This window comes from Ambystoma mexicanum, chromosome 11 (assembly GCF_040938575.1).
Source record: "Ambystoma mexicanum isolate Mex_15411 chromosome 11, UKY_AmexF1_1, whole genome shotgun sequence".
Classification (NCBI taxonomy): domain Eukaryota; kingdom Metazoa; phylum Chordata; class Amphibia; order Caudata; family Ambystomatidae; genus Ambystoma; species Ambystoma mexicanum.
In genome coordinates, this window is record NC_090934.1 from 8,034,048 (window position 1) to 8,178,226 (window position 144,179).

Genomic DNA, 144,179 nt, shown 5'->3' on the forward strand with positions numbered 1-144,179 from the left:
GCGCAGCTTGCTAACGTTGATGCCACTTCTCACCATCTACCCTTTCCTTGCTTACCTCTGAATAAAACTGGTTGATGTACGAGTGTTCTGGTCTTCCCTGCCTCTTCACGACACTGGGTATGTCTGTGTACTATTGGGAGGGTAAGGGGGGGGTTGAGAGGAAATCTCCCTCCAGTTCCACATAAAGGGGTGTGCCGGCAAAGGTAATACTTCCTGTAGATGTCAGCCATGTTACTGCAGGGCATGGATCTACATGGGTATCATATTAAAATGACTATTTAATGCCGTCTTTACCATTACTGCGCCTTTGCACCATATACAAATTCCCCCTCCCCATACACCGACAAACGTGAGGCGGGGTTACCGGGGTGTCCCCTGCAACCCTTGTTCGGTGTAACAGGAGTTGGAGGGATGTCCCCAGCTTCCATTAGATGCGAAGCGGGGGACAACAAAGTAACAACCAAAAATAAAGGAAAGAAAAAAGAACCCTTCGGCGTCAGCTCCGACCCACGTACGTGGATGGGAGGGAACTGATGTTGCAGGGATAGCGGGAAGTCAGCAGCACACACGTGTGCTGCCAAAAAGGTAAGTAGGTTGTGGGGGAAGCACTTGATGTTAGGCCAAGTCATGACATAAGACATTGGAGATTTGGTAGGCAGTGCCAGCTATCCCCCCCACACCCCCCCGAATTGTGGCATTAACATAGGCATCAGTTATCAAAACCACAAGCAGAGGATCTATGTGATCACTGCGCCTCGCCGTAATGAAAGTCAGCTTTTTTTAGAGACATCATTTTCGGCGGCACAGTGATCAAATAGATCCTCTACTTGAGGGTCGGATAACTGACACGCCTATGTTAATGCCACAATTTTGGGGGGGTTGGAGGGCGTGGGAGTGGAGGAGAGTTGGCACCATCTACCAAATCTCCAATGTCTGATGTCATGACTTGGAGTAACTATCTGGCAGCGCCAGCGCTGTGCCTCACTGGAAGCTTCGGGTGGGAAGAGGCAAGTGTTTCATCAAGCACAACCATGGCAAAGGAGGAAGAAAAGAGAGGTGCATCATGCAAACATGATGGTGCTCGGACATTTGAGTGGATCATTTTTCCATCTCCCGCACTCGCTCACGGAATATCCTGGCTCCTCACATTTTCTTCTATACTTGAGATAACAGGAACAATTTTACCTCACCCTAGAGGAAGCGGAGCCTGCAAATGCCTATATAATTCTTATCTTTCACCTTCAGAAAAGGATAAGCCACAGTAGAACACAACTTTCTCTCCTAGGACACAGTCATGAACATGCCACCTCCATTTGAGGTACGCTACGAAGGACACTTGAGTGAGTCTGCTCCTCTTCTGTGCAGTGCCACCAGTTCTCCCCTGCACAAGTTCACTTTAGTGTTAACGTAAGAAACGTCCCCCATACATTTGCCAGCAGGACATTTGTCTGCCCCATTCTACAGCACTTTGCGCTGGGCACAGAGGAGCAACGTTGTCCGTTACCTCCTCCCCCCTCCCTACACAGCCTCATGGATTTGCAAAGGAAATGAAATCCAGATTCGAAGAACAGATGCTCTTTGCACTTAAACACTTTATGCACTATAAGTGACTTATTTCACAATAATATTTTTACAAAAAGTGACAAATGTTTCTTCTCCACACAAATCAGGACTGGGCGAAGGATGTGCTCATTTAGGACCGTCCCCACTGTGACGGAGCAGAGTGACAGGGTGTGTGTGGTCCAGTCCATTCCTGCTGGGGGGTAAATGCAAAAGGTCTCCTCCCCTGCACCTCCACAGGAAGGAAGTAACACGATTGTGGCCAATTATTTGCATGCAGTGCTTGGAAAAGGACAAAGGGCTCAGAGAGCGGTTAAGGTGCACACTGGAGCCTGGATGGTCGAGGGGGAGGAGGGGGGGAAGAGGAGAACGCAAGATTAGTAGAGACAGTGTTGACTTTTACAGACCAAGAGCAGATGAGCTCTCCTCAGAACACATAGCGCAGGCTCAGACACCATCCAGTGAGTGAGCAGGGGCAGAATAACGGATTCAGGTTAGACACACACGGGTGGGGAGAGCGGTGGTCGGATAAGGATGGAGCAAGGGAGATAGACTCCACAAGGTAGGTCCTCCCAGTTGTGATTTGGCAGGGTTAAGATGTCCACTGTTCTCCTGCAAGAAGATGATGGAAGAGGGCCACTGAAGAAATATTCACATTTTGGCAGCTTTTAAATTTCAAGTGAAATCCAGTAAACAATTACATGTCCCACAACAATTGCAGAAGCTGCACTTGGGCCGGCACAAGAGTATCGTTGCAATAGCCACACAGAACAGCGGGAACGTCAATGGAGCCAAAGAATCCGCTCTGGAAATCAAGGACACTGCGTGCAGACAACGAAGAAGGCCCTGGCAACGACTTGCTGCACTTCTATAGTGCACCCACTGAATACAGACTTTGTGCTCAGGCAATGAAGTGGCTCTGAGGCGTGACCTGCTGGATGGTGTGATCCGATGGATTGGCTGCGGCTTCATAGTTGCAGATGACTACTTCTTGCCGCTGTGCCTGAAACAGAGTAAGGTAGATTAGTCTTCTATGGGCATCCGCTAAACCAATCCACACTTCAGAAGCTTCAGCAAGCCTCTGCATCTACAGGCAAACACTAGCCACCCACCACAGGGTAGGGAAAAACCTGCCCCATCCCACTCGCATGTACAGCAAGCAGTCACACACGAGGTAGACCCAAAAATGGCACTCGTGAGGCTGCATTACACCCTCCCACACTAAAGGTTACATGCAACACTTTACTTCGGATTCAATGCAGTCGATTTCTAAACGCCATACTAATAGTTTAGTCTATCCATTGGATTCTGACAACTACTGACGTTACATCAACAGGCGTATAAAGAGAAAGGAATTAAAATGGGGATATCAATGGACAGCAATACAATACACCTGCGTTAGCTACAGTATACAGAATTATGCACAGCAATGGCAAAAATGGCGGCGACGCAGTGTGACAGTGCTCAAGGGAGAGAAGGTGGTCATTGAAGCTGGTGATCCTGGAATTTTGGAAGTAAGACATTCTAGTGGGGAAGAGGAGGATGCACGGAGCACAGTTGGCATAAGACAAAGCCTTGGAGCAAAGGCCACGGGAGGGTGAGCCAGGTACATGGTGCTCACAGACGAGGAGGCAGAATATGAAATGCCAGCTATTAGGTAGGAATTGGTGCAGTCACACTGTGTGAGACTACACAAGACTTACCTGCTTGGTATTAGGTAACCCACCTTTTGGTATAGGGATGTACTACATAAATTGGTAGTGTGACTGAGCAGCCAGGCCTATCTCAAGAGGGGTAAATGTGAGCTGTAGAGCTGTACAGATGAAATCAGTCAATACAAGTAACACTTATATATTTATAACTGAAACCTTGAGAGTATATCTATTTATTTACACATCAGTATTTGTTAAGCATTCTTTAAAAAGGGCAATTGTTTGTAACAGTCAAGCAAACTTTGTAATCCCTTTACAAAGTCAATAAAGTTGTTGAATACTCTTAGAACATGCAATACATTTCTCCTACACCCTGCAGTGACTTCAATAACAAGGGTAGTATTCCATTTATCTTAAACACCAATGTACTTTTTAGACTCTGGTTTCAGGAAGGAAGGGTTAAGGAAATTGAAAGGTTAGAACATATGGATATGTTATTTGTATCGCGCTCGTACACAAGTGTTTCACAGCGCGACAAGGCAAGGAAGGGAACAAGGAAGAACAAAAACAACGGTCTTACTAGGCCCAGTGACATTGAGAATGCGCAAGTGCATGGGAGAGGAAGAAGGGGAAAGTGTATGGGAGTCATGGAGCAAGGAGAAAATAAATAAATTAAAAACAATAATAACAAGAGCAACAAACCGTGGTAGTGCAGCCAGCAAGTGGCAAGCGCTAGGTGTAAGACAACAGACAGTGTGTGCCAGATAGGTGCAGAAAAACACAGGGAGGAGACTGTAGGGTTACAGCTTCAGACCCAAGTGCAAGGGATTGCCAGGAGGCAGTGCGGGTGGGTGGCAAGGTGAACAGGTACCTGGGCCCGAAAGTCAGAAGGTGACCAGGTGCCCGATGCTGAGACAGAACCGATCAGCAAGGGAGAGGGGGATCGAAGGCAGAAGCAAAGAGGAAGGTCTTGAGGTGCCTCCGGAACCAGAGATGGTTCTCCTCAAGTTTAAGAGTGGCAGGGAGGCTGTTGAAGAGGGAGGCCCCAGCTGAAGACAGATCTACTCCCAATATACTTTTCATAACAATAAGAAAGTTTGAATCCTCTAATGAAATCTAAGTAAGCCTTCAAATTACAACCTATGAGGGGACAAGTAATGCCAAAGTCAATAGATTAGGAAGTGTGCCTTTAAGGAGCCAGCTCAGCCAAAGTCAATTGGACACAGTCAATAGTTCTGATGCCCTTTTTATACTTGGATAAAGTCTTTCACAAGTCAGATAGTTCAAGAAAATCACTGAAGGGACATGCGCTGTTAAGCCTGTGCAAGGGGATTTGAAATGCACTCAGAAAAGTTAAGCCAGTGCACCTCTCAAGTGAGAAAACACAAATTATGGCAATAAGGTAAGTACGCCAAGCCCACCACAGAACCTCTGGTTTGAAGAAAGTGTTCCAGCTGGATTCCTCCTTACTACAGCCAAGCAGACTCTTGTTCCTGTGCCTCAGCCGTGGGGACAAGAGGGAGGATGTTTGGCAGGCTCCTGCGGCAGTACTCGGGAGAGGGCTTCGGCAGCTACAGATTTTCTTGAAGTCAGCAGCTCTTCGTGGTTTCAGCGCCTCGCAAACAGCAATGATGCAGAACGAATATCCCTGGTTGGACTTTCCTGGCTCCCTCTGATCAGGATTTCCTGCTTCTGGGGTGTCCTTGGGAGGATCCTGGAACTTTTGGCCGGATTCATTCCGTGGAAGACGCTGCACTCAGTAATGGGCACTCAACCCTTGGCATTGGGCTTCTGCAACACTGGAGAGGCACAGCAAGTTGGGGATTGCCCCAAAGTAGAGTTCGTCTCGGGGCTGGTTGGTCCCACCAGCCCAAGGGGAAAATTGGCATTCCGCCCAGAGCTTCTCTGTCAATGCGAAAAAGGGGGTCAGCACAGTAGAAGGGCTTCAACAGGCACGAGGTCCAGGAGGTTGCAGCAGGCTTCGCTTCACGATTTCTTTTTCAGATGTTTCTTCCAGTGGTCGACTCTGCCTGCAGTCCCAAGAACCTCACCTTTTAAGCTCATTCACAGCCCTAGGCTGTCAATCACCCAACAGGGTGGCTGTCGCCAGCCGGCCAATCAGGACTGGTTTCATTCAGGCATACCTAGAGACAAAGGAAAGGGGAGTTTCGGGACCCTTCCCTACAACCTGTCCTTTCAGACACACTGGAGCCAAGTGTGGGCTTCAGGGCTGAAGCCCACCAAAAGCAAAATACACAGAGGGCTCAAACCTGTCCCAATTTACAGAGTAAAAACCAAGGAAGACTTCTCAAACAGAAAATGGCCTAAAAAGAAGACAGGGGCCATTTTGACAAAATGAACACCCTTGGGTGCTGTACTGCAGCTGAGGAGCCAGTCTGGGCTAAAAATGCACACTGGTAGTAAAACGTTAACCACTGCCATCAGCCATTTAAAGTAGCAAGGGTAACAAAAAAATGTTACTTGAGAAAGCAGGATAAGGGGCTACTAAGTAACCCCCTCCCAACACTCCACATAAGAGGGTGTGTGCTAGACCTACAAAGTAAAAAAGTAAGTAAGATCAATTTCACCTTACTATTCTTGGGAACAGTAGCTCACCCAAGAAAAGGCATTTAAACCTTAAGAGAAATCCAAGGGACTTCTCAGTGACACTGTACAAAAAGCAGATGGCAAGATGTCAGACTCCAAAAACAGTGACAGCATAAAATCCTAGTCAGGGAAAAACACAGGAGGGAGTGAGGAAAAAGGTCCCACTCACTCAGGAGTTAAAATTAAAAAGTCCTAAGTCCAGCAAAAGAGCTGGGGGTCTCTAAGGTAGGAGGAAATTAGCACAGAAATGAAAATACTGCCAAACACCAGCAATTAAGTATAGTCGGCAACACTGACTGAAGACTTGGGATGTGTCGAGTGCATGGGAGGTTGTAAGAAGTAAAGCGTTGTACTTAAAGGAGCAAAGCAAAGGAGAAGGTGTGCGTCTCAAGATGAGGCTGGAGTACAATGCAGCCCACTAATGGCTTGTGTAAACTGCAGGTCACTGTTGAAAAGGACCCCATGGCTGCAAGCAGAAAGGAGCGGCAGAGGGTTACATCAGATGGAACAGATAAAAGTGAAGGGCGTACGGTGCAGTGTATGAGGCTCACAAGTTAAGCCTCTCCATTGTGCTTTCCATTGGCAAATGGCAGCTGGTGACTAGACGGGGTAGTCCATGGGTGAAGGAGTGGAACAAGAAGATTGCAGTAGAATCAAAAATTGATCACAAGAAAAGCTGTATGCGGTGCAGTTGTAAAGAGTGAAAAATGGGGGACGGCAACACGTGGACAGCTCTTCCACCTTTCACTTCTGGTCATGAAACCTCGATCATGAACACATTTGGTTAGGTCCTAGACCCCCCACAAGCCCGACGGTTGCCAATGGCCCTATGGGCTGCCATATGACAGTGAGTTTGGGTAGTAGGATTGGGTTCTACGGTGAGTACGACTTCAACCGTAGTGGCAGACAGAAGCCAGCCAAAGAGATCTCAGCAGGAAGAAACCCAGGAGAATCTGCAACGAGGTAGTAAAAAAGGAAGCAGCAGCAGGTGTATCACTACGGAGGACCCAGCAACGGTCACAGGTAGCCCAAGGGTGCACCAAGAGTCAAGCCGGCCAGCAGCAAGTCAGCCCCACAATGAAGACAACAGACAGAGGTGACCCAAGACATCCTCTAAAGAGCTGAGGCGGAACGGCAGGCAGCCACTCGAGCTCCACGTCCCATGGGTGCTATACTGCAGCTGAGGATTGAGCCTGCGGAGGAAAAGCACAATGGTAGGAAAATTAAACCACTGCCGCTAGCCATGAAAAGGGGCTAAATAACCCCCCAGCACTCCACATAAGATGGAGTGTGCTGGACTTACAAAGAGAAAAGGTAGTAAAGTCAATTTCACTTTACTATTCTTGGGAATTGTAGTTCACCCAAGAAAAGGTATTTAAAACTTAAGAAAAATCTAAAGGATTTCCCTGTGACATTGCACATAAGGTGCAGTGTGTCACCATACAAAAAGTAGATGCCTATGGAGTTGGTTAGACTAAAGACAAAGGAAACAGATAATCCAAATCAGATCAAAACACATTCGAGAGTGATAAAAAGGGCTCACTCACTCCAGGGTTCAAATTAAAAAGTCTTCAAGAGCAAAAGCCTGCAAAAGAGCTGGGGGTCTCTAAGGCGGGAGGAATTCAGCACTAGAATGGAAACTCTCCCTAACAGGGCACACCGGCAGGACACTGTTGTCACAGCGATCGCTCTGGTGGAATGGGATCTTGGACGGCCGTGCAGCGGTCAGTTCGAGCCACCTTGAGATGGAAGCCTTGGAAAAAGCCTTCCCATGGTTCACAGGACCAAAGTTCCTGAAGAGCTGTGAAGTCTTTCGAAAACTCTTCATGCGTGCCAAGTAGAACTTCAGGGCACCAGCTATGTCCAGCGAGTGTAAAGCCCTCTCAGCCGGAGGCGAAGGTTTTGGAGAAAAAAACCAGATAAAAGGTTTGTTGATGTGGAATTCCGACTGAACCTTCGACATGAAAGAGGGGTGCGTCTGCAGCACTTCCCTCGAATCATGAAAAGTCAAGTATGGCTGTTTGCAGGAGAGGGCCTGTATCTCAAACACCCTGCTGGCGGAGGTGATGGCCACGAGGAAGGCTGTTTTCTACGAGAGGAACTGGAGAGGCTCCCGATGCGTAGGTTCGAAAGGCCCCCTCCACCCCCATGAGCCTCGTCAGAGCCACGTTTAGTTCCCATGCTGGGGCTGGTGCCTTCACCGGCAGGACGATCAAGACAGTCCTTTGAGGAACTCCTTGACGAGCCGATGAGACCAAAGTGAAGACCTTCGTGGAGACCTGGTGTAGCGGGAGTACTTGATCGATGAATGCACCTGCCCAGCCTTGGCCAACGATAGCAAGTACGGAAGAATCTGCGGGGCCGTGACTCTCAGAGGGGTAATGAACTGCGACTGGCACCAAGTAGGCAAAACAGTTCCACTTGTGACCATACGAGTCGACAATGCCCTGGCCTTGGCGACGACCTCTATGCAGTCTGCCGGCCGGTCATATCCTCCAAACCCTAGGGCTGCAGGAACAAAGCCGTCAGGTTGAGAGATCCTGGGTCGTGATGTAGGATGGCGCCTCCTTCTCTGGAGAGAAGATCTGAGACTACCAGCTTGATCGACAGCAACGTTTTTAGGCTAAGAAGGTTCGGGTACCAAATCTGCCTCTACCACGCCGGGGCGAGGAGTACACGTCCCCCAAGCTCCTCGGCTGATGGAATCTGCTGTCGAACCTCTGGCATTTAAAGTTTGATGCCGTCGCAAACAGGTCGATCTGGGGCATACCCCACTTGGTGAAGATGTGGTCCACTTGGTTCTGCCGAAGTTCCCACTCGTGGCAGGAGTGCAACTCCCTGCTGAGGGAGTCCGCAATGGTGCTCTTGACTCCTGCTAGGTGAAGGGGAACGAGGAACATTACTTGTCCGACGGCCCAGCACCACAGTTCTTGCGCTTCCTTGGAGAGGGCCAGGGAGCGAGTGCCCCCTTGTTTCCCGATGTAGAACATTGTGGTAGTGTTGTCTGTGAAGACCCTCACAACCTTGCCCTTCAGGGACGGAAGGAATGACTTGAGGACCCAGCACACTGCCCGCAGCTCCAGGATGTGGATATGGAGAACCTTCTCCTCCAGCAGCCACAGGCTTCTAGTGTGAAGACATCCGGTGTGGGGCCCCCAGCCTTCTAGGGAAGCGTCCGCCGTGACCGTCTCCTGGAATGAGGCACCTGAAATCCTGTGCCACGGGCGATGTTGGAGCGGTCATCCCACCACCTTATCGCCCGATGGAACTCGTCCAGAGTGATCTTGTCTGCGAAGATTAAGTAACACCTGCACCCAGTGTGCGTCCAGGAACTCCAGAATAGGTCACATCTGTAACCTGGAGAGCCGGATGAGATAGATACAGGACAACATTATGCTGAGCAACAACTTGATGGTCCGCACTGTGGCCATCTTCATTGGCAACAGATGAGGCACCTTCCCCTGAATGGCCGCTACCCTCTTCTGAGGGCAATGCTAGGTAAGACAGTGGGCCTCATAATTGTGGCAGGAACGGTATGAACGGTGCCAGTAAGGCACCGGCACCATTCATACCGTCCCGCTGCATTATGAGTTCTGTTTGCTGGTTCCTGACAGCCTGCCAGGTCTTGCCTGGCGGGCTGTGCTGCACCCACGAGCGGAACTCGTGATTGCACTGGCATCGTTCTCAACGGTGCCGGTGCAAGCATGCACTCCACCAACATTCTGCCCTATAGGGCAGAATGGGGATCGGGAGCCCAGCAATACCGCCACCCGCGAATGGGCAATTACCGGCCCATTCAACTGGTAATGGGCCGGTTATTGCTCAATCGCGTGTGGCGGTGACGGTAGCGAGCATGGCAGTAGCCATGCCTACCATACAGGCACGGCTACCGCCATGCTCGTAATGAGCCCCACTGTATCGACCCTGGCTCCTACAAACAGCGCGTGCTGCGATGGTGTCAAGCAGGACTTTGGATAATTGATGGAGAATCCCAGATCCATCAGCAGCTCGACGGCCGCCTCTGTGTGTCTGATGGCCAACTCCCGAGAACGGGCCTGGATGAGCCAGTCGTCGAGGTACGGGTATACGTGAATCCCCCATAGACGCAGATGTGCCGCCATCGGTACCTGCCACTTTGTGAACACTCTGGGGGGCGTTATTAAGCCAAAGGGTAGGGCCTTGAACTGTCCCTGCTCTATGATACTTAGAAACCTACGGTGTTTCCTGTGAATGGGGACATGGAAGTAGGCGGCATCCAGGTCCAGCAACATCAAGAAATCCCCCCTTTCCAGTTGGCCAAGCATGTGCTGCAACGGGACCATCCTGAATTTTTGGGACTGGAGGTACTTCTTTAGACATTGCAGGTCTAGAATGGGCCTCCAAGCCCCTCCCCCGCTCCGGTCTTCTTGCTTACCAAGAAGTATCTGGAGTAGACTACGGTGCCCCGGATTTGCTGGGGATACAGCTCTCATCACCGCTTTTCGCTGCATGGCCCGTACTTCTTCCAAGAGCTGATGGTACAAGAAGGAGAAACCTTTCGACGACCTGCACTTTCCTCTGGAAGAATGAAACTAATAGCAGTGCTGTTGGAGCGTGCCTAGTGCACAGGCCGTCTCCGCCTTGATGGCCTGTAGGGACTCGTCGACCGCCTTCCCGAAAAGGATATCCCTGTAGAAAGGCATGGCCAGTACCTTCGTTTGGACCTCCTGATGGAAATTTGTGGCCTTCATCCAAACTTGCCGATGAAGGCAGACACCATTCCTCATGTGGCGGAACCCCATGTCGGCAACGTCCAGTGCCACTGTGATGGCGTGATATGACGCCATCCCTCCCTCCTGGACGAGGGTGATCACCTCCATCCTCTTTTCATCAGGGAGCAACTCTAGAATAGGCCCCAGCTTGTACCACAGCTCCCTGTCGTACTGGGCTAGGATCGCCAGTGCGTTGGCCGCCTTGATGGTGGACGCCGCAGTGCGTAGATTACCTTCCTCCCCATAGTGTCCAACTTCTTGCCCTTGCTGTCCGGAGGGACGGAAGACGAAGAGGACAGGATAGATGACCGAAACCACCGAATCCAGCGATGGTTGCGACCTCAGGCACTTGGGTGCAGATTCCGGTACCCGATACTTCTTCTACAGCCCATCTCTCTTGGCTGGAGCCATGCAAGGGTTCAAGAGGGCCAGGCCCTCATCCCACACGTCGTCCAGGAGGGTTACCACTTAATTGCCTTCCTCTTGGCCTTGTGCCTCTTGTACAGGAAACCCTCCTTTCTGGCCTCCTTGGGCATACGCTGGAACAGCTCAGAGGCTTTGGCGATCATGGAATGGAATAACACCACCTCGTCTGGTGAGGACGCCCTAGGCTGCAGGGTCCCGCTGCTCGTTCCGAAGATATCATGGTCGTCCGTTGTCGTGGCTGTATCTGTCCCTGTGTCTGGGTATGCTGGGGGAGATGGGACCCGACAGTTGATGGGTAGGCGGTTGATACGGGGCCTGTGGGACCGTTGGAACAGGCCCTTGTGGCATCCTCTTCTGGATCTCCGACACCAAGGTGTGGAGGGTTGATATGATGTCCAGAGATGCATCCCTCTACAGAATTGGGGTGATGGTAACACTGGGCCCTGCACCCTCATCGCCGGCACCGTCGTACTCTTCCACGTCCTTGTGGACCGTGTGCAGGGACTCCATATCCTCGTCTTCAGTGGATGAAATTTCCATGGTTTGAGCCCCAGCCTGCGACTGATCCGGGGCCTCCTTGTCCCCCTTTTTTCCACCCTGAGGGGTTGGAACCGGGTTCTGAGGGGGGTGTCCCCTTCTCTGGCATGCCAGCAGACCTTGCCAAAGTCACAACTGCAGTTTCTCACCTCTGAGAGAGGGATACCTTCAGCGCCATGGGGGTCAGCCCCTTTAGCTTTCGAAAGAGCAGCATCCACCAGCTCAATCGTTGACTAAAACTTTTCTTGTGCTGCCTGGGCCTTCTTAAACAGCTCAGCCTTCTCCTCCATCCACGGGTTCTCAGGCTTCTCACGCAGCTTAGCCGGTTTAAACAGCTTCCTCTTGGAGGAGGAGCTTGATTGCGGGCTAGGATTGGAGGCGGAGGGTGATGTTGAACGCGTCCTGCTTGCCGCTGGACCCACTTCTGCGGCAACCCTGGGGGAACCAGACTTGCGTCATTTGCCCTTATCTTGGGCCCCCTCGGATGAGGTGCACCCACAGGACTTAGAAGCCCACTCCTCAAACCGACTGGCCTTGGGTGAGGCATGCCGCTGGTCGGGGCAGAGGCCTTGGCGTTCAGCCACGCTGCCAGTCTACTGTGCCGGTCCTTTGTCATCTTCTTGGAGAATCCACTGCAAATCTCGCAATCCTCTTCCCTGTGGTCCGGATGCAGGCAGTAGAGGCATTGTAGGTGCTTGTCCACCACAAACATGTTGTTTCATCTCCTCCGTCACGGTCGGAGGGTGCGCAGTCGGCCTGATGGCCTTCTAGAAACTTCAACGATCTTCAGCCTTGAGGGGCGCTGAACTTCACCGACAACAAATCCATGCTGTCGGCAGATGGAGAGAAGAGCACAAAGGCTCTTTTGGAACAAATATAGAACCTTTTTCCACGAAAAACCTAGAAGTAGCTTGCATAGCAAAATTCAAAGACTCCCAACAATGAAGCGTGCATTAAAAATCTGAAGATGGCTGCCAGAGGAGGGGCTTAGGGAGAGGGTCATCATTGGCTGGGGGCAGTAGGACAGCGATTGGTGTATGGGAGAAATACAGTTTTGAAATTGAAACCGTTTTTCTTTTACCGAGGATTCCCAGCCTGACGACAGGGAATACCCATGAGCATGTGAATCCATGCCAGACCCATGCTGGAGAAACATGGCTTCCAGCTAGGATCTCACTGCTAAAAGAGCAATTGTTCATATAATCTTCTCCCTTGGAAGAACTGGTTAAAGTGCTTGTGCCTAATCAAAAGGGTGCTTAGGCATTCAGTAAAAAGGTGCTCTAGGGTTTCTACTGCCCCCTGTCCTTTACAATATCTATACTTTCTATTTTCCCTTGTCAAGCCAGTACGTGCCCCCAAGACCTCCAAGGTGGGCAATAAAGTAAATCAAAATCTCAAATACAGCCTCTTCTATTTTGGACAAGGGAATTTCTTAATATACAATTCTGGCCGAAATAAGGGATTATCATGACAGAGCAGATTATGAAACAAAGCATAATTCCCGATAGCTTCTCTACTCGTACGCCAGACTTGTTCCCACAAGCCCCTTTTAACTGTTTGTGCTGTAATAATTGTAATAATCAATCAAGGTCTCCTTTGAACGCTCAAGACTTTACAAGTAAAATTCACACTTGGATCTTGAGAATGGGTAACACTCAGTCATAAAACAGGCCCTAGAGGTGCTTAGATGTAACCTTATACATGTTTTATAGGTAAAATTGAGCAATTTAAATATCGGAAGAACAGTGAACATGCCACGACAATGGATCTGCAATCCGAAACACATTGGTAAGATTTGGCAGAGTTAAAAGTTATATCAAAAGACTCCCTCCCATGATTGAATTGTCTTCCGTTTAGTGAATGAAAGGGCAAAACACTACTAGTGTAGTTGGGAAATGCTTGAGGAAATGGAGTTCAATACATAATGTAATCTCTTTTTCGACAGAAGCATAGCAGTATTTTCAATGTAGTTGCAAGAAAGTTTTTGTGTTGAGTACATTTCTTTGATATGTAAAAGATATACATTATGTGTTGAAAGTAATGATACGAGTCTCTTTTTTACTTAGAAAGTGTACTTTTAACGTGGTTGAGAAGATGGACTTGAAATCAAAATGTAGGGGAGTCATCGCCATTGGAGTGCTTTTGGGTCACTGAATGGCAACAGTGGGCTATTAGTTGGTTTTGCTTATTGCGTTCCCCTTGGGCGGGGAGCAATACCCAGCTGCACCTGAAATTAGATTTTATTTTAGGAAGAGGTACTTAAAATTTGAACATCATCAAAATATATTGTTGTGCACCACACACCTTGTTTGTATTATATGCAGCACTCAGTCATCATTAAACTCCCAAACAATGATTTCAGATTTAATATGGGAAGCAATAGAGAGAAGTCAGAATTTGTACCGCTTAACCAGAGCACAATTAAGAATTCCCAATACTTTCCACCATATTAAGCCTTCAACGGCCTGCCAAGCTGTACCTTATAAGAGTATCATACAGCAAAGCTGGTAGCCCTTTAGCTCTATAATAGTTTATTAGTGGTAACAGGGGAAACCGCCCAAATTTTGGTGTTTAAGAGAATTCATAGACAGGTCATGACATTTAACACAGACATCCAGTGAATCCTGGGATTGCTGAAGGAATTTAGTAGTATGATCATAAATGACCAAAGCATCCGCATAGGCAAGGTGGTATACCGCCCAGAGTAACCATTAGGGTACGTAAAGCTCTTGTTAAGGACGAGTGCCCAAATCCGCCAGAGCCAAATTGAACAATGCTGGGGTGAGGACACATACTTGCCGTAACCCCCACATAGGTGCTTACCGGCTTAGACACATTCTCTTCCCATCCAAACATACCTGAACCTTAGTCTCAGTATTGATCGCAATTAAGATATTCAGCATGTTTCTCCCAGAGTGCTCCTGTTCACCCCACCAAATGCCGAGGAAAGAGCTATAAAATGCCATATACAATGGTCTCTTTCCCCACCTTTTAGATTTAATCAAAAGACTAAGAGCAAGCACAAACCCATCCAGCTGTGTGCCTTGCCCTCGCTGAAATACTGCACGGTTTTCAACAATTCTGTTTGCCTCAGTCACCTCCACATTCAAGGCTCTATGGATGATGGATGAAAAGATTTCACAAGTAACGTCCAAAAGGGCCATTAGCTGATCGGGGACAACCTATCGCTTTTCTTAAAAATTGGAATAAGAAAGATGTTTTCCAAGATTCTGGGATGGTTTAGTATCCGATATGTTCTGGAAAAATAAAAATAGAATTTAATTTCCACAAATAAAAATTGCCCTTCAGAAGATAATTAGACAAAGCATCCGGGCCTATCAACCTGGAATGATTGGCCTTTCAGATCAGATGTTCAACAGCTTTAACGTCCAAATCCACCACCCGTGTGTGGGACAAGGCGACTGAGATAAAAGGTAAGGTCCTCCACTTATGACCTTTGGAGGCGTGATACATCTCTCACACATGGCTTATCCAAACACTGTCTGAATCGGGTTGACCGTCTACTTTCTAGAAACCTCAGATCTTCTTTCATCAATTTCCAGAACCCCTTTGTGGTGAGGAGATCTAGCATCGTTTCCCTCTCCAATTGAAGGAGTTCTGACTTTATAACCTTTCAGCAATTCTCTTACGGGGTTTTAGTGTGCCTCAGAGAGCCCTTTTTGTTTCCTGAATCACGCTGTCAAACCAGCACTTCCTCCCGTCCTTCCCCGAATAGCCACGTCTTTGATTAACCCTCAGTGTTTAGTAATACTGGCCATAAATAACAAATAGAAATTAGGGACGGAGAAGTGAACTGACAATTCTTCTATACTGAGAGCGTTATATAGATAGAGTACAGCATTATTGAAATATTCTACGAGCCGGGGTCTCTAAAGACGATTTCCTGAATTATTGACAAACATATTTGTTACAGGCATGTTCCCCACTCCAAATGGGACAACCCAAATGTACTACCAAGCAGGCAATGATTACATCTATCTGTATTAAAAATCCGAAATCCCCCTCATTTGTGGAGCATATATTGAGAGACAAAAATATAGCCTCAAGTGGAGGAAGCTTTAGTGGATTTCCCTTTACACTCCGCTTGGAACGATTAGTATGGCTTTGCATATTTTTACAATTGAGATCACCGATTATAACTACATACTCTCCTCCTTCATTACTAAACCAACCAACCCTCCAACAGTTCCGCCCTACTATTCACCAGGTCGGAGGAGTCATCTGTTATGTAAGATTTTCATAGAAATGGTAAATCCTCCTGACCTGGATCAACCCCAGAACTTATACCTTTGTGAGAGTGGGAACCTTTTTCCACACTCACAGAATCTTTTACTCTTTTTATGGGTGTCATTTTTTTAGACTCTCCATAATGTTGTTTAAAAGTTATCCTCTTTGAGAACTTTTTGGCAATAAGTGCCTGTTGTTGCCCTAGGGGCTGGGGCTCCCCTTCCAACTTTCTCTGGCTAACCTTCAGAGAACTACAGTTCTGAAGGGTTGAAAGGATCTGTGGATCCCTTTTATATTTTGTTTGCTGAAAGCAGCACCCCCCCACCTTATGTGGAGTGCTGCGGAGATACAGTGCATCCTCTTTCACACTTAAACTGTAACAATTCTGTTACAAGGACAAGCTTACCTTCAATTTCTGACTGCAGTGATACCGCTTTATGTGCACCTTTATTGCGGTCTGTGTTCAAGCTGCAGTAAACGTACCTAAAGGTGTTAATTTTTACCAAAATTAACTGTCTTCTTTTTCTGCCATTTTAGTGTTTCTTGCCCTTTCTTATTCCTTCTACCGACATCCAGGGCAGGAAATTCCTTTGTGTGACTTTTATCTTCCGCGGAGTCCATTTTGCCAGCACTGAGGGCGGGCCACATGCCGAGAGGGCACTAGGGCCGTGTTTATTTTTCCCCCCAAAAAGGAAAACCTTGCAAGTGTCTGCATTAAAACACCCCCAATCTGTAGAAAACATGCTGATAAGCTAATAACGAGGTTGTTTTTTCCTGAATATTGGACCCATGTTTCCTGCACTGTGGCCACTGCATCTACATCTGGAAATGGTCTGTGTTTGCAAGGCATCAAGAGAATGGCTCTCTCTGGTGCTGTGGACTGTAGAATGCGAAACAGGTAGAACAACTCTTCTGGGACCATGCAGTAAATGCGGGCCATTTCTTTGTTATATTATCGTTTTCACACCCCAAGAGATGAAGCGCAACCAACACCCAGAGGCAACTTGGCCCTACAGCTGAACTAACAAATCAAGTGGAAAAGAAAAGAAAAAAGACAGACACAGGGAACTTAAAATAGCAGAGTTTTAAAGGGCCCTCCTGAATTGCAAATGTGCCTAAACCATACGCAAAGTGATGGGAAGAGTATTCCACAGGGAAGCAACACTGATCGAAAGAGCGCCCACCAATTCTCGCACAATGGACCGTGGGGATAGCCAAAAGAAAATGGCCAGCGGATCGTAAGGAACGTGTGGGGAAGTAAGGCTCAAACTTTTGCTGCAGGTACTCCGGGCCGATGCCATAAAATGCCCGATGTACAAGGCACAAAGATTTAAAATGAACATGCCTGGTCACCGGCAGCCAATGAAGAGATCCCAAGACAGGAGAAATATGCTCAAGAAAAAGGGTGCCGATGGCGAGGCGAGCAGCCGAGTTCTGAAGGACCTGCAGGCGCTGTATCAAGTAACCTAGATGAGCCAGATTTAGAGAGTTGCAGTAGTCGATCTTACTAAGGACTAAAGCAGAGACCACTGGAGCTCGGAGATGAACCGGATGAATTGAAAGACCTTCCTAAGAATCTTCAGTTGGTAGTGGCCTGCTTCCCAAACCGCACTATTTTGAGGGGGCCATAGACAGAGAGGCAGCAAATTTAACACTCTGGTTCCTAACCAACGGTACTGCGGCAGGAAAAGGACCAAAAGGAAAAAGGCCAAAAGGAAGTAACCCACAGAAGAAGCAGAAGAGGAACCCACCACCAAGACCTCAGTCTTATCTCAGTTTATTTTAAGCCAATTTTCGGCCATTCAACAACCCATGGCCAACAGGCAATCTCGCAGCTGAGTGGCATCGGCTGGATAGCAAAGATCTGCGTGTCGTCAGCATACGAGTAACATCTGAAGCCGTGGGCGCTAATGAGAGCGATGAGAGGCCGAATCTAGCTGTTGAATTTTATTTTCAAATTTGTTTATTGGCATTTTCAATAATATCAAACAAGTTGTGTGCAATAGAGCCATTCTCAGATAGCAATAAACATGTGTTTAACTTAACGTCAAAAAATTATAAATACAAAACAAAACCATAACTGTCTCCATATTCTGTCCGTTTCATATATCGTTAACTATTACGGGGGAGGGTGGGAGCGAAGGGGAACCATCTGGTAACTTCAAAAGGGGGAGGGCTTCCGCAAGGTCTCTCTCCTCTGCAGCACTTCCGCTGTTGCCGGCTTTATAATAGGTCCCCCATGGGCCTAGATTGAGTTCCAATTCAGGGGGGGGGTGGGTTTATCATCCGAGGGGTGGAACATGTGTCTGGTGAGTTCCTTCCATGCCTCGAGTGACATGCTAGAGTCATCCGTGGATCTGGCCACACAGTCTTCCCATGCCACGGTCTCGGCTAGCACCCACCGTTCGGTCTCTTTGTGCCATAGTTTGAACTGAGGGCCCATGGGTTTCTTCCAGGCCATTGCGATAGTTCTTTTGGCCAGTATGCATGATATGTCCATGAGCCTTGTCGCATGCTTGAGTTTGGTCGGTCTGGGGTAGGTTCCTAGGAGGCACTCATCGGGTGTCCAGTTATATTTACCCAGGCCTGCTTTTTCGCAGGTTTGTTGGACCCTCTCCCACAGAGCCCTTGTCCTGGGGCATTCCCATAACATGTGGATCAGATCCGCTTTTTCCCCCTTGCACCAGTTGCAAGTCGGTTGTGCCTGGGGATTGAAGGTGGCTATGCGGCACGGGGCCAGGTAAGTTTTGTGCAGAATGTTCAACTGAATCGCCTGAATCTATGGTTTCTGGACACCGTTTTGGGGAATGTAAGAGCTCTGTTCCACTCCCCCTCAGACATTTCCCGGCCTATATCTACCTCCCATTTGCTTTTCATTTCCATGCTCTGAGGATTTGGCATGTCGATCAGGTGGCCATATATTTGCGAAATGGGTTTTCCGCCCTCTCCCAAGTTGTACATCAGAGTGAGGAGTGGGTCTGTAGCTGGTTCTTCCGGCCACGAGTCCCATTTGCGTCGGGCCACAGCACGGGTTCTTTGGTACCATAGAAATTGGCCGGTATGTATGCCTTCCGTCTCCTGTAGCGAGGTGAACTCCCTGAAAGTGCCTTCATCATACAGGTCTCCCCAGGTGTAGACCCCTTCCCTCTCCCAGAGCCTGATATGTTTCAAATCCGAAAGTGTTGTGCATAAGTCTGCGATCAGGGGAACTTCCAGGGCATAGGACTTCCGTGAGTTAGTGAGCATTTTCGCCCTGTGCCAAATTTTCCTCCTCAGATCAGCCAAAAAGGGTAAAGTTCCCAGCAGTTTGGACGGCGCCCAGACCAGTTCTTTCAGATGGAATTGGGGAAGCATGGCCTGTAGCAATGGCGTTTCAGATGTAGGTTCATCATCTAGCCATTTAGTCACAAAACTAAGCTGTGCTGATATGTAATATTTTTCTAGATTTGGAAGTTGAATACCGCCTTGGCTATATGGTAGGGTTAGCAACTGCAACGCTATTCTATGCCTGCCTTTCCCCCATAGGAACTCTCGCAGTATGGTCTCAAGCAGTCGGAAGAAGGGTTTGTGTATATAGTAGTGTACATTGCGAAACCCATAAAGGAAACGTGGGAGAACGATCATTTTAATTATCAAAGCCCTGCCCATCATCGAAAGGGGGAATTTCGTCCAGAACGCCATTGATTTGTGCAGAGCTGGGAGTGCTGCCTTTGTGTTTCGTTCGTGCATTAGCTCGGGGGTATGCATAATGTGCACTCCAAGGTAGCGGAATGACGTATTCTGCCACTGGATCCCCACCTCAGGGAGTGCTTCTAAATTCTCTGCTTTCAGGGCCGCTAGGGGGAACATGCAAGACTTCGACCTGCTGAAGCTTATCCCAGAGACCTTGGAATAATTGTCCAACACTTCCAGCATGGTTGGTACGTTGAGGTGTGGGTCCCTGACGTATATGAGAACGTCATCCACGTAGAGCGAGATGATGTGATCCACGTCTCCCAATCTTATGCCTGCATCGAAGAACTGCTTTCTAAAGTAGACAGCTATGGGTTCTAGTCCCAGTATATAAAGCATTGGGGATAGTGGACAACCCTGTCTAGTCCCCCTGCATATATCCCAGGCCTCCGACACATACTTCCCAGATTTCACCCTTGCCTTAGGTTTAGCATACAAGATGTTAATCCACCTGATAAACCCGGGACCAAAGCCAAACTCCCTGAGCACTGCTACAAGCCACTCCCAGTAGCGGATCTAGATGTTGAAGAGGGTGGGGTACAGGGCAGAGCCCTGCGGAACCCCACACAACAGAGACGAGACTGTGGAAAGAAATGGTTGAAGCAAAAGATGCTGTGACCGGTCAGGCAGAAAAGAGTGAAACCAAGCGAGGACCAGGTCAGTCATGCCAGCAGCTGCTAGACGAATGATCAGGATGGAGTGATCGATAGTGTCGAAAGCGGCCGACAGATCTAAAAGAATCAGAGCTGCAACTCCACCCTGATCAGCAATAAGCAGGAGATCGTCAAGCACGGAGATCAAAACAGTCTCTGTGCCCTGGCCAGATCTAAAACCCGACTGAAAATCATCAATCTGAGATGTACACTCACAAAACTTTGCCAACAATGGACAAACCAAAGACTCAGTAATTTCATACCAAAAGGCAAAAGAGAAATGGGGTGCGGTAGTGAGCAGAGACCAAGGGACCAAGAGCTGGCTTCTTCAGGAGCAGCATCACGGTTGCAGATTTAAGCAGTGTTAGAGAGAATTCTCCAGAATGGCAAATTTCCCTTACCTACTGAGTCCCCCAGCAGCTTTGCTCCATTTCTAGGATTTACGTTTTTCACCTGGTAAGAGTGAGCCTTTTTTTGACTCTTACATGCGTTTTGCGGTGTGTATTTTCATTGTTTGTGTGATCTTGGGCCCTCGAGCCTCACCTACTCCATGTGCACCACTTTTTGTGTGTGTTACACAGCACCTTCAGTGCTGTGACACAGGGTTGTCTTTGAGACTTCCCTCTGAATCCATTTTTCTGGGGCGGACTACTGTCCCCCAGAAACAGGTACAGTTGCCATTAACTTATATAGTCACTTTAAACTGCAGACCCAGTCTGTGTGATTGACAGCCAGGCTGTATGAATGGGGGAAAACTGCATAAAAAGCAGGTCTCTCAGACTGGAACGACAGTCGCCACTGGAACAAAAGAACCAATGAGAAACTGAAAGAAGAGGACCCCTACAACGACTGAACCGTCCGGTGAAGCCCTGCTGCAGGTCCGAATCTCCAAATCCGATGACAGAATATCCTCCAGGAAACTTCTTCCCTTGAGCTGGTGGGACCAACCAGTTAGCCCAAACTTCAAGCCAGGACCCCTCCTCTGGTCGAATTCGCTGTACAGAGCTACAGTGGGCTGGATAGCCAGGAAGGTAGGACCCTGCTTGGGTTTTAAGGAGCGCACCTTTTATTTGTTGTTTTGCTCTGCTGCTGGCTTCTTCCCTGGGTGGCGCAGGACCCTCCAGTCTTCCTACTTCTGATCAGTCTGACAGTCGTATCAGGAACCAGGAGCCTGCAGGAACCACCAGGAACGTCCGCCTCAGCTACAGCTCCCTCTCTGTTTTAAGGTATTGTGCAAATCCGGTTGTCCGTTTCGTTCAACCGCGGTGAAATTGTTTGAAATCTTTCTCCAATCCGAGGGTTGGTCCTTCTCTTCTCTTTCAACTAACTTTTTGACCAACCAACCTCGTCCGGAATCTGTGCCACGAACTTTACCGCAAACTAGCCTGTGTGATCTTGAGCAAAGGACTTTTTTGATCCATTGACTTTGGCCCTCAGCCTTTTCTAGCTGATCTCCTCACTGTAGTCTCCCTTTTTCAAATTGTTCAGAGTACTTACCTGTTGGTGTTGCCTAAATTCTAATAACTTTGTCCTTCCCTCCCTTTTAAATTGTTGTAGTGCCATTTTGCCTCCACTTCATTTTGTGCGCTTAACTTGCCTGGAATTTAAGGGAAGTGGTTGGGTGTATTAAGAGTGTGATTAACTTCATATAATAGTGAAATGTTATACAACTGTTGAGAAAATAAATATATATTCTTTTACTTAGAAACCTTGAGTCAGTGTTTGCCTGAATCATAGTAACTGCTAGTCCTTTGTGTAACTATTTGTAATGCTCACTTACTCTTGAGATAAGCCTGGCTGCTCCGCTACTGCTACCACTATAACTGTGTAGTACAAGCTTGCACCAAAGGTGAAATGGTACCGTCACTTGTAGGCTTAATTGTGTGTAGTGTTCCCAAAGGGTACTGCATATAATTCTGCCTAACAAGCACCAGAGGGATAAACCCTGTCGAGCAGGAAAGGTTCACTGCAGATGTCAAGGGTGGCAAAATCTGAGGTAGAACATCTTTCACTACAGATAAAGGGAGAGCGTCTGTTGGAGAAGCAGATTTCAGATTAATGACCGCGGCAGCAACTTCCGAGTCCGAAAAAGACAGAAAGGAATCCCACAATGCGGCAGTAGTGGGCAAAGTCCCAAGAGACATAGCCACTTGAGAGGAAGACCCCCCCCACCCCCGACCGAACGGTTACAAATCGGTCAAGATCGAATCTTTCAGTTTATCAATCTTACTGGTAAAAAAAAAAATCACCCAGAGAATGACAGCGAGCCTGAGATGCGGGAATAGACTCAGCGGGCGCTCTAGCCGACAGAGTATGAACCGCCCTGAAAAGCTGTTTAGGCTGTGAGATAGCTTTTCAGATTTGAAGCGGAAAATATTTTAGTTTAGCTTGCCTAATGGCAAGCAGAAGTAGTGGCACAAAAAGCAATACGATCACAGGTAGAGTAAGTGGTACGCCATTTGCGATCCGCTTGCCTACGTTTAAGGCGCAGAACTTTTAAATCTTCACCAAACCAGGGTTGAGATGGCCGCCTATGAGTTTGGATCTCTAGTAAAGGAGCAAGTGAATCTGCCGTGGTAGTAATAACTTGAGATAGAATATCTCAATCCACAAAAGGGAACCCACTGCAACTAGAATTCATTTGTGCGCTATCATAGAGCTATCCAACGGACGCCAGTTACGTCTCTTAACTCTGGGTTTGTCAGGAATAGAGGTATAGGCAATACCATTCAATTTAAAGGGTACAACAAGGTGATCTAACCAAGTAATACAAATAGGAGCAGAGGCGGTTAAGGATTTGTGTTTTGTAGGGGAGGATTGGTCCAAAAGACCACCCCTCGCCTACATCCCCTCCCCCGGTGAGGGCCATGGCTTTTCAGGGGTCCCCTTCTTACCACCAGGGCCCAGGTGGTGGATGGCTCACCTGCCGAAGACATTGACCAAACCTGCTGAATTTAGCTAGGCCTCGGAAACCATTTTGTCTAACGAAGATGGTGTGAGCCCGGCGCAGCGCGGCCCCCACCTTTGGAGAGTTTCAATTATCCCTGTGGCCGCAGCTCCCTGGCAGATCCGCTGTGAGCCCGTTCCCACGAACAAGACGGACATGAGCTAGTGTAAGATACCAACACTAACATTTCACCTTCCGCAGTGTATCACTGCTCCCAACATGACCCGGCCAGCGAAGCCTGGGTGGAAAAAGAACTGTAAAATGATCCTTTGATAAAAGCAAAAGTTCCCAAATACTAATGACAAAACTACCTGCGATGGACGCGTTCTCTCCACAACCTCTTTGACTAAAAAACCTGTAAAATGTATAGATATGGCAGAATGCATGTTCATATGGCATTAGGAATGAAGCACCCACATCACTGCAGTTACGCGCAAATAGTAAAAGCGTCCCGGGGGGTTATTTGTTATGCGTATCATTGAAAAGATTACACCCCACGGTCCCGCGCCATAACCGAACTAATGCTGCTAGAGTGCAAAGAAAGACAAATGCAACCATATTGAGGGCTCGTGTAAAGGGTGCATGAAAATGCACCCTTCATGTGTGTGTGTGTCCAAGCCCATTATGTGCCACTGCCGTCAGTTGTAGTGGCGAGTCGTTTCTATGCGCTCCACCAACCTCACTACTACCTCCCTTACCACGAATGTATAAGCATATAACAAAATGTTGTAGTTGTTAAAAACATAGTGTACGAGTAATGTGCTCGGATTGGTTATATGAGAAACATTAACAATGTTAATACGTGAACTTTAGAATGACTCAATTAGTATTGTATATTATTTGAATGTTAATGCTACTTCCGCCTAAAATCAGCAACACACGAGGAAAAGACCTTTGTGAGCACGTGCAAGGCCATTCCCCCTCCCTCCCTGCGAAGCCTGCCAGACGAGAAAGCAGAGGCCTGTGCCGCGCTGCTCCACCTCCCCCAACTCGGCTGGAGCCGCTTCAAAGATTTGTAGTTCCCTCTGCAGCACCCAAGGCCACGGCCCGCCACCTGTATTATTTACAACCCAGCAGTAAACCTCAGCCTGAAAACACAAATCCAGAGGCGCCCTTTCTTAAGCCCCACGACCCACCGGCTCACCTTAGGTTAATGACCCCTGTAAAATTAGGACACCCAATATTATGGCAACATTACAGCAACACATCCATAATGACTTCTAACAAGACATGATGACATGTACCGCCTGTCCCATGCCCTGAGACCCAACCCCACGACCTATGGTACCCGGTCAACAGGACACTGGTAACCATGCACTGATGAATCGCCATCAAACCCCGCTCTAGGTGCATTCCTCCTGTGTTGCATTAACCTGTAGAATCACCTATTGGAAGATTTACTAAAGAAGATGATATTGCAATGACTGAATGACTGCGGTGTGCGTGGTCTAGGGCAAATAAGTCAGGAAAAGACATTCATCTCTGACACTGGCCACAATGGCACAACAACACCGCCCGGATGAACTCAGCCGCCCCGCCAGGCCCAGCCCAACCCACGAGGCTGACCAGTGACATCCTCCAGCCGCGGCCAACCACATCGCAGCAGCACCTATAGCTAGTCGTCGCCACCCAATCCCACTGAACTTGTGCCCCCTATAGTATGTAGGTTCTGATGACGTTTTTTGTAAATATATACGATAAACTCCCATTTACGCTCACCCGCACTTTATCTTGGCCTTATTCCCATCCTGGGAGAGTCCATTATTGTCTCTCATTGCGGGGAGGATCGTGCTGGTTGGGGACGCTTGCCTTCAGTGGTGACCCCGAAAGCGTGATTATTATTTTTCTCACAACATATCCCTACCGTCCCCTTTGGCACGGAAATCTCCGGTCGAAAAAGGATACGCACGGTGCGCCGGGAGGCTGCCCGCCAACGGCGACCGGTACGCTCAGTAGTGCGCACTCAACAGAGAGAAGGTACGGGATCCCGGTTGAAAAATCCCCTTTGAGTACCGCTCGCCGAAGCTGGGGCTGACTGTTGAGCGTACGGCAACACTGCCTGGACGGACCCAGTTTCGGAGACTCTCGGTTCAAGACGGGCACGTGAGTATTGAGTGCGAGCGATCATAAAGGGAGTAGAGGAGGAAATTTAGGACAGGGAACGAGGCGGGGTAAAAAGGGGCACTTGGGTCTACTAAGGACCATCTTAAACTTTCTTTGCTTTTTTCTTTGCGTATGGCCATTAGGATTAAGAAGTGAAGAGATAAAAGTGACGGGAACCTAGCTCCGCAAGGGGGTGGAAGGCGGCGCTGCATAGTGCTATCTTGACTAGTACTGGGAATATATGAAGAAGTGGAAAATAAGATGAAGGTGTCTGGTAAAGGAAGACACGGAGAATATATTAGTGACTGCTATTCTTTCTATTCTTTTCTTTAGGTTTACGGAAAAAATAAAAGAGGGTTAGTACAAAACCAAAGAGATAAACAAAAGAGAAAGAGTTTTACTCTAAAATTGAGGGACAAACACATATATATACATATACATATATCAGAATAAGACGGACAGGGACAGCCGGCTAGGGAGGAAAGGGAGGACAAATCGAACTGCGGATAGAGTGCTACATATGGGTGTGTGAACATCGTATTTGTCAGGACATCATTTGGTATAATGGTTGTGTAAAAGTGGTCAGAAATGTATAGCTATTGAGTGGTCATGGTAAGTGTGACCAGACGAAGTATCATAAAGATGAGAGTAATGTGGTGAAGTGAGTGTGTACCTTTTTGATTTGTGGGGTAACATTGTCGAAATTACTGACGGTTTGCTCTTGTACGTGCCCCAAAGAGGATAGAATAGAGGCTGTGCGCAGCCGTTCTTATGGTGTGCAGGTGGAGGGAGAAATACGCAGGTCCCCACGATTCAGTAAGACAAATACGCGAGCTCACATGGTGATACGTTTATATTGAGATATCGAGATATATAGAGATACATAAGTGCCAGGTGGGCACGAAGTATGGGGGCAGAAACACCCTTATCACATATTTGCAAGAACCTACCTGGGCATGCGGAACGGATTAAGAAATATCATGACCAATGGATCACAGAGTTGAAGGGGGAGGGGTTACCTCAGATATGGCCCGAAGGGGGTTCATTTGACAAGAGTGTCCTAGATATGGTAGCCAAATGCATTTGTTTGAAATACAAGGGGAAGCAGTTGCATAATAGGAGAGAAATATTAGACCTTTGGAGGCTGTTTGAAGAGGTACCCCCGCCTAAGACAAGGGAAGTAGATCCTGATGATAAAGTATTGCCAGAAGAAGAGCCACCGATAGAGGTAACTAGGTTGTACCCAATACTAAACAAACCAGTGCCCGCGGAGGGATACAGTGATCCAACTTATGTGCCCCTACCGACAACTACCACCACCCAAGGGCCAACAGCACCCCCGCCATACGAGAGTCATAGGGAGCAAGCACAGGTGAGCACACCAAGGGTGGACATACAAAAATTAACAGACGATTTAGAATCAAGGCTCTCTATAGCCAAAGATGAGCTCTCGAGGATAAAAAGCATATGTGAGCGGACTACACTCAGTGCAGCTAGATCAGAGCATGCATCCAGAGCGCAGAGCGAGAGTAGAACATTTGAAGAAGGGTGGAAAAAAGGCGAGATACTGTTTAGAATACAGGAAGAACCGACATGAATAATTGAACTAGAGGAAAGAGAGGGATGTACTGATAACGAAGAGAGGCCCACAGGAGGCAGAGAGGAGCTACTATGTGATATAAGGGATGAAGTATGGCAATGGGAGGAGGAAGCGAAGGGTTGGATGGCGCATGCTCAATGAGAACGATGGATGAGGAGTGGACAGGGCGATTGAGGAACAGGTTGGGAAAAATGGCATTGTTAGGAAAATCAGGAATGAAGGTAAGTACAGATACAACGACGAAGGGTAAGTTGCAGCTCCCACTAATACACAGGGGAGGAGGGAGGCCGAATTACATACCCTGGGCTCAGATGGATAAGGCCAATTTAATAAAGTTATTGCCCCCGCTATCAGGAGGGGCGAGCAAGTGGATATATGCTTTTGAGAAACACACAGGCGGGGTACCTCTAGCGATAGGGGACGTGAAAAGTTTGCTAGTATCAGCAGTTGGGGATCAGGCTGACAAGAATATGGGTCAAAGCTGGCTTCCCGGGAGTAACGTTAGACTGTGATCGCCATGATGGTGCCTCTTTCAATACAGTGCGTGCAAGGGTGTGGGATGCTTTGCGGGAAACGTTTCCAGATACCCCAGATTTGCAGTCAGTAATGCAATGTACAATGAATGACGGGGAAGATGCTATGGATTACATTTTTCGAGTCCAAGAGATGTGGAGAGCAGAAACGGGCACGCCCTGGTATCAATCAAAATCATTATTTTACTTCATAATAAAGAGGGGGCTGCCAAAAGAGGTGCAAAAGGCGCTCGACAAAATAGCAGGTATTGAAGCGAAAGGATGGCCTGAAATTCAGAGCATAATAGTGCACCACTGTAAGCGAATAAAAGAGAGGGAGAAGGAGGTGGCGCAGAGAAGATTGGCAGACGAAGCGAAACTAGTACAAACAAAAGTTGGTGACGGTCGCAGCAGCAGTAGCCCCGCTCCCACACAGCAGGGAGGGAGATGAGGAAGAGGAGGGGCTGGTAGCAATACAAGGAAGGATGGCAACTAATTGGGCAGGAGCAGTTCAGCGGTAGTGGAACGAGCAGAGTGGAGGTCCGCAGTGGCAAGAGTGGGCCCCTCGAGGGGGACGAGGTGGGTACAGGGGCCGAAGGGGAGGTGGACAAGGGTATGGGGGAATGGGAGGAAATGGATGGCAGGGTCCCAGAGGTGCGCAAGGGAGTTGTTGGAACTGCGGGAGGTGGGGACATTACTCTAGGGAGTGCAGAAGCAGACCAAACAGCGGATTTCCAGAGGTAGAACACTATGGCCATCCCCATCCGGGGAGCCCATATGGTCTCCCAATGGGACAACAACAAAGGAACCCAGGGCAGGGGCACCATGAGCAACAGCAGGGGCACCAATACAGAACACAGAATCACCCACAAAACAATGACACTATGCACTACACGCCAGGCAACCCTTTCGCGACAACAGCAAACGGAGCCCCAGTACCAGCCCTCTATAGTGGCGTGTCAGTGGTTTCAGGGAGTGTGTTCAACCAAGGGGGGGCAATGAGACACCCCGCATAGGACAGCCCACAGAGAACACTTGCTTGTCCTGTTCTATCTACCACCTACGATGCAGCAGAGGAACCATTGGTAGGGCGCAGATAGGAGACAAGCAGTTCATATTCATGGTGGATTCGGGAGCGGAGAAATCATGTATTAGGGAGGGCCGGTTCCCGTTATCTAACCGGAAGTTAGAGACGCAGGGGTTCTCTGGGGCTGTAATTGAAGTTCCTTACACAGAAGCATTGGACGTGACCGTAGGGGGTAAAACTGTAAAAACACCATTACTGTATTATGAACACTCGCCAATAAATTTACTAGGGAGGGATCTTCTTAGCAAACTCAACATGACGATATCATTCACTGAGAGAGGTATAGTGTGTTCAACACCAGGAATATGCCCATTACGTGTAATGCTGGTAGTACAGGCTCACACAACTGCACCGGAAATACGTGGCTTGCCAGTGGACGAGAGAATGTTTATTGAAGGATTAAAGACGCTGGCCCTCATAATTCCTGAGCTGAAAAGGATGGATTGGAGAATACCGGCGGAGTTCCTCTTCCGCCCAATAGTGCACCCTGACATAGCACCAGGATCAGTGGTATCATTAGACTTGCATGCTGTACAGGTATCTGTGAAAAGGATCTCTGTGATTGGAATGGACATAGACGGATGTGAGTGGCGCACAGTACTGTGTACCAATGCCAATATTGCCCTACAAGACTTAACTGATGAGGATCTCTTTTCGGATTTAGAAAGTGATGGCGAAATAATAATGGAAATAGCAATGCCCTGTGACATTTTGATTCAGGCTAGAGAGATTCCTGTCCAGTTGATGGCAGTGGTGGGAGCACCACCATCATTTTTTGATGATGACATGAGACTAGTACCAAACAATTTGTGGACAGCAGGCCCCCATGACGTAGGGTTGTTGCATGGAGTACCACCAGTGATAATAAAGCTCAAACAAGGGGCGATTCTACCCCGAGTGAAACAATATCCATTGTCCCGCGAAGCTGAAGAAGGGATAAAAGAGACAATAAATGCACTACTAGCACAAGGGATAATAGTGCCTTCAAACTCCCCATGTAACACATGTATTTACCCGATCAAAAAAGCAAAGGGAGGGGCTTGGAGGATGATCCAGGATTTACGCCCCCTAAATGATGTAATACAGAAAGAGTTCTCTTTGGTCCCGAACCCTGCATCAATATTATGCAGTATCCCAAAAACAGCATCACATTTCACAGTGGTCGATTTGAAAAACGCATTCTTCTCCATCCCCTTGGCAGAAGAAAGCAGATACCTGACAGCATTTACACTAGGGGGAAAGAGATATGAACATTGCAGATTACCACAGGGATACTGTGAGAGCCCAAGCATATTCAACCGCATACTACATGAAGACTTAGGAAACTTATCAGTTGAAAGCACAATCATTCAGTACGTAGACGATTTACTCGTCTGCGCACAGAATGAAGAGACATGCAGAAAAGATTTGGTAACACTCCTGACCCTGTTGGCAAATAAGGGGTATAAAGTAGACAAGGAAAAGCTACAATATTGTCAGACAGAAGTCCTATACTTGGGACAGCTAATATCAAAAGACGGAAAAAGAATAATCCCTGACAGGGTAGAAGCAATAAGATCAGTAAGAGAACCCACCACAGTGAAGGAGATGCAGAAATTCCTGGGAATGTGCAGCTATTGTAGAGCATGGATATTAGATTATGCAGCATACACCAGACTCTTACTGCAAGCGCTCAAGCAGGCCCAACAAGAGAACAAGAAAATAGAATGGTCAGAGCGCCTCATTCAAATCATTAAAAGAGTTGATTTTGAGTGCTCCAGTACTCGCTAATCCTGATTATGAACGCAAATTTTACCTGTTCTCACATTGCAAGGGGACACTCATGACAGCTGTACTGACACAAAAGACGTCCCTAGGACACAAACCATTGGCTTACTATAGTGGCACTTGTGATGCAAGGCCATTTCGCGTGCGAGCAATCACTCGCTGCAGCCGTGTTCGCAATTGAGAAAAGCGCCACAATAGTAATGGGATGCCCTGTCACATTGTTTGTGGAGCATTCATTATTCGCAATACTTGAGAGATCAAAAAGTACACTTACCACACAGCGAGCAACTGCCTATGAAATAATATTGTCCAGCGCCAATATCCATGTGGTACGATGCAGGACAGTGAATCCGGCAACATTCATTACAGAAGCATGCACACTAGAGGACATACAGGAACACGATTGTGCAACTTACACAGGGGAAAGAGGGGAAGACACAGTGGTGTGCGAGAATGCCCTGAGCGAGGGGGAAGTATACTTTGTAGACGGGTCAGCATCGATTGACATGGACACAGGAGAAAAACATGTGGGTTTGGCAGTGGTGAGATTAGAAGACGGCGAGTAAGAGACACTAGTGCAGTACCGCCTTCCATCACATTTCTCGGCACAAGCAGCAGAACTCATTGCCCTAATAGAAGCGTTACATGCAGCTAAAGGGTGCGCAGTGACAATTTACACAGATTCAGCTTACATGACGACAACAGTACATGGAGGTCTGGCCAGATGGGGGCGGAGGGGGTTTCGACGAGCAGATGGGACTCCGGTGCAACATGCAGAATTGCTGAAGGAGTTAATTGAGGCCCTACGAGATCCCACAGTGGTAGCAATAGTGAAGTGCCAAGCACATACGTCCAACACAGACGTTGTGTCTTTGGGAAACCCGGCAGCGGACGCTGCTGCCAAAGAAGCCTCATACTTTGAGAAACATGAAGCAGGTGAGTACATGCTGCAGCACAAGACAAACGAGGAGCTTCCAGAAGGGTACAATACGATGCCTATATCACAAATACTAGAGTTACAGGAAGGAGCAAGTGAAGATGAAAAGATGATGTGGGTGAAACGAGGGTGCAGCCAATAAGCAACAGACTTACTCTGGCGACGAAATAACTCAGGAAAAGTGGTAATGCCAGTAAAGTTATTAGAAATAGCGTTTCAACAACTACACTTCCCAGCACACAACACGAAACAACACATTGCAGCAGAGATACAAGAAGAGTGGTTCATACCCTGTCTTCAGGAGCACATATCTAGATTGACAATGGAGTGCACAACATGCCAGATATACAGCTCAGGAATGACATTACGTACACTCAGGGGAACAATTCCAAAACCGATTGGGCCGTTCAGAGAACTACACATTGACTACGCAGACATGGGAGAAAGGTGTAATGGGGCACGTTACATGATTGTGGTTGTATGCCCATTTTCGAGATGGGTGGAAGCAGGCCCATGTGCACGACCTGATGCTAAAAGCGCTGCAAAGTTCCTAGTGAGGGAAGTATTTCCGTGCTGGGGAATTTGTGACGTGATTCGCTCAGACAACGGCACTCACTTTGTGAACGACCTCTTCAAAGTAGTAACGACACTGTTGGGAATAAAACATAAATTGTGCTCGATTTATCATCCTCAAAGTAATGGCGTGGTAGAAAAAATGAACGGCCTGTTAAAAAGGAAGATTATCGAAATTATGCTTCTCATTAAAGAAGAACTGGATTTACTGTTTGCCCCTAGCGCTGTTTGAGCTGAGAAACCAGCCAAGCAAGGACCACCATTTGTCCCCGCACGAAATCGTGACCAGGAGACGAATGCACACAGCACACTCCCCACTGCGCGAACACTCAGATGCGCATAGAAGCGCTGCGATATTGGGAGATGAGTTCACAGACTACTTGAAAAAGTTAACAAGGGCAGCGCGCAATATCAAAGCAGCTATCACCACCATTCACAAGAGAAGAGGGGAACACAACAGGGTCCGTTACGGAGCCTGAAACAGGTAAAACTGATGCCGGGTGAATTCATCTATGTCCGGAGCTTTGTGCGCCGGTGGAATGCACCACGGTTCCATGGCCCATACGAAGTGGTGTTTTGCACTCCTACGGCTGTAAAAGTGAAGGGCCTTAAATACTGGATACATTTGACGGATGTACGAATGGCATATAATAGTGTGCAGGAAGAGGTGAATGAGGGGGCACAGACAACAGCAAACAATGCAAATGAAAATAATGAGTGACGTGTGGCGAAAATGCACCGGATTGAGAGAGTTGTTGACGAGTATAATTACATTTAAGAGTATCTAAAAAAAAATACAAAAAAAAAAAATGTTTGGACTTATATGTAAATAATAATGTGATAAAAATGTATAGTGTCTGCTCCCTTGCCTGTACATCCCCAACCCTACTGCCCTACCCACTTCCGTTCCCCTTCCATGATATCTTGGCACTGGTAGTGCCAACAAAATGTTTACATGCATGCACTTAATGCACTTTTATATCTCAAACAGGAGCTACCATGGCATCTAACGGGCAGCCTGCAACGGATAGATTTATTAGATATAGAGAATTGTTAGCTGAGAGATGAAGATATTCGTATGAGTGTGGATTATCTGTGTGCATTACATTGTTTTTTACAATTATGTTTTGCCTGGTTTCGTATTGGTTCATAGCGTTCATCTCTATCGAGATGAACGAGGGGGGAGGGATTAACAGGACTAATGTGACTAATGCAACAGCAATTGTAAATACTAAAGAAGGTGATTTTTTGGTATGGGATGGAACTAAACTTGTATGGGGATATTACACGACACCATCCAATGTTGTCATCTCGAAAAATGAAGGTCTGCAGGGAAAAATGCAAAACAACACAGTGTCCCCGCCAAAAATATCTAATTACAATGCCCGCAGTCTAAATGATCGAAACCCCTCTGCCATATCCTGGTTGTATAACAACCCCACCAGCCAGCCCGCCCCGTAACCAAAAACACACTGTTAGATAACAAAGGAAGAAAATGAGAAAATGACAGCAACATATGAAATATTATATGATGATTGGGCAAAGGGGGGCGGGAAGGAGAAAGGGGGGCACTTTGTCCATCGTCCATGAAGCCGGGAAATACATTAGGCAAAGAAATAACACATGGAAAAGGGAGGCGGAAGTATGATGAGTATTATGGGTTAGGACTAGACAAAATGGAAGACCCGCGACACCCCCACCAGACAAATAAATGGTATGCGGATGTTAGGCGGAAACCTGTGCAGTTCCCTCTGCAAAAGATTTAGGACTACAGGCGTTTGGCGGTGAACCCACTTGGTAGCAGTCTGTACCACACAGATTCACTTGGTAGCTGTGGCTGAGCAGTCAGACTTCCCTCAGGAAAAGTTGAGCAGTATGTGGAGTATACAAAATAGGGCAATTCTTCACAGCAAGACAAGCAAACACGCAACGTGGCTTAGTGTAAAGATATTAAGGTATTTATTTATAACAGAACATCTATGAAAAACACTATAGCACTATCACGGCAAACAAATCAAACACAATTACTCTACGAAGCAGAAAACGATCAATCCCCCTAGCAATATTTCGACAACTCTAGGTTCTACCGGTACCACTTATTTTCAGACAGAGGTGTATACCTCAACCTAGATGACACTCAAACATTTGTTAGGACGGGAGAGAAAAAGATAGGCAGGTTATGAAATCAACACAGTTCAATCCTTCGCAGATAAAATGCAAGGCGGGAAGGCAAGAATCACAATAGATCATAAAGTTCAGAGGCCAGGCCCACTCGGAGAGAGGCAAGGCGCGATGTCCCAAAAAGTCTCTAGTGGAGATGCATTCAAGTCTTTGTAGCAAATTGTTATCGGCAGATTGAACCAGTTCAGAACAATAAATGAGAAAAGCTTGGAGGCGACCCAACGGAACGGAGAGGATTAAGACACCTCACTCGAACCGATCGAAAGGGAAGCCAGGCGGACACGGTACCTTGTTGTGGAGGGCAGCTCCGGCGGGGGCAGTTGTTCCTGGTGGTGGATGCACGTCGGGTCTTTGCCCAAAGTAGAGATGATCTCGTCGTCGAAGAAAAGTGAAGTCCGGTGCACCACCAGGGAAGAGACCAGCCGCGGAGTGCTCCGTCACAAGGCACCACCTTTTGGTCGCGGTACAGGGGTAGTGGCTATCCGGTTGCCGGGGTGCTCTGCACGGGCAATTCGACCACTGCGTCCTGGGCGAATAAAAAGCAAAGGGGACTGGTTGTTCCCACCAGCCAGGGGAAGAGACTCTCCGACGGGGAGATCTCCTCTGTCGTTGGGAAGTGGTGAGTCGGATCCGCAGGGCTCCACCGGAGGTGTCGTCGTGCAGGTCGGCTCAGCGTTACCCTCGTCGGATTCTTAGGTCCTGTGGCGACTTCTGAAGATTCAGTCCCAAAAGCCCTGCTTTTATGCAGAAAACCCCCATTTATTCAGCCTAGCTGTCTGTTTGTTTGTTTGTTTATTTTATTTGTATGGCGCTCCAAACCCGGAGGTAGAAGGGCGCTTAAGAATATGGTTACAGTGTGCATACTTCGTACAGGTTTATAATATATACATATATATACAGTGGTTAATAAACAGAACATATGCAGTGCGTACAATATACAATTTTAGAATAAGTACAGTGTCTAAGCCAGTATCCGCACGGGTCTAGAGTTAGTGGTGTTATTCTTTGTTTAGCAGCCATCTGATGACCTGCTTCCTAAAGATCTGGAAGGATTCGACAGTTTTGATGTTAAGTGGTAGGGAGTTCCAGAGTTGGGGGGCCAGCACTGTGAAGCTTACCCCTCCCGCTCTTTTTAGGTGGAACCTGGGCACTAGTAGGCAAAGAGTGTTGGAGGATCTGGTGAGTCTGGTGGCAGGTTTCAGGGTGAGTTTATTAGCTAGATAAGGTGGTGCTAGGTGGTTGAGGGCTTTGTACGTGAGGCAGATGATTTTTAGATCAATTTTTTGGCGTATGGAAAGCCATTTGCAGGCTTTCCTAGTGGCAGAGATATGCTCTTCTCTGGGTATGTTGAGGGCTGCGCGTAAGGCGTTATTTTGTATTACCTGCAATTTATTGAGTACGGATTGATTAGCGCCTAGGTACAGGCTGTTACAGTAATCCAGTTTGGATTGTATTAGGGCCCTGGCAAGGGTGAGGCAGCTGTTGGGTGATAGGAAGGGTCTGCTGGCCCTAATGAGCTTGCCGGTATACGCAGCAGCAGAGGCAATCATATTGGTGTGTTTGCTGAAGTTGGAGTAGGCATCTAGATAGAAACCCAGGGTTTTTACGCTTTTGGCTATGGGAATGGGACGACCATCGATGGTGATGTTATTATAGCAAGGGTCAAGTTTAGTTAGAGTGTTGGGGGAGCCGACAATTAGGAGCTCTGTTTTCTCATCATTCAGGCAGAGACCATGGGAGGCCATCCATGCCTGAATGATGGAGAATATTTTGTTGATCCGGGAGGAGTCTTCTTGGTAATTACCGGAGATAGTGAGGAGTATCTGGGTGTCATCTGCATAGTTTGTGTAGGTGACACCCAGATGATCCAGTTGGTCAAATAGGGGCTTTGTAAATATGTTATACAAAGTGGGGGATACACAGGAACCTTGTGGGACCCCGCATGTGATGGGGTGGGGTCTGCTGCAGCTGTGGTGGAAAAGACTTGTATGGTTCTGTTAGCCAGGAAGGATTGTATCCATGTGATGGCAGGGGAGGAGAAGTGGGCTGCGGTGGCAAGGTGATTACAGAGGACCTCATGGCTGACCAGGTCAAAGGCCGCTGAGAGGTCAAGGAGGAGTAGGATAGCGGCATTGCCTTTGTCTTTAATTTCATCAATCTGGCTTTTGAGATCAACAAGGGCGGTTTCAGTTCCGTGTTGAGGTCTGAAGCCAGATTGACGTATTCCTAGCAGTTGGTTGGATTCTAGGTATTCCTGAATTTGGATGTAGGCGACTCCGTCCAAGGTTTTTCAGTAGGAAGGGGACTGTGGTGATGGGCCTGTAGTTTGTGGGTGTGGCCGGGTCGAGGGATTGTTTTTTCAGGAGGGGGAGAACCCATGATTGTTTTAAGTTGCTGGGGATGGAGCTACTGGTGAAGGATAGGTTGATGAGTTTGGTGATGAAGGGGGAGAGCTCTCTGGCTGCATCTTTTATGATTTGAGCCGGGCAGCTGTCTCCTTTACAGTTAGAGGGTTTCAGGGATGTGATGATTTTTTGAACTTCCGGTATGGTGACTTTTTTGAACGAGAAGCCTGCGCTAGTGTAGTTAGGTGTGGGTGGGCTAAGGTTGGTGACATTGTTGTTGAGTTGTTGCCGTTTGTTTTCGATTTTAGTTTGGAGTCCTAAAATTTTATTGATGAGGGCGTTCTGGATGTTGGTGCACCAGGGTTTGTCTTTCAGGCAGGTTTCCGGGGGCGAAGTAGGGTTTTCTAGTTCCTTCAGAATTTTGAATAATTCTTTAGTGGAGGATCCTGCCAGAGTGATCCTGGTGTTGTAATTATCTTTTTTGGTCTGGATTATCTCACTTTTGTAAAGTGAGGATAAGTTAGTGAGGTTGGATTTGTTTACTGCAGTGGGGTTAGTCTTCCAGGTGAGGTGAGCCTTAGCTTTCTTTTTTCTAAGTAGTTTGAGCTCAGGGGTGTACCATGAGTTCAGATGAGCTGTGGGTTTAGCTTTGCGTATTTTCAAGGGGGCAACGGTGTCCATTGCTTTGGCCATGGAATCATTGAAGGTGTCAATCAGCAGGTTTAAGTCAGCGTTAGCTGGGAGGGCATTGAGGGTAGGTAAGACCAGTGGTAGTAGGGCTTCTGCAGTAATGTTGTGTTTATTCCTGGTGGGACATGCTGGTGCCATGGGGTGCTTATTGGGCAGTACCTGATTGGTGTTAACCTCAAGGGGATCATGTGGTGATCGGTCCATGCCAGAGGTTGGGGGTCTTTGCAGGTTGTGTTGCAATTGTGGGTTGCTACCCAATCAAGGGTTCTGCCTTTTTGGTGGGTAGGGAGTACAATGAGTTGAGTGAGACCGTGATCGGTTAGGGCATTGGCCAGGGATGCAGCAGGTGCGTCGTTTGGGTCTTGGTAGCCGAGGTTGAAGTCTCCGAGGATCATGAATTGTGCTGTTGGTTTGGAAATTTTGGTGATGAGGGATGTGATGTCTTCTTCGAAGGTCCCAGGGGGACCTCGGGGTCTGTATATGAGGTGGATAGTTATCGTGGCTGTGGGAGACGTTTGTAGTTTGGTTGTGAGTAACTCGCAGGAGGTGAATGCGACTGTGTCGGTTAGTCTGAGGCCTAGAGCGGATTTGGAAATGATTGCTACGCCTCCACCTCTGGCGTTAGGTCTGTCCGCTCTGAGGATAGTGTATTTGTCTGGGATGGCTAGCGATAAATGAGGTCCGGACGCCTCATGAAGCCAAGTTTCTGTTAGGGCTAAGAAGTCAAGGTCATTGGTAAGGATGATGTCTGCAATTTCTGTGGGGTGGGCAGCCAGGGATCTAACGTTGAGAAGGGCGCCTTTTAGTGGGGGGAGGAGTGGGTTTGCTTGGTGCAATGTGCTTTGTATTAGTTTTGGTGTAAGGTCTGGAGAAAGGTTTAGAGTTTGTGGTGGGGAGCCTGGAGCCTGGAGCCTAATCTTTTGTTGCGGGTTGTGATGTTGGGAATAAGGGAGAGGGGGGGTTGGTCCGGGCGGCTTAAAGCGGGTGAAAGGTTTGGTGGTCGATTTGGTTTTGTTAGACTTAGCAGAGGGACTGTGGTGGCTGTTGGTGGGTAGGCAATGGATGGCGATGGATGTGGAGGTGAGGGGGTGGTGGTAAGTGGAGGGGAAAGGGGGTGTGGAGGGTAGGAACGGAGTGGGGCAGGGGATGGGGTGGTGTCTGGGGCACCCTAGTTTAGCCAGGCCGTCCTGATGGGCTATGTAGCTATTGTTGCTACAGGGTACATTGTCCTGTATTAAGCAGAAAGGGAACATGGTTAGGGCGAGCCAGAAGATCATGGTCTGTGGATAGCGGTGGAGTCTGGTGGTGCTGGAGGGGAGCAGGTCAGACTAAGATAGATGGTGGCTGGTTGGAATCGGGTAGAATCAGTCAGGTACAGCCTGTGCACTATAGTATCTAGGTTGGATACAACTAGTTGTAAGGTTGGAGCATACAACAGGGCACCTAGATGTGACAATTCCTGACATTGACCAAAATGCATATATCAAAGGGTCTGTTAGCGACCATAGGGCACAACTCAGTTCTGCTGGTCTGTGTATATCTGCATTGCATCACAGTATGGTTTGAGAGAGGTATGCAGTTGTGAGCAGTGTGTGCGGAGGATTAGTTCTGAGTACAATTGTCATAGTGGTTGGGCAGCTGCAGTGACTAAGGCAGGGACCATAAGGCACAACACAGTCTAAAAGTGGTCAGTTATTGACCATAAGGCACAACACAGTCTGAATGTGGTCTGCTATTGACCATAAGGCACAACACAGTCTAAAAGTGGTCAGTTATTGACCATAAGGCACAACACAGTCTGAATGTGGTCTGCTATTGACCATAAGGCACAACACAGTCTAAAAGTGGTCAGTTATTGACCATAAGGCACAGCACAGTCTAAAAGTGGTCAGTTATTGACCATAAGGCACAACACAGTCTAAAAGTGGTCAGTTATTGACCATAAGGCACAGCACAGTCTAAAAGTGGTCAGTTATTGACCATAAGGCACAACACAGTCTAAAAGTGGTCAGTTATTGACCATAAGGCACAACACAGTCTAAAAGTCAGTTATTGACCATGTCAATCAACACATGCTAAGTGGTGAGCGGGAAGGCTCACCACTTGGGCCAATCACTCCAGAGTGCGACCGGAGTTGGCAAGGCAACTCGGTCCAGGGTGCCTAAACCCCCTCCCACACCCCTGTGGTAACCCAGACAGAATGGCACCACTTTGGAGGGTCTCTGTCCAGAGGCCCGCCAAAAGTGGAACAAAGGGCTCAACCTTTGGTTTAGGAGTCACAGAGACGAACACAGACGCCATTTTAAAAACCGAGTTCTGGCAGAAAATACCATCCGATAAACTTATTTAAGATAAGGAGACCGGTGGTACGTTAGAGATTAACGAGAAAAAGGGTCAATCTCCAACAATGGGACAAATCCCATAGGGTTATGTTCGGGGTCGAACATAACAAGTAGTTTCCACTGCCACCAGCCAAAACTCGACGAGGGGGGACGGGACAGTGCCCCCTCGAGTAACAGATCTAGGAGTAATCGAATTACCCCTACTAGTACGTCCACAATAAGATGGTTTATACTAGTTCTGTTAGTAAATTTAGGTCTAGTAAAGCCAATGGTGACTTTACATGCCCGGGGAGACAGTAGTCAGTCCCCGGGTATGGAGTCTATGGTGGGGGTCCGCTAGGACTCCCCAGTGTTACAGTACGTAGGGTGCGGTGTAACACACATAGAAAAACATATGAGACCCTATGGAGTAAAAGACCCCATAGCCCATCGAACACATTGACATTTCAAAGGAATTACACACATATATGTCCAAGAGTGGGAGAAAAGAGTCTCACTCTTGGCAGGATGGAAAAAAACAAACTCCAGAAATCCAGCAAAGCTGCTGGGGGACTCACTAGGTTAGGAAATTCAGCCTAAACAGAGAATTCGCCCTAACAGCGGATATGAGTGTAACAGCTAAGCAAACAACAAATGAGAGCTGTTATGTCTGCTCCCTCATTCCCCATGCTTCAGGCACGCCCAAAGTATTGTTACCCAAAGAGTTGCCTATTGTAGATACCCAGTGTCTCCTTCATCTCACGTTGTGTAGAATTAAGAACACCTTCCAGGCACATGAAGTGACTTTTAGAATGCTGCAGAACGAGAAAACCTGCTATCCAAAGACAGTAGGAGTGGTATGTCTGGAAGAGCCATTTTTTTTATAATACAAGGGACACTTTTTTCAGACAACAAGTGGAAGGACGAAGAAGTAATGTGTAAGGCTGAAGCACTGAGGGGTGTGGCACCAGAGAAACTGCAATGGATAGAAGAAACATGCACACCAGTATGGAAGCAACACATCTCAAAACTAACTTGGGTAACGGCCATTGAAAAGCCCTTCAAGCTGCAGAAGGAAATAGACTATGAACTGTGTTTTAAAGGAGAAGGGAAAGCCTCCATGGGGGCAAACAAGAACTGTAACAAGACCCTCACCATCCCAGATCTAAGAAAAGGGACAGCGGCCCTCATGGACACGTATTGGGTATGTGGCAACCAGGCATACCTGCACCTCCCACAATCATGGAGTGGCAGCTGCTCGATGGCCACTCTGCAATCAGCACTAATGGTAATCCCGGAAAGCCACATTGATGGGAGCAAAAAGATGCGAGAAAACACCCAACATAGTGCGGCCCAGCCAACTGTAGAGCCACAAGTATATGTCCTATCTTCAGGGAACAAGGAAGGGGTGCTGTCCCGAAACAGACGATCATCGAACTACATATCAAAGGCATCGTCAGAATTGCTGGCACAGATCCCGGATAGGTATCAATTATTCAGCTCTGCAGAAACATTCTTCGCCTCACTCATCCCAAGTATCCAGGCGCAAGCAAATGCAAAATGACTCCAAATCACACGTTGGGAGCTGATCCAGCTGTCAAATGACACTGGATGAGGGTTCAACGTAAAAAAAGTGGAACAGAGAACATTAAGGCTGATGACCATGCAAAACAGGTATGTCCTGGACCTGTTGACAGCGATGGATGGAGGTGTTTGCCGAAAAATCGGAAGTGCCTGCTGCACTTTCGTACCTTCCGAAGACGCAGACAACGGCTCCCTGTCCCATGTGATCGAAGCAGTACATAACTTAGGAGAAAGAATGAGAATGGAAGGTGGAGCAGAAGAAAGCACGTGGTTCGACAATATCTTCTCCTGGGTTCCATCGTGGCTGGGAATGACTGTGAAATTTTTGATGCCGGCTGTAGTGTTCCTCCTCTTTATTTTTTGCCTGTGCCAGGTGGGTCTTCGATGTTGTGCTAACGCAGTACCGAATGGTGCAATGATGATGGTGACAATGGGCAACACCCGCGGTACAATACAAGCTATGCAGGAAGTACAGGTACAAACAGGAACAGATGACACACCGAGATATCAGCTAGTGCCTAGGTATCACGACAAGGATATAGTAGATAAATTGTGGCATACTACCATTAAAGAGCCCCGCATACTAGAATGGTACGAGGAGGTATGGGTAGACTTGGAAGCGGGGAGCGGATGTATATACCTGACTTGTACCCCAGATGAATATGCTAGGAGAGGTGAGAGCCTGAGGGGGGTGTGCAGAGCATGGATGCCCATAAAAGGCACACCTGCATGGGATGAGGCAGTAATTGACGAGGAAGAGTGCAGGAGATTGGAGGATTTAAAGAATTAGTTACTTAAGTAACGAAAGGGGGGAAATGTAGGGGAGGATTGGTCCAAAAGACCCCCCTTGCCTACATCCCCTCCCCCGGTGAGGGCCATGGCTTTTCAGGGGTCCCCTTCTTACCACCAGGGCCCAGGTGGTGGATGGCTCACCTGCCGAAGACATTGACCAAACCTGCTGAATTTAGCTAGGCCTCGGAAACCATTTTGTCTAACGAAGATGGTGTGAGCCCGGCGCAGCGCGGCCCCCACCTTTGGAGAGTTTCAATTATCCCTGTGGCCGCAGCTCCCTGGCAGATCCGCTGTGAGCCCGTTCCCACGAACAAGACGGACATGAGCTAGTGTAAGATACCAACACTAACATTTCACCTTCCGCAGTGTATCACTGCTCCCAACATGACCCGGCCAGCGAAGCCTGGGTGGAAAAAGAACTGTAAAATGATCCTTTGATAAAAGCAAAAGTTCCCAAATACTAATGACAAAACTACCTGCGATGGACGCGTTCTCTCCACAACCTCTTTGACTAAAAAACCTGTAAAATGTATAGATATGGCAGAATGCATGTTCATATGGCATTAGGAATGAAGCACCCACATCACTGCAGTTACGCGCAAATAGTAAAAGCGTCCCGGGGGGTTATTTGTTATGCGTATCATTGAAAAGATTACACCCCACGGTCCCGCGCCATAACCGAACTAATGCTGCTAGAGTGCAAAGAAAGACAAATGCAACCATATTGAGGGCTCGTGTAAAGGGTGCATGAAAATGCACCCTTCATGTGTGTGTGTGTCCAAGCCCATTAGGTGCCACTGCCGTCAGTTGTAGTGGCGAGTCGTTTCTATGCGCTCCACCAACCTCACTACTACCTCCCTTACCACGAATGTATAAGCATATAACAAAATGTTGTAGTTGTTAAAAACATAGTGTACGAGTAATGTGCTCAAATTGGTTATATGAGAAACATTAACAATGTTAATACGTGAACTTTAGAATGACTCAATTAGTATTGTATATTATTTGAATGTTAATGCTACTTCCGCCTAAAATCAGCAACACACGAGGAAAAGACCTTTGTGAGCACGTGCAAGGCCATTCCCCCTCCCTCCCTGCGAAGCCTGCCAGACGAGAAAGCAGAGGCCTGTGCCGCGCTGCTCCACCTCCCCCAACTAGGCTGGAGCCGCTTCAAAGATTTGTAGTTCCCTCTGCAGCACCCAAGGCCACGGCCCGCCACCTGTATTATTTACAACCCAGCAGTAAACCTCAGCCTGAAAACACAACTCCAGAGGCGCCCTTTCTTAAGCCCCACGACCCACCGGCTCACCTTAGGTTAATGGCCCCTGTAAAATTAGGACACCCAATATTATGGCAACATTACAGCAACACATCCATAATGACTTCTAACAAGACATGATGACATGTACCGCCTGTCCCATGCCCTGAGACCCAACCCCACGACCTATGGTACCCGGTCAACAGGACACTGGTAACCATGCACTGATGAATCGCCATCAAACCCCGCTCTAGGTGCATTCCTCCTGTGTTGCATTAACCTGTAGAATCACCTATTGGAAGATTTACTAAAGAAGATGATATTGCAATGACTGAATGACTGCGGTGTGCATGGCCTAGGGCAAATAAGTCAGGAAAAGACATTCATCTCTGACACTGGCCACAGTGGCACAACAACACCGCCCGGATGAACTCAGCCGACCTGCCAGGCCCAGCCCAACCCACGAGGCTGACCAGTGACGTCCTCCAGCCGCGGCCAACCACATCGCAGCAGCACCTATAGCTAGTCGTCGCCACCCAATCCCACTGAACTTGTGCCCCCTATAGTATGTAGGTTCTGATGACGTTTTTTGTAAATATATACGCCTGTCTTTGCTATTGTCAGACAGAGTGCTCTCGGAGTTTGCAGAGTTCTTTGCATGCCCTATTCTGATTGATAAACTCCCATTTACGCTCACCCGCACTTTGTCTTGGCCTTATTCCCATCCTGATAGAGTCCATTATTGTCTCTCATTGCGGGGAGGATCGTGCTGGTTGGGGACGCTTGTCTTCAGTTTTCCAAAAACTAAATCAAGTGGTTGCCCAAGTATGGGTCGGAGCAGTAACAAACTGCATTAGGAGAAGATCTTCCATTGCAGTGATACATTTAGTGGCCATTTTGTCTAAGGGGTCATTATGCTTCAGGTTAAAGTCACCAACAATAAACGGGTCCCCATTTTGAAGCTGGAGAGACTGCACCAGATCGTAAATGAATCCACAAATCTAGCATCATAGCCAGGGGGACGATAGACTAAACTGAAAATAAATAGTCTTAGAGGCGGAAATAGTCATGCGTACCAGAAGTGCCTCCAGCCTAAAAAATAGGTGGTAAGGTAGTGTCATAGAAACAAAAGAAGACTTGTATATAAAAGCAATGCCACCACCAGGATGGCTAGCTACCCAATCTGCCCTCAAAATATCATCCCACCAAAAGCATGGCTGCTACGGCTGGTCCAGATGAGGTCGTGAACCAAGTTTCAGTAACCAGCAGACAGTCAGGTTTAGAATCAAGAGAGTAGAGCGTAGCAGTCTGCAGCATGCACGACCAGAGATCTTGCATTGCATAAAAGGCAGTTCAAGTGACCCAACTTAGTCACCCCTGCAGATGTAGTATTAAAAGACTAAGGGGGCTCAGAAGTCACTGCAGGTGCTAGCGCGATAATAGCATCCCGCTTGCCCAAGGTCGTAGCAGGCTCACAAGCAGAGGGGCAGAGCTTCTGGGCCTGCACGGTCCCGGACGGGCTCGCACAAGGCGTGCCCGCTGCGCCGGTCCGCTGCAGCGCTAGGGAGGGTTACACAGATATCCAAGGGAGCAGTCCATGTGACCGCAAGAAGTGCGGAAATGCAAAAGAGACCCCCGTCTCCACGTGTGATTTTAAGTGTTAACATTCCATTAAACACCCAGCAGAATGGAGGGAGTTTGGGAATCAGGAAATGCACATACATTTAAAAACAGGCACAAATACACACACTCATCAATTTAAAAAATGCTTTTCAATGAAAATGCTTTTCCAAAAGGAAAGCATATGGCCGTATTCTGGACTAGCCCGTGGTGGGCACCTAGAGCCAGGCCTGACCCGCAGGCCCGGCTCTGTCTCATCCCTACCCATGAATTCCCTGGCACCTCCAGCTCTAGTTTTAATTCATTCCGGTATTCGAAATGCATAGTTCAGATTAGTTTCATGTTTACGTTCAATTTGATACCTAGTTACTTATCCGCGATCCAGCTTTGAGTGGCTCTCCTCGACACTCACTGGTCCTCAGCATTCCTCCCAGCGGCTCCTGCTGCTATCTTCTACTTCTCAGGTCGGCGGGCCGGCCTCTGCGAGTCTCGCTCACATGCTGCGTGCAGTCTTGCACACGTTGGTAACTGTTTTCTCTGCAGGGACGCGGACAGTCTCCTCTGTTCTGTCCTGCTCGTTCTCAGATTCAGCTGCTTTCCAGCTGCTTACTTGCACACAGAGGTTCCCACACCTACGACAGCTCAATGGTCTTGCTTGCCTTAGGCTCCATTGGCCCTCCGCAATGTCGGCCGGCATCCTGGCTCCTTCTCCAGTCCCACTACGGCCGACTCCTCAGAAAGGATCCCTTGCTGGTCTCTCCTGCACAGGCCTCCCTGTTGCTGTCCCTGCTGTTCGCTAGTTCTCCATGTATACACCTGCAACCACTTGACGGGTTGCAGATGTGGATTTTTAATTGGGCTTGCCGATCATAAAAAAGGGACATGCCTGACCCTCACCAGTACTCTTCAGAAATCTTCTTCGTCCCAGTATTAGACTGATGACATGTGTTTTTAGTGTTCATTACTCTCAGTCGCCTCTTCCGCGTCCCGAGAACTGTCAGATGTAAAATGTGGGAATATGAGGGGAGCTGGCTTAGGTTGATCTTCAATAGGGAAAGGGGCAAACCATGCCTCTTCCTGTTGGCACCCCACTCCCGATCCCACAGGACCCTCCACACAGGTGATCCTCCCTCACTTCTCCACCCCCAGGCTCAGGATACAAAAGCGATGGCTTTTGCCTGTCCACCTGAGAAGAGGATCCAGGGGGAGTAGAAGTGAAGATACCCTCAGGTTTCTCACACAGGAGAATCATCAATAAAAATCGTTTTCACCCCGCCCCCCATTTTCCAATCACATCCCCAACCCCTTCCCCTTCCAAGATTTAGACACTTCTGGTTTCTGCCATTTAAATAGGTCATAAACCATTGTTAAAATTGCGTCCACTTCAAACCACATTAGGTCATGGAAAAAACGTAGATCTAACATGCACAAACATAGTATCAGTCCTTTGGGTGTCGGAAAGTCAATCAAAACAACGTCACTGGAATAGACATTCCTCAAAGAGGGGATATTGGCCAAAAGATACAACACAGTAGATCCATTTAACACAACTATATAATTTGATCTTAGAATCAATTCAAGAGCCACAATGCCATATACACCCTCCTGCATCAACATTGTATACACCCTCCTGCGTCAAAGCCGTATACAACCTCCTGCGTCAAAGCCGCTTACACCTTGGGCTTCTGTGCATGGATCCTATTATATGTATCCAGGAAACCATCCTTAAACGACATCATCATAGACCTCTTGTGTTAAGGATACAGGACCTTATGAATTACTAATGGTTTGGAGAGCATCACTGCCAGGGTTCAGGCCTTCTGACAATAGAACCAAAGTGTCATTTTCAATTGCCTGTAAGGCGTCAAGATCTCGCTGACCCTCACCATCATCATTCATATGTGGAAAAATCGTCGATCACCATCACTGACTCCCGCCCCTCGGGTAAAAGAAAAGCCGCTGCCTGTACCACTGGGGCATCTTTTAGCTTATTTACCCTTTTTTCCTTTTGCTCGTTTTTTAAACTAGGGCGTTCACACAGTGTCTCGTCCTCTTGCAACTTATCCTGTGTAGTTACCAATCGAGACCTCAGCTTCCGCAGAAAGTTCCTTTTGGGCTTAGTACCTTTAAGATGTTTAGGTTTCCGCACCTGTAAACCAGGCTGGGTTCTCCTCATTTTGTGAAGCCCAGCTCCATATCTCCCGCCTCTATAGAAGATGCCCCATTACTTTCAGAGTTAATAATCACCACAGCTTCCCTCTCAGGGCTCCTAGGCTGGACCAACCAGAGTCTTCCCAACCAGACACAGGGACTGAACATGCTCAGCACATAATACTTCCTCCTCTAAAGGTCCAGCCTCCCAAATGACCTCAGATGGGATGTGCGCTCTTCCAGAGTACTCAGGGGACTAGACGGTTCAAACATAAAAAGGCATCCTCCCTTCCCCAGAATGTTTTGCTGTTATGAAGCCCTCTATAAAACTCTGCTTTGAATTCATAAATCTCACATATGTTATCATTTATATTTTCATATACTCTCACCACTTCAGGTGGGGCCGCCATCTGGAACAGCCTCCCTGCCTCACGGAAACTTGAGAACCATCTCCAGTTCCGGAAGCACCTGGTTTTTCTCCTCCTCTCCCCTGCTGAACCCCTGGCTGAAACTACACTGGTTATCTGGCCACCTGCAGATCTCAGGCCCATGTCCCCTCCACTGCCAGTCGCACTCCTGCACTGCCTTCGTGGAATGCCTTCGTGGACTGTCGCTGTATCCCTTCAATCCCTCTACCAGCACTTGATACCAGGGCGTGGAATAATGTTCTCATCAATGTTGACTGCAATAAACTCCAGACTCCCCGCCCTCATATGTGGACAGCTTAAAGAAGCTGCTGGCGCCATATTGTGGTAATTCTTATTAGAAATATACTCTAGACTTCTCTCTGGATAAGATGTTGGAACCAGATCCAAAAAGATCTGGTCATTTTTCGATTGAATTCGAGGGCAGCCGCCTGGCACAGCCTGGTGTTGAAGGGGCCAGATCATTCAGCACTCATCCGGTGAATGCATGGGCCCTTCTCGAGGTCCATCAGAGAAGATGGTGCCAGAGATAAGCAACCCCAATCAATATTACTCGGTGACCTTAATATTGGCAATGATACCAATGACCCACAAGCCATAGCAGCATCCAACATCTTGACAGAACTGGGCTACACCCAAAGAGTGTTTGAGCCTACGCATATCAGATGGAGAACTCTAGATTGGATTGCTGACCATAACTGCAAAATCTCCACCCCTACCATCTCACCTCAAATATGGACAGATCACCATCTAATCTTATTCTCCTTGGACATTACAATCCCTAAACTGCAACAACCTTGTGCACCACCTGCACTTACCAGAAACAAAAAAAATATGACACTAGACAAACTACTTCCCGGTATCCTGCCCACTCTGAACGCGCTACCTAACAACCTAAACCCTAAAGACTTAGTGGAAGAATTTAATAACATTATGAACACAACCCTTGATGACATCGCTCCGCTCAAGCTTAGAAACAGTAAACCACAGAGCCACCTGAATAACTGGTTCACCCCGCTCCTGAAAAATCTCAGACTAGAAAAAAGGAAATGGGAAAATAAGTGGAAAGTTCACCCCACTCCGGAAAATAAACTGAAATTAATTAACATTTCATCTCAATATAAAAAAGAAATCATCTCAGCTAAACAAGAGACCTATAACAACAGAATCACACAAGCCAATTCAAGTACTAAAGAATTGTTCTCCATACTTAGAGAACTAGAAAACCCCATAACGCCTCAGGATAACTGCATTAAAGACAAAAAATGGTGTTCCGAAATCCAGCATGCATTATCTAACAAAGTCCTAAACCTCCAAAAGAAAATAGAACTAAAATGAGAGACCCTAGCCACTGCCACATTACCCTCTACCAAAATGCTCAAAAAACCCTAAACCAACCGCCCAATTCCACTTCTCCAAAGTCTCTATATTAGAGGTGGAGAAAGTAATACTTGGTCTAAAACCGTCCAACTGCAAAGGAGACCTTTGCCCAGCACAACTCATAAAAGATGCCGCACGAGACCTAGCACCGTTCATCACAAAGTTGATCAATGCCTCATTCACCACGGGCACCATCCCAAGCAATCTAAAAGAGTCCTGGGTGCTCCCTCTCCTTAAAAAGGCAACTTTAGACCCGGCTATACCCACTAATTATAGACCTATTACTACTGTACCGTTCCTCTTGAAGATTCTGGATAAGGTGGCATATGTCCAAATACAGAACTTCCAGGAACAAAACCAACTACTTGGCTCCCGTCAATCCGGCTTCCGTCCACTGCACAGCACAGAAACGGCATGGATTGACGTAAAAGCCCAAATAGACAAAGTACGAGATTCTGGAAAACCAGCACTTCTCCTGCTATTAGACTTATCTGCCGCATTTGACCTAGTGGATCATAAAATCTTGTGCAACCACCTCGACACAGCAGCACACTTCTCCACTTAGGCTATAGCGTGGATCCAATCATTCCTTAGTGACCGTACCATGAGGGTCTTCTCTCCTATAGCAGCTGCAGACCCCATCACCTGTGGCGTGCCACAGGGATCTTGCGTTTCACCAACGCTATATAAAATTTTCACTAAGTCCGTTTGATGACCTGGACCATCTGGGTATCACGTATACCAACTACGCTGACGATACCCAGATCCTCCTCTCACTCACAGGGGACTACGAAAAGGATCTAGCTCTAGTGAACAAAATTTACAGCATCGTTCAGGCATGGATGGCAACCCACGGTTTATGCCTGAACGATGATAAAACTGAGCTTCTTATCCTAGGAACCGCTTCCCTCGTTAATAAACTAAGTACAAACTACTCCTCTTTCATCAACGATGGAAACTGCATACAAGTATCCAAAGAAGTAAAAACGTTAGGTATTTACCTTGACTCCACCTTATCATTCTCCAAACAGGTAAATTCCCTAGCTTCATCTACAGCTTACACATGTAAACTAATTAGAGCAGGAAAACAATTTATATCCCAGCACAGTTGTCTAAGAGCCAGAGCCCTAACCATCTCCAAATTAGACTACTATAACGCATTGTACATAGGAGCCACCAAATCCACCATTAACAAAATTCAGATACAGCAAAACAATGCCCTCCAAGCTGCATTGAACATTCCAAAGAGAGAACACATCTCAGAAACAAGAAGGAAATACAAATGGCTCTCCACCCAAGAGAAAATCAGACTCAAAACCGCATCCCTCACATACAAAGCACTTCATAATAAAGCCCCACAATATTTAAAGGACAGATTCACCAGAACACACTTCACAAGACAAACCAGACTAGCCAACACCAACCGCCTCCAAGTACCCCGATTTAAACTTGCCACCTTAGGCGGAGCTAGCTTCCCAGTCAAAGCGGCCCAATTATGGAATGAACTACCCATCACTGTGAGGCTAGAACAATCTTTTACCAAATTCAGGCAAAATGTGATCAACTGGTTGACGACAACAAATGTTAAATGAATGCATGAACTTGTTTCCATTGGACTGTTACCTGTTACATGTATTACACGCCTGTAACTAATGACCGTTGTATCCTGTAACCTGCTTTAACCTGTAACCGTGCTCTAAGCTGTACATCTTCTTACCTTTTGCGCCCTTATACTCCAGGGTCTGGTGCGCATAATAAATACTAAACAAACAAACCCCTCTGTGCCAACTCCTGCGATATGAGATCCACCCCTGGACTCAGCCTGTGCAATTCTACAATAATCTTTTCAGAGCCGTCCTGAGTTATGTCCATAATACTAGTAGGAACAGACAGAGGAGTGATCTGGGCCTTGGTCAACTCAAACCTACCAAGAGTAGTGTTGTGAAAATAGTTCTTTTTTTTCATCTCACTGTCTCGCGGAATAGCTGAAAGAGACCGAAGCTGGGTGCACTTGTGACATGCTCTCGCTGCTCCTCTAAGACAAACTCTTCCCCTGGAGTTTAATGCTGGCTCAAGGGCTGCCTTACTCCTCAGCGCATACGAAGCCATTAAGAAATCTGCTTACTGCAGGATCAACTACAAAATGCGACTACTGCGCTAACTGCAGTAAAAGCACTAGTAGTGCGCTTCCTGCTGCGTCAGGGCTTAATGCTGCTTTCTCTTCCTCTTTGTAGAATGGGACAAACAGCAAGGAGGGACACAGTGTAGTTCCCCTGACCATTGTCACCACGGCAGCAGAATTCTGTAGCTTTTCAGAGAAATAAGGCTTCACTGCTCCCTTCATGGAGCGCTCGCACACAGCTCTGCAGCCCAGCAGTAGCTGCACCGAGTGCACTTCTAAATGATTAAAGCCAATAAGAGATCTCATTCAGTGGAAGTAGTGAGAAAGGAAGATTAAAGTCACTGAGAAGAAAATAAGGAAGAGGAGGGTAGAAGAAATGATAGTCAAGATGGCCATGAAAATCAGTGAGCGGGCCAGGAGGCCAATAGATAGTCAAAGGAAATAGGAACGGTTTATAGAAAAAGGAGAAATAGTACAGAAATGCGGAAAAAGGTGGGAGACCAAGGAGGAGGAGGGGCAGGCGTCCAAGAGAATAGAAGAACCCTGTACTGCCAGCGCGGCCTGAGCGGTCTGGGAGAAATGGGAGATAGAAGTGTGAAAAGACGCAGGCGTAAAGGTGTGATCGGTAATCCAGGTCTCGTTAAATCAAAGTAACTGACAACGAAAGAAAAGGTCACGGATAGAATGGGATTCATTACAGATAGAACGGGTATTTGAACGGGTATTTGAAAGACCGAGATTAAGAAAGGAAGAACATCTATGTAGACAGATGGGCAGAGGAGATATGATACATTGCGGACATGATAGGAGGTGGGAGGTGGGAAAGAAACAGGGAGTAACTCTAGTGGGAATTGGAGAGAACATGGTGGTGAAGATGAGGAGGTGAAGAGGGAAGAGAAGAGAAGAATGAATGTGAGTGCGGGGCACAATCAGACACAAACCAAGAAAGGCAGAGCACCCTTAAGTGGGTCATCCAAGTCAGACAACTATATGGGTAAACCGTTCGGTTAAGACGCTTCACGTGACCAAGTCGGGGCTGCGGTGGCTGGGTGGCACCAACTGGTGGCTGAGACAGGAGCAGATTAGGGCCTGCCGTAGCAGAGCCACAGTGCCAAACCGGCACCTTGGGTGGCAACCCACACAAAGGGAGGCAAGCAGCAGGTGATTCCAGGGTTTGGATGTTGTCCTGGAAATGGGCCACGTCATGTGAACAGGCTGGGCCGTGGTCGCCGTTCTGCATCAGCAGCTGGCTGAATTGGCAGCAGGGGAGGGCCCTGAGGCAGCAGAGTCGTGCTGTCTTCTACAAACAGTTGGTTCACGGCAGATGTTTATTCTTGCATAATCGAGCCCAATATATTAAGGGCTGAACTCCTATTGGATCCTTAATGTAATTGCAGTGGACGGGCTGGAAAACCCAGGAGGTGGGACTATCAAAGCACCTAAAAATTGATTTTCCTTAAACTGTATTTTTTTTCAGCCTAGCATATCCCAAAAACAAGTAATCTTACTCGCCCAGGGATACATAGGGTACCTGTTGGACCCCCCATTTTAGAGGGTTTAAGGTTACTCAAAGACATGAACACCTTTAAGTGCATTTACCACATCGTTTGAAGGTGACCTGTGCTATCTCAAATCACAAATGATGCCATTTTGTCCCCCTCAACTTCCTTTCACTCCCGATTTGACTGCACTGCTGACAGTTTTCTGCACTGGCATGACCTCCTAGCATCTTCCTTCGAGCACACCTTTTAGCCTAGTGCACTGATAAGTCACAGCCCTCTTCCCCCACCTACACTTCGTCTGCTGGAGATGGAGCCATGACGGGCCGAGCTGCGGAGCAGTCTTGACTGGGCTTCCTGCTATTGCTGAATTTTAAACCAAAGCCCTCCCCACTTCCTGGAGTGCATACCACAGTTAGCCGTCTACTTGATTCACAAGCCAAACAAAAAAAAGGTTTGAGCGTGCAGTGCTGTAAAACGTTATTCAAATAGGCACAGCATGATAGAGCATACAGTAGTGGTAAGGAGAAGCAAAGTCAGATAGAAAGAATATCACTTTCATTGTGCTCTGGACCATACACTGCAAGTACTAGAAGCAACTCAAGTGGTTTGTTAATATGGCGCGAGGAGCCAATCCAATATACATTTTCTTCCTTCTTTGCAACTCGGTATCTTTAGTCGTGCATTTATAATAGGCTATGCATAAAGTACAGGTACAACAACGCAAAGAAGAGCACCCACTGTCTGGCCCCCAGTGGCTGTTCCTCTATCACAGCCAAATTAGGCCACTGGATGATAGAACTAGCGTGGCCATTCATGAAGGTTGTGGGAAGTCAACCTAGCAGACCTGCAACGGTCTTCTTACCAAACTGACTTGGTAGCGAGGCTGAGCACACAGGCTTATAATTTAGAGATCAGGAGTTTGGTGTAAAGTATAATTGCCACCAAAGGAGAATGGCAAGTATTAGACTATACACACAGATATGTATAAAATATAATCTATTTATTAAGGAATACACCTGTATCAAGACTTTATAAATCAATATCTGCACACAGACCGACCCGTTCAAAGCTTGGTGACCCAGAATGAGTTACACCACTTTAGCATTAACACAGTATCAATAGAAAACAAACTGTTCCCACAATGGGGGAAACAATGTTAAACCACACGTCTTAGAAAAGGCCTCATCAACTATTAATAAAAACAAACAAAACACTAAAACCTATCCTCCAAGAGCGTTCAGCAGTGTAACACTAGGTAATCCCAGATGCGCAGGCTGCTCAATTCGAGCCACCCCACTAGGTCTAGTATTCAGAGTTATGGTTGAATCTGCATCATCTCAAAAGAAGGTTTCCTGTAAATGAAAGTGCAGAGCACCAGTCTTACAAGTCTAGAGTGATCCCCGACAGGATGGTCATGCCCAGACAGAAGATGCAGGGCACCAGTCCTAAAAGTCTAGAGTGATCCCCGACAGGATGGTCATGCCCAGACAGAAGATGCAGGGCACCAGTCTTACAAGTCTAGAGTGATCCCCGACAGGATGGTCATGCCCAGACAGAAGATGCAGAGCACCAGTCTTACAAGTCTAGAGTGATCCCGTAGATTACAATAAGTAATTCAAGTGTAGTAGACCCTATTGGACATAATCTACAGTGGTATTCAATTATAGAAATACTTTATTAGAACACTTGTTACAAGAATATCTTGAAACATACGTAACTTTCCTCTGTCAAGAATGGATACAGTTACACAACAATGTTACTTTCTAGAACACAGTTCAGAGGGAGTAACTTAACTTGTATACGGTCTAGAAGCCCAACGCTATTCAATGATTAGTATGGACACATTCAGGGAAAGCACAACCCAACAGGTGAGTAATTTACCATGTACTCTTCTAACCACACACAGAGTGACTTCAGTCAGGCAAGTAAGAGAACTTATTTGAATTAACCCAGCAACCTTACAGTTTAAGAAAGGCAGCAGCTATTCAAGGTAAGAAGGCTATTATACTTTTCAGAGGGACTACAAGCAACTCAAGGACAAGTAAGAACACAAAGCAATTCAGGGAAAGCACAACCCACTGTTATAAGTTTAGAAGACCCGCAGCTATTCAAGGTCAGTAAAGGCCCATATACCTTACAAGCAACTCAGAGACGAGTAATAACTCCAGGACTGTTTTAGAAATGCACTAAAAGCAGATCAGGGAAAGCAAAACCCAATAATACACTTTAAGGAATGACGATCTGTTATTCAAGGTAGGTAAACCTTATTGGTAAGCTTTTACACACATTCCCTTTAGAAATGATCAAACAGTACCCAACACTTTTCAGAAAAGGGGGGAAACACCATTCAAAGTAAGTAAAATAACGTATATACTTTTTTAGAGGTGTAGTATGCAACTCAAAGGCAAGTATAAACTCACACTTTGTAACTACTTCTCTTACAGAGATACAGTGATCATACTAACCTTACTAACCTCTTAGCAAGTAAGTACTTTAAACACTTGTTATAATTTTCCAAACAGAAGCATGTCTTTTAAAGTTCTTCCCTAGTCTATAGATGAGTTTTCTCAGAGGCAGAAGAGGGACCCTAGTGGTCCAGGAGCCAGCTGTAGGCATGTCAGGATAGGTTCAGTTGCAGGAAACTCAGATTTCCAGAGGATATCTCTTCACACACGTAAGTACTAGCTTCAGAGTTAGTTTAAAGTGTTCAGGGACCTCAAAGAAGGCTCCCTATATGCGTTCCAGCATTAGGCCAGGGCTAAATTTATGGGCAAACTCCCAACCACACAAATAACCCCCTCAGCCTCACAGGATTCACACAAGACTGAAGGTAAGTATTACCCAAGCCAGGACAGTGCCTTAGGAGAAAGGAAGAGCTTCTGGGTGGATGCCTTCAGGATGCAGCAGCACAGGACCCCGTGCTTGGGTTCTTGGTCTGGAGACTGAAGAAATGGACACTGAAGTAAAACTGGCAACAGTCATCAATGGGGAGGCTTCCAACAAAGAATTTTTCTCCGATTCTCACGGCTCTGGATTTGGCACCCTTTTACAGGAGGCGTGATGAAGAACGAATATTGCTGATTGGGTTCTCCTCACTCTCTCGGTCCTGCACTCTGGTGAGGAAACTTTGGAGATGCGATTCGAATCCCTGAAGGTCCAGCAGGAGGCCACCAAAGTTTCAGCAGGATTCAAACATCAAGACCATGCACTGCACTCAGGCTCAAAGCCCCCTGGTACTGGCGCTTTGCAGCCTAGCAAGGTCACAGCACGTCGAGGGATGGGTCGTTTTGCAGGTTCTCTCATCAGCCTCATGGTAGGAGTCATTGGAATCGGGACCCTCAGGTCACTTGGAAAGGTTACATCAGGCTCCGGTTACACAGCAGGCTCTCCAGTAGCTAGAAACAGTTACAGCCGTCACTTCAACATCCTCCTCTTCCAGGACCGGCGTGTTTATCAGGAACTACAGCACAACTTCTTCAAACCCCCCCCTGCCGTTTACAGAAAGGGGCAGTCTGGCTGTCCAATCAGGACAGCCAGCCCCCAGTGGGAACTGATTACTTTCAGGCAAGGTGAAAGGCAAAAGACTGCATAGTTTTGGACCCCTCCCTGCCTTCTCAGACACTCTGGAGCCTAAGTGGACAATAAAAAAAAAGAATTCCAGCCAAAACCAAAACTTCAACCCGGGTCTTTCCCACTTAGAACAGCAGACCCAAGAAACAACAAGTAAACGAGAAAAGGCGAAGTAATAATGACAAGAGGCATAAAAGTAGTTTCATTGCAACCAGCCATTAAAGTCAACTTGCAAATGTAACCGAAATGTTAAAAGGTAAGAGAGAAAGGGGATACAGTGCAACTCCCCAGATCCCCACATAAGGTGGGGTGTGCTGGGTCACTATATAAAATATGAAGGGGGATGAAATCCCCATTTAATACTTGGGAACAGTAGTTCACCCAAGTGCATGAAAGAGAAATTAAAAGGAAACCACTGCATTTAAATCCTGTGTGCTGCCATAGTACTTTACAGACAGTCCAGGAAATTACAACTCCAATCACGCAATCTCTGAGAGATTCTACAGAAGGACGTCTACTAGACCTTCAAGACTAATCAACTCTAACCGCCTGTCTATTCCCAGGTTTAAACTATCAAAGTTTGGGGGCAGCAGCTTTCCTGTCAAAGCGGCCCGGCCCATCTTTGGAATTTGCTGCTGCCCCCACACCGAGCAGATCAATCAGACCATAACTTCAGATTCAACTGTATTAACTGGCTCAAGACAACTGACCACTAAGGCCCACCACTTTCACCTCTCTGTACTTAGCCATCCAAGACGCAGCTACTAGGTCTTAGACATACTGCCCATGCTTGATCTCCCATTTCTGTTTGTAAAAATACGTAATCACCTCCTTTTGTCAGACTTTCCATTATATCTGACTTTGTAACTTATTGTTGTAACCTAGGATGACTTGTAATGGCTACCCTTTGCCTGGCTCCGTGCCATATCTACATGTGCAATTTATTTCTGTAACCTAAGCTCTGAACATCCTTGTAATGTCTGCGCCCTGCTACCTTCGGGTCTGGTGCGCAATACAAATAAATAAACAAACAAACACTATGGAGGGACAAAAAAAGGTCACCTTAGGTGAGAAGGGAAAAAGATTCCCCTTCACCTAGGGACAAGGAAAAATTATTACCAAGTCCTAGCAAAATGTTCTCGGGTTGAGACAGGTCAGGAAGATTATTCACATTTATGAAATTCTTACTTAACATCTATCTCGACTTCATGAGAGGCATCTGCACTGCATTCTTCCTGAGGCAGTCCGACCCTGGCCCCTTGTGGAAAAGGCAATGGAGAGACGAAAACACCTGCCTCAAGATTATGACTGTGTGGAGGGCTGTTGCGCGGCAAGCCCCAAAGGCTTAGCCGTTGCCTTCAACAACTGGACCTCTTGGAGGGCATCATCAGCCTTAGCTCCAATGTGGTTTTGGCCATTGAAAGGCATGTCCAACAGCTTGGCCTGAACATCCGCCACAAGACCGGACAATCTCAGCCAAACGTGGCACCTGACCATGGATATGAACAATCCGTAGTGCCTAGTCCTGACTGCAACATCTGACATGCCGCCTCCTTGCCATCAGTAAGCCGAAGGAGAACTTCGCCATGGCGCAAGAGGCGTTTACCACACACTGTGCAAGACTGGCACACGCATAAACCTTTTTACCCCATGCTGCTTCAAACCTCTTACTTTCCCCGTCGGTGGCAGGGTGGGGAGGGGAAGGTAAAGGTAGAAGAAGTCTTCAGGCTAGCCGTTGTGGCATGAACCACCAAATTCTCTGATGATGAATGGGAGAAGAGAAACACCGGGACTGACAGGATGGGGAAGTGTTTCTTTCCAGGTTCCCTGTCCACTACCTCCAATATGTGGGCATCCACTGCCACATTGAAGGGCAGGAGCTCCTGCTTCTTGGCAGCATGGCCCAATATGTTGCATAGTTCGTACTGAACCTTTTTCCTGGATGGAGCCAACAGCCCCAGAGTACTGCCCTCCTTAGCCAATCAATCACTGAAATGCCATTTAAGGCTTTCCTGGAGTGGGAGCTGGCAAATGTCCATCTACGGGTAGGGGTTGAGGCTATTGGCGACCTGCAGGTCCTCTGCCAGTCCCAGCACATCCTCACTTTCCCCGTAGAACTCCTCTCCCTAGAACCTAGAGGTTGTAGCCCAAAGAGAACCCGGATGCCCTCCTTGTCATAGATGTCGTACATCTTCAACATAAAGGCGCACATGGGGAGTGGGGAGTATTCCCAGAGACTCGACACGGATCAACACCATCGATGGCGAAGTCGGAAGCGGCGCCGAGGCTTTGGCGCCAAAAGCCAGGGTCTGAAGGCACCAAGAGACCGCAGATGTTTTCCGGTCCAGGACAGAGCACAAGGGTGTGTGGGAGTGGTCCACAGCCATTCGCAAAAAGACGCAGTGGTATCTGCCGGTGCCAGTGCCGGACCGGACGGCGCCACTGCCAGTGCCACAGACGCAGAGGCCGTGGCTGTCGGTGCCTTGGCGAAGATGTGCAACATCTTCAGGTGGACTCTCTCCCATTCCTCAAGGGTGGAGGATTGGGTGGCAAATGGTACCTGCACCAGCTGTTCTGGAGAGTTCCTGGAGCGGCGACTTCTTTTTCCTTGTGCAGAGCCACCCTTTCTTCGGAGCGTCGGTCCATGCTGTGTGACCTTGAACGAGACTGCAGAGCCTCACCTTTCGCCTTTGGACAAAAGTGAAGAGTTTCCGCGCCCTTTCCCAGAGGGCCTATGGTTCCTGCAATCCTGGGTGTCATGGTCCTCGCCCAAGCAATATAGTTAGAGAGAAAAAAGCTAGACAAAGGCGTTCCTAATTAGCGAACGGAGTGCATGAAAAGAAGGGACTGACGTCCATATCTAGTGCGGGGTGCGTAAAGGATTCGGACATCCTGGCAGTGAAAAAGACTAGTAATCCATGGGAGGAAAGAATCCATTAGAATAACGCTGCTGACTGTAAGAGGAGTTCAGCCTCAGAGCAACACTGGCCACGCCTCCCACACTACTACAGTCGGGATAATAAATCTCCTAGTAGCCCTCCCAAACCGCTTGTTTGGAGGCATTTCTCGTAAAAGGAGCCACAATTCAGAGCCCACCCTCATGAAAGAGTGCTTGAGTGCTGCCCAGATTCCCTACCTATGGAGTCTGGCCCTTCAGGGTCTAGCCTGGGAAGTGAGTATGAGTCGACAGACTTCCAGGCAACGCGAAAAGACTCAAAGCATCACCACCACCCAGGTAAGTATATACTTGCAGCATACGCTAAGAACTTTGGTTTCTAGGGTACAATGTTCTGCAAATATGGTAGCTATCAAGCAACGCTGGCAAAAAACAGGCGCTGCCCCAAGCCATCATAAACCTTCCGTACACACAATCCCTGCTCCCCCCGCACCCCATTTAAACAGCGTCCCCCCCCCAACCACTGTCACATCGCTAGTGAGGCCTTAGATTGGGATTCAGAGAGGAAACGGGTCTGGAAAACAGTTCAGAAAAGCAAAGAAGGGATTCACGCCACAGCTACAGCTTAGAACGTACTTTACCTGCCAAACACACTGTAGTCGTCCACTTGACCTGATCACAACCACCCGCAGCAGTTGCACCGCCTCCCTCCACAAAATCACAGCCATGACTAGCTGTCCCCACCACCAAGTCGCTCCTGGATGGCCCCATGCTTGCCAACACACCATAGATTTACCTCCCACCATACACAGGCATTCCTGCATGGTCTACCGTGCAGCCAGACCAGTCTTCAGTCCACCCACCCAATAACATCGAAGCTTGCCGTCAGCGCCCAGCATTAATTTCCTCTCAACTCTGCTCAGCCATGCTCCCTCTCACTTTGCCACTCACATCCAAGGGTGAGCACTCACCTCTGTCCACTCTCCCCTCAGGCCAATGTACAGGATCTTTGTTTGTTCTGCCCCAAAGTTTTTAGATATATGAATGGAGAGATGATGAACACTAGAAAACCGTGCAATTCTGGAAGGAAAGGTTATAAAGTGCATCAAAAAAATAGGACTCAAACAAGAGAAACTGAAAAAGGAACATCTTATCAAAAAGATCCCCAAATGAAAAGTAGCATCAAGAGAAGAAGCAATGACAAAGCAGTTCCAATGCAACCCTCACGCAAAGCAGCACCAAGAGAACCCTCACGCAAAGCAGCACCAAGAGAACCCCCACGCAAAGCAGCACCAAGAGAACCCCCAAGCAAAGTAGCAGCACCAAGAGAACCCTCACGCAAAGCAGCACCAAGCGAACCCTCACGCAAAGCAGCACCAAGAGAACCCCCAAGCAAAGTAGCAGCACCAAGAGAACCCTCACGCAAAGCAGCACCAAGCGAACCCCCAAGCAAAGTAGAAGCTCCAAGCGAACCCTCAAGCAAAGCAGCAGCTCCAAGGCAACTCTCATGCAAAGCAGAAGCTCAGAGGCAACCCTCAAGCAAAGCAGCAGCTCAGAGGGAACCCTCAAGCAAAGCAGCAGCTCCGAGGGAACCCTCAAGCAAAGCAGCAGCTCCGAGGGAACCCTCAAGCAAAGCAGCAGCTCCGAGGGAACCCTCAAGCAAAGCAGCAGCTCCGAGGGAACCCTCAAGCAAAGCAGCAGCTCCGAGGGAACCCTCAAGCAAAGCAGCAGCTCCGAGGGAACCCTCAAGCAAAGCAGCAGCTCCGAGGGAACCCTCAAGCAAAGCAGCAGCTCCGAGGGAACCCTCAAGCAAAGCAGCAGCTCCGAGGGAACCCTCAAGCAAAGCAGCAGCTCCGAGGGAACCCTCAAGCAAAGCAGCAGCTCCGAGGGAACCCTCAAGCAAAGCAGCAGCTCCGAGGGAACCCTCAAGCAAAGCAGCAGCTCCGAGGGAACCCTCAAGCAAAGCAGCAGCTCCGAGGGAACCCTCAAGCAAAGCAGCAGCTCCAAGGGAACCCTCAAGCAAAGCAGCAGCTCCAAGGGAACCCTCAAGCAAAGCAGCAGCTCCAAGGGAACCCTCAAGCAAAGCAGCAGCTCCAAGGGAACCCTCAAGCAAAGCAGCAGCTCCAAGGGAACCCTCAAGCAAAGCAAGGAACTCCAAGAGAACCCCCCCCCCCCTCGTCAAACCAACCTCTAGAGAATAGGTCACAGCAACCCTGCCTGAAGGGATCACCGACAACAAAAAGGACCCCAAGAGAGCCAGCTGGAGCAAACTAGCAACCGAAGGGAACGGTTAGGAGAAGACAGCAGCCTACTATACCCCATTCCAGCACTCCATTACTGAAAACCAGCCCCCACCGGAATCTGTGGTGTCATGCCAGCTGCAAACAGCCCCAGGAAAAACAAGGACTATGGAAAAAGGGTGCCTCATACTTGGTTTGATATTCCAGCTCTCCAGTGACATCTTTATTAAGAATGAATTCCTGGTCTGCTTCCCGCGCTGTGTCATCAAAGCTCATGTGAGGAATGTTCTTGTACCTAAAAGAAAACAATGAAAGGAATATTCAAACCATTGACAACGCTGGTAGGACTGGGCTCCAAAGAATCCAGTGTCTAACATATTGGTAGTGGTGGTTGAACAATCAAGAACAAATTCAGGATGGTGAGGGGGGGGGGGTGAGTGGGGTGGCGAGACTATTGACAGGCGATGAATAAAGCATTCCCACTAAGAGGCACCGTCTAGACACAGTCACTCCCTTAAAGGCAAGTCTGTGATTTAGGTACAGTACGAACTGCAGAAAGTTAAAAGTCTGGCATTGGGACTCTGCGGTTGATCTAAGTGGTCACAGTGCATAGCAAAGCGCAAGTGAAACCAGGAGTGAGGCAGTATGAGAGGGGCCCGCAGCATGCTAGATGCCCTCCATCGGATACAGGATAGTAGCTTTGTCAGTGATTAGTTGAGCATAAGCCAGTCCTGATGCTATTTCTAATGGATTGCAGAGGCAGGGTATGCAATGCAGTCAGGTTCTGTGATTATGTGGCTGGGGTACCTATGGGTCTTCTCCATTTGCTAATCTGGGGGTCCCCTCAGACCGTCACTGTGTGAACGAGTAACTTTGAAAGGTCTGTCAAACATTTCATTATCCAGTGACTAGGACTTCTCTGTTCCCTTCCTAGGAGCGCTCAAATGCTTGGTTACATTGCGTTTTGGCCATTCAGGACTGAAGTGGTTAAGCACTTGACTGAGCGAGTATTTGCGACAGGTGCATAGTGAGCAATGGAAAAGTAGGGGGGGGGGGGTCTTTAGACTGAGAAGACGGCAACTTTATTTATTTTGTCTTTGTTAAGGAAGCTTTTCCACAGCCCTCCGATGAGAGATGCAGGAAGACTTGACCGTCATGAAATAGCAGCGTGTTCATCGAGCTACTTGCAATTCTCAAATGATAGCGTGGCAGTGGCAGAACAATGAGGCTTTAGTATTTGGGCCTCATTACGAGGTCAGGGGTAAAACCTGCCGGCAAGCTACTGCTGACCCCGTAAAGCTGTTTCCGGCCGCCTGACATCCCAGTGCCACCAGGATATCATGGCAGGCGGTGGAACGGTAAATCGCCATTCCCGTGGAATCACATAGGACTCCAAAGGAAAGGAGTCACTGAAGCACCGTTGCTAACAGTGCTGGTGCTTCAGTGAAAACAATGCCGGTAGGGGCCTGAACTCCCAGCAGGCACGTTGCTGCCGGCACACTTATTTCCAGACCGCCAAACTTCTAATGAGGCCAAATATATTGTAAAATACATACATTTTATGTACTATTGCATTGGGGTTAAAAATACGGTCACAAAATCAGAAAATATACCAAAAAAGCAATATATCATCATCATGTTTATTTCGGAGATATGATTTACATTCCATAAAAAAATAAAAAAAAACTACAAAAACCAGAATGCGAATTCTAAAAACATTATCACAAAACCACTAGCTCAGAGACAAATCGTAACCGGATACATTTATCCGGTCATGTTTCCTAGTAAGCATTTTCACATATAAAGTGCAGTTTTTAGGTATGTAAGTAAGGACAGCCCACACGAGGCGAGTCGGCCCACAGAAGATATATTAAAGCAGGCCGATATGCACAAGTCCTATTTCAGCCAATAAGGGCATAAAACGGCACCTCTCACTCTAGCATACGCAAGACAAAAAAAATTGCAGGTGAGCTAGGTCCTCGTATGGCTCATCGCACAAAGGGCAAGACTGATTACATCAACCTCAGACCAAGCTGCCACCACCGCCCTTAGTGGGACACAGTTAAATTGTGCCCTGGTTATCAGTACACGGTCTGTCTGGAATTTAGCCCATAGCAAGTATTTCTGTACACCCGGGGACATGATCATCATTAACCCCCTGTTCTTTGGTTTCAGCAGCTCATCACTCTCTCTGATAGTGCCCACATACTCGTAGAAACGGGTGGTTCGCAGATTTACTTTACCTCGCGATAACACACTAACGGGTGGAAACAGATGTGCAATGTTGACGGCCTTTCATGACATGGCTGAGTCATGGGATTTTACCACCTGGGTCTTAGCTCTTCCATTGGCCCAAAGCCTGAGCAAGTGCAGGAAAGGCTGCACAGAAATCAATAACCCAATTGGCCTACAACCCAATTCCATACACACTCCAAAATATCGAGCAGACATTGGCAAGCCCAGCTGTTTCTTAAAGAAACAGTCCTTTGCTATTTTGACAGAGTTAGCATTCCCACAACTCCATACCAAATCTGGCCACAGAGGCCACCTTGCCTTAATACAGTTTCAGCAGTATGTCAATTGGTCTTGCTTTGTATCATGGTCATTGCCCTGTAGGTCCTGCCTAAACCGTGCAGCCTGTTTAGATATACGAGCGGAGGCACAAAAGCTGGTGGGAAATCTGACCCCAGGTATTCTAAATAATGGACCCTGGGGATTACAGTACTCTTGCAATACATGGCCCTGCATTTACCCTTATGCCTTCCCTTCCAACAGACCAATACAGCTGACTTTGTTGCGTTCACTACTAAGTCTAGCCCATCCATTAAGGCAGCACAATCAGAAATAAGGGACTGCAGGGCTCTCGGAGTGCGTGCCATCAAGACTGAGTCTTCCGCATATACCAAAACCGGGAGAGAGCGACTGCCCAACTTCGGTACATCAGGAGAGGAGTTTAGAAGAGGTTTAGAGAGTCCATTAATGTAGAGGCAGAAACGGAGAGGCACCAGGGCACAGCCCTTGCACACGCTCAGTTCCACCTGGAAAAAACCTGTGCAGTGTCCATTGGCGCCACTCCTTACACTTGTCTGCGTAGATTTGTGCAGTCTGGCCAAAGGATTCACCAGAGCTGTAGGGTAATTCAAGGACCTGAGCACCTCCCATAAGTTGCCACGATTTACTTTGTCAAAAGCCGCACTCAGGTCCATAAATGCCAGAGAAATAGGCTCTTCCTTTACATATAGCAAATGTGCGGTTATCTGATAAAGATTGACCTGGATCCCAACTGAACCCAACAGAACCCAGGAAAGAAACTCACGATTCGTCATCCAGTCCTCCATGCGAGCCAGAATGGCACGGCCCAACATTTTAAAAAGGGAATCTAAGAGTGAAATCAGTCTATATGAGGAGGGCGCAGCCCTAGTGCCCTTTTTATAGATTGGCTGGATGATTGCACTTGACCATGAGGGAGGTCTAGCCCCACCCACACAGATAGCATTAAAACCCTGGGCCAAAATGGGGGCCATGATGAACAGGTCTGCCGGGACATTGTCTGGGCCCAGTGCTCGATTACAACGTTGACGACTTATAGCTATCTTGATTTCCTCCACCGAAAAAACAATACTAATCTCATCACCAATGCCCAATCTCTCGGGACTGCCCATGGCAACTAGCCAACTAGGCTCTTCCCCACATCCGGCATTGTACAAGGAAGAGAAATGCTCCAGCCAAGCCTTGTCAGGCACACTACTGACCAGGATGTCTAGGTTGTATTTATACAGCGGACCGCGCTGTGCAATCTCCTAGAAAGGTTTAGTATCATCATCCCTAGACGCACCAACCCAGGCGTCCCATGCTTTCGCTTCGATAGTCCTCTTCCTAGTGTCCAGAACGCTCTTAAAATGCTACCTGGCACTGATATTTTTTGGTCCCTCCCTGGCCGACTCAGGGTGGAGAGAAGTTTTGATCTAGATTTGTTACACCCAGAATCAAACCAGCCAAACTTCGCAGAGCCCCTGTACTTGCCTGGAGCACTGAAAAACACAGAAGAAAGTTTAAGACAGTAATGGACCAAATTCTGCTAAGATGTTTACAAGTTGCAGATAATTTGTCCAGTTCATATGGACTTGATTCAATTGCCTGTTTCAGTAAGATATCCTGCATGTCGGGTTTCAGTCAGGAGGCATTCACAGACACCGCCAGAGAAAACACTGGGGTAGACAAGGCAGGTCTAGATGCCAAACAAATATCTTCTTCAATGGGAATGTGGTCACTGCAAACATCATTAACCATGCCATACCCAACTCAGTGGTTCCGAAATTTGACAGGAACACAAAAATAATCAATTGTGGATCTTCCCACTGAGGACGAGAACGTTGCCTGGCCTGCAGTAGCTGCGCTAAGGTCTATATGAAAACCTAACCAAGAGCATACAGTTAATCATAGATTTCATGGATTACTTGATAAAATGCAACGCAACATAAAAAACTACCCTAACAAAAGCAGCATTAGTCTTGTTTGTGTCCTAGAATAGACGAAGGGAAATTGTTAAAACAGTGTAGGAAACATGACCAGAATGGGAACAAACGGGAATAAAATCAAACACAATACAGAGCCGAAATAGGTCCCAGCTCACTACCCCAAAGCAGTGGATAACATGGAAGTATATAATACTGTTATTTCCTAAGGCAGAGTGAACTGCCGTGATTTTAGTATACTACATACAGTGTATATAAAATCACTGGTATAATGATTTATATACTGGAAACGGACAGGACAAAAAAAAAAAAAAAAGGAACAACAGAAAAAGGTCAATGACCAGGTAAGGGCCTTTTAAAGTCACTTTTCCTTGTTCTAAATGTTTCTCCCAAAGGGATCAATGGGACAAAGCCGGTGATGGGGAAAATTAAGCAAGTTTATGTTTATCCCACAGGATGGAGCAGAAGTGAATACCAGCCAGGAGAGCCTGAGGGGATCCCCCTGCCCCACGCCAAGAAGAGTTCCAGCCCAAGGTCCGAGACCCAGATCAGGGAGAGCTGGTTGGGGAGGAAGCCTAATGTTCACGCTTTACAAAGCAGTCCAACAGCAGAAGGGGGACTGCAAGAGAACACAACCAACTACATGATCAGGGTCTAAGGACCCAGGGAAAGGTACACATAGGGATGGGCGCTGCAAATTCCGACCAGGAATAGCAGGTGCACAGGCCAGTTTGACCGTTGGGTTTATATATGGCTTGCAGATGTGAGAGGCTCCTTTCAGGGACTCAACCCCATGACCTGGCTAAGTGCCAACTAGGTAAGTCCACCGAGGAAGACACCTGGAGAGACTGCAATGAGCTGTATAATAAAGACTCTGGCCTATTCATGCATGTCCTTCCACTTAGGGGTTTCAGGGTTATAGTTAACTAGCTGGGGTATGCAGCGTTGCCCGTGTCCTGATCTAGTGGTGTCTCATGTGCCCTGGAGGATTATTCTTGTCGGCAAGTCTTGCTTCAATTTGCTCTGGTGTCACATGTGCCCTGGAGGATGTTCTTGTCCTCATGTCAGCAAGTCTTGCCGCAGTTTTCTCTGCATCTCATTTGCCCTGGAGAAAGTTGCTCTTGTCCTCTGGTCAGCAGGTCGTGCTGCTGTTTGTTGTTGTGTTTCAGAAGCTCTCGATATTGATTTTCGCTTTGCATTAGATGGAGCTTTTCCAAGTGATGTTTGTTTTTTGTGCGGCATGTTTCAGTCACTCAGTGGCTTCAGCACATTTGAGAAAATGTCCAAGAAAGATGGATTGTGCTCTCTTCTCGTGAATGAACTTAAGTAAACTGTAACCTTGCCATTTCCCATATTTGGAGCGGTGTGATTAAAAAAAGAAAATAAATAAAATAAAAAAAAATGAATTCCTTTTAAAAATGCTTTAGAAACACCTTCGAAGTGTTTACAAGAGTAATACATTTCAAAGGAATAACCAACACATCGAACATTTTGCTTCAGACACTTCAAAATTGTGCCTCCTTCTAGTACCTACTCTAGTGAATCGGGGTGAGCATCAGTAAATGAGGGTGTCTACAGAGTTAATTTTTTGCATCCAAATATAGACTATAATCTCGCCCTAATCAAAATGTGGTAGCAGAGGGTTCAACGGTGTGGATTTGTATAGCCGGACACACATACACACTCCGCTTTATATATAAAGATTGAGGTATGTACTCAATGAGATGTATGGCACTTTTGCACTTTATGATGTGATGCTATGTATTTGATATGTTATCACATATGATACTGTGTATACATTGGTTTGCAGCTAATCGGCTAGCTTAGGCAGCTTTTAAATATGAAAAATGTTTCATAAATGTGATTTTTCATTAGTTGGACCTTTTCACCTTTGTTCTCGTGTTTGACCACATCAGCCCCTGGAATGAAGTCTTGGGGGCCTACCAACCAGCAGTGACGGGAGCCCTGTGTAGGAGGTCACAGGCAGCAAGGAATGCCCCACAGCGGAGCTGAGAAAGAGCAGCTAGCTACTGCTCGTGGTTCCAGGCCAGAAAACCAAGGAGAGGCATCCAACCTTTAAGTCCTTAGACTAGAAGGATGCTACATGGGACACAGTAACTGCAGGCGAGGAAGAGCCCAGCAAGGAAAGGATGACAGCTAAGCAAGGGGCTGCATCGGCAACAAGCCGAAGCACGCAAAGGGCTTCACTCGTGTGACCACAAGAGGATACGCAGCAGCAGACTTCAGGTAAGCTAGAAACTTACCCGAGGAAAGCGTGCAGGGGCTCCCACCGTACACATCACTCCAGGGCTTGCCCAAGTCAGCCAAGCAACCACTAGTCAAGCATGACACAAGGGTGTGCATGGCCAGCCAATTAAGGCAAGCTAGAAAAACCGCCCAAAACACCAGCATTCATGCACAAGATATCGATTGGGATGTCTGGTCGTTTTTTTACTAGTATGTGCTCGCATAAAGCTAAATGAAAGGGGCCTTTGTGAACTCAGGATTAGCCTATGTCAGAAAAGCAGCCATTCCACAAAGAAAGACCGCAAAGTAAAATGGCCAGAGAAGGAGAACGTAAAACACAAGTGTACCAATGTGTACCATACAGGTAGACGCTCAAAACCTGGCTCTTCCCTTCTACGGCTGACAAATTCAGCCCATCTCCTAGATGAATTATGACTCCCCCCAGACGGGATTGCTGGGGCACCAGAAGAATCGACACAAGGGGGGACAAATTTCCAGAGAGTGAGGAACGCTACTGCGCAGCCACTCACAGGAGGGAACCTCTTGATCATGGAAGGAGCCGAAATTGAAAGAGCCATGCAGGGGCCGTGGTGGGTGGAGACACAAGACAGCCTGTGGAAGTTTCGAAGGCAGAAACTCAGACGAACCAGGGAACGCCGAAAAAAGAAGTGAAGTCACACGAAAAGAGACATACCAGCATGCTGCATCTCCCATGCCAGAAACGAAGAACCGACACGAGGAAGCTGACCGCGTAGACCCAAGCCTGTTCGAGAATGTTGGTCCACAATGGCCAGAGAGACCGCCTCTGTAATGGAATACCTCTGCTGGATAAAAGCTAAGCCGCATAAAACGAGGAGCAGGTTGAGGGTGGTGAGGCTACAACAAAGTCCATGAAGGGCTGAGAATCCAAGAATCTGAGTACCTAAAGGAAGGAAAGCAGGGTTACAGAGACCCATACCCCCGCTGACATGGCTGACAAACTGAAGAACCCTGAAAAGGGTGAGAAATCGCAACCAAAACAGGGCTAAGCAGGCCCGAGTCTCACGTCGGGCTGATAAACGAAGATCCCACAAGGGGTTGAGAGAAACCACAACCAGAATTTATTTCACATAGTAGATATTTATAAGGCGCCAATACAGCAATTGGTGTTTCAAGGCGCCACAAGACAAAAATAAATAAATAAATAAATAAAAAAGAGGGGTGGGAACAGGGGAGAAATGTTAATAACAGTCCTACTAGACCTTGTGTCATTCGGATCGTGCAAGTGCAGTAACAAGAAGTGCAAAGGGGGAGTGCGGAGTGCGGCAGGGATACTGGTAAAGTGGGAGGGAAGAGCGGGGAGGCAAACAAGTGCAGGAGGAGGGTCCATGGGCCTAAGCAGGTGCTACGGGGGGGCCAGGTGGCCAAGTGCCAGGGGATGCAGAGGGGGGAGGACCACATGTTAAGCTTCCGAGACGGGTTGGACCAGGCTAATGTGGGAGAGACACCCTACCAGGCTGGTCAGGCGAAGTGGGCCCGGAGGGGGGGGGGGGGGTTTAGGGTGACCGGGGAGCAGGGATAAATGGGTGAGGAGGGCCTGGTGCCCTGTGGGACTCGGAAGAGACCAGGCAGCCAGTCAAAGCAGCAGAGGGGGAGATGGAAGGAAGAAGAGGAGGTTCTTGAGAAGCTTCAGGAGATTTGGCTCACGCCTGAGAGGGGCAGAGGGGTCATTCCAGAGGAAGGCTCCTGCGGAAGAGAGAGATCTACCCCCCCCCCACTCTCTGCTTGGAGAAGAGTCTGATCTGCTGACAGTTGAACCAAAGGGCACTAGCAGGGAAATATTTAGGGAGAGCGGGTTGGATGTAGTGGGGTGCCAGGCCCCAGAAAGCCTTGTGGATGATGCAGAGGGTCTCACAGCCACCGGGAGGCAGTGGAGAGATTTTAGGGCTGGAGAGATGTGTCCCTGGGCTTGAGGCCAATAATAAGTCTTGCAGTCCTGTTCTGGATTAGTTGAAGGGGTTGAAGGGAGAATAAAGGCAGCTTGAGGAAGATGCTTTTGCAGTAGTCCAGTCTAGAGATGACCAGATCTCTGGAAACATTGGGTTGCTAGGGGAAGGTGAGGAAAGAGAGAATACCTCTGAGGAGCTGCAGCAACAAGTGGGCCTTCCTGGCAAGGTCTGCGATGAGGAGCGAAGGCGAGAGAGAAGTCGAAGATGACGCCAAGGATTTACCCTCACAAGAGGATGAGGGGAGGGGACGTATGGAGATGGAGAGCAGCCAGACAGTAGGAGGGAAGAAGGGCACAGGGGTCCCAATGGGAAGGATCTCAGTCTTATTGGTATTAAGGCAGAGATCGTTAGCAGCACATCAAGCCTGAAAAATAGTCAGGAATGAGAGAGGAGGCAGTGCAGGGAAGCTTGAACGAGAGCTGCATGTCGTCTGCATTAACACAGGAAGTGAGGAGAGAAGGTGGGGCTCAAGTGGGCCAGAGAGGCAAGGTAGATGTTGAAGAGCCACGGCGAGAGGATAGAGCCCTGAAGGACACTACAGGTGGAGAGAGAAATGGAGAAGAGAAAAGGGCCCAGTTGAACCTGGGAAGGTCAATAGAGAGAGGAAGGAGGTCAACCAGTCCAGAGTCAGGTCTGTGATGCTGAGGGTGTCACAGAGCCGATTAATAAGGGTGGCATGATTGACCATGTCAAAGGCAGAGGGAAGATTGATAAGGATGAGACCGGAAGGAGAGTTGGAATCAAGATTAGACAGCAAGTCTTCACGGGTGCTCAGGAGAGTTGTTTCCGTGCTTCTGGAAGCTCTGAGGCCAGGCTGGTGATCGTGGAGACAACCAACAAATTCAGTGTGGTGGAACAGTAGGGAAATAACTAGCATCTCCCAAGAGTTTGCCCAGGAAGGGAGTAATGGAGATATAGCGGTAGTTAGCTGGGCAGGAAGGGTCAACCCTAAGGCTTTTTAAGGACAGGGTGCACAAGGGAGTGCTTGAGGGGTAGTGGGAAGGAGCTGCTGGCAAAGGAGTGGTTGCAGAAATCAGTCAAGGATGGAGAGAAAGTGGCAATGCTGTCCTTGATAGTTCTGGAGGAACAGGGGAGCACCTGTTTGGAGGAGAGTTTCATAGAGAGGAGCTCTAGAGACCCCATCTGGTGTGATGGGCGAGAAGGAGGAGAGTAGGAGGAGAGGAAGGCCTGAAGGCGGGCGAGGGAGGAGGGACGCGAGTAGAAGAGAGTAAGGCCAGGATGTGAGTGAGGAGAGAACAGGGCTAAATGATGGGATGACAATCTGAAGACCCCAAAAGGGGAGAGAAACTACAATCAAAGATGTGCTGCGCATGCTTGGACTACCCATGGCTAAAAGTAAAAATATCCAATCAAGCATTGGGCGACTGTTTTGTGAAATAGAACTGATACAGATAAGAACCTTATAAAATAAGGGAAATATATCCCAGGAGAACTGATACACTAGAGAGTGTTCGGACTGGCTGAGAGGCCGTTTTACCAAAATGGAGCTACATTTTGTTGAAACTATCAAGTTAAGAGCTGGAAAATAATGGTAACTTTTATGGAAGTCAGAAATCCAACAATCAATGATTTATCCCAGGGGGAGAGTAATCCTAATTTAAGACAAAGCTTGAATTGTTTTCCTTTTCATAGTGGTAGGGCAGATGTAAGGATAGCATAGGTTTTGGACAGAGGACAGTTGTAAGATGTCCTGACAAGCACCGTTTGTTGTTTTATAGAACTGGGAACGCGTCGTACAGTTTTTCATGCCCACTTTTGCCGACCTACAGTTTCACCAATTTTCTTTTACTGATTTATTTCCACTTTTTGCCGCAAAATGCAGATGGTAAGTTGGTGAAGGTATATATGGGGGTGGGTGTATTAAGGTGGCGGGTGTGGGGAGGGTGCAGGGGGTGTCATTAAAAAAGAATAATGTTAATAATAAATTCGGATAAAGTCTAGGCCAACAATGATCCTTCATAGAACCATACAGTTAAGGTTTAGAGGAGGTTTTCTTTATTCTTTAAATAAAATAACTTGCTCAACATGTCATCCGGTCTGTCTCCTACATCTGACTCACCGGAGCTACTAAGGGCATTCCATCAGAAAACAAGGTTCCAGGGGTATGGGGGCAAAAAGACTATGAAAATCCCTTGAAAGCATTAATCACTTTGGGGTTCCGACAATTGGGAAAAAAACCCCACACAAATGGTCCCAGCACATACCCTTCCCAGATTCGGACTAGAACTTCCAGAACACGATTTTTGAGCTAATCTCCAACTTTACGTTTTCGTTAAGGTTCAGTCTTTTCAGACCACAGGACCTACAACTCCTCACTGGAATTTCCTTTTGTCTAAGAAAAGGTGTCTGTTCCCAAAGACCCTCAAGAGGAATTACTCCCCCCCCCCCCTTCAACATAAAACAGGCTTTCGACAGGGTCCCGAGTGCAGGGTCCCAAAGATGCAGAGGGGTTCGGAGAACAAGAGACTCTAGGGCTAGTAGAAAACATATTCTCTCTTGTAAGAGCACGAATCACAAGTTGACACATGTATTAACAGTGGGACTGCGCCTCCTAATACGAATGCTATTGGCCAAGTCTTGGTCAGAGTAAATCAGCTATGCTCCCTTAACCCCAGCACATAACCAAATACTGGTACAGTATATTGCAAGGTTGGTATGGGAGCAGGAGCGCAAAGGTTCCTGGTAGTTTGAAAATATTTGTAATGTGCATAGTAAATGTTATAATCTTTTTGTTATGAAAAGATTCATGCATGGCCACACTGTCGGGGTCTGCCGAGGACTACCCGAGCGATCAGGAAACTTCTGACAACACAAATGGGGAGATACTAAACTGCTGGTTTGTTGAATGTTGATTGTTGTAAAAACCAATAAAAGTTGTTTAAAAAAATAAAAATAAAATAAAGATTAATGCATATTCACACATGCAGTTGGTAGAGTGTCCGTTAAATTGTTGAAATCACAGTTAGTTCAAACCTAATACATTCACAGTGTGTCAAGATGGGCTCTATTCAGCCCCATTAGGAGTAGTCTCACTACCACAGGTGAGCAGGTGCGAGTACCTTAAAAAAGGAGAACTACCTTATGTGCTCAGTTTGTACCTACTACATCAATGCCGATGTGGGAGATAAAGTAGTGCCTGAAGAACGCATTCCAGCACTGGCACCTCTTGTTAGGTTTCTCCACCATCCTATGCTGAGGGGAGTAGGAAGACTTCTCGCTAACAAGATCAAGGTAACCATAAAGATAGTTCAACCTATCAAATGTGATAATGTGGCTGAACATTCAGGCTGTACTCTTTGGAGGGGGGTTGTCTGGTAAAAGTGTACAATAAAGGCCCAGATTTACTAAATAAAAGACACCACAAAATATACTGCAAAGATCTATGTGTACAAACATGTAGTCATTATTTAGAAAAGGAAGTATAAGAAAAAACAGTGAGGGCTTTACATCAACTATCTCACTCCATCAAACAGAAGATGGAGAACTACATTAAAAGGGGAAGCACTGATTGCAAGATGGCTGCCGTGAACGGAGCGCTCCTTCCCGCCGGGGCCGATATCACAAAATTAACTGAATAAAATTCTCCCCTGCCGCGCGAAACGCGTCAGTGTAGAGCGGTCCATTGCCCAAGAAATGCACTTGGAGCAACCAGGACGTAAGCAAAACCACAGGAGGATATTTGGGAGCTTGCCATCCAGCCCCAGGTGCCAAAAGGCAGGAGCGAGGGGATAGAAGAACATGAGGGACCGGAACCCCCCCCCCATCCCCATGCAGCTACGAGGGGAAAGCCTGCGGGATCCAGGCCTGCAGCCCTCCTCAGAGGGTTAACCCAGGGCCCTGGCATCCACAGGGACCTTATTCTGAAAAGCACCCAGGAGGTGCAAACAACAACGATACAGAAAAGGCCTGAGCAAGGGCCAATACTCACTACTCACATTATCCGGGAGCCACCCCGGCGCCCTGAGATCACCGGCAACAGCGTGGGCGGGGCCCTCAGCGCGCTGCAGGAGGCAGATTGCCAGATCAGGGAGGGCTGTCGGTCCAGAGGGCTGCTTATGGACAGCTGTGAATGGAAGAGCAACAGAGCCAGGGATATTAAATACTCATGCATCCTGCTCAGACACCAGCAGCCCTCTACCTGGTGTGAAGAGGAGCTTGCAGAGAGACTGGGTACAGTTAAGTGACCAAGAGGGGAGGCACCCAGCATCAACGCAACGTAGACGCCCAAGAGGACATGAGCCACAAGGAAGGGGGTAAAGCAGGGAAGAAATAGCTCAAGCTGCAACTTGGATTAAGAAAACCACTACGGCCCACTGGGGTGGGGATAAAGGCCTGAGCAGACAAGGGTCCAGAACAAAAACAGTCACCCCAAGGAACCACCTGGAAGTGCAGGAGGTGAAGGGGACTCTCCCAACATGAACGGACTGGACTCAACGGCACTAGATTCTTAATAACACTGCCCAGTGGACAAGGGGCACGATGTCTTAAACCCAAGGAAAAGACGCCCAAAGCCCAACCAAATCCGCAAAAAAGTCCCAAGAGGGTAACATCCAGAAACTGCGGCGTAAAGACGGGGAAGGCGAGCAAGACCAGGAGAGACCAGTGGAGGAAGGGCTCCAGAACAAGATGGTGAACAAGCAGGTGGTCCTCTTGTTTAAGACATTCGGGACAAAATTGCAAACACCATACAAAATCAAATGAACGAGGACCCGTCTATGGCTCTGCAAGAGGGGACAAGACCAAATTGGAAGCGCGAGTGGATGATATTGAAAACACAGTCCAGGAGATAGCGAACGACACAAAGAAAATCAACAAACTTGTGGAAAACCTGTCTGGGGTCATACAGAATCTAGAGAACTAGCGTGAAGACCTTGAAAACCTATCAAGGAGGTCAAACATAAGGATACATAAGGATAAAAGGCCTGGTGGAAGAGGTGGGATATCAGGACCTAAGCTTGATGGCCAAACATGTGTTTGCAGGTTTGATAGACCGAGAGGATGGTAACAGAATAAAAGTTGATTGAGTGCACAGAGTCGGTCCAAAGAGGAGTGAACCGGAAGCAAGGCTCAGGGACACGCTGGTTGCCCTACATAGCTATGAGCAAAAGGAGAGAGAGTGCTAGCAGCGGCAAGGAAATCTAGGGTGATTACGTATAATGGGTCCAACTTGCAACTTTACCAAGACCTGGCACAGATCACCTTAGCGAAGAGACAGATGATCGGTCCGGTGGTCAGAACATTGGGGAAGAGCAATACGGTACAGATGGACCTTTCCTTTTCGGCTCTTGTTTGAATAGGAAGGGCGACAACGCAGGATCACCACTTGCAAGGAAGGGATGAGGATCCTAGAAATTGAAGATGAAGAGGACCACAGGGGGAACCAAAAGCCAGCAAGAGAACTGATCAAGAGGAAGGTGTGGGAATGGACAAAATACACTTCAAAGAATCCCAGGAAAAAACGAGCACCGAACGGCCTACCTATGCCCCCCGAGGAAGGGTTAGAGGGGGAAGTGAGTCCCACGGCAGAGAACACGATCAGTTAAAACAGATGAACAGGACCCCAGGGGATCAAATTCAAGGCTGGCCTAGGGAAGGAGGTCAAAGAAGAGGTACCAGAGGAGGGATCAGGGATATAGGCTAGAATGGAATCATTCATGGGTCTTGGGGGACCAGCACAGGGATACGCTGGGAGGGTGCAGGGGCTCAACTCACGAGATGGATGGTCGGGGGGGGGGCTAGAGGCTGGTTGAGTTCGCCCAAGTTGGGGGTGGGGGGGCGGTCCCCCCAAAGAAGGTTTCCCGCAGTCGCACTTGGGACATAACACAACCATGGCTAAAAGAGACACGCTTAAGATCCATCTCCCTTAACATTATGGGAGATACACTCCCCAGTGAAAAGGACAAAATTAGAGCACTGTTTGGAGCGTGAGGGGCTAGGGATATTATCCCTCCAGGAAACGCATATCCGAAGCCAAGACAGCTTTACCAAACTAACGCAGCGGGGAAGACGTGAGGGGTACTGATAGCTCTGCAAGATAATCTGGGCTTTCCAATCACCACCACAGAGAGACTCTCAGAGGGTCGGTATTTAGCAGTAACGTTTAAAGGGGGGTATATACTATGGCAGTAATATACGCCCCTAAGGTGTGACAGGATAGGTCCCTAAGGCTAACACTAAGCAAGCTGGAGGTCTTCGCGTAAGGTCATATAATTCTAGTGGGGGATTTCAATATGGTGTGGGATCCCTGCGAGGACAGGAGTTAGAGGGTCTTCCATAATCAGGGCAAACCCTTGAAGGAGCTAAAAGAAAAAAAATGACACTTATGTCACTGGTGGAGGGAAAAGCAGGGGAATGCAAAGGGGTACACTTTTTACTCCCACGTGCATAGAACCTTCTCAAGGATTGACTACGCCTTGGTGTCGAGGTCCTTATTGGGAGTAGTGTCAGAAAGAGAAGTGGGCGCAATCGCCCTTGCCGACCATGCTCCTGTTACATTGTCCTTAAACATAGGGGACATCGATACCCGGCTCATATTCTTAAAGATGAGATCCTAAGGGGAGAGGTAAAGGACAAAATAGTGGAGTACTTCACAATAACAACTCAGGGGGGGACGAGCCATCAAATGGTATGGGACGCCTTTAAAGCCACCTTGAGGGGGATGCCTATAACTTTGAAATCTCGAAGGAATAGACCACTGAGGCTATTCGAAAAAGAGCTAAATGGCAACCTGAAACAAATAATGGCCTGTAAGGCGGATGGAGCTAGGGGGGGGGGGCCATCATAAAGGGAGTACCGGCTGATCAGGGGCCAACTCGAGGTCCTGCAAATGAAAGCGGCCTAGCGATCGCTGATCTACCTCACACAGAGGTACTATATCAAAGCTAACAAGGTTGACCGCCTATTGGCAAGGACGCTGAGGAAGAAAGAAACGTCAAGACCTATACTAAAAATTAAGACAGAGGGGGGCAAGGAAAGCTCAGCTCTTCCAGACATTATAAAGGCGTTCACAAGATATTACTCCTCTATATATAAGACAGACTTCCCGGCAGAACAGGCCCAAAAAGAATACCTCGAAGCATGCCCATTAAACATGATCACCATTTTGGAAAGTGAGGAGCTGGAGGGCGACATCACATCAAAAGAGGTAAGGGCTGTCATAGCAAGTCTATCAAGGGGGAAGGCGCCGGGCCCTGATGGATATTCGTCAGACTTCTATAAAACCTACAAGGAAATTCTAATTCCATATCTGGTCCTGCTCTTTAACTCTTTTGGGGGAACGGGAGGAATTACACCAACTATGAAAGAAGTCAAGATGGTGTTGATGCCGAAGCCAGGGAAAGACAATACCCAACGCAGATCCTGCAGACTGATATTATAAGAGGCATGTAGACTTGCGATAACACTCGAAGGGTCAGACACCTCCTTGAAAAGGCAAACAAGTCAGGGATCCCAGCCCTTATTCTTGCCCTAGACGCCATAAAAGCATTCAATAGGATACAATTGCAGTTCCCCTCTCCCACCCCACCGAACCCCTTCGTGGAAAAGATGGGATTCTGGGGCAAATTCCTAGCAATGATATTGTAAGCCCAGGTTTCGCCTGGTAATTAATGGCAAGCTTTCTGAGAGCATCACAGCCTCAAGAGGTACGCTACAGGGGTGTTCCCTTTCCCAGCTACTCTACCCTATCCATCTAGAGCCTCTTCTGGCCACCATTCGGACTTCTAGGGAAATAAAAAGGGATCCCCATCGGTGGGGAAGAACACAAAGTCGCAGCATTCGCAGATCATTTGCTGCTAATGATTACGGACCCAGAGAAGACACTCAGGCTAGTGGATCGGGTGCTGCAAGAAGTAGAAGGTTTCAAAATAAACACTAATGAGTCGGCGGTGTTGAACCCGACGGTCCCGTCAGACAAGGCCCAGGAGCTGCAAGAAGCCCTCCCCTATAGATGGGCAGATAAAGGCATAAATACCTAGGAGTAGCGATCACTAAAACGATAGGCACTTCATTCGGTGCAAATTATCCACCCCTGTTAGAGAAAATGCGAAAGATGCTAAGCGACTGGGTGCCCCCATCAATGTAACGGTAGGGAGAACCAAGGCCTTGAAAATGGTAACCTTCCGAAACTACTTTACCACTTGATGGCGCTGCCAACACGGGCACCCAACACCTACTGCCGGTTACTGCAAAAACACATGGGCATTCATAAGGAACCATACAGAAACTAGGGTGTTGAGACAAGTCATAAGAACCTTGAGGAGCAAAGGAGGCCTGGGGGAAGCAGACTTCAGAGCATACCATCTCACGCCACTGATCAAAATGATTAGAGACTGGTTTAGGGATGGATCGGCGGAAGGTATGGAGACCCATGGACAGGGCATGTAGAGAAATAGGGGCACTGGCAGGAGAGGCGTGGGACGGGTCGGTGAGATGGGTGGGATTGCCCACCCTCCCCTCCTTGCAGAAACCCTTACACTGGGCATGAGAGGCGGAGAGTTTGGCAAGTGGCAAGAGGGAGGGTGCAGAAAGCTGAGGGACATGCTTAATGGGCAAGAATTGAAATCCTTTCATCAGTGTAAGCAGGACTTGAGTTAGGAGAAGGGGAGACACACTGGCTGCAACACCCTCGATTAAGAACTATGGTATCATCAAAAATGGGGAGGAACCTGGCAAAAGGAGATACATGAGAGATGGGAGACGGCAGTGGGGCACCCAATTGAGGAGGAGCAATGGTCCGCTCTATGGGCAGAAATCCCCAAGCTTGCAAGGGGAATCCAAATACAAGAAATCTGGATTAAGTTGATGGTTCAATGGCACCTCACGCCAGAGAAGCTACATAAATACTATCAGGTGGTCCCGGATAGATGTTGGAGGGAATGTGGGAAGTGGGGACATGGTGATCCAGTCGGCAATGGAAGAGGTCTTTGGGGTTTAACTAATGGGCATTCAGGGGACGGCCATACTGTTGGGAGGGATTCCCGAGGAACTACCAAGTCACAAAGAAAGGCATATGTAATTCTGACGATGGCGGGGGCACTGGAGGGGGCCCAGAAATTGAAAAAGAAGGAACCCCCCACTGAACATAAATGGGTGGGGAAGGTATGGAACAATGTTGCACTAGAGTGGGTTACTTACGTCATCCAGGGTGACCACCAATGTTTCCTCGTAGAATGGGATGTAATTTTGAGGTTTCTTCAGCAGTATCGAGGGGAGCATGTTGCCCAAGGAAAGTTAAACTTTTGGGGGTGATCTGACCGTAGAAATCAAGAGGAGCACAAGGGGGCGGGACTGTCGAGGCCATGGACAGGGGACAATGCAGAGACACAAGTTACATTCGAGGGCTGCAAGAAGATCAAGCAAGCAGGTGGGAGGGGTGGTTTTGACAAAGATTGTAGGGGGTGAAGGGGAGAAGGGTAGAGACAGGGTGTTGAAACAGTGGGGGCGGAAAGGGTTACGGTTGGGCCAGGGGAGGGGGGGTGGAGGGGGAAAAAATAGTTAATGTTCTGTTTCTTTGAAAATGCCAATAAAAGGGTACTTAAAAAGAAATACAAAAAAGGGGAAGCACTGCGATTTCTAGGCAGGAGAGAAGGAAATGGTAAAACAGCATAGGAAAAACTGGTTCAAAGGGCCAACAAACAGCAGATAAACTCAAAAATACAACAATGTGCCTGAATAGGCAACAGCCGACCAACAGAATTAGCTGTGAAGAGAACTACAATCTATTAAATTGAGGACATTTCCTATAGCAGGCATTTATTATACTAAAATGTGTATAAAAATCAATGATACTATCTAAAATTATTCTTATGAGTTCTGAAAGGCCTAGGTGCGGGACATTACATTTTGAAGTCACTTTTTATGAGGACACACTTTTTCCAAAGGTGTCTCCCATAGGGTTAAACAGAACAAACTCAAAAGGCCTGATGCGGTTATTGAACAAAAAAGGCCATTTCTTGTTTCACCCGACATCTACAGCAGGAGGGACATTTCAAGTTGGGGGGCCATCAAGGAGCTAGTAGCGATTTAAGGGCACAGCAGTTCTGCTAAATGGGGGTGAAGTAGTCAGTTTCCACAAAGGATATTAAGTTCACGTAGTTGGCAGAAGGTGACCATGTTTTAGGTCGTCTGCGACTCCAGGGAGGTGCGATTAATCTTGAAGTTTCGACCCTTCTTCCTTGGAAGAGCCACCCCCTTTGAGGGTAAGGAGGTGTGCCTGCTAAGCAAAACCCTCCTTGGTGGTTTGGGAAAGCGGGAGCTCAATTGGCGCGACTCCCCACCAGGGGACAGGAACTAGCATTCAGGTAAGGAACTCCCAACCATTTGAGACATTGTCTGCATATATGGGATTACCAGGCATACCAGAAGTGGATACGACAGTGAGCTGGGGAATTCCAAGTAATGTAGAAAGTGCATTTCAACAGTTGGCTCAAGGCAATGCTGGCCTCTCAGTTGGCGTGACAGTTAAACACACCCTTTGGTATCTGGTAGCAAGAATAAAAGGAATGTCTCCCTTCAATGGGGGAGGGGAAGCGATATGCAGCGGCAGGCCACCGATGTAGTTGGGAGGAGAGCTGCACTGCCAAGCGGAGCCGGCTGTGGCACGGAGAAGGACCTAGAAGAGAAGAGGTTCTGAGAGAGGCACAGAAAGAATCCAAAAGAGAAGTCTGAGAAAACAAGAAGAGTGCAGACGAGGCACAGGGCTGAGCGTAGCCAGCCCTAAGAAAAGGCAGGACCACATGGAGGACATTGTGGGCCTGAACACGGAATGGGAAACCCGACGAGCGATAAACAAGTCCACTGCTCACACTACGCGAAATCAGAGAGAGCAACATTCCCACTTGTGTTCAGGAGAGGATGCCCAGGAGCTGGAGAGAACTCCAGCGTCACTGGGTCAAAGCCACCTCGCTGGTGCAGGACTTGCTACGGAGGTTTGCAAGTTGCCCACAGTAGAGGGGGGCACAGAGACCAGACTGTGAGGGGAACGAAGAGTCTAGATCCCTGCAAGGTGCAACAAAGTCTAGAGAGGGAGATGGACAAGTAATAAGAGTGGTAACGGGAGCCCTAAAAACCTGAGCTTGGAATCACCAAACAGCTCAAAGCCACATCCAAAAACCAGTAGAAAGATATATTAGGAGGGGATGCACATAGCGAGAAATTAGGAACAAGAGAACCAAGGTGCCAGGGGGTGGGGGGCCCTATAAAGCAAGTAAGGAATCCTCCGAAGGGGGAACCAAAACCAAGCAAGACTGGAATCTCGTTCTCGGAGGGTCAGGTGGAGATCCGGGTAGTTGGTGGAGGAGGATTAAGGAAATATCCCTTCATCAACAACCACTAAGAGAATTTGTGGAATTTTGGAAGTTGAGCAGTATATACCCGAGGAAAAGCTTTTCTTTGTTTGGAACTCTGATAAAATGGACACGAACTGATAGTCAGAAGACCCGTCTCCTAGTAAATGATTGTGTGAACTGGACCTAGGAGAGATTCCTGGGAATACTGGGAGACGGCAGAGTAAAGAACACAGGCCGCCTGTATCACCCGCTGCCCCTTTTCAGACGCCTTTCTAGGTGGTAGGGCCAGTTCAGAAGTTAGGATTGGGACAGAGGACAGGATTGATCAATTGGACTCATTTTGACGCGCACCCGTAGTTTAGTTTGTTAGGTAGGGAGCTTCCCTATTAGCAATAGGGTCGGGAAGGCACTTAATTTTTTGTTTATTTTTAAATTTGTTTAAATTAACTTTAGTTAATTTAATAAAACTACTGTAGGAAATGTAAGTCTTATGCTCCGAGTCTTTCTTCTGCTATGCCACAGAGAGATAGAAGCATTCCGAGGCGGGCAAACTAAGACATTTAGGCACCATGTATAAAACGGAACATAAAAAGAAATATGGGTCAAGAAGAAATCTTACAGTCTCATCTCAGACGGGTGCGTCTCCTCATCTTCTCCCATAATGATGATTCCTTTCAACTTCACATTGCCTGTAAAACTAGAAAGACAGAAGGTGAGAAGAGACAGGATGGAGATGGGTTGGAGGAAGTGAAAGAAAGTAGAAAGACGTGCTGCGTGGAGCACAGAGCGGTAAGTTAGATGTATGTGTGATGGAAGGGAACAGGTTAGGGGACAGACAAAGAGTACCTCCATATTGCTACGGATTGTTTCCTACTAGCACCTTGAAGGTGCCCCAGGGTAGTTTAGCTGCTACACATGTCACCAATATTAACTTTCAGAACCAAAAGAGTTAGAGCCTAGGAGGCACCAGAGACAGAGCAGCGCACACAAGGGCCACAGATCTGTCACCTATGTGGAATGTGGAATGATGGCCTGTTGAGGTTCTGTGTACTATGTTCCCCTAAAAAGGACTTTGCCACAAGTAAGAGAGCCTTCCTCGACCCTAAACAGGCAAACCTGTGTCTGAGGTTTGGTGAGCCCTCCAAAATATGTCACCGTCATCATGAAAACCCTTGGTTTACTTGACTGCTGGAGATCCCAACCTCAAGCCCATGTGGAGTGAAAAACTGGCAGTCCTGTTGGCTAAACAATCTGGGAGCAAGCAACCAGAACTGGCACCACATATGAAGTTCCGAAAGAACAAGGAGAACTTTCGGGGACAAAGTCACTAATTGGCACAAAGCATTTCATAGATGCAGAGACAAACTAACGCAACCCAGAGAACATTTTAGCATTACTCTTTGACTTTGCCAAAAATCCCTACCAAGTGCAGGCTGGCCAAACAATTACCCAGTTAATTTGTCAACCTATATGGAGTCTAAAAATACTGTAAGACACCAGGTGGAGTCCCACTCAATGAGGAGCACGATGCTTTGGAGTCACTTGAGCAAAAAACCTTCACCGTCAGAGAAAGAAAAGATTTCGGACTGACCCCAAGGCTGGATCTCAAAGCTGCAACCACGTGAGCACTGAAGAAGCCAATTTAAACAAGCAAGGACTCTTCTTCATGGAAACACGCAGCTGCTGTTTGCTTTATTAGAACAAGGCCAACATAAAAGGAGACATAAGGTAGGATATGAAATGTTGGTACCAAAACCCAGTCAATGGTTTGCAACAAAGATGGCTCATTCCTGCCCGAATACCCATCCGCCTTGGTCTGTCCAGGAGTAAGGCCTGGGATATTCAGCCAAGTAGGGGGACTCTGTGCCAAATGCACACTTGTGAAAAGAACATAGATGCAAACATTCCCAATGCCCCACTTCTCAACCACGTCTCCTTCAACAGAATAACTATGGACATTGTAGGTCTGCTGGACCGTCTCTAGTGGAAATCAATTTGCACCGTTTAGCCTAGATACGCCAAGTTTCCATTAATAGCCAACACCACTCAAAGCATTCTTAAAGCCCTGGCACCCTAATTCACTGGTGTGTGCACTTTGAAGGGGAACCTAAACAGACCAAGGGGCGAGTTTCATATCCAAACAGATGGGAGAGATTAAGGTACTATCAAAGATCGACAAGGCAAGGACATTGGTTCATCAAACCCCAAACCAGCAGAAGATGGCACAATTGCCACAAACATGCTTCTCAAGCCTCTTCCCATTGCAATTAGCACACGACAGAAAATGGGAACTTTGTAGATATAATCCAAAAAGCTGGAGAAGCAGGAAGATAATCTTGTAAAGGCAGCCCAAATCATAAAATGTGCTAAAGAGACAGGGCCCAGGATCTGAAAACCTGAGAAGCTGCTGCTACTTGGGGTTCAAGGAAAAGAACAAACCCACTATCACAAGAATGCCAAATTAAGATTCACCCGAGGAGGTGATTCAACCACACACAAGAAGCTACTGGCCGATGGCATGCGCCTTATGTTGTCACAGGAGTACTGGGATACCACAAATATCGAATTCAACTACTCGAGCAGAGGAAGAACAAACAGGTTTACCACAAAAACTGTCTGAAGGCTCGGAAAGAGAATACTAACCCCACACTGATGGCTCATGCAGAGAATCCAATAAACCCATCAGAATCGCTCGACATAGCCTAATGGGTACAAGACCCCCAGTGCTCCAGATAGGATGTTGAAGTGGGAGTGATGTTATTTTTTAAAGTTGGGAGTAAAATTGTTTCAATTGGAAAACTGGAAATGTTTTTTTAATAATGATTTCTATAGTCATACACGTTTACTTCTTCCAAATCAGACAGCAATAATAGTCGTTTCATCCTCTGGTTCTACATGCACGACTGGTCCAAACAGGTCCACGGGGCATTTGGGTCAAAGCAGTGTCACAGTCCCATTTTTTGTTGGGAGTATTTTTACTGCCCATTTTAGTTTTTTGTGAGTATATGCCTATTTGTAGGGAGTGAAAGTGGCTGATACGCCCCTTATCTGTAGGGCTGAAGACACCACATACATTAGGGATAACACCCTACATACACCTCACCTTATCCTCTTCTCTCCTCCTATGCTGCGAGGACCACATTACGCTCAAATGGTCCGAACAGGCAGTCATCCTCTTCTCCTTATCACACTGACAGCCAACAAGGGTCAGGATAAACGCCACTGGGGAGTTTGCTCTATCAAATATTTCCCAGGAACGCCCCCCCCGGATGACAGTTTCCCCAACTTCTTCACTACTGCGAATGTCGCCCTGCTGTTAGAAACCTTAAGCCAAACAAAAAAAGAAACAAAAAGAAAAAGTTGGCAGAGACTTCTCTCTGGCACACTTCGGCTGTGCCAAAACCAAACTGTCTTCTCCAGCTATTCTGAAGAGCTTTACCAGCAAATGGGGCATTACAGCACATGAGAGATATTGTGGCAAAGGCCCAGAAACTAGTGGAGCTTCTGTCCCTCAAGTTCGAAATGGCAGACCCTACTATCCGAAGCCAAGGCTACTTCTTATACCAACACCATTACGGGAGGGCTTTGCTCCTGTAAAACACTGCTTGAACCCCCACCATACACAGATGTACCAGAATCATAGGAAAAGGGGGAGGTGAGGAGATCAAGGAGTTTGTTATCAACAAGAGCGATACGAGACTCCAAATCTTCTGACCTCCACCCCCATAATACGTCCCCATGGGCTTCTCCACCCTGGACGGACTTCAGTCCCCTCGCATACATGATGACATCCTTAAAGTAGACCTCAAGCTGACGACAGCCTCCCAGCAAAAGAAAAACTAAATACCGGTCCTGCCATAACTGCTCTTCTTGCGATTGTATCCTCACTGAGGGAAGACGACTTTCACAGACATTCTAAAAACAGGGCGCATACACCCACTCCAGAAAAATAACCACCCTTGACGCAAAGACCTAGCAAAGTTCTAATAACAAACGTCCCGCTTGACGGCAAAGGCATCAAGAACATAGTTGCTAACCAGCCACTTACAATAAATTAATAAATACATTTCCAGCAACTCAATCTGCTACAGGATTACCGATCCAGGCTCATCCCGAAAAGCAGCAGTGAAAGGGCTAGAATAGGGGGTTCAGGACCTAGTGATCTCAATCCCAGCTGCTCACCTGGACCCTCACAAAGCAGCCCACCTTTTTGCGGCTTGGCTCATCACTGGCTCTAAGAAATTGATCACATAGCCCTGGCTCCCCTGCCTGGCTAGGATCTGCTTAAAAACCATATGCCTTACCTATATGACAACCACCACATGTGCACCGGCCTACCCTGTGGCCAAACTAAAAACATCACCTGGCACATGGTCCTCTCTCAGCAAGACTGAACTATACTGGTTTGCAAGGAGAGAACCAGTAAACAGTCCTTCTCATGCTATGCTCTGGAACATCACCCCAGTGGCAAGCCCCTTCCGTTAAGGAAAGAACTAAAGGCCTGGCTCCTCCAACAACACCCTGGTGCACCCCAGATTCCGGCTGTCTTGTGCAATTTTCACTACCAGTGGTTTGCCCTGGAACCTGCACAGTGCAAAGTTGCACCAGAGTTGGATTTGCCCATAAAAATATATAATAAGCACCATTAGTTAGCAAGATACCATGACTGCACATTCATTAGGAGTGAACCACCCAACAGCAAGAAGACAGTCTTTGCTCATCATTTCCAGATCATCCCGGTAGCAGAAGGGATTCTCTCACTGGACCCCCTGCACCCCGATTCTCAATATAGTATCTAAAACCTTCCCTTTTTTGTTTTTAACATTGCGTGGCTCAAACATGTAAACCAGTTTCTAACCACAATGAATGCAGTCATATTTTGTTTCACCCTCAATGGTAAATCGGATCATACCTGAGGATCTCAACTAACGGTTGAAATGCTTGGTCACAGATAACCGCGAGAGTAAGGAACTACCAAAAGCTTTCAATTGTAGATTTGCCTACTTAAGATCGTAGGTGGGAAAACGGGTATAAAGACCTCAAACAAGGCCTAGGCTATCCAAGTGCCACTGCCTAAAACAAAGAGGCAGCTTTGGTTACTAAGTGCTGTAAAACTGGATTCCCAGAGCAAGCAATGGTATGTTAGTGATTGATAGACACTAGTATTATTAATTAGATCCCAGACTATGAAGCGAGAGACCAGCATACCTGCTGGCGTAGCGCCAAGTGCGTGCCTAAGAACGGGAAACGCACTCACCAACACATAGGCGTAGCTGGCATATTGTACCACGACTACAGGGAAGTATGCATGGGGCGTTTGCCTGACTCCATAATGGCCTACAGGCCTTTTAACATTACAGGCCCTGCGTGAAGTAAACATGCATAGAGAGAACCTGAACTCTGGGACTAAAATGAGAGGTGTGAGGGTAGACACAGGTGGAGACGGACTGCTCGTTGAGATCAGGAAATGGAAATAGGACGATGTGAAGCTTTATATCCCTGGAAGCCATAATGCCAGATGTATCAAATCACTGATGGCACTGTGAGAGCTGTACAGCTACCAGGGGGCTTTATACCCGGCCAGGCAGCACAAGCTGGTCGCCACTTCGCTGCAGGCACGGAATGAAAGGTGAGGAGTGAGTTGGGCATTCCATCTCTGGAGGACAAGGTGAGCTGGGTACTATATACCCAACACTGAGAAGCACAGAGGTGTGCTGTGCGTTGCACCCCATAGACTTGTACAGTAAGGTGCTGGCGAGTGTGCTATTGCGTGCAGGATCCTTTGACTAGATATGTACACAGGGCCCTTTACATTTCGATCCAGGACCAATGGGCAGCATGCTGGGACTTATACTGCTGGGTCTACCGAACCCCCGGGGTAAAGGGTTATCCCAGTGCTCACTTCAAAGCACTGCCTTAAAAGTGTGGGACTGCAAAAGGATGCAGGGATGTGTCCGTGTAAGAGGGTTGGTGGGGGACTGCTGTGTGTCTGTGTAAGGGGGTTGGTGGGGGACTGCTCTCCCTGAAGAGGATGCAGGGATGTGTCGGTGTAAGGGGGTTGGTGGGGGACTGCTCTCCCTGAAGAGGATGCAGGGATGTGTCCGTGTAAGGGGGTTGGTGGGGGACTGCTGTGTGTCCGTGTAAGGGGGTTGGTGGGGGACTGCTGTGTGTCCGTGTAAGGGGGTTGGTGGGGGACTGCTGTGTGTCCGTGTAAGGGGGTTGGTGGGGGACTGCTGTGTGTCCGTGTAAGGGGGTTGGTGGGGGACTGCTGTGTGTCCGTGTAAGGGGGTTGGTGGGGGACTGCTGTGTGTCCGTGTGAGGGGGTTGGTGGGGGACTGCTCTCCGTGAAGAGGATGCGGGGATGTGTCGGTGTAAGGGGGTTGGCGGGGACTGCTGTGTGTCCGTGTAAGGGGGTGGTGCGTAGAAAGGCAGAGGTTGGTGGGTAGAAAGGCAGAGGTTGGATTGCATAATTGATTCGCATACTCACGGAACATTGAAGAGCAGCTCTTCATCATCGTCGCTCTCTACAAACTAACAGACAACAGAAGGTTATTAAAAAGAACATTACCTCCTTCTTGTTAAAAGCACAGGATCTACACACCGGTCCCCTGGTAAAGCCTTTTCCTTGGTCCGCATATCTAGAGTGGCAGCAGCAGAACTATACAAAATAGCAGTTATGTGTTATGGGGACATTAAAAGTGCTGTCAGGACTACACTGGCAGATAGCAGGAGGCTAAAAGAAGATACAAATACATAACAAGGAACCCAAAAAATGCAGGCAGCGCTGAAGGAAAATAATGAGAGAAAAAGAAAATGAAAGGGATAGTGAATGAAAGCAGGAGGGAAGAAAAGAACATGTATATGGGAGAATGCAAAAGGAAGCTGCTAAAACAGCAAGAAAGGAAAATGGAGGGCAGAGGCACCCAGCCCAAGTTGAACATCACAGGGGCAGTGCCTGGCTTTGCCATCTATGCCCTAGCACTGCTGCAGCCACTGAAGAACATGAAGCCAGCTCTCTGCTGTGACGCTCAGCCCAGGCAGCCAATGAGAAGGGGGAGTACTAACAGGGGCCCATATAATGCCATGCCTCAGAGCAGTGATCCAGTTCAAAAAAAGGCAGCAACAACAAATGTACAGTGGCAAAGGACAGAAGCATACCCTGCCCATATCAACACCCACCCCCATGATGAAACCGAAGTGAGTGACAGGTGGCAGCATGATAGCCCCGCCCCAGCCCTGTGAGTGACAGGTGGACACATGATAGCCCCGCCCCTGTCCTGTGAGTGACAGGTGGCCGGCATGGCAGCCCCCCCCCCACACCCAGTGAGTGACAGGTGGACACATGATAGCCCCGCCCCAGCCCTGTGAGTGACAGGTGGACACATGATAGCCCCGCCCCACACCCTGTGAGTGACAGGTGGCCGGCATGATAGCCCCGCCCCACACCCTGTGAGTGACAGGTGGCCGGCATGATAGCCCCGCCCCCGCGCCCTGTAAGTGACAGGTGGCCGGCATGGCAGCCCCGCCCCCGCACCCAGTGAGTGACCTCGATTGCATGATAGACCCGCCCCCGCACCCTGTGAGTGACAGGTGGCCGGCATGATAGCCCCGCCCCAGCCCTGTGAGTGACAGGTGGACACATGATAGCCCCGCCCCCGTCCTGTGAGTGACAGGTGGCCGGCATGATAGCCCCGCCCCGCACCCTGTGAGTGACAGGTGGCCGGCATGATAGCCCCGCCCCCGCGCCCTGTAAGTGACAGGTGGCCGGCATGGCAGCCCCGCCCCCGGTGAGTGACCTCGATTGCATGATAGACCCGCCCCCGCACCCTGAGTGACAGGTGGCCGGCATGATAGCCCCGCCCCAGCCCTGTGAGTGACAGGTGGACACATGATAGCCCCGCCCCCGTCCTGTGAGTGACAGGTGGCCGGCATGATAGCCCCGCCCCGCACCCTGTGAGTGACAGGTGGCCGGCATGATAGCCCCGCCCCCGCGCCCTGTAAGTGACAGGTGGCCGGCATGGCAGCCCCGCCCCCGCACCCAGTGAGTGACCTCGATTGCATGATAGACCCGCCCCGCACCCTGAGTGACAGGTGGCCGGCATGATAGCCCCGCCCCCTTGCGTTACCTCACCTGACCTCGCGCCCCGCGCTCCTCCCAGGCTCGGAACACCAGCCTCCCGCTGCCCTCCCTCCTCTCGTTCAGACACTGCAGCCGCTCCAGGTCTATCCGGCGGTGGAGGCCGTACTCCAGGCCCCGCTCGGGGTCCTCTGGCGGGCCCGCTTCATGCGAGCAGCCCCCAAGACCGTGTCCGTGCGCCATGTGAAAGCAAGCGGTGGGGCACGGTCATAGAAAAGGGACTAACTAGCGGATGTCATGGGCATAGAGAAGGGACTTAACAGCGAGGGGCATGGGCATAGAGAAGGGACTAACCAGCGAGGGGCATGGACACATAGAAAGCACTAACTAGCCAGGGACACGGCATAGAGAAAGCACTAACTAGCGGGGGGCATTGGCATAGAGAAGGGACTAACCGGAGAGGGGCATGGGCTTGGAGAAGGGAATAACTTGCGGTGGTCATGGGCATAGAGAAGGGACTAACCACCGAGGGGCATGGGTATACAGAAGGGACTAACCACCGAGGGGCATGGGCATAGAAAAGGGTCTGCCCAGCGAGGAGCATAGGCATAGAAAAGGGGCTAACTAGCGGGGTTCATGGGCATAGAGAAAGGACTAACCAAAGAGGAGCATACAGAAGGGACTAACAAGCGAGTGGAATGCTCTGATTACTTACCGGTAATCTTCATTACTCCTAGTCCTACTCTTCCTCGTCACAGTACTTCATGAGGCCCCTGCCTCCGACACAGGACCTTCTTCTATTTCTTTAAATTCCTATAACTCCTCCCCCACATCCACGTCACTCAGTTTCATATTACCAAGCCAGAGCATGGGACCTTCCCCGCAGGGAGGGTGAGGAGGGTCGTCAGTACTGTGACGAGGAAGAGTAGGACTAGGAGTAATGAAGATTACCGGTAAGTAATCAGAGCATTACCTCCACGTCCACTCTTCCTCGTCCCAGTACTTACTTCATGAGGTATACCAAAGCAGCAACGGGGAAAAGGTCCCAATGAGAAACAGAGCTAAAAACAGTGCAGCAAACACACCCACAATAACTCTTAATTCACATCCCCACAGATAAAACTCCAACCACGAAGGAACCAACCCCCCGAGTGGGAGAAACGCAACCCATAGCGGTTGATGGAAATCCCTAGACCAGCCAAGGCGGCAGCCATACAAATCTCTTGCAGAGAAAAACCCTCCTTGCATCGGCCCAGGAAGCCGCCAAACCCAAGGCGGACCGCCCCAGATCGTGCGCAGGCACAGGCAGGCCAAAAGCCATATAGGCACTGGGATCACAACCTGGAACCATCGGATAATGGAAACCACAGATGCGTTTTGCCCAGCCCCTGCCGGACCACAGGCAATCAGAAGACTATCAGTTTGGTGGGAAAAAGCAAACCTAGCCAAATACTCCAACACGTCCCGCCGGACATAATGTTAAGCCAAGCCACCTCCTCATGCATTCTCGGATCATGAAAGAAGTCAGGGAGAACCAGATCCTGAGAGGTATGAAAACCGAGATACAACTTAAGGGAGGAACTTCGGACCACACCTCAGCAGCACCGAGTCTGGCAGCACCCTCAGGAAAGGAGGGTGACATAAGAGAGCCCCAATCTCCCCAAGCCTACGGGCAGAAGCGAAGGCAATAAGAAAAGCAGATTTCAGTGTAAGATGTTTGATATCAATCTCGGAAAAGGGCTCAAAAGGAGGCCCTTGAAGGAACCGTAATACAAAAGGGAGATCCCAAGGGGGAAGCCCTTTATCAGAACACCTTCAGAGTGGAGAGTCTAAGAGCATCCATTATGTACTCAACTACAGGATCTGAGAACCTCTGAGATATCAACCTAGACTGAGCAATAGCCACACTGCCCATTGCATCCAGTGGAATTCCAACCGCAGATCCCCTTGAAGGGGACACGGCCACCTTGGAATCAGCCAAGGTTCCTAGGACCGAAGCTCCAACAGAGAGGGGAGCCAACTCCGGCGGGACCAGAACTGAGCTAACAACAACACAGTCACCCTGGACACTCTGATGCGCCAAACCACCCGGGGCAGTAGGGGAATAGGCGGAAAGGCATAAAGGAAAACCCCAAGGCCACTGTACAGAGAGGGCGTCCATTCCCCAATCCCCCCGGCCTGAAACCGAGAGCAGAAGAGGCGAACTTCTGCTGAGGCCGGGGATGCAAACAGGTCTAGAACCGGGGACCCTAATCTGACACAGGTCACTGCAAAGACCTGGGCCAACAGGACCAGTTCTGCCGAGGAGTGAAAACCGGCATCTGAGAAGATCCGCTTGAACATTGTCCACCCTTCTGATACGTGAGGCCACCAGAGACACCAGATGAGATTTCTCCCAGGTGCCTATCAGCGCTGCCAGAGCATTCAAGGAACAGCCGGAACCCCTTTTGCAGTTGACATATGCCAAGGCCGTCGTATTGTCCGATCGGATCAAAACCGCCGACCGTCCAGCAACTCCTTGTAGTACACCAGAGCTTGGACAATGGCACAACTCTTGCCAATTGGATGATCGCCGGCTCTCCCCAGATCTCACAACCCTTAAGCTGAGAGGACCCCCAATGTAGACCCTTTCTGCTGGCGTCGGTAGTAAGAGAGGCCACAGGAGGATGGACCATGCACACCTCAGCCTGTAGACCTGAAACCCCCCGCCACCACAGCAGGGAGACTCGCAGCGCTGGGGACACAGAAAACACAACTACGAAAGCCGAGACGTCGGAAACCAGTGGGAGAGAGTATAAGACACCAGGGGACATAACCGAAGACGGGCTCAAGGAACCGAAAAAATGCAAGACGCCACGTGCCCCGTAACTTCAGCAACAGGCGAGCCGAGACACACTGCCTTCTGAGAACCCAGACCAGCCAGCAAGCGCCCCCCCTGCACAACATCCAGAGTACACTCTCCCCAGACGTCCGGACAAGCAGTGCAGGGTCTTGAGACCCATAAGCAGTTGACACATCCTAGAAGGCATAGGGACCAGGAACACCCGCAAGTAGAAAACTTGACCCTGAACAGGGAGAGGAACGGGCAAGACGGTAACCCACAACAATCCTTCCTAGAGAACGGATCCCATGGCCAACTACTTGGACCGTGAGCTGGGTACCAAAGTCCTAACCATGCAAACCTGGACAGGAGGAGACAGGAACTGCAACCGATACCCCCCTCCGGAAGGAGCCCATTACCCAGGAAGCCGAACCCCACCGGTCCCATACACCTCAGAGAAGATAGAGACGAGGAGCCAGGGAAAACCGCCAGTCACTGCACTTGCACCAGAGGAAAATCACAGGACGTTGAAGCATGCCTGCGCCACAATATAACAGCATGCTTGTCGGCCCACAAAAAGATCTGACTTATCAAAAGGAAGATACAGGACAGCCCAGAAGTCCAGCAGACCAGGGCCTCCCCAGCCGACTGTCACGATCTTGGCCTTGCGCGGAGGTAGCACGTACACCTACCTCCCCGTTGGGTCTTGGGGCCTGGGAGTGTTTACAACACAGGCTTCCGCGACCCTCCGGGGAAAGAGGGTTAGGGTCCGCTGGTTGGTTAGGTTGGGGTGGTTAGGAAAACCGGGTAACAAGGTAGGGAAAGGGAAGAGGAGGGATAAGGGAAAGCTGAATGGTTCGATGTGTCCCCCCTCCGGGGGTTCTGCTTAAGCAATTAACACTGCACACACTAAGAAACACGCTATCTAGCAGTTTGCATATTACCCACTGATCTGCAGAACATATGATCACCACACATAGGAATCACAATGCCATAAGGTAACAAGGGATAGCACTTAGCTTCGGGTGTCAGCAGGAGACTCGGGGTTAATTCACCAGTGTTCTTTCTTGCTGAGCGAACAACGAAACTCCGCTACAAGAACCAAAAAACAGGAGTGAGCACACATACGCTTACAATATGGGGCACTCTTGACATGACGTACCGCCGGAACCCGGCATATACGTTAGCCACTTTACAGGTAGACAAATACAAATAACTCGTGTCTAGTAAATGTTAGCCACTGTTAGATCAAACACGAATGACTAGTGTCTGAGCTCCGGCTCGCAATGCAGCGAATGAACAGTGCCGGTGCTCCGTTAGTGAATTAGCTGTGCCGGAGTTCCGGCCGTAAAGGCTACAAGGGTTAAAGTCGGGAAACCCGGCTCCGCGCTTCGCTACTTGGCGTGGAGCTGTGCGGCTTCAAATATCACAATGCCGCTGGACTCCGAAACGCCACTGGCTACATAGCGTAATGCACACGGAACGAGTGTTAGAAATTAAATGCACTTATCTGTAGGACTCAGCGGGGCCTGCAGAGTTCGCAGGCGGGGTGTGGCCCCGCTGATAGCTGCCTGCAGGAGCCCGCTGGAAACACGTCTTGCCTCTTCAGATCCCGTAGCGCAAGCAGCGCTCCACGTGTTTCGGGCGCGCATGCGCGTTTGCACTGGGCGGGGTCCAGAAGCCTTCCAGTGTCTCTCCTGTACGCGAGGCTGCTGGGAAATGTAGTCCGGTGCCTCTTTTCCTTGTTTTGGAAGGGCTAGGGGGCTGGTTTCTCCACGCCTAGCCCCTTGCCTGCAAAGGACACAAAGCAAGGTCCTAAAATAAAGGGGTTTTGACCTCTTGCCACCACTTACAGTACTTTGGTGCTGCATGCTCCCTCCAACCACCTGGGGTATCCTGACAGTACTCCCCCTCCCAACAGGTCCTGGTTTAGAGGGATTGTTCAGGTGAAAGGTTCGAATCAAACGAGAAGCATGGACATTAGTAGCGGGCTCCCATGAGCGCTCCTCGGGACCATAGCCTAACCAATCTATCAGGTAATGTAAAACACCTTGCACAACACGAGAATCTAGTATGCATTTCACTTCGAACTCTGGTACACTATTTACCATGATAGGTGGGGGCTTATTAAGGCGTGTTAAAGGTGAGGCTGGCTTTAACAGGGATACATGAAAAACCGGATGTACATGCATTCTGGGTGGTAAGGTCAGGCGAACCGCCACTGGATTTATGATCTTTTCGATGGGAAAAGGGCCCACAAATCGGGGTTGAAACTTCCTAGGGCCTTGCAAGTGTAAGTTTCGTGTGGCCAACCAGACTCTATCCCCAACTTTATATGGTGGACTAATTCGTCTTTTCCGGTCTGCATAAGTCTTATATGCTTGTTTAGCTTTTTCTAGGTTTGTTTTGATAACATGCCATACTTCTGTTAAATGTTGCCTATGGTTCTTGACTGCTGGTACTGAGTCTGTAACCTGGGGCACAGGCTGGAACCGCGGATGATACCCGTAGGTGCCATAAAACGGTGTCACTTTAGTGGAGGAATGCATGGCATTATTATATGCCAACTCAGCTAACCAAAGGGTTTCTACCCAGGAAGAATCATCGTCGTAGGTCATACATCGTAGGTATTGTTCTAATGTCTGGTTTACTCGCTCGGTCTGCCCATCGGTTTCGGGGTGGTAACTGGTGGACAATCGCAAGGTAATTCCTAATGATTCGCAGAATGCTCTCCAGAAGCGAGAGGTGAACTGTGTACCCCGATCGGAGATGATGTGCTGAGGAATGCCATGTAGGCGTACAATATTCTGGAGAAAAAGGTCTGCAAGCTCTTTTGCCGTGGGAACCCCCTTGCATGGTATGAAGTGTGCTAATTTGCTCAAAGAATCTACTACCACCACTATGGCGGTGAAATGATGACTTGCTGGTAGGTCCACGATCAGGTCCAAGGAAATAGTATGCCAGGGTACTGGAGGAGTGGGTAGGGGTTGCAACATGCCAGCCGGTTTTTGGTGGTCTGATTTGTTTCTCAAACAGCACTCGCAAGTATGCACATACTCTCGAATGTCTTTCCTCATTTGAGGCCACCAGAAATGACGCATTACCAGTTCCTGGGTTTTGACCATTCCAGGGTGCCCTACAAAGGGCGAGTCATGACACCACTTAATGGCTTGTTTACGCGTTGCAGGTGTTGGTAAGTACAGGGATGATCCAAAGAAGGGTAAACCATTTTTGATTGTTTGTTTTTTCCCTGGATTGTTCCATTGCGCTAATTCTTGAGCTGACATGGCTTTTCGTATGTTATTGAACATATCATCTACTACAATACTACCCACAATACGTGTGAGTGGTACCATTGGCTTTGGTTCCTCTTTTTTATCCTGACTAGGGTCGGGTTCCGGGTAACGAGACATTGTATCAGCCTTTTTGTTCTCCGTACCCGGACGATATGTTACCACGAAATCGTACTCGGCAAAGTGCATCGCCCATCGCAGTTGTCGGGGACTCAAAGCCTTGGCTGATTTTAGGAATTGAAGATTCCTATGGTCCGTCAGTATCGTGATCGTATGCCGAGCACCCATCAAGTAATGACGCCACTCGTCAAATGCTACCTTGATGGCCAGGAGTTCTCTATCTGCAATCACATAATTTCGTTCAGCTGGTAACAAGGCACGCGAATAGAAGGCCACTGGGTGCAATTGCCCGGAGTCGTCTCTTTGGGATAAGATTGCACCAAGAGCATAGCTGGAAGCATCAGTTTCAATGATGTAAGGACACGTGGGATCGGGGTGAAATAGCACAGGAGCAGTTGTGAATGCAGTTTTTAAAGCTACAAAGCTTGTCTCTGCAGCCGCATCCCACTGAAAGGCTACCCCCTTTTTTAGCAAACGGGTGATGGGCTGTACTTTGGCTGCGAATCCTTCAATGAACCGACGATAGAAATTTGCAAACCCCAACACCGTTTGTACTTCCTTAACAGATGTGGGAGACGGCCACTCCGTGATGGCTTGGACTTTTTTCGGATCCATTGTAATCCCTTTGGGTGATAAAATGAACCCTAGGAATTCTATTGAAGTTTGGTGGAACTCACATTTTTCCAGTTTTGCATAGAGTTGATGCTCACGCAACCGTAGTAACACTGCTTTTACATGGGCCTGATGCTCCTCGATGTTGCGTGAATAAATTAGGATGTCGTCAATATAGACCATAGTGAACACGTCCAAATATCCACGTAAGACCTCGTCCAGAAAATGCTGAAAGGCGGCGGGCGCGTTGCAGAGGCCGAATGGCATGACTTGGTATTCATATAGACCGAACTTGGTTCGAAAGGCAGTCTTCCATTCGTCCCCCTCACGCACCCGCACCAGATGATAAGCTCCTCTTAGGTCTAGTTTGGTGTAAATCTTGGCGTCCCTCACCTGGTCTAATAGAGTTGGTATCAGCGGTAAAGGGTAGCGGTTCTTAATGGTTATTCGGTTAATAGCCCTATAGTCTATACACGTTCTTAGGTCCCCGGTCTTTTTAGGAACGAAGAACAAAGGGGATGACACTGGTGACTTAGAGTGACGTATGAAGCCATTGGCCAGATTCGTCTCAATATAGTCTTTAAGGTGCTCGTTTTCAGATTCTGTCAGTGCATAAATCCTGCTACAGGGCAAGGCCGCTCCTGGTTCCAGATCTATTCTGCAATCGAAAGTCCGATGAGGAGGCAAAGTTTCAGCAGCGACTTTACTGAAAACGTCCCTAAAGTCTTGATAAACAGATGGGAGGCCAGTCTCACACTCCCAATGACATGTTTTTCGTAGGGCATTACGCCTTTGATCTCCTCAAGGTGGCAATGTGTTTTACAATGGTCAGACACGAAACGCACAGCTCCTTGGGTCCAATTAACTTGGGGGTTATGGGTCCTCAACCATGGTAGGCCTAAAATCACGCCAAACTGGGGTGCTGCTATTACGTCAAAGCTGATGTTCTCAGAGTGTTGTGGACTACATTCTAAACGTAGCCACCGAGTTTGCTTAGTAATTAGGCCTGAAATCAAGGGTGATCCATCTACAGACTTTACCTCTTCACTCCGTTCTTTGAACAGTAACGGAACCCCTAATTGTGTTGCTAAGGTTTCATCGATAAAATTTCCAGTAGCACCTGAGTCCAGCATCAATGATACTGGAATTCGATGATCCTGCCAGGAGATATGACCTGAAACGGTCACATGTGCTACTTTGTTTTGCAGGGTATTAGCTAAGGAACTAGGGGTGTTCTCAGATTGGCTCGCCGGGGCCACCCTTACTGACGAGCTTTCGCGTTTCCCGACTGCTCACCCTTGGGCTTTGCTAAACATTCTCGAACAAAATGTCCGGCCTTCCCACAGTAAAGGCAGAGCTTCTCTCGACGTCGTTTGTCTTTCTCTTCCTGGGTTAAAGGGCCTCGAACCGTCCCTATTTGCATTGGTTCTTCTATGGGTTTTTCGCTCTTGCTTGGTTTCTGTTGGTGATCCAGACGGACCATGGGCTTGGGATCCCACTTACGCTTATCTAACCTCCTCTCATACTGTCTTTGATCCAACCGTAGGGCCAGGTCGATCATAGCGGAGCATGTTTCGGGTTGGGGATCTACTTGAGCTACTAAGTCTTTCACCTCGTCTCTTAGTCCTTGGTAGAATAATGCTAGGCGCTTCTCCTGAGGCCAGTCTGTCTCCACAGCTAATCGATTAAAGGTGGTTACATAGGAAACCAAATCCCTTCCCCCTTGTCGTAAAGTGAGCAATTCCCTGTCCTTAATTAGAGTTGCAGCCCTTCGATTGAAGATTTTCCCAAATTCCTCTAAAAACAAGTCCCATTGATAGAGAAGTGCGTCGTCTTTCGTAACCAGCGGAATGGCCCATGACGCTGCATCACCCCCAAGATACGAAATCATAAAGGCTGTGCGAGACTGAGCCGTGCGAAACACGTTTGGTTTGGTGATGAAATGCAATTGGCACTGCATTACAAACTGGTTAAATTTTTGGGGATCCCCATGATAACGTTCTGGAGCTGACAAAGGAAGTGTAGGCTCGGCGGACACCTGTACCTGGACTGGGATGGGTGGTGCATGGTCCGCGGGCAATGGGGTGGCCTGTGCATTAGACTGAACCGTTAATGTATGGACCTGGCCAGCCAAATTTACATAGTCCTGCCTTGTGGCAAGCAAATCAGATTTCAGGTCTCTCAGGGCTTGCAATACCTCCTCCATGGTGACGTGCTACCTGGGCGCTTAATGATACGTGGGCTTGCGCTCCTGGCACGATCTTGGCCTTGCGCGGAGGTAGCACGTACACCTACCTCCCCGTTGGGTCTTGGGGCCTGGGAGTGTTTACAACACAGGCTTCCGCGACCCTCCGGGGAAAGAGGGTTAGGGTCCGCTGGTTGGTTAGGTTGGGGTGGTTAGGAAAACCGGGTAACAAGGTAGGGAAAGGGAAGAGGAGGGATAAGGGAAAGCTGAATGGTTCGATGTGTCCCCCCTCCGGGGGTTCTGCTTAAGCAATTAACACTGCACACACTAAGAAACACGCTATCTAGCAGTTTGCATATTACCCACTGATCTGCAGAACATATGATCACCACACATAGGAATCACAATGCCATAAGGTAACAAGGGATAGCACTTAGCTTCGGGTGTCAGCAGGAGACTCGGGGTTAATTCACCAGTGTTCTTTCTTGCTGAGCGAACAACGAAACTCCGCTACAAGAACCAAAAAACAGGAGTGAGCACACATACGCTTACAATATGGGGCACTCTTGACATGACGTACCGCCGGAACCCGGCATATACGTTAGCCACTTTACAGGTAGACAAATACAAATAACTCGTGTCTAGTAAATGTTAGCCACTGTTAGATCAAACACGAATGACTAGTGTCTGAGCTCCGGCTCGCAATGCAGCGAATGAACAGTGCCGGTGCTCCGTTAGTGAATTAGCTGTGCCGGAGTTCTGGCCGTAAAGGCTACAAGGGTTAAAGTCGGGAAACCCGGCTCCGCGCTTCGCTACTTGGCGTGGAGCTGTGCGGCTTCAAATATCACAATGCCGCTGGACTCCGAAACGCCACTGGCTACATAGCGTAATGCACACGGAACGAGTGTTAGAAATTAAATGCACTTATCTGTAGGACTCAGCGGGGCCTGCAGAGTTCGCAGGCGGGGTGTGGCCCCGCTGATAGCTGCCTGCAGGAGCCCGCTGGAAACACGTCTTGCCTCTTCAGATCCCGTAGCGCAAGCAGCGCTCCACGTGTTTCGGGCGCGCATGCGCGTTTGCACTGGGCGGGGTCCAGAAGCCTTCCAGTGTCTCTCCTGTACGCGAGGCTGCTGGGAAATGTAGTCCGGTGCCTCTTTTCCTTGTTTTGGAAGGGCTAGGGGGCTGGTTTGTCCACGCCTAGCCCCTTGCCTGCAAAGGACACAAAGCAAGGTCCTAAAATAAAGGGGTTTTGACCTCTTGCCACCACTTACAGTACTTTGGTGCTGCATGCTCCCTCCAACCACCTGGGGTATCCTGACAGTACTCCCCCTCCCAACAGGTCCTGGTTTAGAGGGATTGTTCAGGTGAAAGGTTCGAATCAAACGAGAAGCATGGACATTAGTAGCGGGCTCCCATGAGCGCTCCTCGGGACCATAGCCTAACCAATCTATCAGGTAATGTAAAACACCTTGCACAACACGAGAATCTAGTATGCATTTCACTTCGAACTCTGGTACACTATTTACCATGATAGGTGGGGGCTTATTAAGGCGTGTTAAAGGTGAGGCTGGCTTTAACAGGGATACATGAAAAACCGGATGTACATGCATTCTGGGTGGTAAGGTCAGGCGAACCGCCACTGGATTTATGATCTTTTCGATGGGAAAAGAGCCCACAAATCGGGGTTGAAACTTCCTAGGGCCTTGCAAGTGTAAGTTTCGTGTGGCCAACCAGACTCTATCCCCAACTTTATATGGTGGACTAATTCGTCTTTTCCGGTCTGCATAAGTCTTATATGCTTGTTTAGCTTTTTCTAGGTTTGTTTTGATAACATGCCATACTTCTGTTAAATGTTGCCTATGGATCTTGACTGCTGGTACTGAGTCTGTAACCTGGGGCACAGGCTGGAACCGCGGATGATACCCGTAGGTGCCATAAAACGGTGTCACTTTAGTGGAGGAATGCATGGCATTATTATATGCCAACTCAGCTAACCAAAGGGTTTCTACCCAGGAAGAATCATCGTCGTAGGTCATACATCGTAGGTATTGTTCTAATGTCTGGTTTACTCGCTCGGTCTGCCCATCGGTTTCGGGGTGGTAACTGGTGGACAATCGCAAGGTAATTCCTAATGATTCGCAGAATGCTCTCCAGAAGCGAGAGGTGAACTGTGTACCCCGATCGGAGATGATGTGCTGAGGAATGCCATGTAGGCGTACAATATTCTGGAGAAAAAGGTCTGCAAGCTCTTTTGCCGTGGGAACCCCCTTGCATGGTATGAAGTGTGCTAATTTGCTCAAAGAATCTACTACCACCACTATGGCGGTGAAATGATGACTTGCTGGTAGGTCCACGATCAGGTCCAAGGAAATAGTATGCCAGGGTACTGGAGGAGTGGGTAGGGGTTGCAACATGCCAGCCGGTTTTTGGTGGTCTGATTTGTTTCTCAAACAGCACTCGCAAGTATGCACATACTCTCGAATGTCTTTCCTCATTTGAGGCCACCAGAAATGACGCATTACCAGTTCCTGGGTTTTGACCATTCCAGGGTGCCCTACAAAGGGCGAGTCATGACACCACTTAATGGCTTGTTTACGCGTTGCAGGTGTTGGTAAGTACAGGGATGATCCAAAGAAGGGTAAACCATTTTTGATTGTTTGTTTTTTCCCTGGATTGTTCCATTGCGCTAATTCTTGAGCTGACATGGCTTTTCGTATGTTATTGAACATATCATCTACTACAATACTACCCACAATACGTGTGAGTGGTACCATTGGCTTTGGTTCCTCTTTTTTATCCTGACTAGGGTCGGGTTCCGGGTAACGAGACAGTGTATCAGCCTTTTTGTTCTCCGTACCCGGACGATATGTTACCACGAAATCGTACTCGGCAAAGTGCATCGCCCATCGCAGTTGTCGGGGACTCAAAGCCTTGGCTGATTTTAGGAATTGAAGATTCCTATGGTCCGTCAGTATCGTGATCGTATGCCGAGCACCCATCAAGTAATGACGCCACTCGTCAAATGCTACCTTGATGGCCAGGAGTTCTCTATCTGCAATCACATAATTTCGTTCAGCTGGTAACAAGGCACGCGAATAGAAGGCCACTGGGTGCAATTGCCCGGAGTCGTCTCTTTGGGATAAGATTGCACCAAGAGCATAGCTGGAAGCATCAGTTTCAATGATGTAAGGACACGTGGGATCGGGGTGAAATAGCACAGGAGCAGTTGTGAATGCAGTTTTTAAAGCTACAAAGCTTGTCTCTGCAGCCGCATCCCACTGAAAGGCTACCCCCTTTTTTAGCAAACGGGTGATGGGCTGTACTTTGGCTGCGAATCCTTCAATGAACCGACGATAGAAATTTGCAAACCCCAACACCGTTTGTACTTCCTTAACAGATGTGGGAGACGGCCACTCCGTGATGGCTTGGACTTTTTTCGGATCCATTGTAATCCCTTTGGGTGATAAAATGAACCCTAGGAATTCTATTGAAGTTTGGTGGAACGCACATTTTTCCAGTTTTGCATAGAGTTGATGCTCACGCAACCGTAGTAACACTGCTTTTACATGGGCCTGATGCTCCTCGATGTTGCGTGAATAAATTAGGATGTCGTCAATATAGACCATAGTGAACACGTCCAAATATCCACGTAAGACCTCGTCCAGAAAATGCTGAAAGGCGGCGGGCGCGTTGCAGAGGCCGAATGGCATGACTTGGTATTCATATAGACCGAACTTGGTTCGAAAGGCAGTCTTCCATTCGTCCCCCTCACGCACCCGCACCAGATGATAAGCTCCTCTTAGGTCTAGTTTGGTGTAAATCTTGGCGTCCCTCACCTGGTCTAATAGAGTTGGTATCAGCGGTAAAGGGTAGCGGTTCTTAATGGTTATTCGGTTAATAGCCCTATAGTCTATACACGTTCTTAGGTCCCCGGTCTTTTTAGGAACGAAGAACAAAGGGGATGACACTGGTGACTTAGAGTGACGTATGAAGCCATTGGCCAGATTCGTCTCAATATAGTCTTTAAGGTGCTCGTTTTCAGATTCTGTCAGTGCATAAATCCTGCTACAGGGCAAGGCCGCTCCTGGTTCCAGATCTATTCTGCAATCGAAAGTCCGATGAGGAGGCAAAGTTTCAGCAGCGACTTTACTGAAAACGTCCCTAAAGTCTTGATAAACAGATGGGAGGCCAGTCTCAACACTCCCAATGACATGTTTTTCGTAGGGCATTACGCCTTTGATCTCCTCAAGGTGGCAATGTGTTTTACAATGGTCAGACACGAAACGCACAGCTCCTTGGGTCCAATTAACTTGGGGGTTATGGGTCCTCAACCATGGTAGGCCTAAAATCACGCCAAACTGGGGTGCTGCTATTACGTCAAAGCTGATGTTCTCAGAGTGTTGTGGACTACATTCTAAACGTAGCCACCGAGTTTGCTTAGTAATTAGGCCTGAAATCAAGGGTGATCCATCTACAGACTTTACCTCTTCACTCCGTTCTTTGAACAGTAACGGAACCCCTAATTGTGTTGCTAAGGTTTCATCGATAAAATTTCCAGTAGCACCTGAGTCCAGCATCAATGATACTGGAATTCGATGATCCTGCCAGGAGATATGACCTGAAACGGTCACATGTGCTACTTTGTTTTGCAGGGTATTAGCTAAGGAACTAGGGGTGTTCTCAGATTGGCTCGCCGGGGCCACCCTTACTGACGAGCTTTCGCGTTTCCCGACTGCTCACCCTTGGGCTTTGCTAAACATTCTCGAACAAAATGTCCGGCCTTCCCACAGTAAAGGCAGAGCTTCTCTCGACGTCGTTTGTCTTTCTCTTCCTGGGTTAAAGGGCCTCGAACCGTCCCTATTTGCATTGGTTCTTCTATGGGTTTTTCGCTCTTGCTTGGTTTCTGTTGGTGATCCAGACGGACCATGGGCTTGGGATCCCACTTACGCTTATCTAACCTCCTCTCATACTGTCTTTGATCCAACCGTAGGGCCAGGTCGATCATAGCGGAGCATGTTTCGGGTTGGGGATCTACTTGAGCTACTAAGTCTTTCACCTCGTCTCTTAGTCCTTGGTAGAATAATGCTAGGCGCTTCTCCTGAGGCCAGTCTGTCTCCACAGCTAATCGATTAAAGGTGGTTACATAGGAAACCAAATCCCTTCCCCCTTGTCGTAAAGTGAGCAATTCCCTGTCCTTAATTAGAGTTGCAGCCCTTCGATTGAAGATTTTCCCAAATTCCTCTAAAAACAAGTCCCATTGATAGAGAAGTGCGTCGTCTTTCGTAACCAGCGGAATGGCCCATGACGCTGCATCACCCCCAAGATACGAAATCATAAAGGCTGTGCGAGACTGAGCCGTGCGAAACACGTTTGGTTTGGTGATGAAATGCAATTGGCACTGCATTACAAACTGGTTAAATTTTTGGGGATCCCCATGATAACGTTCTGGAGCTGACAAAGGAAGTGTAGGCTCGGCGGACACCTGTACCTGGACTGGGATGGGTGGTGCATGGTCCGCGGGCAATGGGGTGGCCTGTGCATTAGACTGAACCGTTAATGTATGGACCTGGCCAGCCAAATTTACATAGTCCTGCCTTGTGGCAAGCAAATCAGATTTCAGGTCTCTCAGGGCTTGCAATACCTCCTCCATGGTGACGTGCTACCTGGGCGCTTAATGATACGTGGGCTTGCGCTCCTGGCACGATCTTGGCCTTGCGCGGAGGTAGCACGTACACCTACCTCCCCGTTGGGTCTTGGGGCCTGGGAGTGTTTACAACACAGGCTTCCGCGACCCTCCGGGGAAAGAGGGTTAGGGTCCGCTGGTTGGTTAGGTTGGGGTGGTTAGGAAAACCGGGTAACAAGGTAGGGAAAGGGAAGAGGAGGGATAAGGGAAAGCTGAATGGTTCGATGTGTCCCCCCTCCGGGGGTTCTGCTTAAGCAATTAACACTGCACACACTAAGAAACACGCTATCTAGCAGTTTGCATATTACCCACTGATCTGCAGAACATATGATCACCACACATAGGAATCACAATGCCATAAGGTAACAAGGGATAGCACTTAGCTTCGGGTGTCAGCAGGAGACTCGGGGTTAATTCACCAGTGTTCTTTCTTGCTGAGCGAACAACGAAACTCCGCTACAAGAACCAAAAAACAGGAGTGAGCACACATACGCTTACAATATGGGGCACTCTTGACATGACGTACCGCCGGAACCCGGCATATACGTTAGCCACTTTACAGGTAGACAAATACAAATAACTCGTGTCTAGTAAATGTTAGCCACTGTTAGATCAAACACGAATGACTAGTGTCTGAGCTCCGGCTCGCAATGCAGCGAATGAACAGTGCCGGTGCTCCGTTAGTGAATTAGCTGTGCCGGAGTTCCGGCCGTAAAGGCTACAAGGGTTAAAGTCGGGAAACCCGGCTCCGCGCTTCGCTACTTGGCGTGGAGCTGTGCGGCTTCAAATATCACAATGCCTCTGGACTCCGAAACGCCACTGGCTACATAGCGTAATGCACACGGAACGAGTGTTAGAAATTAAATGCACTTATCTGTAGGACTCAGCGGGGCCTGCAGAGTTCGCAGGCGGGGTGTGGCCCCGCTGATAGCTGCCTGCAGGAGCCCGCTGGAAACACGTCTTGCCTCTTCAGATCCCGTAGCGCAAGCAGCGCTCCACGTGTTTCGGGCGCGCATGCGCGTTTGCACTGGGCGGGGTCCAGAAGCCTTCCAGTGTCTCTCCTGTACGCGAGGCTGCTGGGAAATGTAGTCCGGTGCCTCTTTTCCTTGTTTTGGAAGGGCTAGGGGGCTGGTTTGTCCACGCCTAGCCCCTTGCCTGCAAAGGACACAAAGCAAGGTCCTAAAATAAAGGGGTTTTGACCTCTTGCCACCACTTACAGTACTTTGGTGCTGCATGCTCCCTCCAACCACCTGGGGTATCCTGACACCGACAGAGGAGCCACCAGGCTGGTGTCAAAAGGGCAGAGTACTGTCACAAAGCAGGGCAAAGCAATCCATCCCGGATAGCAGACATCAAAGGCAACCCCCCACCTGGGGTATTCCTATACTGGAAAAATCCACTGAAGTGACATCCCCCTCCACCGGCACCAGGGGCTCTGAGAACCCCTCTTAGCACAGACATGTGCCACCATGTGCCATATCACTTTCCACAAGTCTGAGAGGAGGCGTGAAAGCAACACGTCAGCACCGGAGGACCTAGGCCCTAAAAGAAGAGACACTGGGAACCCTCTGAATGGCCATTACTTCCATGATGCATTTTCTATAATTCCATGCCGGACAAGGGAAAAGAAAATCAACTCCTTCGACTTTCCCTCGTGCAGTTCAGAGGAAGAGGACAGGACAAGGAGTCTGCGTCCATAGCTAGCACAGACCCAAACACACCACTAACTCGCCACATTACTGAGAGGTGGCTTGAGCCCTGTATCCAGTAGCTGGTAGCCCCAAGCTCTAAATCGTTCCAATGCGTTGGTCTAGGAAGGATGAAATGCCGAGTCAGCACCGCAGAGACTCGAACCCAAAGTGTAGACTATGCCAGGCCGGTACCCTTCAGGCCGCTTGCAGACGCGTCCAAATCTGTGCCGTTTTCACAGGCTGCACGCAAAGAATGCAGCCAGCATCCGGTGCATCCTGGGCTGCGTGTGTCTGAGGAGCGGGTAGTATGTGACATGCCTGTGACAGAACAGAGCCCCAGCACTTTCAAAAACTCTCTGCCACTGTCACCCCACGACAAGAAGCAGAGAGGCCTCACAACAAAAAGGGAAGGCTAGGCCATACTGCCAAGTGCTTGCCATTATTTCCAATAAAGATGTGTATACAGAGCACGAGGAAACGGCATGTTGAAGGAGTCAAGATGGCCATACCAGCAGGAGAGGGGAAAAATATCAAGCACAGTCCTCCCCTCTCCTTACCTTCCCCCAGAGAATGCAGCTAACATCCGGTGCATCCTGTGCTGTGTGTGTCTGAGGAGCGGGTGGTATGTGACATGCCTGCGACAGAACAGAGCCCCCGCACTTTCAAAGACTCTCTGCCACTGTCACCCCACGACAAGAAGCAGAGAGGCCACACAACAAAAGGGAAGGCTAGCCCATACTGCCAAGTGCTTGCCATCATTTCCAACAAAGATGTGTACACAAAGCACGAGGAAACGGCATGTTGAAGGAGTCAAGATGGCCATACCAGCAGGAGAGGGGAAAAATATCAAGCACAGTCCTCCCCTCTCCTTACCTTCCCCCAGAGAATGCAGCTAACATCCGGTGCATCCTGTGCTGTGTGTGTCTGAGGAGCGGGTGGTATGTGACATGCCTGCGACAGAACAGAGCCCCCGCACTTTCAAAGACTCTCTGCCACTGTCACTCCACGACAAGAAGCAGAGAGGCCACACAACAAAAGGGAAGGCTAGCCCATACTGCCAAGTGCTTGCCATCATTTCCAACAAAGATGTGTACACAAAGCACAAGGAAACGGCATGTTGAAGGAGTCAAGATGGCCATACCAGCAGGAGAGGGGAAAAATATCAAGCACAGTCCTCCCCTCTCCTTACCTTCCCCCAGAGAATGCAGCTAACATCCGGTGCATCCTGTGCTGTGTGTGTCTGAGGAGCGGGTGGTATGTGACATGCCTGCGACAGAACAGAGCCCCCGCACTTTCCAAGACTCTCTGCCACTGTCACCCCACGACAAGAAGCAGAGAGGCCACAAAACAAAAGGGAAGGCTAGCCCATACTGCCAAGTGCTTGCCATCATTTCCAATAAAGATGTGTACACAGAGCACGAGGAAAAGGCCTGTTGAATCAAGATGGCCAAAACAGGAGGAGAGGGGAAAAACATCAAGCCCAGTCCTCCCCTCTCCTTACCTTCCCCCGGGACACAATGCTCACGCTGCGGTCCGGAGCCCAGCAAAGAACCGAGCGAGGCAATCCCGCTCAACTGTGACCCCAAGCCCCGCAGGTGGCCCAGGAGCAGCGCCGCACCTGAGGGAGCCGAGGGCCCCGCCACACAGCCCCCCCCCAGGGGGGCAGCAATCGGTGCTCCCCAGTGCCCCGCACCGGGAAGAAAAAGTCCAACCTGCCAGAGGCAGGAAAAATTAAACTGAGTGACGTGGATGTGGGGGAGGAGTTATAGGAATTTAAAGAAATAGAAGAAGGTCCTGTGTCGGAGGCAGGGGCCTCATGAAGTAAGTACTGTGAAGAGGAAGAGTGGACGTGGAGGTAATGGGTATAGAGAAGGGACTAACCAGCGAGGAGCATACACATAGCTCTCAACTCACACGCTTTTGGCGGGTGTCACCCGCCTTGTAAAGCGCTGAATCACCCGCCAAGCCTCCTGCACGCCCATTCATTTCAATGGGCCTCTCACCCGCCAAAAACACAATCGGGTGTTTTCACCCGCCTTTGCTACACAAATGGTTGAGAGCTATGCATACAGAAGGGACTAACAAGCGAGTGGAATGGGCATAGATAAAGGGCTAACTAGCCAGGCACATGAGCACAGAGAAGGGACTAACCGGAGAGGGGCATGGGCTTGGAGAAGGGAATAACTTGCGGTGGTCATGGGCATAGAGAAGGGACTAACCAGCGAGGGGCATGGGTATACAGAAGGGACTAACCACCGAGGGGCATGGGCATAGAAAAGGGTCTGCCCAGCGAGGAGCATAGGCATAGAAAAGGGACTAACTAGCGGGGTTCATAGGCATAGAGAAAGGACTAACCAAAGAGGAGCATACCGAAGGGACTAACAAGCGAGTGGAATGGGTATAGAGAAGGGACTAACCAGCGAGGAGCATACAGAAGGGACTAACAAGCGAGTGGAATGGGCTTAGATAAAGGGCTAACTAGCCAGGCACATGAGCACAGAGAAGGGACTAACCAGAGAGGGGCATGGGCATAGAGAAGGGAATAACTAGCGGTGGTCATGGGCATAGAGAAGGGACTAACCAGCGAGGGGCATGGGCATAGGGAAGGGACTGCCCAGCGAGTAGCATAGGCATAGAAAAAGGACTAACTAGCGGGGGTCATGGGCATAGACAGTGCTGCCAGGTCAGAAGGAAAAATAAACTGAACGCCCCTCTAAAACAAACCCAAAACAAGCTGACTCCCAACCAAATGTGCTGAAAAACAAGCGCACACATAAAACCCTGTGGATGGGTCTCAAAAGAAGGAACACAGCACAGCATACGTTTATTTATTTATTGATTTATTAAGTGCCTTACGCCAAAGCGCTGATTACATAAGATAGCACAGACATAGTATGCAAGAACAAAATATGTTTCAGCAGGCTTATACCTGCCCGCAATATGTTAACACAATGCACACCTAATAATGACAAATTGACACAGAGCCAGTGTCTCGTGATCTTCTTCATTCAAGGAGCACTAGATGTTGCACTATTCCATTTCCTCAATCCATCTTCCTGGTCTCCGATTTCTATGTCCAGACCGGAGGCTCGGATTCTATGTCAAGACCGGAGGCTCGGATTATGCTTTCTCTTCATCTTTACTGTCAGCAGCAAAGAAAAAACAAATATGCAATAACCATACAAAACCAATAAAAACTACAATAACCATGAAGTTTTTTGGATTTTGTAGTTCATCCCCATTTGTCTTCAAACTGACCATGTGTTCCAAGTAACCAATCAAAAAACAGTCCTCAAATAAAAGCTATTGTCCTTTTTCTATTCTTCCTCTTTCTTTGCTGCTCGGCAGCGAGTTAAGTACTTTTCTATTTTATTCAGTGAAGTGTTTGTGTGGGTGTGAATTGATGAGTTTTGTGAAGCTCATTTGACGAGCGAGTGTTTATCCATTCAGGCGGAGCATATCCGCTACGGGGAGTCGGTTCTAGGGAGTTGCGGCCGCGACAGGGCTGGTGCACCGGCGGCCGCAGCTCCTCCAATCCGTCACAGAGGGCACTGCATAACGGAAGGGAGAGCGCAACGGGACCGCATAGTTCCGGCACTCTCTCCTTCGTTTTCAGTCTATATTCGAGTTGTTTGGAGGTCTACACGAGTGGTGTTTTTCTACAGTCATTCATATACTTACCTATTCGATCCTAAACAGCACACATCGTACGAACGTAGCGTCCTGTTCAAGTGGTCTACAGCGCTCCTGCAGGCTGTCAGCTGATTCCGCACCCATTTTACGGGCACAGTCCCAGGTAAAACCTGTGATTTAACATTTGTCATTATCAATGACATAAGCAGAACCAGGGGGAAATAATTTACTATTTGGTTTTTTCTCTGTACTGAGAGAGCTAGGAGACCCCTGGTATATATATTTATATATATATACATTTTCATAACATTCAATTCCTCATAACTCCCCAGGGACTGAGAATCATGAGTTCCTCCAGTGATGAGGGGAAGGCTAGTGTTAGCCAAAAGAGGAGCCATGCAGCCATGACTGATGTCTTACACAAAGCCCTGGGGGCTTCACTGGGACATGATCCTCAGGAAAGAGCGCTGATGGAGGATTGGCTCCGTTTTTCTCAGGGCCTGGAGGAGGTCAAGAGCCTTAAGGCTCATATGAAATCAAAAGGGGGCAGTAAACCAGCCCGCAGGGCGGAGGAAGCCCACACCCCCCCGGCCACGCCACCAGGAAAGAAAGGTGGAAAAAGGAAAAGGAAAGGCAAGGCGGTGCCTAGCAGGGGACGAGAATCATCTCATACCTCAGATGAGAGTGAGAATGAGTGGGAGGAGGAGTACCCAGAAGAGGAGGAAGTCCTATCTATATCCTCTTCAGATGAGGAAAGCCATGAGGCGTTAAAGAAAAGAAAGAAGGAAGAGGCAGAGGAGGACGGTGCAGATGAGGAGGATTTCGATCCAGAAGCACTGATCCATCCCAGATCATCAGAATGGGAACCACCCAAGAGAATTGCGGCATATTTAAAGAAACGCCTGAGGGCGCCACTAGCCAAAGAGGCTAGAAGCAAGATGAGGGCGGAATGCCCCAGACCACTCCTCCCAGAAGGTGCGGCCGATACACCTGTAATAGATGATAAAATGATAACCTTTATGAGTAAATTCACGAAAGATGTGAGGAAAGGCCTTGATAGATCCTGGCGATCATGTCAGGATAAGATGCTTGATATGACGGGACCCCTCACAAAGATCCTCCAGATGGGAGAAGAGGCAAAAGTGAAAGGGGAGCCGATAGATCCGGCTATTCTTATAGGATGGGCCCAAAGGGCGATATGCATGTTGGGGAATGCTAATCATGCTATAACCACTGAAAGGAGGAGATCCTTGTTGGTTAAAATCAACCCAAAAATTAAGTGAATTAGCCTCCTCGGAATCAGCCTCTTCGGCAAAGGGAAAGTTATTTGGGGATTCCTTTATCAAGGAACTCACCAAATTTGTGAATTCTTACGCAGCCTTGGATAAGGCGCAAGCCTCTCTTAAGAGAGTTTTCGGGAGGCACATTTTTGGACGGGCCAGCAGAGGTAGGGGTCGCTCGGCTGGCCGGTTCCAATACAACCGATCCTTCCAAGACAGAGCGAATTGGCGCGAACAAGAAGAGCGCAGACATACACCTTTCTTCCCATCGAGGAGTAGGGGAAGAGGCAGGATCTGGGGAGGGGAGCGTTAGCAGAATAACACAGGTGAGATTACCATACCTACCTTCCTATGACCCCAGAGGTAGGGGGGGGACTGCGCAATTTTTGGAAAATTGGTTGAACATTTCAGGGGATCCCTGGGTACTTCAGACGGCTCAAGGTTTTTATATAGATTTTATAGAAACTCCATATCAGAAAGAACCGCCAAAATGTTTAGAAATGAGCAGAGAAGACAAGGTCTTACTGGAAAAAGAATTACAGGGTTTGGAAAACAAAAGAGCTATTCGACCCGCTGCAGGTCAAGTAGGAGGTTACACAAGCAATATGTTTATAGTAAAAGGAAGACACAAGACGAGACCAATCATAAATCTGAGAGATCTAAACAGTTATGTAGTGTACAGACATTTCAAAATGGAAGGGATACATCTGTTGAGGAATACCCTCATTCAGGGAGATTGGTTAGCCAGAATAGATTTGAAAGACGCATATCTGACTATTCCCATAGCAGAGGAGCACTGCAGATTTCTGAGGTTCAGATGGGAGAGAACGATTTGGGAATTTCGATGTCTGCCTTTCGGCCTGGCATCGGCACCTTGGTGTTTCACCAAAATGATGAAACCCGTAGTATCTCATCTAAGAGCTCAGGGGATAAGACTGATAATTTATCTAGACGACATATGTCTGATGTGTCAGGAGAAGGAAATGTTGATAGAGCAGATTCAGATAACAAAAGAGGTGTTGGAGAGTTTGGGATTCCTGATAAATTGGGAGAAATCCAGTATAGTACCTGTTCAGTCAATAGAGTTTCTGGGTTTCATAGTGGACCCGATTCAGGGAACTCTCAGTTTACCCATTCACAAGATGAACGATACCAAGAAACAGTTGAGACATACTGTAGCGAAGGGAGAGATGTCGTTAAGGGACATCGCGAGATTGGTGGGCCGGCTAGCGGCATCAATTCAAGCGATTTTTCCAGGACCTCTGCATTACAGGGCACTCCAGAGCTTGAAGATATCTCTCCTCAGGAGGGGCATTTCTTACGAATCAAAAGTGAATATTTCACAGGAGGTGAGAAAGGAGTTAGAATGGTGGCTCATTCATATGGATGCATGGAACGGGAGAGCCATATTTGGTTCATCCCCGGACCTTATTATCGAATCCGACGCCAGCAGATGGGGCTGGGGAGCCCGATGCGGGAACCTGTCCACAGGAGGCAGGTGGTCGGACCAGGAGACCAGACTTCACATAAACTGCCTGGAGTTGTTGGTGGGGTCTTTTGCAGTGAGATGCTGGACCCAAGAGAAAGCACATTGTTGCGTTCTGTTAAAGATGGACAATGTCTCCGCAGTCAGGTACATCAACAGACTGGGGGGGATGAGGTCCAGGTTATTGGCAGATCTGGCGAAGGATTTTTGGGAACTCTGTCTAGAGCAGTGGTCTTCAAACTTTTTGACCCCGAGCCTCCCCCTAAGAAAAATTTCTCCGGCCCAGGCCCCCCCTATAAACATGGACTCCAAAATTGTACTCGGTTGCGAACGGTTATCGCGCGCTGGAGTAGAATGGTGCCCCTAACGAAGGAGTGAATGCCAAAAAAGTCACAAGAAATGGTCTCCAAGAATAAAAGATATTCCCGTGCTCTGCACACTAGGTTACTTCTTCAGAGTAAATTCTCGAAAGAGGTAAGGATCATTAGAGCAGAGCGGTAATGATCATCACAATATGATAAATTTGAATGAAATATATCATACATTTTGTAAGGATTTTTAGGTAAATAATCAACTTCTTAGCGCTTCAAATGATTTGTAGATGGGCTTCAAGAAGAAACAGAATTTATTCTGCTTTTCCCGCTCAAAGCGTTGCCTTCATCAATAGCATTACTATTCAATTTTTCAGAATCCCAAAACCTGCTCGTCTCCTCTCCCCATGCCCCCTAATATGGGGGGTTGCAGAGGGGAGAGGGGCGCAGGGGGGTCCGGTGCTGCATTAATAACGCGGCTCCCCCCATGGCAGATTGCTGGGCTCCAGCAATCTGCCATGGGGGAGCCGCGTTGTAGAAAACACCGGCAGGGCAGTTTCAGTCCCCTGCTCCCCTCTCCTCCTCCGTGCCCCATGGAGGAGAGGAGGCGAGCGGGGGACCAAAACTGCTCTGCCGGTGCTGTATTAATAACGCAGCTCCCCCATGGCAGACAGCAATCTGCCATTGGGGAGCTGCATTATTAATTCAGCACCGGCAGAGCAGTTTTGGTCCCATGCTCGCCTCCTCTCCTCCATGCCCCCTAATGTGGGGGGTTGCAGAGGAAGAGGGCCGCCTGGGGGACCGGTGCTGCATTAATAACGCGGCTCCCCCCATGGCAGATTGCTGGGCTCCAGCAATCTGCCATGGGGGAGCCGCGTTGTAAAAAACACCGGCAGGGCAGTTTCAGTCCCCTGCTCCCCTCTCCTCCTCCGTGCCCCATGGAGGAGAGGAGGCGAGCGGGGGACCAAAACTGCTCTGCCGGTGCTGTATTAATAACGCAGCTCACCCATGGCAGACAGCAATCTGCCATGGGGGAGCTGCGTTATTAATACAGCACCGGCAGAGCAGTTTTGGTCCCTCGCTCGCCTCCTCTCCTCCATGCCCCCTAATGTGGGGGGTTGCAGAGGGAGAGGGGCGCCTGGGGGACCGGTGCTGCATTAATAACGCGGCTCCGCCGTGGCAGATTGCCACGGGGGAGCCGCGTTGTAAATAAAGGGTCACTTACCTCTCACAGGCGGCGGCAGCAGGAGCTAGGAACACAGGACACCACAACGCAGCCTGGACGCGCGATCCAAATGCAGGAAAGCGCACGTCTAGGCTGCGTTTATTTCCTGTTTCATGGCCACGCCCCCAGCACATCCCACTGGCTGAGCATGTGCATGGGAGCCAGTGGCTCCCCATTGCACATGCTCAGTTCAGTGCAGGAAAAAAATAAAAAAATAAAATAAAACAAAAGCGTTACTCTTCTTCTGCGCCAGGCATCACGCGCCCCCCCCAGGCATGGTGGTGCGCCCCCCAAGGGAGGCGCGCCCCACAGATTGAAGACCTCTGGTCTAGAGAGAAGAGTTTCGGTGACGGCGGAATATCTGCCAGGTCAGATGAACCAAGTGGCCGATTGGAACTCGAGATACCTCAGAGACGCCAGCGATTGGAAGCTGGACGAGGTAGTGTTCCAGGAAATTATGACACGATGGGGTCCTTGCCAGGTCGATCTGTTTGCATCGAGCACAAACAGCTTCCTCGGTTCTTCAGCTGGAGACCGGACCCGGAAGCAGAGGCGACAGATGCCTTCCTTCAATCCTGGGAACACCAGAAGAATTATGTGTTTCCTCCTTTTTCAATGATAGCGAGGACGCTAGCGCAGGTGAGACGTCAAAAAGCATCCATACTTATAATTACGCCGGACTGGAAGGGGCAAGTTTAGTTTCCCAGTCTACTGGAACTGACATATCACAACCCAGTAGTTCTACCCGACACAGAATTTATCATTCGAGATCCCAGAGATGGCAGTCATCCACTAGTGAGGTCAGGAGGACTCAGGTTAGTGGCATGGGCGATTTCAGGAGATCTTGTGCTAGGCCAGGATTATTGAATGAGGCTGAAAACATCATTAATGAATCATGGGCCCCAGGGACTCACAAGGCTTATAGATCAGCTTGGGATAAATGGAATAGCTGGTGTTTGGAAAGGAATATTCATCCAGATGGAGCAGATGTAGTTCATGTGGCCAATTTTTTAGCTCAGATGGCAGCACAGGGCAAGGCTTACAGGACTATCAACACAGCCACTAGAGTAGAGGGTATAACGATTGGCGAGCATCCTCTGATCTGTAGATTGTTAAAGGGAGTAAGGATGTTAAGACCACCCAGTGTTAAGTATAATCAGTTGTGGGATGTAGATAAAGTTTTGAAATTGTTTTTATCTTGGCCGGATAATCAGGAATTGTCACGGAAAGCGATTTCAAGTTATCTATGCTTTTATGTCTTTTAGCATTCAAAAGATCATCTGATGTTAGAGCGTTGGAGGTTAATAGGAAGAGTATATCTCTGAACGGGGTGACTTTCCTTATAGTAAAAAGGACCAAAACAGGTTTGAGTTCTATTTCCTACGAGTCTTTCCCGACTCAACCAAAGTTGTGTCCAGTCAGATGCATAGAGGCTTATGAAGAGATGACGAGGGAGGTTAGACCCCCGGCGGTGTCGCAATTGTTAATAGCGATTTGTAGACCTTATAAAGCAGTTACACCGGCCACCATTGCTAGATGGCTTAGATGGGTGATGGTTCAAGCGGGCAAGGATGTTGATAGGTATGGCGCCCATTCCGCTAGAGGGGCGATGGCTACTAAAGCGTATAATATAGGAGCCAGAGCAGAGGATATTATGAGAGCTGCAGATTGGTCGAATGAATCGACGTTTAAAACTTTCTATTTTAGACCCATGGAAAGTGCAACATCGTTGGTGGTAGGTAAGCTTTGAACAAGCATAATCCGAGCCTCCGGTCTTGACATAGAATTCAGATTTTCAACACATTCGTTACTGAAAGTCATAATTCTATTAAAGACACGGAGGCGAAGGATTATCCCACCCTATCAATCGTATGAATGTTTAGTTGATATTATCATGTTTTATCTGTTATGCTTACTGCTTATGAGGAAATATTTGTACTAGTTTCATTGAAGATATGGTTTTGGTGTTTATGTATACGATTGTCCCACCCTTGTTTCGGGCTATAGTCACCTTTTTAATTTATGCTTTCTGTAGGAGGGGCGACAGATGACAAGCAAGCCGGGATCTGAGTCAGGACGTGGATAGAGTTTGGAAGAAGTACTGAACACATCCTTGCAGGATCAAAGAAAGAGGAAGAATAGAAAAAGGACAAGAGCTTTTATTTGAGGACTGTTTTTTGATTGGTTACTTGGAACACATGGTCAGTTTGAAGACCAATGGGGATGGACTACAAAATCCAAAAAACTTCATGGTTATTGTAGTTTTTATTGGTTTTGTATGGTTATTGCATATTTGTTTTTTCTTTGCTGCTGACAGTAAAGATGAAGAGAAAGCATAATCCTTCGCCTCCGTGTCTTTAATAGAATTATGACTTTCAGTAACGAATGTGTTGAAATTCTGAATTATGCTTTCTCTTCAACTTTACTGATCAGCAGTATGCCTTCTATCCTAGGGTGTCCTGCCGATATCACGGCCCTGGGAGTGGTAATAGTTCTGTATGCCTTCCACTGGGCTGCCAACTGTGCTAAGAAATTCAGATTTTCAACACATTTGTTACTGAAAGTCATAATTCTATTAAAGACACAGAGGCGAAGGATTATGCGTTCTCCAAACTTTACTGTTCAGCAGCAAAGAAAACAAATATGAATAAAAATACAAAACTAATAAAAAAACTACAATAACCATCAAGATTTTGAGTTTTGTAGTCCATGTCCATTGGTCTTCAAACTGACCATGTGATTTCAATAACCAATCAAAAACCAAGTCCTCAAATAAAACATCTTGTCCTCTTTCTATTCCTCCTCTTTCTTTGATCCTGTGAGGTTGTGTTCAGTACTTCTCTGAAATTCCCTCTGCATCCTAACTCAGCTCCTGGATTGCTTGTTGTCGTCAATCCTATAGAAACATAAAATTAGAAAGGTGACTATAGACCGACGAAAAAACGGGTGGGACAATCGTATACATAAGTACAATAAAACTATATCTTCAATAAACCATTACAAATATTTTCTCATAAGCAGTATGCATAACACATAAAACATGATATATCACTTTCTACATTCATACGATTGATAGGGTGGGATAATCCTTCGCCTCCGTGTCTTTAATAGAATTATGACTTTCAGTAACGAATGTGTTGAAAATCTGAATTCTGTGTCAAGACCGGAGGCTCGGATTATGCTTGTTCAAAGCTTACTTACCACTACCGAAGTCGCACTTTCCATGGGTTTAAAATAAAAGGTTTTAAAAGTCGATTCATTCGACCAATCTGCAGCCCTCATAATATCCTCTACTCTGGCTCCTATATTATAAGCTTTAGTAGCCATCGCTCCTCTAGAGGAGTGGGCGCCATACCTCTCAACATCTATGCCCGCTTGCACCATCACCCATCTAAGCCATCTAGCTATAGTGGCCGGTGTAACCGCTTTATAAGGCCTACAAATTGCTATCAACAATTGTGACTCTCCCGGGGGCCTAACCTCCCTCGTCATCTCCTCATATGCCGCTAAGCATCTGACTGGACATAATTTTGGTTGAGTTGGGAAAGACTCATAGGAAATAGATCTAAAACCTGTTTTAGTCCTCTTTGTTATAAGGAAAGTCACTCCGTTCGGACCTATACTCTTCCTGTTAACCTCCAGAGCCCTAACATCAGAGGATCTTTTGAATGCTAAAAGACATAAGAGCATGGATAATTTGCCTGAAATCGCTTTCCGTGACAACTCTTGATTATCCGGCCAAGATAAAAATAGTTTCAAGACTTTATCTACATCCCACAACTGATTATACTTAACACTAGGGGGTTTTAACATCCTTACTCCCTTTAACAATCTACAGATCAAGGGATGTTCACCAATCGCTACGCCCTCTACTGTAGGGAGCCCCGCAGATATCGCAGACCTGGCTGTGTTGATAGTCCTGTAAGCCTTCCCCTGCGCTGCCATCTGAGCTAAAAAATTGGCCACGTGAACTACATCCGCTCTATCAGGATGAATATTCCTTTCCAAACACCAGCTATTCCATCTATCCCATGCTGATCTATAAGCCTTGTGAGTCCCTGGGGCCCAGGATTCGTTAATGATGTTTTCAGCCTCATTCGATAGTCCTGGCCTAGCCCAAGATCTCGTGAAATCGCCCACGCTATTAGTCTGAATCTCCCTGACCTCACTAGCGGATGGCTGCAATCTCTGGGATCTCGAATGATAAATTATGTGTTGTGTAGAACTACTGGGTTGTGGTGTGTCAATTCCAGTAGACTGGGAAACCACGCCTGCCCCTTCCAGTCCGGCGTAATCAAAATTATGGATGCTTTTTGGCGCCTCACCTGTGCTAGCGTCCTCGCTATCATGGAGAAAGGAGAAAAGGCGTAATTTGTCTGGTGTTCCCAAGATTGTAGGAAGGCATCGGTCGCCTCCGCTTCCGGATCCGGTCTCCAGCTGAAGAACCGAGGAAGCTGTTTGTTTAGTCTTGATGCGAATAGATCGATCTGGCAAGGACCCCATCGTGTCATAATTTCCTGGAACACTACCTCGTCCAGCTTCCAATCGCTGGCGTCTCTGAGGTATCTCGAGTTCCAATCGGCCACTTCGTTCATCTGACCCGGCAGATATTCCACCGTCACTGAGACTCTTCTCTCCAGACAGAGTTCCCAGAAATCTTTTGCCAGTTCTGCCAATAACCTGGATCTCGTCCCCCCCAGTCTGTTGATGTATCTGACTGTGGAGACATTGTCCATCTTTAACAGACCGCAACATTGTGCTTTCTCCTGGGTCCGGCATCTCACTGCAAAGTACCCCGCCAACAATTCCAGGCAGTTGATGTGGAGCCTTGTCTCCTGGTCCGACCACCTTCCGCCTGTCGACAGGTTCCCGCAACGGGCTCCCTAGCCCCATCTGCTGGCGTCGGATTCGATAATACGGTCCGGGGATGAACCAAATATGGCTCTCCCGTTCCATGCATCCATATGAATGAGCCACCATTCCAACTCCTCTCTCACCTCCTGCGAAATATTCACCTTTGATTTGTATGAATCGCCCCTCCTGAGGTGAGAGATCTTCAGCCTCTGGAGTGCCCTGTAATGCAGAGGCCCTGGAAATATCGCTTGAATTGATGCCGCTAGACGGTCCACCAATCTCGCGATGTCCGTCAACGACAGTTCTCCCTTCGCTAGAGTATGTCTCAGCTGCTTCTTGATGTCGTTCACCTTGTGAATGGGTAAACTGAGAGTTCCCTGTATCGAATCCACTATGAAACCCAGAAATTCTATTGACCGGACAGGTGTTACACTGGACTTCTCCCAATTTATCAGAAACCCCAGACTCTCTAATAGCTCTATAGTTGTCTGAATCTGTTCTATTAACATTTCCTTCTCTTAACACATCAGCCATATGTCGTCTAGATAAATTATCAGCCTTATCCCTTGAGCCCTGAGATGAGATACTACAGGTTTCATCATTTTTGTTAAACACCAAGGTGCCGATGCCAGGCCGAACGGCAGACACCAAAATTCCCATATCGTTCTCCCCCAGATGAACCTCAGAAACCTGCAGTGCTCCTCTGCTATGGGAATAGTCAGGTATGCATCTTTCAAATCTATTCTGGCTACCCAATCTCCCTGAATAAGGGTATCTCTTAACAGATGTATCCCTTCCATCTTGAAATGTCTGTACACTACGTAACTGTCTAGGCCTCTCAGATTTATGATCGGTCTCGTCTTGTGTCTTCCTTTCACTATGAACATATTGCTTATGTAACCTCCTACCTGACCTGCAGCGGGTCGTATAGCTCTTTTGTTTACCAAACCCCGTAATTCTCTTTCCAGTAAGGCCCTGTCTTCCTTGTTCATCTCTAAACACTTTGGCGGTTCTCTTTGATAAGGTGTTTCTATAAAATCTATATAAAAACCTTGAGCGGTCTGAAGTACCCAGGGATCCCCCAATATGTTCAACCAATTTTGTAAAAATTGAGCAGTTCTCCCCCCTACCTCTGGGGTAATTGAATGTGGGAATTATATTCTCACCTGGGTTATTCTGTTGACGCTCCCCTCGCCAGACTCTGCCTCTTCCCCTACTCCTCGATGGGAAGAAAGGCGTTTGCCTGCGCTCTTCCTGTTCGCGCCAATTTGTTCTGTTTTGAAAGGATTGTTTGAATTGGAACCGGCCAACCGAGCGACCCCTGCCTCTGCTGGCCCGTCCAAAAATCTGCCTCCCGAAAACTCTCTTAAGAGAGGCCTGAGCCTTATCCAAGGCTGCGTAAGAATTTACGAATTTGGTGAGCTCCTTGATAAAGGAGTCCCCAAACAACTTTCCATTAGCCGATGTGGCAGATTCTGAGGAGGCTAATTCACTTAATTTAGGGTCGATTTTTACTAACAAAGATCTCCTCCTTTCAGTGGTTATAGCATGATTAGCATTCCCCAACATGCATATCGCCCTTTGGGCCCATCCAATAAGAATTGCCGGGTCTATCTGTTCCCCATTTACTTTTGCTTCTTCTCCCATCTGGAGAATCTTCGTGAGGGGTCCCGTCATGTCAAGCATCTTATCCTGGCATGATCGCCAGGATCTATCAAGACCCTTCCTCACATCTTTTGTAAACTTGCTCATAAAAGTTATCATTTTTTCATCTATAACAGGTGTATCGGCCGCACCTTCAGGGAGGAGTTGTCGGGAGCATTCCGCCCTCATCTTGCTTCTAGCCTCTTTGGCTAACGGCGCCCTCAGGTGTTTCTTTAAATATGCCGTAATGTTTTTGGGTGGTTCCCATTCTGAAGATCTGGGATGGATCAGTGCTTCCGGATCGAAATCCTCATCATCCGCACCATCCTCTTCAGCCTCCTCCTTCTTCATTTTCTTTGATGCCTCTCGGCTCTCTTCCCCTGATGAGGATATCGAAAATACTTCCTCTTCTTCAGGATACTCCACCTCCCAATCATTCTCTCCCTCATCTGAGGTATAAGAAGATGACTCTCGTCCCCTGCTAGGCACCATTTTAACCCTTCTCTTCCTTTTACCACCTTTCTTCTTCGGTGGGGAGCCCGGGGGGGTGTGGGCTTCTTCTGCCCTACGGGCTGATTTACTGCCCCCTTTGGATTTCATCCGTGCCTTAAGGCCCTTGACCTCCTCCAGGCCCTGAGAGAATCGGAGCCAATCCTCCATCAGCGCTCTTTGCTGAGGATCATGTCCCAGTGAAGCCCCCAGGGCTTTCTGGAAGACATCAGTCATGTCTGAGTGGCTCCTCCTTTGGCTAACACTAGCCTTCCCCTCATCACTGGAGGAACTCATGATTCCCAGGCCCTGGGGAGTGTGAGAATTTGTATGTTATGAATATATATATATATATATTGTTTTATTGATTCGGCTGAAATATTCAACCTTTCAACAGAACTTACACAATACAATTCATTTTACAATAAAACTTATTTCTACATTACAATTAATATTAGAATAAAAAACAAATAAAAATAAAATTGAGAAGAAAACAGAAACATGAATCACATATTTAACCTATTCCCTTCCAGGCCATTAATTACATTAAATGTGAGCAAATTTATATCATCAAGATCATCAGTGTCTAAATTCAATACAGATAAAAAATGTGCTGTTGCATATCCAATGGATTTTGAATGAATGTGATAAACATGCTGCCATAAATCCTTAGCATCCATACACATTGAGGAATGAAACAGACTTTTAAAATACTTAATGCGTAGGGATTATATATATATATACCAGGGGCCTCCAAAACTCTCTCAGTACAGAGAGCCAAATTTGTAGAGTAATTGAAATATCTTCCCTGGTTCTGATTATGTAAACAGATATAATAATAATATCAAATCACAGGTTTTACCTGGGACTATGCCCATATAAGGTGCGATATCTGTTGATAGCCTGCAGGGGCGCTGTAGTGCTCTTGAACAGGACGCTACATTTGGCGAACGGACGATGCGTGCTGTTTTGATCTCAAATAGCCAATAAAAGATCTTTCAGTGGAGCATACACACTCGCGTCAAGAAACAATTCAACTCGGGATGAAAAACGAATATAAGAAGAAGAGAGTGCCGGAACTACGCGGTCCCGTCGTGCTCTCTCTTCCGTTGTAATAGTGCCCTCTCTGATGGATCCGAGGAGCTGCGGCCACCGGTGCACCAGCCCCGTCGCGGCCGCAACTCCCGAGAGCCACCTGACTGTAGCGGATATGTTCCGCCTGAAGAGAAAGAAAAACACGCACGCGTGTCAGGTAAAATATTAAACTGTCATTCACCAAGTCACACACATTCAGGATTAATAAAGTGAAAAAAGTACTTAACTCGCTGCTGAGCAGCAAAGAAAGAGGAGGAATAGAAAGAGGGCAAGAGGTTTTATATGAGGACTTGGTTTTTGATTGGTTATTGGAATCACATGGTCAGTTTGAAGACCAATGGACATGGACTACAAAACTCAAAAACTTCATGGTTATTGTAGTTTTTTATTAGTTTTGTATTGTTATTCATATTTGTTTTCTTTGCTGCTGAACAGTGAAGTTTGGAGAAAGCATAATCCGAGCCTCCGGTCTTGACATAGAATTGGCTACGTGTACTACATCCGTTCGATCGGGATGAATATTCCTCTCCAAACACCAGCTACTCCATCTAGCCCATGCAGATTTATAAGCCCTGTGTGTTCCTGGGGCCCAGGATTTGCTAATGATGTTTTCAGCCTCATTTGATAGTCCTGGCCTAACCCAAGATCTCCTGAAATCGCCCATGCGATTAGGTTGAGTCTGCCTGACTTCACTAGTTGATGGTTGAGAACCCTGGGGTCTCGAACAATGAATTTGTCGTTGGGTAGCGCCACTGGGTTGTGCTGTGATAATTCCAGTAGACTGGGGAACCACACTTACCCCCTCCAGTCCGGTGTAACTACATACATGCCAACCCTCCCAATTTAGGCAGGAGACTCCCGATTTTTCAGTGAAAAATATTGCTATTTTTCACAGTCTCCCGCCTAAAATAACCGTAACCCCAATGCATTCCTATGGGAAATGCATGTCTCCCGATTTTCCTGGAGAAATCTCCCTCCCAGGTGCGTCGCAATGTTGGCATGTATGTAAATAGTACTAGGGATGCTGTCTGGCGCCTCACCTAGGCTAACGTCCTCGCTATCATAGAGAAAAGGAGGGAATGCTTAGTTTGTTTGGTGGCCCCATGACTGTAGGAAGGCATCTGTCGCCTCTGCCTCTGGGTACGGTCTCCAGCTGAAGAACCGGGGTAACTGTTTGTTTAGTCTCGATGCAAATAAGTAGACCTGACATGGTCCCCATCGAGTCATTAGATCTTGAAACACTTCCTTGTCCAGCTTCCAATTGCTGGCAACCCTGAGGTATTTGAAGTTCCAATCGGCCACCTCGTTCTGATGGCCCAGCATGGTACTCTGCCGTCACTGACACTTCCCTCTGAAGACAGAGTCCCCAGAAATCTTTTGCCAGTTCGGCCAGTAGTCTGGATCTTGTCCCGCCCAGTCTGTTTATGTACCAGACTGCCGAGACATTGTCCATCTTTAGCAGGACACAACATTGTGCCCTCTCTTGAGTCCAGCATTTAACTACGAAGGACCCTGCTAGCAACTCCAGGCAATTGATATGGAGAGTCATCTCCTGATCTGACCACCTGCCCCTGTCGACAGGTTCCCACATCGAGCTACCCAGACCCATCTGCTGGCATTGGATTCGATGACCAGGTCTGGGGATGAACCAAATATCGCTCACCCGTTCCATGCATCCATGTGGAGTAGCCACCATTCCAACTATTCCCTCACTTCTTGGGAGATGGTAACCTTTGTTTCATAAGAAGAGCCCCTCTTGAGGTGTCTGATCTTTAACCTCTTGACGCTAGGCTGCTCACTAACCTTGCAATGTCCCTCAGTGACAGTTCTCCCTTCGATAGAGTGTGTAATAAATGCTTTTTGATATCGTTCACCTTGGTAATGGGTGGACTGAGAGAACCCTAAATAGAGTCCACTATGAACCCCAGAAATTCTATTGACTGTTCCGCTACTATTTTGGATTTTCCCCAATTTATTAGGAACCCAAGGTCCTCTAACAATTTTACTGTTGTCTGCACCTGTACAAGTTGTATTTCTTTATCCTGACACATCCGACATATGCCGTCTAAATATATTATGAGTCTTATTCCCTGACTCCTGAGATGCGTCATTACTGGTTTCATCATCTTGGTGAAACACCATGGTCCTGATGCCAGGTCGAAGGGCAGACATCGAAACTCCCATGTCGACTCTCCCAGATGAACCTTAGGAATCTGCAATGTTCCTCTGCTATGGGTATGGTTAGATATGCATCCTTTAAAACTATTCTGGCTAGCCAATCCCCTTGAATTAAGGTATCGCTTAACAGGTGTATCCCTTCCATCTTTAAGTGCGTGTACACCACGTATTTGTTTAAACCTTTCAAGTTTATATTTGGTCTTACCTTGTGTTTCCCTTTCCCGAGAAACATGTTGCTTATATATCCCTTTGAGTAAACTGTTACTAGTCCCATGGTCTTTTTGCTTTCTAGCCCTCTCAGCTCTTCTTCAAGCAATAATTTGTCTTCCCTGTTTAGTTCTAAACCCCTTGGCTGGTTCTTCTGATGAGGTGTCTCTAGAAAGTCTATGTGAAAACCTTGTACGATTTCTATTATCCAAGTATCCCCCGATATAATGAGCCAATTTTGTATAAACTCTGCTATTCTTCCCCTTACTTCTGGGGTAATTAAGCGTGGGTTATTCGCTCTCACCTGAGTTGTTTTGTTGACGCTCTCCATGTCGCCAGCTTCTGGCCCTTCCTCTGCCCCTTGATGGGAAGAAGGGGGTCTGTCTTCGATCCTCCTGATCTCGCCACTGCGTTCTGTCCAGGTAGGATCTGTTAAAATGGAATCAGCCAGCTGAGCGACCCCTGCCTCTGCTGGCCCGTCCAAAAATATATCTCCCAAACACTCTCTTGAGAGAGGCCTGTGCCTTGTCCAGCGCTGCATAGGAGTTAGCGAACTTAGTTAACTCTTTAATGAAAGAGTCTCCGAAGAGTTTTCCCTTCGTGGTCGACGCTGACTCCGAAGAAGCTAGCTCACTTAGCTTCGGGTCTATCTTTACCAGCAGAGACCGCCATCTGTCCGTGGTGATAGCATGGTTGGTGTTGCCCAACATACATATTGCCCTTTGGGCCCACCCAATCAGGATTGTCAGGTCCACTGGCTCCACCTTTTCTCTGGCCTCTTCGCTAATCGGTAGAATCTTAGTGAGGGACCCTGTCATGTCCAGCAATTTTGTCCTGGCATGAACGCCAGGATCTATCTAGACCTTTCCTCACGTCCTTAGTGTACTTACTCATGAACGTGATCATTTTTATCATCGATCTCGGGCGTATCTGCTGCTCCCTCTGGGAGGGGAGGTCTAGGGCATTCCACCCTCATTTTACTCCTAGCCTCCTTAGCCAGGGGTGCCCTCAGGCGCTTTGTTAAGTAGGCCGCTATTCTTTTTGGCAGCTCTCATTCGGAAGACCTTGGGTGGATTAGTGCTTCAGGAACAATTTCATCATCTGCACAATCCTTCGCTGTCTCCTCCTTCCTCTTTTTCTTTGGCGCTTTGTGGCCTTCTTCTTCTGAGGAAGATATAGAATATACCTCTTCTTCCACTGAGTATTCTTCCTCCCAGTCCTCCTCGCCCTCATCAGAGGTGTCTGAAGATTTATCCTGCCCCCTGCTAGGCCCCGCCTTTACTCTTACTCTCCTTCTTTTACCAACCTTCTTCTTTGGTGATACTCTCTTGGGGTTTGAGAGGTATAAAAAAAATATATAAATATATTACATGGACGCGGTAGTAGTTATGGTTAAGTTGGTGTTTCCATAGGAAGAGCATTTTTTGGGTGGCTTATAACTTCACTCCCTCTGGACGAATCCTCACCAAACTTTGCAAAAAAAGGCAAAGTTATAGGGGGGGGTCCCAAAACTTGTGTTTTTTCCCATAGACATAATGAGAATAAACTTTGCGCATGTCTACAGCCCAAGCCGCTGGACGGATTTACACCAAATTTGCGGCAGGGGCGGGGGCTTGGTCCCGAAAGCGTGCTTTTGCAAATTTGGTGTAAATCCGTCCAGTAGTTTTTTTTAAAATGACCAAAATGTAAGGCAAAACAATTAGTGATATCTCCGTTCGCTTCGCGGATGGACTTCCCGTTTCGCTCCGCGGACAGTGCCCTGATTGGCCGAGCGGCTTGCGCGATGTCCGCGGACATCCGACGTGTTCGCTGATTGGACGTGTGAGGCGTGGAATGCGTCAGATATTTGGTGGCGCCCGACATCTTGCATTCGCGGATGACCGTGGACAGCGAGGTGAAACTTTGTTTAAAAATTGTATTTAGTGGAGTGTGTTGGTGTGCAGGAGTGTTTGGGGAGGGTGGGGGAGTATGAGGTAGGTGCAATGTTGTATTCTTTTTTACGCTTTTGTTGTGTTCGATTTGTCTGCGGACAACACGGCTGTTCTGAAATGTTCGTAAATAAACAGAATGGATTCGGTGTCAAGTTGAAAGTGTTCTAAGAAGACTCGTGGGGACCTGGAATGTTCGCAGGGGGTGTCCTGAAGACGTTGTCTGGGTTGGACAGGGTGATTTATTGTCATCAATGACATTTGTGATGTCATCTTTGATGTCGTGGGTGTTAGTTTTAGCAGTGCACGGTGGTGGCGCGAGTTATGGTTGCTTAGCTTACCATAACTGGTGAATTTCAGGGGTTTTTCGGTTTTACTTGGAACCATAACGTCCCTTTTTTCACTGAATTTCATAGGTTTTTAGTAGCACAACTTAACCATAACGTCCCGTTAACAAAGTTTTTTCACTGAATATATATATATGTTGTGATCACATGCTCTGATTTGATATATATAATATATATATATATATATATAAATATATGAGATATATCAGGTTTTACTTGGGACTGTGCCCTGTGCCCGTATGGGTGTTGCAGTACCTTACTGTGGCCTGCAGGGGTGCTGTGCTCTCTGATCGCATAGCGCGATTCTGATGGAACGTTGCACTATGAAAGTGAAACGTGTAGATAAAGGCTGTCGAAATATCAATATATCAATATGTTCTCAGAGCGATCGTACGATATGCCTGTACACTTTCCTAACGGTCCGTGGAATGGAGAGAGAGCGCACCGGAACTATGTGGTCCCATCGCGCTCTCCCTTCCATGACCGCAGTGCCCTCTGTGCCTCTCCCTTGGAGTTGCGGTCGCCGGAGCACCAGCCCCGTTGCAACCGCAACTTCAAACACTCAAACACTGATGTGGATATGCTCCGCCAACGTTCCTAATTATGCGTGCGTGTGCATGCTAGTCTGCCTCATAAAACACAATCATACACATACATTCACACGAATAAGGAAAAGGGCACTTAACTCGCTGCTGAGCAGTAAAGAAAGAGGAGGAATAGTAGAAGGACAGGGTGATTTATGGACACGGGATACTATGATTGGTTGAAGTTATCACATGGTCAGTTTGAGGACCAATATGAACAGAACTACAAAGACTCAAAAACAATGGTTGTTGTCGTTTTTATTGAGTTTTGTGTGTTCATGTTTTATTGGTTATACTTTGCTGCTGAACAGTAAATATGAAAGAGAAGCATAATCCGAGCCTCTGGCCTTGACGTAGAATACAGATTTTCCATACATTCGTTACAGAAAGTCATGATTCTATTAAAGACTCGGAAGTGAAAGAATATGCTCTCGCTTCTCTTTACTTAACTCGAGCAGCATCAATGAAACAACAACAATATCAAAAAACTACAAATCCCAATAAGAACCAACATATTTGTAGTCCATTTTTGATAGGGTATAATAAACATTCCCCCAATCACTTCTATATTACGGATGATTTAAATTGCATTGTGTATTGTTATAAGCAGAACGTCTAGGCACTCAGCGCGTAGGGGTTGTTGGTGGAATATATCCGCGAGGGAAAGACGCAACAGGACTTTCATTCCGGCGTCAGTTCCCCTCGGTGCGAAGGGAGAGGTGTGTCTGTGTTCATAGAAGAGTTTCCTCCAACATGCTGAGCTTTGAAGCTCGTGGAAACATCTTTGATCGGTAGCGTGTGGCTCTTTTTACAGGAAGAAGGCACCATCTTGGTTTTGTTAGCCGCGGGCGCCACCTAGTGCCAAAACTAGTACCGCCGGCAAGGAAATCTGATTTGAAGCCTGAAAACTGTTCAAACCAGGTAAAAATGTTTTTAAAAAAAATACATTGACCCCTCATCATTCTGCCTGCTGGGGAGGAGGTATTAAAAGATTGTGAAATCTTATTGCCGGGCTCAGTCCCAGTCAAGACTGGTATTGGTAAAGAGACTCGCCTAGCTACACTATAAAATATATACCTTGTGACGGGGCAGCGCTACTAAGCCATTACTAATATGAGTGATTACTCTGACGACACCGAAGGTCCTCACGTCAGCAAGCTGCATATGAGTGAGGCAGTCCAGAGAATGGAAAGTGCCGAGAGGACCCGCGGGGAGAGGGGCATTTTGAGAAGCCTAGCTGCTTTTTCGCAAGGCAAAGAGCACAGGCAGAAAGGGGGAAAAAAATATAAAACCTGCAGGGACCATAGCGCCCAGAGCCCCCCGGGTTCACCCCGCAAATCCAGCTGGGGGAAAAGAAAGGCGAGATCTCACGAAAGGCAAATTACTAGCTCAAGCGAGTCGGACGACGACTACTGCAAGAGCAGTTCTAGATCGGAGGGATTCACTTCTTCAGAATCCCAGACCTCCTCAGAAGAGGACGAAATCCAACCTAAAAGTAAGAAAGGCAGGAGGGAAGAGGAGGATCCTCTCAAAGACAAGTTCGATCCAAATGACCTCGTTCACCCTAGGTCCAATGAGGGGGATCCTCTGGAAAAGATTGCGGAGTACATCAGAAGGTGCTTGAGGGCCCCTCTGAGCAAACAGGCAAGATCCAAACTCAAAGCGGAGTGTCCACGCCCAAGGGTCCCAGACGGGGTGGCAGAGACCCCTGAAATTGATGATAGAATCCTTACGTTCCTGGGCAGGTATGGCAGGGACATAATGAGGGGCATCGATAGGTCCTGGATGTCCTGCCAGGATAAGGTGCTGGACATGCTGGGGCCAATTATGAAAATCTGGCAGCACGCAGAACAGGCTGAGGCCAAGAAAGAGCCCATGAACCTGGACATTGTGGCTGGCTGGGCTCAGAGGATCCTCTGCCTGCTAGATAATGTGAATACGGCATTGGCCACCGAAAGAAGAAGGTCCATCTTCATGAAGCTTGATTCCAGGCTAGGGGAGATGGCGACATCTGAGCAAACTACGGCAACAAAAGGCAAGCTTATCGGGGACCTATTCATTAAGGACATGGCGAAATTCGCCAGTACATATGTCTCAATGGATAGGGCCCAATCTTCTCTGAAGAAGATATTCGGCCGGAAGGTTTTCAACAGGACTGGAGGAGGAAAGGGCCACTCATCCAGCCGTGGCCAATACAGAGGCCCTTACAGAGACAGAACTTCTTGGAAGCAGGAAGACCGGAGATCCAACCCCTTTTTTCCTTCCAGGGGAAGAGGCAGGGGTAGAGGTTGGAGTATTCCTCCAGTAGGAGGGAGAGTGCAATTGCATGTACAAAAATGGGAGGAGTTGTCCTCAGACGCATGGGTAAGACAAACCGTGCAAGGTTTTCTATTGGAATTTTGGCAAGAGCCTTATCAGGAAGCATTGCCGAGTCAGGTGAAGTTCAGCAGAGAAGACGAGGATCTGCTAGACAAGGAGGTAGAGTTACTCAGGGCAAAGAAAGCAATAGGTCCAGCCTCAGAAGGTCCAGGAGGTTTTGTAAGCAATCTGTTTCTAGTGAAAAGGAAAAGCAAGGTAAGACCAGTGATAAACCTGAGGGGTTTAAATTACTTCCTGGTGTACAGGCACTTCAAGATGGAAGGGATGCACCTTTTAAGAGATGTTCTCCAGCAAGGATAGATCTCAGAGATACATACTTGACGATCCCAATTCAGTCAGAGCAGATGAAACTTCTGCAGTTTATATGGAAAGGAAGGAGATGGGAGTTCAAATGCCTTCCGTTTGGGCTGGCTTCAGCGCCATGGTGTTTCACCAAGGTATTTAGACCAGTGGTAGCATTCCTGAGAGAGCAGGGGATCAGGCTGATTATTTATCTGGACGATATCTGTCTAATGTGTCAGTGTGATGCTGGAAATGCATCAGAGGGAAAGGGCCTCCGTATCCTTGTCCTTTACTGCTTTTTATCGTGTGTTCTGTCGTGTTTTCCGCGCAGGAGTTCATGTGGGACTCCTGGCGGTGCAGCTCTCTTTCTTTTGGTTTGTTGAACGGACCTGTGGGATACCCTTATGGCACCCATGGGTGGGGGTACAACCCTGTGCCCCTAGTGTATGTTTTTGGGAACATGTGGGTGGCCCGCAGAGCAGGGTATGGGCTGGTAGCAGCTCCATGCTGAATTTGACAGGTGCGCGGAGTATCCTCCATTTTGGGATACCCCGGCCCTGCCATTGGGATCAGTTGATTCCTGAAGGAAAACAAGATGGCCCCGGTGGCCTCTTGCTTTCTATTACCCATTACCTTGTTTTCCCAAAGTCCTGAAAAGCCCTGACTCTGTCCCTTCCCCCTGACTGGCTGTTGGGTGGAAATGCCATATATGGTGTTGTTGTGAAGGCCCAGTCAGACTAGCTGGAGCCTTCCCGGTGATGTATGTTGTGGGTACCTCCTGTGGGTGGGACCTGGGTAAATAGAGTGTGTGACGAATATGCATTCTGTGTTGTGGGTGTCTAGTATCTGGTGGTTGACACAATGACTGAGACAACCCTGCCCGAAACCGGTATGAATGCAGCTTGGAGTGTTGAATGGCTCGGTACTTGTCCCAATACACATAATTTATTGTGAGTGTCTGGAGAGAAGTGAATGGCCTGAATACCTCGTGTGCCTGATTGGCTGCCTGCCTGCATGAATGCCCATAGTCGTGATTGGATGCTTGAGTGTGACCCAGCGGAATGAATGGGAGATCAACAGTATATCTGGGGACCTCTCACTGCTAGGAATCGTGTTCAGAAGCTGAAGTCCACTACGACGAGTAACTGGATTAACTAACGCTTGACCTTGAAGCCCTTCTGAACGAGAAGAATTGCTGTTGCTCTCCTTCAAAATCTGAAAGCTGCTGTGTTTCCGAGGACTGACCCAGAGAGGACCTGGTAAGGCGCCCTCTTCCCGAGCTACGAGGGACCATCGTGCACAGCTGATCTTTGCCAAAGCTCCCTGGTAGACAGACCTACGACAGGCTGCCGACCCGATACGGGGACTGCTGCGGAACTCCAAGGAGAAGCACTCGGACAGTTGTCCGCCACTGTCGACGTCCGCCGTCGCCGACCGGAGCCGCCGTGCTCCCGTTTGCCTAAGAACTTTCATTGATCATTGGACGCTCTCGCCTGCATCGTCATCCGCATGTCTCCCGCTGGAGAAGGCCCGACCGTCGACGCGCCGAGGAGCATCCACCGGTGGGTTTCCCGCCACCTAAGGACCACAGAGACGCCGTTGACTCGACGCCCTTGCTGTGCCACAGTTCTTCATCATCTCTTTGCGGTCCAGAACTATCGTCACTGAGGTGCCCCGCACGCCTCTTCCTTGCAGGACGCCAACGCTCTGTCATCGACGAGCACCGCTAGGAACGAAGCTGCCACCTCACTGCCGTAGTTCCTCCTGAGAAGCTAGGCCTTGATTGCTCATCCATTGCTACCATATAGTGAATCTTAGCTGGGGTCCGCTGTGCCTCTCCTCTACCATATAGAGAGCGGAGGTACAGATACCCCCCACCAGCCTTTACACTGGTGGCAGTAGTGGGATGCTTATGGTTTTAAGAATCAGAGTATAACCGTGCCACTTACAAAATATCTGCACTTTATTAGATTAAGGTTTCGGTGTGTACAAAATAACTGCATTACAAGCAATGGAGTCTATTGCGAATGGTAAATTGACTCGGATGAGCTTAGAGGCTCTCCAGAGTGCTTGTGTCACGCCTCCTCCCTGCCACACCATTGCCAGACAACCTTCCAGATTCACATCCACCACCCCTAACTATACACGCTTCATCCGGCGTGTTCCCCATAACATTCATCGCACTCAGCAACTGAATTACCAAGGACGGCTACGACCTTTCCTACATTGGAATCTGCCATGGCGCTTCTCTCCGGGACGGCACCCGTCCACGGGCGCCCAGAGACTACGATCCAGCGCACAAAGTGCTTCCGATCAGGTGACCAAACGCCGGCAACAGGCGGCCAATCGCCGGCAGACTCCCCGTGCAGCGTCGAGGGTCACGTGACGTGGATCCGCGTTTCCCTCGTGACTGTATCACGTGATTAATTCAACACAGTCAAAAGGACAGGGGAAACGCAGAACAAACGCTTCACAGCTGCTTTTCAGAGTGCTGCACAGCGTTTTTGGATCTCGCTTTGAATTCGGATTTCTTTGACCACGGAACTTTTCACGGATTGCTTTTGGTCTCTTCCTCAGGCTCAGGCGAACTTTAATCTTCAGGCTTCACGACCTTTGGCTCTGCACAAACTTTTGAACTTTGGATATTGGACCTTGGCTATTGTTTTCTTGGCTTTCGACCCTGGACTGTTAATGGATTGTTTACGGATCATCCACTGGCTACCTGATCTACAGGTGTACTCCATCAAGAGTGCCCACAAGGACCCTTCTGTTTCCCCTAACCCTTCGAGGCATCCTAACCAGCACATTTGGGTAAGCCCTTTACCTTCTTCCACCATATTGCATTGCGATCATTGTGACTGTCTGCCCTAATCATTTATTGCCTTACAGTGGTCAGGGGGTCCTTCCGGTGTTCCTGGTTCCAGCTTGACGGCACTCCACACCTGTGGCCTCAAGAATTGCATTGGCAGTGATATTATTCTTACCAGTGTGGTACTTGGGGACGGAGGTATCTTCATCTACACGACCATCAAGATCACAACAGCTTGTGAAGCCACGGACGTAGACTTTGTGGATATGTCTAGGGCTGAGCTGATAGCTGCCCTGGTGGACTACCAGACCGATGGTGAAACTCTTGATGAGGGGGGGAATGCAACCAATGAGGACCCTGCCCCTGGGGTTTCTACTGAATCTGTTTCTGGAAATGCCGCCATTCCTGCTGCCTCTGTTCCGAACCCCAGCAATACCTTGGAACTTGAGATATTAAGGATGAAATTGGCCTTTGAGTATCGCAAGTTGGAAATAGATGCTGAGCTTAAGAAAGAGGAGCTGGCGCAACAAGTGGAGCTCAAGAATAGGGATCTTGAACTCAAGAATAGGGATCTTGAACTCAAAGACAAGGACACTGAATGTCAGAGAATCCAGCTAGAGAAAGCTCGAGTGGAGACTTCAGCGAAACCCAGTGAGAGTGTCAGGTCCCCAGCAACTAAATTTATGAAGGATTTGGTTGGTGTGTTTTCGGAGGGTTCTGATATCCTCCAATGGATTGAAGCGTTTGAAATGGCCTGTGCAATTCATAATGCTGACAAAAGAGAATGGGCTAAGTGTTTGCTAAGTAGAGTGCCTCAAACTGGATATGACTGTATTCTGAAGCTAAGTGTGGAAGAAAGGGGTCAGTATGAGTGTATGAAATCTGCTTTGATTGCCAAGTTTGGCAAGACGCCTACCCAATACCTTAAAAGGTTCAGGGATTTTAAGAAAAGAGAGAATGTGTCTTGGGTTGACTGGGTGAGCGCTGCGCACATGAATATGATGGGGTGGTTTGATGGTTACAAGGTGAAAACCTTTGTTGAATTGTCCCACCTATTGTTTTTTTAGCATTTTTCTGAAGCCTGTTCACCGGAGCTGAGTCAGTATGTTGCTGACCAGAACATTTTGGATCCTTTTAAGATGGCTAGGTTGGCTGACAAGTGGGTCTCCCACCGGGTGTCCCCTAAGGACTCCAGTGGGAAGGACAAGGACAAAGAAAAGGGGGCCTCTCAGAAAGCTGAGGAGTCCCAAAAGCAGTCACAGTTGAATAAACCTAAACCCTCCTCTCCTAAGACCCAAAAATCTAGTGGGGATAAGTCATCTGTGGGTGGGAATAAGAGTAGTGGTTCACCTGCTGCAAAGCAGGCTCCAGGTGGTTCCAGTACCGTACCCCACACTCCCGGCACTTTTTGGGACTGTGGAGCTCTGGATCACAAAAGGGTTGACTCCAAGTGTAAAGGTAAGGCACTCGGAGTACAGGCTGTCAGCCTGACCTACCCTTAGCCCATGTCTGAGGTGGAGGCCACTGCCCTACCCTCCTCTACAGGGATCACTTTTGGTGCTCCCGTAGAGATTTCCTTAGTGTCCCTTGGGGCCTGGGACCAGTACGCGGAAGTACTGGCAACTATCCCACAGAACACCCGTAGATTTTTGAGAAGTGTCCTCCTGAATGGCCAGCCTTCTACTGGTTTGAGAGACACTGGGGCAAGCATGACAGTGGTGGACAGGACCCTGCTCAAGCCAGAGGACTATGTAGATGCTCCTCTGAGAACCACCAGGTTAGCTGGTGGGCCTCCCAAATTATCGCCTGTAGTGAGAGTCACACTCGTAATTGGAGACAAGACAGCAAAGCTTCCTGTCCTGGTCCAGGACAATGTCCCTGCTAACATTCTGTTAGGTAACGATCTAGTAGAGTTGGGGTTGATCACGGATGGTCTTCCCATGACTGCTGCTGCGGTCACTAGGTCACAGGTGACACCGGGTCTGGCTGTGAGTCAGGTACCCGAGCCGAAGGCGCGGCCTAAGGCAAGACGAAGGAAGAGCAAGAAGGCCACCTCTGTGGAGGGAGCTCCTTCTCTTCCTGCTGTTCCTACAGCACCCATTGGGATCCATGCTCCGGACAGGCTGGGTCCAGTGGTAAACCCTGTCTCAACTCCTGTGGGAGAAGAGCCAGAAGACTCTCCTGTAGGAGAGGCTCTCAACCCGGAGGATCATCCCGATCTTCAATGCTTGTTAGCTGAAGGGGGACCCTCCCGGGCAGACTTCTGTAAAGGACAGAGAGAGTGTCCCTCTCTCGAGGGTCTGATGAAACAGGCCCTGTCCCAGGCACAAGGAGAAGTGCCTAGGACTTTCCGGATTTATTGGGAGGGTGAGCTCCTTGTTAGTGAGCCCACTAAGCCTGAACCTGGTGCCCTCAAGAGGTTGGTGGTACCCCAGGTTTACAGGCCCTTCCTACTGCAGTTGGCGCATGAGGTGCCCTGGCTGGTCATCTTGGTACCAAGAAGACTAAGCAGAGGCTCTCTGCCCATTTCTACTGGCCCCGGATGGGAGTAGAGGTGGAGTCCCACTGCAGGACCTGCCCAACTTGTAAGTTGTCTGGCAAAACTGGAGGCAGTGTCATCGCCCACTGCAGCCATTGCCAGTGGTTGGCACACAGTTTGAGAGGGTGGGCATCGACATCGTCGGTCCCCTTGACCCTCCCACGTCAGGTGGACATCGGTTCATCCTGGTTTTGGTAGATCATGCCACCAGGTACCCTGAGGCTATACCCCTTCGGACTGTTACTGCCAAGGTGGTTGGAAAGAGTGCAGGGTAACCTACAAGTTCTCCACTTCTTACCACCCCCAGACCAATGGTCTGGTTGAGAGATTTAATAAAACTCTCAAGGGCATGCTAGGTGCTTTGGAAGTGCCCCTAAGGGGGAAATGGGATCGCCTCCTGCCATGCCTGCTGTTTGCTTACAGAGAGGTACCTCAAGAGGGTGTTGGTTTCAGCCCCTTTGAGTTGGTATTTGGACATCCCGTGAGGGGGCCCCTCGCCTTGATCAGAGAAGCCACCCCTCCCGGTCCCGCCAAGCAAGTGGGGGACTATGTTTTAGGCCTCAGACGGAGGATGACACAGATGATGGGTCAAGCAACGGCGAATCTCAAGGCCAGCCAGGAATTGAACAAATACTGGCATGACCTTAAAGCATCGCAAGTGGATTGGACTCCGGGAGAGGAGGTCCTCGTGATGGAGCCTACCAAGACTCGGGCATTGGTAGATAAATGGACTGGACCCTTCCGGATAGTCTCCAAGATGGGTGAGGTCAATTATCTGGTTGACATGGGAATCCCAGGGGTAGCCCCTCAGGTATTCCATGTTAATAGGCTCAAGCCTTTCCACAGGTGAGCAGAAGTCTCATGTCTCTTGCTGGCTTCAGAGCAAGAAGAGGATGAGAGTGAGTCCCTTCCTGATTTGCTGCATAGCAACCCTCAGGATGGCTCCGTGGAGGGAGTGCAGCTCTCTCCAGATTTGACAACCGAGCAGCAGAGGGCCTGCCGGACTTTGCTCCAGCAGTATGCCTCTCTGTTTTCGCTGACGCCAGACCGTGGTGTAAGCACGAGATTGACACTGGTGTCAAGAGCAGGAGCTACCGAATGTCAGATACGGTTAAGAACCACATCCAGGCTGAGGTCGCCAAGATGTTGGATCTGGGTGTTATTGAACCCTCAACCAGTCCCTGGTTCAGTCCAGTGGTCCTTGTTCCCAAGTGGCTTATGCAGATGAAGGGTGAGAACCCGAAACTGCTCAGGTGGTCCATTAGCCTGCAAGGGCTAGACTTCACCATAGAGCACAGACCAGGGAAGAGTCACGATAATGCAAATGGCCTTTCCAGAAGGTATGTTGACCGTCTGGATGAGGGTGTCTATCCCGTGGGAGATTAGGCACCCTCCACCTCAGTCTGGGGGGGCGACTGTGATGCTGGAAATGCATCGGAGGGACAGGGCCTCCGTATCCTTGTCCTTTACTGCTTTTTATTGTGTGTTCTGTCGTGTTTTCCACGCAGGAGTTCATGTGGGTCTCCTGGCGGTGCAGCTCTCTTTCTTTTGGTTTGGTGAATGGACTTGTGGGATACCCTTATGGCACCCATGGGTGGGGGTACAACCCTGTGCCCCTAGTGTATGTTTTTGGGCACATGTGGGTGGCCCGCAGAGCAGGGTATGGGCTGGTGGCAGTTCCATGATGAATTTGACAGGTGTGCGGAGTATCCTCCATTTTGGGATACCCCGGCCCTGCCATTGGGATCAGTTGATTCCTGATGGAAAGCAAGATGGCCCCGGTGGCCTCTTGCTTTCTATTACCCATTACCTTGTTTTCCCAAAGTCCTGGGAAGCCCTGACTCTGTCCCTTCCCCCTGACTGGCTGTTGGGTGGAAATGCCATATATGGTGTTGTTGTGAAGGCCCGGTCAGACTAGCTGGAGCCTTCCCGGTGATGTATGTTGTGGGTACCTCCTGTGGGTGGGACCTGGGTGAATAGAGTGTGTGACAAATATGCATTCTGTGTTGTGGGTGTCTAGTATCTGGTGGTTGACACAATGACTGAGACAACCCTGCCCGAAACCGGTATGAATGCAGCTTGGAGTGTTGAATGGCTCGGTACTTGTCCCAATACACAAAACTTGTTGTGAGTGTCTGGAGAGAAGTGAATGGCCTGAATACCTTGTGTGCCTGATTGGCTGCCTGCCTGCATGAATGCCCATAGTCGTGATTGGATGCTTGAGTGTGACCCAGTGGAATGAATGGGAGATCAACAGTATATCTGAGGACCTCTCACTGCTAGGAATCATGTTCAGAAGCTGAAGTCCACAACGACGAGTAACTGGATTAACTGACGCTTGACCTTGAAGCCCTGCTGGACGAGAAGAATTGCTGTTGCTCTCCTTCACAATCTGAAAGCTGCTGTGTTTCCGAGGACTGACCCAGAGAGGACCTGGTAAGGCGCCCTCTTCCCGAGCTACGAGGGACCATCGTGCACAGCTGATCTTTGCCAAAGCTCCCTGGTAGACAGACCTACGACAGGCTGCTGACCTGATACGGGGACTGCTGCGGAACTCCAAGGAGAAGCACTCGGACTGTTGTCCGCCACTGTCGACGACCGCCGTCGCCGACCGGAGCCACCATGCTCCCGTTTGCCTAAGAAATTTCATTGATCATCGGACGCTCTCGCCAGCATCGTCATCCGCTTGTCTCCCGCTGGAGAAGGCCCGACCATCGACGCGCCGAGGAGCATCCACCGGTGGGTTTCCCACCACCTAAGGACCACAGAGACGACGACGACTCGATGCCCTTGCTGGGCCACAGTTCTTCATCATCTCTTTGCGGTCCAGAACTATCGTCACCGAGGTGCCCCGCACGCCTCTTCCTTGCAGGACGCCAACGCTCTGTCGTCGACGAGCACCGCTAGGAACGAAGCTGCCACCTCACTGCTGTAGTTCCACCTGTTCACCGTCGGATGTTCGACGATCCGTGGCTCCCGCCTGAAAGGGAGGCACTCAAGAAGGATCGGTCGACGCATCGTCGGAGAACTCTACTCCACCAGGTACATTGGGGGGGTAAAAACCCTAATAGGAAGAAGTGAGACTATTGAACATATGTACTGGGCTTGTGCGATATATCTTATTTTACAGGTTGCCCAGGTGGGGGGATCTCCACACAGAACTGTGTCTAGGGTAGGGGGCCAGTATTCTGCCTACTGTTTCAACCATCTTGCGTTCCTTCCTATCTCTATTGCTGGTTTCCTCGTTATTAATCTGTGTGACATTTTAACCGTACAGTTGATGCACTTTAATGAGATTTGATAACATTGGTGGTACCACTTTAGAATTGTATATATTTATCATTATTGACTTCCAAGTACAAAGTGCGTTATTGTGATCGTGTACATACCCTTGAATATTAATTATAGAAAGACTGTGTTTTCAGTAATACAGTGTGTGGACATTCCTTTGTGGGGGTTTGGGGACTACACTGTACTTAAGAACCAGCCTGCATCACCTCCTGAGAAGCTAGGCCTTGATTGCTCATCCATTGCTACCATAATAGAGAATCTTGGCTGGGGTCTTCTGTGCCTCTCCTCTACCATATAGAGAGCGGAAGTACAGACACCCCCCACCAGTCTTAACAGTCAGGACAAAGGAGTTTTAGTGCAGCAGGTTCAGGTAACTACGGGTTTACTGCAGCAGCTGGGATTCCTGATAAACTGGGAGATATCAAAACTAGAGCCAGCACAGGAAATGGAGTTTCTAGGGCTCAGTTTAGAGATGACACAGGGAGTTCTCAAGCTCCCGTTGGACAAAGTGAACTGAGTGAAGAAAGAGATCAAGAGCATGATGACGAAACAAGAGTTTTCTTTGAAGAAAATAGCGAGACTGGTAGGCCGTCTGTCATCTACCATCCAGGCGATATTCCCAGGGCCTCTGCATTACAGAGTGTTGCAGAGGCTGAAGATAGATTATCTCAGGAGAGGTCTATTTTGCAAGCAGAAAGTGAGAGTATCACGGGAAGCGAGATTGGAACTGGAAGGGTGGTATTACCACATGGAAGCATGGAGTGGCAGGGCAATATTTGGCTCATCCCCGGACCTGGTGATACAGTCTGATGCCAGTCGATGGGGATGGGGAGCCAGATGCAGAGACAGTTCAACAGGAGGGAGATGGTCGAACGAAGATCTGGGTCTCCACATCAATTGTCTGCAACTTCTGGTGGGTTCCTTCGCAGTCAGGTGTTGGACCCGGGAAGGAGTGAAAGCTGCCATTCTGTTTAAGATGGACAACGTTTCGGCGGTCCGATATATAAATCGACTGGGCGGAACGAGATCGAAGAGGCTGACGGAGATGGCCAAAGAGTTCTGGCAGATTTGTCTCCAGAGAGGGATAAGCGTCAGATCGGAGCATCTGTCTGGGGATCTCAATCTGGTAGTAGATTGGAATTCGAGATACCTGAGGGACTCCAGTGACTGGCAGCTGGACGACTCAGTATTTCAGGAGATAATGCGTCACAGGAGTCCGTGTCAGTCAGATCTGTTCGCATCCAGACTGAAGAGGAAGATCTCCAGGTTTTACAGCTGGAGACCGGATCCAGAAGCGACAGATGCATTTCTCCAGGCCTGGGGACCAGCAAAGGAATATGCATTCCCTCCGTTCTTCATGATAGCGCGCACAGTGGCGCAAGTCAGGCGGCAGCAAGCTACGGTGATTTTGATAACACCAGATTGGTGAGGTCAGGCTTGGTTCCCAGATCTTCTGGAGGTGTCGTACGAAGCTCCAATTCGGTTACCAGACAGAGTAAATATATTGTTAAACCCAGCAGGAGAAGTTCATCCTTTGGTCAGGTTAGGGAACTTGAGTCTCATAGCTTGGGCGATTTCAGGAAAAGTTGGGCTAGGCCAGGACTTTCAGGCACAGCTCAAGAATTTATTAGGGAATCATGGGCTCCGGCCAAAGGGAAGGCCTATAGGGTGGCATGGAATAGATGGAGTGATTGGGGTCTAGAGAGGAAAGTTGATCCCGTACGTACAGATGTAGTGCACATATTGAATTATTTGGCAGCGCAAGCGGCGCAGGCGAAGGCTTACAGGACCATTAATAATGATAGGTCAGCGATATCGGCAGGTCATGTGTACATTGTGAGTAAGCCGGTAGGCGAGCACCCTCTGGTATGTAGGCTCCTGAAAGGCATCAGATGCATGAGACCACCTGCACCTAGATACTCTCGCTCATGGGATGTGAGTATAGTGTTAAGAATGTTTGAGGCTTGGCCAGATAATGAGTTTTGTCTAGGAAAGCATTGTGGGCTAAGTTAACTACCCTGTTGTGTCTGATTTCTTGTAAGGGAGTCTCCGATGTGAAAGCTTTAGAAGTAAATAGGAAATCCTTTTCAACTTCAGGGGTAGTATTTTACATAGAGAAGAGAATAAAGACAAGCATTAGATCAGTTGAGTACATGGCTTTTCCGGGCAAACCTAAACTGTGTCCAGTTAGATGCTTGAAAGTGTATGAAGAAAAAGCAAATGAGGTGAGACCTGTGGGAGAGTGTCAATTGCTAATAGCTGTTAGGAAACCTTTTAGGGCTGTAGCATCAGCCACCTTGTCTAGATGGGTCAGATGGTGCATGGCTGAAGCAGGGGTAGACGTAAGTCAGTTTGGAGCACATTCCACACGAGGTGCTATGGCGTCATCTGCTTTTTTGGCAGGAGCCCATCTGGAAGATATTCTAAAGGCAGCAGACTGGTCTAATGAGGACACTTTCAAGAACTTTTATTTTAGACCAGTGGGGCAAGTAGCATCGTTGGTGGTAGGTAAGCTTAAAACAAGCATAATCTGAGCCTCTGAGTCTTGACATAGAATACAGATTTTCCATACATTCGTTACAGAAAGTCATGATTCTATTAAAGACTCGGAGGCGAAAGATTATCCCACCCAATTTCAATCGCTGCCTTATAAGTAAATAATGTGATGTTGTAATAATGCAAGTTTGTATTGGTATGCTAATGTTGATATGCGATTGCCCACCCGTTCATAATGGGATTGGTAATAGTTTATATTTGTTGCAGGGACGGAACAGAAAACGACGCCTTGAGGAGATCATCAGGGAAAGTTAAGTTGTCTACCGGTTGGGACGCAAGTTGAGTTAGTTCAGCAAAAGAAAGAGGAAGGACTATGGAATTGCAGAATGTTATAGAGGAGAAGTGATCGTGATTGGGGAAATGAAGTCACGTGTTTATTATACCCTATCAAAAATGGACTACAAATATGTTGGTTCTTATTGGAATTTGTAGTTTTTTGATATTGTTGTTGTTTCATTGATGCTGCTCGAGTTAAGTAAAGAGAAGCGAGAGCATATTCTTTCACTTCCGAGTCTTTAATAGAATCATGACTTTCTGTAACGAATGTATGGAAAATCTGTATTCTACGTCAAGGCCAGAGGCTCGGATTATGCTTCTCTTTCATATTTACTGTTCAGCAGCAAAGTATAACCAATAAAACATGAACACACAAAACTCAATAAAAACGACAACAACCATTGTTTTTGAGTCTTTGTAGTTCTGTTCATATTGGTCCTCAAACTGACCATGTGATAACTTCAACCAATCATAGTATCCCATGTCCATAAATCACCCTGTCCTTCTACTATTCCTCCTCTTTCTTTACTGCTCAGCAGCGAGTTAAGTGCCCTTTTCCTTATTCGTGTGAATGTATGTGTATGATTGTGTTTTATGAGGCAGACTAGCATTCACACGCACGCATAATTAGGAACGTTGGCGGAGCATATCCACATCAGTGTTTGAGTGTTTGAAGTTGCGGTCGCAACAGGGCTGGTGCTCCGGCGACCGCAACTCCAAGGGAGAGGCACAGAAGGCACTGCGGTCACGGAAGGGAGAGCGCAATGGGACCACATAGTTCCGGTGCGCTCTCTCTCCATTCCACGGACCGTTAGGAAAGTGTACAGGCATATCGTACGATCGCTCTGAGAACATATTGATATATTGATATTTCGACAGCCTTTATCTACACGTTTCACTTTCATAGTGCAACGTTCCATCAGAATCGCGCTATGCGATCAGAGAGCACAGCGCCCCTGCAGGCCACAGTAAGGTACTGCAACAGCCATACGGGCACAGGGCACAGTCCCAAGTAAAACCTGATATATCTCATATATATATATATATACTATATATATCAAATCAGAGCAGGTGATCAATATATATATATATATATATATATATATATATATATATATATATATATATATATATATATATATATATATATATATATATATATATATATATATATATTTTATACCTCTCAAACCCCAAGAGAGTATATAAGAGATCATAACAACTCCTGGTATGTTATGTGCAGACATGAGCTCCTCCAGTGCTGAGGGAAAGGCTAACATTAGCCAGAAGAGTAGCCATGCAGAGATGACTCAGGTCCTCCAAAAAGCCCTGGGGGCCTCGTTGGGTCAAGGGCCACAGCAGATAGCTCTGATGGAGGACTGGCTCAAGTTCTCACAGGGCCTGGAGGAGATCAAAGGGCTAAAAGCACAGGGGAAAACAAAAGGGGGCAGGAAAGCAGCCTGTAGGGCAGAAGAAGCCCACCCCCCCGGGGCACATCACCGAAGAAGAAGGTTGGTAAAAGAAGGAGAGTAAGAGTAAAGGTGGGGCCTAGCAGGGGGCAGAATAAACCTTCAGACACCTCTGATGAGGGCGAGGAGGACTGGGAGGAAGAATACTCAATGGAAGAAGAGGTATATTCTATATCTTCCTCAGAAGAAGAAGGCCACAAAGCGCCAAAGAAAAAGAGGAAGGAGGAGACAGCAAAGGATTGTGCAGATGACGAAATTGTTCCTGAAGCACTAATCCACCCAACGTCTTCCGAATGAGAGCCGCCAAAAAGAATAGCGGCCTACTTAACAAAGCGCCTGAGGGCGCCCCTAGCTAAGGAGGCTAGGAGTAAAATGAGGGCGGAATGCCCTAGACCTCTCCTCCCAGAGGGAGCAGCAGATACGCCCGAGTTCGATGATAAAAATGATCACGTTCATGAGTAAGTACACTAAGGACGTGAGGAAAGGTCTAGATAGATCCTGGCGTTCATGCCAGGACAAAATTGCTGGACATGACAGGGTCCCTCACTAAGATTCTACCGATTAGCGAAGAGGCCAGAGAAAAGGTGGAGCCAGTGGACCTGACAATCCTGATCGGATGGGCCCAAAGGGCAATATGTATGTTGGGCAACACCAACCATGCTATCACCACGGACAGATGGCGGTCTCTGCTGGTAAAGATAGACCCGAAGCTAAGTGAGCTAGCTTCTTCGGAGTCAGCGTCGACCACGAAGGGAAACTCTTCGGAGACTCTTTCATTAAAGAGTTAACTAAGTTCGCTAACTCCTATGCAGCGCTGTACAAGGCACAGGCCTCTCTCAAGAGAGTGTTTGGGAGATATATTTTTGGACGGGCCAGCAGAGGCAGGGGTCGCTCAGCTGGCTGATTCCACTTTAACAGATCCTACCTGGACAGAACGCAGTGGCGAGATCAGGAGGATCGAAGACAGACCCCCTTCTTCCCATCAAGGGGCAGAGGAAGGGCCAGAAGCTGGCGACATGGAGAGCGTCAACAAAACAACTCAGGTGAGAGCGAATAACCCATGCTTAATTACCCCAGAAGTAAGGGGAAGAATAGCAGAGTTTATACAAAATTGGCTCATTATATCGGGGGATACTTGGATAATAGAAATCGTACAAGGTTTTCACATAGACTTTCTAGAGACACCTCATCAGAAGAACCAGCCAAGGGGTTTAGAACTAAACAGGGAAGACAAATTATTGCTTGAAGAAGAGCTGAGAGGGCTAGAAAGCAAAAAGACCATGGGACTAGTAACAGTTTACTCAAAGGGATATATAAGCAACATGTTTCTCGTGAAAGGGAAACACAAGGTAAGACCAAATATAAACTTGAAAGGTTTAAACAAATACGTGGTGTACAGGCACTTAAAGATGGAAGGGATACACCTGTTAAGCGATACCTTAATTCAAGGGGATTGGCTAGCCAGAATAGATTTAGAGGATGCATATCTAACCATACCCATAGCAGAGGAACATTGCAGATTCCTAAGGTTCATCTGGGAGAGTCGACATGGGAGTTTCGATGTCTGCCCTTCGGCCTGGCATCTGCACCATGGTGTTTCACCAAGATGATGAAACCAGTAATGACGCATCTCAGGAGTCAGGGAATAAGACTCATAATATATTTAGACGACATATGTCTGATGTGTCAGGAGAAAGAAATACAACTTGTACAGGTGCAGGCGACAATAACATTGTTAGAGGACCTTGGGTTCCTAATAAATTGGGGAAAATCCAAAATAGTAGCGGAACAGTCAATAGAATTTCTGGGGTTCATAGTGGACTCTATTTAGGGATCTCTCAGTCTGCCCATTCCCAAGGTGAACGATATCAAAAAGCAGTTAAGACACACTCTAGCGAAGGGAGAACTGTCACTGAGGGACATTGCAAGGTTAGTGAGCAGCCTAGCGTCATCAATCCAAGCTATATTTCCTGGACCACTAAATTACAGGGCACTCCAGAGGTTAAAGATCAGACACCTCAGGAGGGGCACTTCTTATGAAACAAAG

The 144,179-nt window shown here is 48.2% G+C and overlaps 1 protein-coding gene across 2 annotated transcripts; it reads right to left on the reverse strand.

Moving 5' to 3' along the window:
• Window positions 1-1,574: 1,574 nt before the first annotated feature.
• On the reverse strand, window positions 1,575-89,309 carry PITHD1 (PITH domain containing 1). Of its 2 annotated transcripts, XM_069622387.1 has the most exons (6): window positions 88,920-89,309; window positions 87,276-87,319; window positions 81,408-81,485; window positions 60,960-61,064; window positions 59,501-59,609; window positions 1,575-2,563 (listed from the first exon to the last, which is right to left on the reverse strand). In XM_069622387.1, exons 1-6 carry the CDS (start codon window positions 89,106-89,108, stop codon window positions 2,462-2,464), a joined length of 627 nt encoding a protein of 208 aa, XP_069478488.1. In that variant the 5' UTR covers window positions 89,109-89,309; the 3' UTR covers window positions 1,575-2,461. The 2 variants fall into 2 exon arrangements, with proteins under 2 accessions (XP_069478488.1, XP_069478489.1); XM_069622388.1 differs by lacking the exon at window positions 81,408-81,485 and having other exon boundaries at window positions 88,920-89,159.
• Between the last annotated feature and the right edge of the window lie 54,870 nt (window positions 89,310-144,179).

Coding starts and splice junctions, on each gene's coding strand:
- PITHD1 (XM_069622387.1), bottom strand. CDS start 89,108: ATGGCGCACGGACACGGTCTTGGGGGCTGCTCGCATGAAGCGGGCCCG. Junction 87,320..88,919: donor AGCGCGGGGCGCGAGGTCAG/GTGAGGTAACGC, acceptor GTTGTCTGTTAG/TTTGTAGAGAGCGACGATGA. Junction 81,486..87,275: donor GAGCTGCTCTTCAATGTTCC/GTGAGTATGCGA, acceptor CTGTCTTTCTAG/TTTTACAGGCAATGTGAAGT.